This window comes from Sceloporus occidentalis, unplaced genomic scaffold, assembly GCF_023333645.1.
Source record: "Sceloporus occidentalis isolate IW3139 unplaced genomic scaffold, rSceOcc1.0.p SCAF_1, whole genome shotgun sequence".
NCBI classification, from domain to species: domain Eukaryota; kingdom Metazoa; phylum Chordata; class Lepidosauria; order Squamata; family Phrynosomatidae; genus Sceloporus; species Sceloporus occidentalis.
In genome coordinates this window covers 176,698,330-176,803,589 of record NW_028316981.1, presented here as the reverse complement: position 1 = coordinate 176,803,589, position 105,260 = coordinate 176,698,330, and the positions used below count along the sequence as shown (strand labels likewise).

The window sequence follows — 105,260 nt, the reverse complement described above, 5'->3', positions numbered from 1 at the left end:
TCTGATCTTCCCAGCTTCTCTATCCACTCTCTCACACCTATTGGAGAATTGCCTCACTTTCGACTGCATATAAGCCAGTCAAAGCCAGCTTGTGTAGGGTTGGAAAGTACCTTCCCCTTTCTGCTTTTACACACACACAGAGAAAGAGAAATATTCCCCAACATTCCCCAACACCACTAACACCAAACTCCATGGGGTTGATTAATGGTCATTCCCAACAGCCAGAGAGAAGCGGGGTGTAAAATGAGGGCATTTTTCTGGATGAGGAGTTAAAGGCACAGTTGTCAGTTTGATTGTTCTAATCTGCACCGGTTTGGCACAGCAGCTCTCTTTGGCAGGAGACGACTGCAACTGACAAAGCAATGGTCTGATGCAATACAACCAGTTTTAACTTCAGAGCTTTGGGGGACAGAAAATCAAAGAGAGGGTGGGAAAATAATAACAATAAATTAATGGTCTGTAACAGTCTTGCACCAATCACCCTACTGCCCATTTGAAATATCAATTAATTAGCTCTCTTGGAACTCCCATGGGGAGATAAGCTTATTCCATTGCATCCAGGAGGAAACAGAGGTGAAACAGCCTACATTTCTGGAAATCTGCAGTCCAACCCTTTCTGAATGCCTCCTTTCCAGAACTAATGGCTTCTGTCCAGAGATTGTTGCTTATGCCTACATCCCTTTGAAATCAGTGGAATCGAACAAGCTGGTTACTACTTTAAGTCAACAGAAGGTTGCATGAAGTACAAGTAATTTCCTTCAGACTTAATCTATGAATGCAATGCAAGGTAGGGGTCTTTGGCAGGGGAGAAGTGGTTTGTGTGTGTGTGTGTTTTTTTAAAGAGTTTGGCATGCCAATCCTACCAGGCCACGCTGATCCTAATCTTCAATCAGTTTTAGCCCAAGGAGCACAGAAGGAGAAAAGGCACAGGTCAAAACAAGCAGTCTCTCTCTCTTCCACAGCAGTTGGTACCTCTACTTGATGTAAACCAGCTCCAAATGCTGTTTTTGCAATGTAAAGAACCCCCCACAAGGCAAAACATAATAGCAAACAACTGCTTTTTTTTTTTAAATGAAAGAACTGGTGCAAAATTCTCCCCTATGTTTGCCCATACTTTGCTTGGGAGGGGGTGATAAAAGTGGCCTTCCACTTTTAGTTTTCATTAACAGTAGAAAATGCAACCCACAGTGAATTTTGGAGCAGGTAGACCTCATTGCCTACCGGATGTACATTGCCCCCCCCCCCCCCCCCCAATTCTAGCTTGTGCTAATGAAGCCATGAATGAAACTGCTGTTTAGGTACATCAGTATCCACATCTGGAGTGGCTACTGCAGCTCTGTAAAACAGGAATCATCAGAATGGCCTACATGGCAGAATAGTTTCAAAGAAAAGATAAAGAATCATGGCCAACAGGACAATAACTTAAACAGCTGATGCGAACGGATCCCTGCATTTACAACTGGGAACATATGTCCCAAGGACAAGATGAGAAAAGTCCACTTCCAACCAAGTCCCTTGAGAAAGAGGTGTTGTCTTCCTACAAAAACACAGAATAGCAATAGTCACTGAAAAGATGGGAAAAGATCCTAGAATCTAGGGTTCCCAATATCCTTTATAGTAAGCCCTCCAGAGTTCCAGAGCAGCTATAATGGGCCACAGTGCAACCTTCTGGGCTCCAGAGCAGGATGCCCAACCCAGTCTGGCAGGAATTCATTATTCCAGACTGACTAAAATGAGGACACACAAATGTAACTATGTACACATATGCCATCTTTGCACAAGAGGACCATAAAGCAGAATTAAGCAGTGTAGAAAGCTCTGGTGTTGACATAATGCCCTCTTCTGGCCAGAAACAGAATAGCCAAGGAAGATTCCTGCATTATTTTTCCTGTGCAGAGAAATGCCAATGTAAAGAAGGCCAAAGCATCACAGATTTTGCAAAGCAAGATCCATAACAAGGAAGTCAGCATCCTCTCTGCTTCTGCCTATGAACTGTTTAGAGCATTTTGAAATGGATTTAGATTTGTAGTGTAAATTCACTTGAATTTCTGCTTGTAAAATTGACCATTACACAAAAAAGAAAACTCTACTTTGGTCTGTGCTTTGCAGTTTATTGCACCATGCCCAGGTAAGATCCAGGCAGGCATAGGAAAACATATACAGAGGGTTCCAAGAGGCAGTTTTGGCTTTGTAAGAAGAGTTATGATCCTGGTGTCATGCCAATGCAGCTTCCATGACTTTTCCATCAAAAGCAGTAACTCAACATGCCAAGCTGAGATGACATGTGTAACCATAGCTGGGCAAATGGCATCTAGGTCTGGGAAGGATTCCTGTGTCTGAACAGTATTTTGAGGATGTACATGATGCTGCTGTCATTCTTGGTAGGAACCTTTAGTCTAGTAAGAACTCTGAAGAATAACAAATTTACTACTGAAGAAGACATCACTGTTTCGTACTGTGAAGAAAGGGATGGGATAGGGAGGGGAGAGAGAAAAAGTGAAAAATGATAAAGAGACTTGAAGTAGCTTTAAAAATTTTTTTATTTAGCATTCTTTCAGTACTTACAGCCAGAATTTTGTCAGGGTCATACACATGCGTACGTGTCCCTTATGCAAGGAGCTACCCTTTTTTGTGTTCTGTGGCAGTTCATATGTCTTTTCCCTTCCACAGCACCTACCCCCTCCAACTTTAAAGCCTCTGGAGGTGCCCTGAATAGTCATTCCATGCTTCAGAGAGCGCGGGCAGGATTGGAAAAGAATCTGGCTATGTCTCCATAGCCAGACACACAATGATTACAGCAGCACCAAGACCCCTGGAGCACACCAACTGATTTCAATACTGATGTCATTACTTTGTGTCTGGCTATAGGGATGTAGCCAGACACTTCTCTGATCCTGATGTCTGTGCAGAGCAGCTTCAAGGGATTTATAGTAAGTCGGTGTATGTGTGTGTATGGCTCAGTGTAGCTTAGGCCTGCATGCGTATATTTACACTATACTGAGATTGTAGTGTATTGATGTAGTACTGAGGTCTATGTGTGTTAACTGGCTGATTTGGTAGCAGGAAGTTTGTGTCATCATTAAGTTTTGTGCTGGCCAGTGTAAATAATATGGTTTTCATTGTCAATGTCTGCTGCATTTCATCTTCCTCTAATCTCACTATCTACAATACTCCCTGAAACAACTACTGTATATATACCTGAAATACTATGTAATATTCCATGCATCTAATGCCCATAAAGGTGTTTGTCTTTATGATGCCACAAGATTATTTCTCGTTTCTGCTTTTCATCAGTATCTCTAGGAACTGCAGCCTACAAAAATGAATTGTCATTTTTCACTCTTGTTGAAGCAGGCTTGCAAAGGTGTAGGAAACAGAGAACCAATAGAGAAAACTGAAATGTGACATAATGAAATCTAAAATGTGGCATACACTCAGCTCTTCTCCTTCCAAAGTCCCTCTCAATCTAGGACTTGAAAAAGCTTCTAGCTTCTCTGCCTTCAATCTCTGTACTAACTATTTGGCTCAAATTCTTCAGCTGTCCTCTTTCATAAATCCTGTTTCCCTAAAAAGCTCAGTGCACACAGCTCCCCTCAGCCTCATCAGGTCCTATGTGAGAATCTACTCTGAGGGCAACTGCCTCTTTTGCTTCTAATGAAAGATATACAGATGTTCAGCATTCTGCCACTGATCCTTTCTACTTGGCAAAATCCTGAAGAACATTTCACACCATCAGCTTGGAAAGAGAGGCAGATGAACAGTTAAAATCTCATCTCACCTTAATTTCAAAACATTCAATTCGCTAGGTATACCTAGAGGTGTAAACACACATACACTCACACATACACTGAATACAGCAAATCAACTGAGGCACCAACCTTATGTGGCCAGTTTCACCTTGTCAGCACAGAGTAAAAACTGCTGGACGTGTTCTGTGCAGTTCACCACAGACGTCTGGTTTAGTTTAAGGCACTGTTCAAAAGCAGCAAATGGTTCTGCACAATCATGACGAATCTTCTGTACAATTGGGCTGCAACAAAAGCCACACAGGTATGTAAAAATGGGGAAAACTGACAGGGCCTGAGCTCTTATTTGAATCTCTATGTGTGCATCTATGCTGTAGAAATAATGCAGTTTGACACCACTTTAACTGCTATGGTTCAATCCTAGGGAATCCTGGGATTTGAAGTTTTGTGAGGAATCAACACTTTGGCAAAGAAGGCTAAAGACTTTGTAGAACTTAAAATGGCAGGATGCCATAGGATGGACATACAACATTTAACTATATTATTTCTACCATGTAGATACACCCTCAGTGTTGTCTGTAAAATGGATATGGTAATATTTAGCTGCCTTAAAGGAAAAATTACTGAGACAAATTTATTAGAGGAATGTTACAGTAAATATTTAGCTGCCTTAAAGGAAAACATTACTGAGACAAATTTATTAGAGGAATGTTACAGTAATATTACAATTCAAGCAAAATCAGATTCACAAAACTCCCTTGCCCATGTTAATCTTTCCTATTTTGCCACCCATTTCTGTTCATAGACCCTTCTCTCAAAGATCGTTCCCAGTTTCTATGAAGGTTTTATTTAAACTCATATGCCTCACACAGGGTTGCCTCCACTTACTAATGGCTTATGGAAGAATCAGTTGGAAACCTAAAATGAGGGAGGGAGGGATCCACACATACAAACTCAGTCCATGAGTCACCCATGAACAGTCATACACACACTAAGGGTCTTGTTTATCACTCCAACACTTCCTCCTTCTTATTCCTGAAAACTATTCTGCTGACTAAAAGCAACACTTTCCATTTAGAAAGGTCTGGAAACAAAAAAGACCCACACTTTCCCTTCCATTATCCTCATCATCACACCACCACTTTTTGTAACAATTGTCCACATGAGAGCATTAGAAATATTATCCAGACAGCAGCCCAAACTGCATGAGATACAGACAGGGAAAGCCCTTACCTGTCTGTACTGCACGCACAGAGCCACACTGCCCCCTACTACATGTGCCATCCCATTCACATTCAGCAGACTAGCAGTATACTCCCCACTCTCAGCCGCCAATTGTTGGTGTCTAAATTTACATTTAAGCATAACTAGACAAATGTGAAAGAGAAAACATACAGGTGTGAGAAGGTTTTTCCAGCAACCTGCATCCTGTATCCATCCAGCCACACTTTCTGTGATGTGAAATGATGGTGTTGTTACTGTGTGCCTTCAAGTCGTTTCCAAGGTATGGTGACCCTAAGGTGAACTTATAATGGGGCTTTCTTAGCAGGATTTGTTCAGAGGGGGTTGCCTTTGCCCTCCTCTGAGGCTGGAAGAGTGTGACAGTGGGCTTTCCTGGCTGAGTGGAGTTTTGAAGTCTGGTTTCCAGAGTCCTAGTCATAGTTGAACAATCAAACTACTACAGCACATCCTCACGCCAATAAAATAAAATTAAAAATTAAATAAAAATTAAAAAAGGAGAAAGAAAAAGAGAAAGAGAAAGGAGGGGAAGAGAGGCAAAATGGGATCTGAAATTTTGAAGAGCCATCTGGCAGCTCTCCCACTCTGCAGAAACAAAGTAGATTGACACCACTTTAACTGCCATGATCCATCCTGTGGAATCCTGGGCTGTGTAGTTTGATGAGTCTGATCTGTCAGATAGGTCTAGTGCCTCACCAAACTACAAATCCCAGGATGCTGTAGGACAGATTTATGGCAGTAAAAGTGATATCAAACTGTTTTCTTTCTACAGTATGGATACACCCCAGATTTATTCTACACAAAGGTATTTGCTAAATGGTTCTCTTAGAAAACTTACTGGGAAGAGGTACACTTGGCCATTTCAACCTTGAGCTGGTGGCAGTCCTGCTGCCAGGAGGAAGGGTTGGCCGCGACACATTGGCCATATGCTTCAGTTTCTTTGCGGCAATGACGTGCTGTTACCTCCAAGGCTGCTTGCCTGTTGGGATGGAGACATTATGCCCTTAATAAAGAAAAGAACAAGCACAACTGTGTGGCATGATGGACAGAATATTGTAGAAATTCTATGGAAGAATGCCATGTGGGTACAGTAAATACTTAGCAGAATTTCTCACACATATCACCTCAAACCAAACCAGTCCTACTCCCAAATATGATTACATCCTAAACTCAGATGGGTGCAGACGCATAACACCAGAGGCATTCTATAAGTTTTCAGAGGAATTTGTTTAATCGTTGACTTGATGAATCTCTGGCAAAATTATGCACCAAAGCATATAGAAAGCAGACAGAGAGATGTTTGTCTCCTCACTCTTAGTACATAATCAAGAGTTACCAGCTGAAGATGGGACAAGTAGGCTAGACAAAGGGAAACCCTTCTGCACACGGGGGACAATTCACACTATGGAATTCACAACCAAAGACGTATGTAGATGGCAACAGTGGACCACTACCATTGGGCTCGACCTACCTCGCAGGGCTGTTTTGAGGATCAAGTGGGGGTGAAGACAGCCAAGAAAGACAGGCTGCTAGGGTAACTAATGAACTGACAAACAGAAAGCAACATGGAGGCAGTACAGACCACCCTGAAACAGCAGCTGGAGTTGCCCGTTATAACTGCAGAAGGACGCAGCAGCCAAACCACACAGCGTTCCTCCGCAGTAAAAAGAACCCAGTTCTTCTGGGTTCTTTTTGTGGTGCGCTGCGTATGTCATGAGTGCGCCATTGGTGCACTCGTGACATATGCAACACACAGCGATGTGCAGATGCTGAGCGGCGGCAGCGTCATCATGGTGGCGCCCACGTGGACAGGACGCCACCATGAGGACGCTGCCCGTATGGACTAGGGTTCTGGAGCATGCGGTTGCTGCGTGCTCTGGAATCCTAGTTTTGGCACCAGCACACCGCTTTTGGCCGGTGTGTCTTGGGCCTTGGACAACTTCAGAAATACAGTTAAATGTCTCCACCAACTTTGAAGGACAAGAAGTCACTTAACCAGACTAGATTAGTAACAGCATCTGAGGGTGCATCCACACTGTATTATTATTATTTCTTACCTGCCTCTCCCCATGGATCAAGGTGAGGAACAACAAAAAACCAATAAATACGCATCAGTTAAGAACACAATATCAGTGAAAACATACATAATTACAATAACAAAGAAGACACATATGTATTAAAATAATCTATGTTTAAAATGCATCATTTCAAAATTATAGTTTTAAAAATCATCTGGATAAGCTTGTTGGAAGAGATTAGTTTTTAATGTTGTTTTAATTAATGTTGTTTTAAATTCAGACAGTGTATTTAGCTGTTGAATCTCTTCTGGCAGGTCATTCCACAATCTAGAAATATATAAAGTAGAAGGCTTTCATGGCCAGCATCCATAGTTTCTTGTGGCTTTTTCGGGCTATGTGGCCATGTATTGAATAGGACTTGAGCATCCACAGATTTTGGTATTTTTTTTGGGGGGGGGGATCAAACCTCACTATGTTTTAAAAAGACCAATCAGTATGCAAAGGGATCAGTATGGAAAATCTGTATTCAAAGAGATCTTGCAGCACCTTTGAGACTAACTGAAAGAAAGAAGTCGGCAGCATGAGCTTTGGTAGGCTTTGTCGACATTTGGACCTGCATCTGAGGAAGTAGGCTCAAGTCTAGGAAAGCTCACGCTGCCAACTTCTTTCTTTCAGTTAGTCTCAAAGCTGCTACAAGATCCCCCTGAATGCAGAGACAATGCCATCCGGCACCACTTTAATTGCCATGGCTCCATCCTATGGAATCCTGGGATATCTAAGGAGAGTATGTACTGTATGAGAGAGCGCGTGTGCTGTAATGGTTTGAGTGTTGGATGTGGGGTGCATATACACTGTAGAGATAACGCTGTTCGACACCATTTTAACTGGCCTGGCTCCATCCTAGAGAATCCTGGGATCTGTAGTTTTGTGAGGCACCAGCCCTCTTTGGCAGAGAAGGCTAAAGACCTTGTGAAACTACAAATCCCAGGATTCTATATAGGACGAACCAACAGCACTTAAAAGTGGTGTCAAACTGTATTGTTCCTACTTCAGTGGTCCCCCAAAGTGTGCTCTGTAAAGGGAATTTTGGACTTCATCTCCCAGAATCCCAGACTTATTGGCCAAAATCTTGAAAGTCCAAAATCTCTTTCAAAGGGCACAGTTTGGGGGGACCACTGATATAGATGCACACTAGGACTCTGGAGGAGACCAGGGTTCAAATCCTCTGCTTAGTCATAGAAACCCACTCTTTTGGGCAAGTCACACTCTCTCAGCCTCAGAGGATGCCACAATGGCACAAAAAAACCAACACCTCTGAACAAAACCTTGCCTTAAAGTGGGCTCAAACTGCACCATTTCTACAGTGTATGTAGAAGCACCCTTTGCCAGCCTGAGCTGCTGCCCTCAGTCCCTGTCGCTTTAGGAGGTTCAGGGAGGCAGGCTGCTGGGCTATGCAGTACTTTGGCTTGGCCCAGCAGGGCTTCCGTAGAGCCAGAGAAACTGGAACGAAAAACCCAGAGAGAAGCTTCACTCACATCTTGATGCTTCTCCTTCAAGGGCAAACTGAGCCTCTTCTTCCTCCTCTGGCTGGCCGCGCATGCTCTGTCGCTACTACTAGGGCCACTCTTCTGCGCATGCTCAGGACATTCGAGGCAGTAGCCATGACACCGGAGGTGCGCGCATACTCTTTCGCTACTACTAGCACGGCCACTCTTCTGCGCATGTTCAGAAAGTCCGAGGCAGCGGCCGTGACGCCAGAGGTGCACGCATGCGCGTTGAAAGGACGACGACGCTTCGCCGAAAGCCACGTGTAGAGCGCCGGTGGTGAGGAAAGAAAGTCGAGCTTCCAGGAGCGGGCCGGGCATGCGCAGTTTGGACACGCGGCGAGTGAGCATGCGCGGCGGGAACCTCCTGACCCGGAAGTAGAAGCGGCGGCGGGGATGGTGGTTCCCGGAGCCAAGATGGCGGCGGCAGTAGCAACATCATCCTCATCATCGCCCGGTCCCGGTCCCGGGGACGACCTGGTCCAAGCGGTGGTTCCGTACCGGCGCCGTTCGCGGCTGTTGTGGGGGACGGTGCTGCCCTTCTGCGCGCTGTACCCGCTGTGGCTGTGGCTGTGGGGCTCCTGCGCCTGCGCCTGGCTCTGGGGGGGCAGCAGCAGCAGCGCCGCCGGCCCCGAGGCCCCCGAGGCAGCCCTCCTGGCCCTGGCCGCCATCGGCGCCGCCCACCTCCTCACCGCCCTCGCCGGCCTCTGGAGCGTCTCCGTCCACTGCCTCCTCTACTGCTCCTCGGTCAGTCGCCTTCCTCGGCCGCACCGCAGGCACAGGGCCAGACACGCTGCGGAAATAGCCCAGTCGGAGGCCGCCTTAAGTGCCCTGGCTCTGTGCTAGGGAATCCTGGGAACTGGAGTTCCATTGCGGCACCAGAGCTGAAGGCTCAGTGTCTCACAAACACTACACTAGCAATGAGCCAGGGCAGTTAAAGCGGTCTCAAACTGGATTAATTCTGCAGGGTGTTTTGGACCATGATGCGGGTTGGCACCCCTTGAACGGTGCTGTGGAATTCTGGGAATTTGTTGCAGTACCTGGCGGAATCTCTTTCTCCTGGAGCTTCAGTCCGTTGCTTCGTGCCCTTGACTACATCCAGACAGCATGAATAAATGAACCACTTTGGAAACCGCCTTAACTGCCACGGCTAGAGTCTGTGGAGTTCTGGGAAATCATGGTAGTTTTGTGAGGTGTTTAGCCTTCTCTGGGCTGCAGCCACACTGGAGAAATAACCCAGTTTGGTGCCGCTTTAACTCTTTTCTGGCTCAAGGCTATGCAATTCTGGGAGCTGGACCCCACAAGAAACTCCAACTCCCAGAATCCTCCCAGTGTGGATGCAGCCACAGTCAGAAAGAGCTCCGGAGCCACAATAAAAACGACAATTCCCAGTATTCCCTAGCACTGAGCCAGGGCAGTTAAAGTGGTCTCAAACTGGATTGTTTCTGCAGTGTGTTTTGGACCTGAGAGAAGGAAGCTGGTAGCAAGAGCCTGCTTCCTCAGATGCATGAGAGCTGGAGTAGAAAATCCAGAGACAGACCTATATATAAACCAGTTTTGCATGAGAATGTCAGTTAAAATTAGCCACTTTGAAAGGGTTGCCTGAGTGGGCAGAGGGTGGTTGCTTTCCCTGTAGCTGAAGGAATGACAGACACACACACATCATTGCTTCTCCTTTTAGAGAAGGGGACTGAGTCCGCATTACAGAATTAATGAACTTTGACACCACTTTAATTGCCATGGCTCAATGGTATTGAATTCTAGGATTTGTAGTTCTGTGAAATATTTTCACCTTCCCTGCCAAAGAACTCTGGTGCCATAACAAACTACAGACCCCACAATTCCATAGCATGGACCCATGACAGTTAAGATGGTGTCAACATTAATTAATTCTGCAGTGTGGCTTCAGCCGTTGTGTTAAAACATGACACCCTTCACATTCTGCTACTGTCCCAAGGTGCCATTCTCCAGTACTTTGCCTGGGGACTTGCTGGAAGCATCAACAGGTGAAGTAGATAGACTCTGGCCTTCCTGGAGAGAGCCACTGTTTTATTCTTAATGAGCTGCCGAGTGACAATCCTGGCATGGAAACCAAATGTTGAGTGGCTGAGCCCATCCTTGTGCCCTGTGGAACATTTGAGGGCAACTGTCAGACTTCATAAGGATATAAGATCATTAGGGATTTGGAAGTCACCAGCTGAGGGCTGTTAGTGTGTCCATTTGCTAGTATTCATTGCTTTGTTGCCACTCATATTTTGCTTTGCCAGAACAGAATTCATCTGTTACTTGCACATAATAGACTATTATGTGCACACAATAGACATATATTTGTTAGAGGTAGTAGATATCCAATTTTAAGAAATGTTTCTTATGTGTGTGTGTATTGTTGTCTGTCTTCAAGTTGTTTCCAACTTATAGCATCCCTAAGGCAAACCTATCACAGGTTTTTCTGGGGCTGAGAGTGTGTGACTCACCCAAGGTCACCCAGAGGGTTTTCATGGCTGAGCGGGGAATAGAATTCTGGTCTCCAGAGTCATAGTCCTATGTTCAAACCTCAAACTACACCACACTAACTGATATGTGTGTGTGGGTGTGTCCCTTAGGTTTTAAAGAGATGTAGTACAATGTGAAAGGTGTTGGGTATTCTAGGTTGCAATAGGATTGGCTTGAATGTAATAATTTTTATAACATTATCAGTGATGTATAGAAAAGCTGCAAATGAACCCTTTGAGTTATGTAGGTGCAGATCTGTGATTCTATGATTCTGTGTGTGTTTAAAATTGGTAGTAATTCATCCTCATTACAGAATAAAGCATGCTATAAATCTAACAAATGAATGAATGGATGCTTGTGACCCTCTACTGTGATGACAACAACACAATGCATAATGAAAAAGACCTTTCAGCCATATGATAACTAAAAAAAAAAGGGCTGTACACTGAATTAGATCAACATAGGATTTCGTCAATTATATTGCAGTTGCATAGAAGACAGAGTGTCCACCTTGTTTCTCCATACTTGTAGTTAGGTAGGCAGGCTTTCAACTGCATTGTGTGTGTGAGGAATGACACATCTTGGCTATTTCTTGGACTTTGTCAACACTAATGACCTCAAAGGAACCAATCTGACAGAGGTTGTTGTAAGGTCAAATCTTTCCATGTATCTGCTTTCTTCTCTCCGAACACAATCATTTCTGTGGGGATTGGTAGCAAAAGAAAATAGTATAAAGGCGCCAGATCTCCTCTGATCTTGGAAGGTAAGCAGGGTCAACTCTGGGTAGTACTTGGATGGAAGATCGCCACTGAATGCTAGATGCTGTAGGCTATATTTCAGAGGAAGGAACTAACAAAACCACCTCGGAATATTCCTTCTCTAAGAAAACCCTCTGAAATTTATGGGGTGCTATAAGTTGACATGGCACACACACACACACTGCACTGGCTCTAGCATGAAGACATATTCTTTGTCATCTTGAAGTGCCTCCTACTTTTCCTTTCAGTTTCTCCTAGATTAGAGCTTATTTTAGCATGCTTGGAAATTCTATGCTCACTAGGACTTCCCTGTACTTAAAACATCCCAGGCACAGTGTTGTATCTTCATGATTAAAACTGGAGGTCCATTTTGTTACTACAGTCCAAAATGAATATATTTCTCCTTGATTAGCTAAATTCTGAATTTTAGAATCTAGGAGTGAGCAAAGTAATGACCTGCAGTTGCATGCAATTCTTCATGCTGGGTTTTTTTGGCTCTCGTCATTCTGAGTGATTCACCAGACCTATCTTTTTCCAAGGCGGGAAAATATAGTTCATATTTTAAACTGGTTGCAGAAACCCCCAAAACCTCCACTCACTTCTGGTTTTATTTGTTTCATTAGTGCCCAGACACATCACAGTTGCCAAATTCCAATCTAGACTAATAGCCAGGCATCCTCCTTGAAGCTGCATAGAAGCCCTGCCTGGGTTTATCCCATTCATCCCTAAGCATTATAATTAGATAATTGGATTATGCTTTCTGAGAGGCAATCATAATACTTTGTTATTCTTGTGTGCCTTTGTTTCTGACCTATGGTGACTCTAAAGTGAACCTATCATGGGGTTTTCTTGAAAAGATTTGATCCAAAGAGATTTGCCATTGCCTTTCCCTGAGGCTGAGACCATATGACTTGCCCAAGCTCACCCAGTGGGTTTCATGGCCTAATGGGGAATCAAACTCTGGTCTCCAGAGTCGTAGTCCAACACACCAACCACTACACTACATTGGCTCTCAGTCATAATACGCAGTCTTGTAAAATAAGCCCACACAAGTTATCCTGCACAGAGCCTAGTTGCTCACAGAGGAGGGAAAGCCATCTCTGGAGACAGCATGGTCCTGCATAATTAGTTGTGTGTGTGTGTGTGTGTGTTTTTAAATATCTTCCACCCTCTCCATAGGTGATGGAGCATCCATCTTCATTCTCCTGATGTCTTGTTTCTCTTGAAAAAGACAGGTGTTGTGGGTTTCTCTCCCTTGTGCAAGAGCCAGGATACCATGTCCTTTCTCTGTCAACCCATTCACTTGCCTTCATGGACATCCTCATCACCAGATGAGTTCTTAAATACAAGTGTGATGGATATTTCTTTTTCTGAGTTACCATTTCTTCTGGGAACATAACTAATAATATTGCCTCATCACTTGTGGTTCTGTTGGTCCATGAGTCAAAGTTCCCTTCAAGAGCAGTAATTGGATGGACTTTTTCAGCACACACTTAGGAAATGGCTTTGTGTGGAACAGGATGCTGGTTGTGCCCTTTCCAAAGGTCAGATGTGGCAGGAGCTCTTTGTTCTTTTTACTGCATTAAACTTCTACCAAACTTCCTTTCTTCAGACCCACTTTGCTTTTTAATAATTTCTAGTGTTTACTGCCAACAAATACCAGGTGTATAGGCTAAGGAACTAGCAAAACCAACTCTGAGCCTTGACTAAGAAAACGCTGTGCAATTAATGGGGTCACTATGAGTCACAGGTGACTTGAAGGCATACACACACAAGACTTTTGTCTTGAAAGTTATGGATCATTTGATGCTTTCACTGAGTGATCTTGGTTTAATTGTAGCCTTTCAAACTAGTAGTGGAAAGAACTGCATCTCTGGGATGATCAGCCTGCTAGAGGTCCTCACTCAATGCCTAAGGTCTAAACTGCACTGCAGAAAAAATGCAGTTTAATATCGCATTAACTGCCATGGCTCCATCCTGTGGAATCCTGGGATTTGTAGTTTGTTGTGGCACCAGAGCTCTCTAATAAAGATGGCTAAATATCTCACAAAATTACAGATCCCAGAATTCCATAGCATTCACCCATGACAATTAAAGGTGTGCCAAACTGCATCATTTCTGTAGTACAAATTAGACCTAAGAATAAAGTCACGGTAGCAAAGCAGGTCAAGACCTCTGGCTGAAGTCTTGGAAAGCTGCTCCTAGAGTAGGAGTGTGGCATTTCTCTTGCTGCTTTACCACAGGAAGGCATGCAAACAAGTTTATATAAAGAAAAGGCGGTTGACTTACATGGAGATGACAGTCTTTGGGGTGGGAGTGAAAAATTGAAGCATCCTCTCTCTGTAACTGTTGTGTTGCTGCCTGAAACTCCAGCTGTCTGGAGGTGCGAGAGGGAATGGGCAACCAGGGACCCTGTAATAGCAACACACTGCATTTGCTATCAATTCTTGCATTTTCTTCCATTGTGAACAGCCAACACAGTGTACAGCTCTTATTTATGACCCAAGCCTTGTAGCTGGAAGTTTTCATGTGTAGCTATGGGCAGATATTAAAGCCTGGCAATAGAATTGAGTGCGGGAAACAGGCATCATAGAGGCTTACCGAGTTAATGTTCACATCTGCTTTTTTGTTATTTGTGAAACATAAAGCCCTTCTTTTGGCTCAAAGCAGGATATATTTTAAATAAGAATTACACTAATATTTTAATGTAATATTTTAATTTTTAATAATTTTTTAATTTTTAATTTAATTAAAATTTTAAATATGAATTTAAATAAGAGGAACAATTCAAATAATGTTGTTGTTTTGTTCTTGTGTGCCTTCAAGTTGTTTCTGACTTATGTGATCCTAAGGTGAACCCATCATGGGGTTTTCTTGGCATGTTTCTTCAGAGGCGGTCTGCCATTGCCCTCTTCCGAGGCTGAGAGTGTGTGACCGAGGGTCATCTAGTGAGTTTCCATAGCTGAGATTCAAACCCTGGTCTCCAGAGTCATAGTTCAATGCTCAAACTACTACTCCACGCTAGCTTTCTTAATTCAACTGATCTTTTAAATAATCGCCTTAATGATTTCAGGCTCTGAACAGAATGATTTAAATTGATGCCAGAAACAAACCAGGAGCCCTTTTCCAAGAAGTAGATTGATAGCCACAAATGCTCATGTTAATAAAGATCAGTTAGTCTTAAAGATACTGCTACATTTCTTCCTCCTTTTGGCTTTTTAAATCAGGAACCCCTGCTGATTAGATAATAAAGATGTAACATGCTTCCAAGTAACGTTGTTTTGTTGCATTCTTCCAACAGTGGTTTAGGCCTAATTAATTCCACTGCAGTGGATTTAGATAATGCAGTGGGCTGTTTTCCTCCTAGCTCAGCAATTAATCTGGTTCTAATTGTAAAGCAGGGTGGACCAGAGCCATTTCAGAACTTGAACCTAATTAAATAAATAAATCACCCCTCTCTCCATCACAGGAACCATAGAAATCTACATATTCCCGCTGTCATCAAAGTCTGCTGTTGAAGTCATTTACTTCTACTTATCTCCATTTCCATAATTTAAACTTTCCAGAAATCAGTTTCGTGATGACAAGTAGTTTAATTATAGAGATTTTAGTGCAAAGGCACAGGCACAAGATTGCTTTCGGTTCTCAAAATCCCTACTAATGAAACCCAATTAAATGATGGTTTGTAATTACTTATTTAAATTAGGCTTTCAATCAGCCTTGAAATTAGCCACCTGAGGCAATTGCTGTACTCTGTCTCATTGTGGATCCTAAGTCTGTGTAAAAATTCAGGTGAGCAGGTGGGCAATCAGGCTATGTGCTTTTACTCAGATATAGGTGCCCTTCAGTACATTGGGAATCATTCCCTAGTAAATATAGGCAGAGCAGCTTGAAGCTCTCAGTCTGATTTTAGAAGCCTTCTGCAAAAGATCAGTTTGGACATCTGGCAAGAGTGCTTCGTCCTTCAACTAATAAACTGCTCCAGTATAAGCATAGGATATCTTATCCAGTGATAGTGCTGGAATATTTGCTCCAATTGCACCATTGATAATCTAGCCTTTCTCTGACCTCAGCCATAGATGGGATGGGAAACTAGAAAACAGCTTCCCTGCCTACAGTCTTATTCGCATATACTGACATTTTACCACCTATCGACCTAGCTGAGAAAGATGCGAACATTCAGTCAATACCTACAAAGCAGTCTTAAAGCAAAAAAGCAAGACACAGCAGTGAAGGGGAAAAAACCATCCTCAACATTCACCACTATCTTACCCAACTTACTTAAAATGCAGTTGGTTAAGTAGGTATGGGAACATTTAACAAGAGGTTAAATATCAGGCAATCTAAAAGTGCTAGTGTTGTAGATAGAATTTATTTTGAGCTGTATTGACAAATACAGAAGGTGTCTATGTGTCCCTTTCTTCCTCACGTACATGGACACACACCTCTTGTACAACACATCTGCTTTCCTTGGCTCTGGCTCTAATAACTGGCTTCCTGTTGTGTGTCTTTCAGGTGCGCAGTCCAAGAAAAGCCACATTGGCAAAAGTTGTGCCAACTCCAAATAACGGCTCTGCAGAATTGGTGCCGCTTCACCGAGACCAGGTAAAAAAATTATTTTGGACAGTGTATAGCTTGTCTGCTTTGAATATCCCATTTTGCCTTTGTCAGCCAAGACATTGATTTGACAGTGTAGCACCTCAATACAGGCAGAAGATTATCATACTACACTCTTATAGTGCTGCTATTCCTCTTTGACTCCTCTGGCTGCCTCCTATTGCATTCTGGGGTTTGTAGTTCAGTGAGGCCTAAGATCTCTCTGGCTGAGAATACGAAATGCCCCTCCCTAAATTGCAAATCCCAGAATGTAACAGGAGGCTGCTAAAACAGTAACAGTGAAATAGCAGCACTATAAGAGTGTAGTGTGGTAATCTCCACAGTCAGAAGACGTGAAATGCAAACTTTGTAGTCAAACTTAAGTAAGAGACTTGCAGACAGCAGGTTGGAGCCTGATTTCTCCTGTATGACTAGAAGCACTTATTCTATCCCCATTTCAGTGGAGACCTCTGCTGAAGGAAAAAGCTGAGAAGGGGAGGGGGAATTTAGAAGGGGTGGGGAAATGTTTTTCTTTTGCTGTAACCCCTACATTATTCCAGAGCTTTCCCCAATTCTCTTAAACAGTTTATAGAAGTGTGAGGCCTGCAGGGGGAACTTGTAAACAAATGCCTCTTCCTCACACTAGCAAGAACATCTATGAGCAGAATATTCATTAGGATCCAAGCATAAGTTTTTATCAATGCTAAAATAAATCAGTTCATCCTTCCAGGCTGCTTTGGGCATTTTTTCCTCTTTGGGAAGCAGGGGCTAGGATTTTCTGTCAGCTTCATTCATCTCTTGGGTTGTCCTTCTTCCTGTAATTCAAGGGTGAGAATTGTGCAGTTGTTCAGATGCTGTTGGATTTCAGTTCCCATCATCCTTAACCTGCGTAGGTTAAGGGGAAAGGTTCAGGAAGTTACACTCCTGAAGCATTTGGTGCACTGCAGACCGTAGTTCTCATTCTAGCTGCAGCTTTTTGTTGATGTTGGGATTTCTTTGTGGTCTCCGTGAATCATACATATGGGTTCCTGAAGCCCATGTAGTGCAAAGAGCAGAACTTTCTAGAGCTCAGTGATGTTTTCAGCAATAGCCTTGCCCCCCTGGCTGACACACAGGTTCTTACATTGTTCCCACACAGATCTGCAGTTCCTTTTTGTCCACTTTTATGGCAGAATTGTTAAGAAGTTGCTTTTTGATTGCTTAGCAATTCCTTGTATTAAAAGTGTTTTTTTACTCCATACTGTGTACTCTTTTTGATTGTTGTTGTGTCCCTTTAAGTCATTTCTGACTTACGGAGACCCTATCACAGGGTTTTCTTGGCAGGAATTGTCTTTGCCTTTGCCTTCCTCTGAGGCTGAGAATGTGTGACTTGCCCAACGTCATCCAGTAAGTTTCTGTGTCTGAGCAGGAATTTATTCTCTTATAATCCAACATTCAAACCGCTATATCACAATGTCCATCTGTCTGCTTGTCTCTCTCTCTCTCTCTCTCTTATTACTGAACTAAACTCAGAAATGGTTTCTTCCACATGGAAATAGTTGATTTTGTGTTGTTTTTCTTCTAGGGGGAAGATGGACAAGAAGTCCTTTCCTTTGAATTTCAGAAAATCAAATATTTCTATGAACTCAGTGAGAAGAAAAAATTCTTTCCTGTAGCATTCCCTGTGGAACATCCACTGCAGTATTATCAAAATGCACGAGGCTACCAGGAAGACAAAGAAATCAAAGCAGCAGAGAAGAAATATGGCACCAACAAGTAAGTGGAATACAGGTGCGCCTGGTTACTGCATTGATGGTGAGCATGTCTAGGAATCGGAGCAATTGAGCTCTTAGCTGCTGAATGTCTATATTGCTGTCTAGTCAACTTAAAAATATTAGTCGTCTGGATTGTAAATTGAATAAGCTAGTAAAGAAGTACCACTTTAAGGGTGCATATATGTAGCAGTAGTAGTAAAAATAGCCATAGATTAACCATAGTTGCTATTATGTCATGCTTGCAGTGAGCCAGGCCCGTTGCAGAGGGGTTGCATAGTCTGCTTTTGGTTTAATTTCAAAAAAATTGAACTATTTAGACATCTTTCTTGAGAAAGAACTCAAGACATCTTACAATAATTAATCTTTTAAAAAATAAAAACAGAACAGCAGAAACAATATGTAATGTATTGTATGTAAAAGAATACAATAATTATTGTATGTAACACAAAATATATAATATACACTGAACATAATATTAAAAATGCCTCATTCAGATGCTGATTAATAACTATAGGAAGAATTGCATGGAAATATTTTTGCACTTGTGTGGGACTCTTGCTACAGCTGTTTATTCACCCATTGGTTCTACTCCTGAACAGATTACCCCTTCTGTTATAACTGGTCTTTAGAGCTGTAGGTATGAGTGGAATTTAGCTCCAAACAGACAAATGTAACCTCCCCTCACCATCTGTCTGAAAAGATCTCACAAGAAGTAAAGGTTCTCTTTTCAGAGTTATGCATCTTTTCTATATACTGTAATACTTGTTTTAAAAAGGGGGAGGGAAGGAATGTAGCAGCACCTTTTAAGATGGATGAATCCACTTCAGATGCATTAATGGAGTGATATTAAAGCCATGTAAATTTAAGTACAGTTATATAGCTGAGGGTGAGATAGGGTGTAATGGAATAAAAAATAGCTATAAATTGTGCCTCTGGCCATAAAAATTTAAACAGTGCATGAGATTATATAAGTCTAGCAAGCAGCTATTCTGTTGATCCTGAGGTGTAAGAGCAATAAAATCCGATTACTCACAATTATTCCCTTGAAATATGAGGTTTTCTGAGGACATTTCTTTGTTACACGTGTTATTGATGGGGAAAAAACTGGTATAAATCCATATATTAATATATGTAATGTGCCTGGAAACCATTTTCACTGTTCATACCTCTTTTAATGAATTGAATATGTTACTATATTCCAGTTCAGGGGTTTTTCCAATCTTCCTTTGATTATTTTTTCTTTGGTTGGTTGGTTGGTGTGTTTTTGTTCTGGAAGAGCTACTTATAGGTCTGTAACTGAATGTTCAGGGACATCAAAAGTGTTCCACAACTTTTTAAATGTTTATTTTGATATTGTCAGTGCTAATGTTGCATTTGTGTCCACTTAATGCACTTGAGTAAAAGCTACCCTGTTTTTCTAATGTATAGGGTAGGGGACCATTGCTGCCAGATGATGATATAATTCATATTGGAGGATGGGCAATTAAAACCACCAGTGATATTGGGAGATGTAATGTTGCTGCCAGAGTAACATTCCAAAGCCCACCCCAAAACCATGATTTGAACAAACAAACAAAAAACTGGTTTGGTTCCCCACCCAACCCTGAGATATATATATATATATATATATATATGTGTGTGTGTGTGTGTGTGTGTGTGTGTGTGTGTGTATTCAGAAGCACATATCCACTTGGAGAGGTTAGCAAGAATGTCTGATCCAATTTATGCATTTTCATTAATAATAAAATCAGAAAAATAAAATGAATTGGAAGAGGTTCTTAATACAAGTAATCTTAATTGTCTTAATCACAGAAATTTAAGATTTTAATATCATTTCTGTTTCAGGACAGTAAAAGTTCCATCATTTCTCCTTTCCTACAGATCTACCAGTTCCACCCTGCCTTGTTCTTCACGTTAGTCCCCATCTCTCTCTTCCATCCATTCTTAGGGCCTGCAGATATATAGAAATAGAGTAGGAGAACCATTCCCTGCCCTCTTCTTCCAGCCATGCAGCAGCATGATTATTCTTAAAGCCCTGCTGTGTGGAAGCAAGTTTTGGTGGCCTACAAAGTGATGTATCTGTCAGATTAGGCCAGGGAGTCTACCCTTTCTGAGCTAACTGAAGTAGCAGTGTCCCTGTCTCTCACCCACCTAAAGATGACAACATTGTTCCCTTAAAGGCCTGTCAGAATTTGGGAACCTGGTAGGTAATAGCAGGAGAGTCAGCATGGCACAGTTGTTTGAGCGTTGGACTATGACTCTGGCGACCAGGGTTCGATTCCGTGCTCGAGCATAAAAATTTACATGGTGACCTTGGGTAAGTCACACTCTCTCAACCTCAGAGGATGGCAATAGGAAGAAACTTGCCAAGAAAACCCCATTATAGGATTGCCTTAGGGTCGCCATAAATCAAAAATGACTTGAAGGCAAACAACAAAAACAGATAATAGCAGAGCTTTTCAAGAAAGGCAGTCTCAGTTAAAGCCTGGTTCAGTAGTTACAGCTTTTACAAAAGCTGTGAAGGAACAAATCAGCAATATCACAATCATGTCAACCAATAGGAGAAAGTTTAAAAATTGGCTGATAACTTGAGATTGAAAAGTCTTCCCCATTGGATGACTTGATTATCACATCAGTTCTTTGTTTCTTCATAAACTGCTGGAGGTTTCCATGACAGCTGTAGTGGCTACAGTGGCCAGTTCCTGTTTGTTCAGCTATTGATGCACTTGGGGCTGAAGGGGCTGAAATCGAAGGGAAGAGTCCTCAAGCCTCCATGTGTGCATGCCTGTGTGTACACACATGCACACTCATAGCTTTCTCCTAGTGTCCTTGAGATTCAGGTCCATTACTCTAAATTGTGCTCAAAGAAAGGAGGAAGCTAGGGAGATGTTCTCCACAGAGGAAAATAAAGGCTCCAGGGTTTTGGTGGCTGCCACCAAATCGGGATGGCTCTGCAGTATGTGAGTACCAAAATTAACAAGGCTTTTGCTTTTCCACACAGGGCAGAGATGGTTGTGCCAGAATTTCTTGAGCTCTTCAAAGAGAGAGCAACAGCCCCTTTCTTTGTCTTTCAGGTAAACAAAAACTGTATGTAGAGACCCAGCATGGTGCAGTGCTTTGAATATTGTCTAGGACTCTAGGAGACCAGGATTTGAATATCTGCTTAGCCATGGAAATCCAATAGATGATCTTGGACAAGTCACACTCTCTCAGTCTTAGTCAAAGGCAAGTCTCTCTGAATAAATCTTGCCAAGTAATCACTAGTAGTATAGAGGTGGCATAGGTCAGAGTTGAGCTGAAGGCACAAAGTGCACACACATATGCAGATGTGTATGGGCAACTCTTTTGTGTGAGAGAGTTTCTTTGTTTCTTAAACTATGGGCCCAAACAGACAGGCTAAAATAAAGCTGCTTCAGACCACTTTGAAATGTGCTGTTTAAATGACACATACGTCCTAAGAGGTGAGAAGCTGCACCAAAGCCACACTCCAGTCCTAAGCTTTGGCACAGCTTTGGCACAGCTTCTAGCCTCTTAAGATGCATATGTCATTTAAACAGCACACTTCCAAAGTGGCCTGAAGCAGCTTTATTTTGGCCTGTCTGTTTGGGCCCTAAGAAACCCATATGGAGTTCCATTCTTGTCAAAATCTGTTGCCTGCTAGGATGTTGTGAACCACATATGCTAGCCTTCTGTAGTTGGCAGCCTGGTATGGACTTGAAATTTGGTCTCCGTAGAAAAGCCGGAAAATCAAGTATTCTTTAGTGCCCAGATTACTTCTAGGCTGAGACAGTTCTCATTTGCCTAATGGTAAAACAAAGTGAATTGGTCACTGTCCAGTTATCTCAATCCATATTTCTTTCCTGGCCATTAAGTTTCCAACGAGGAGAAAAATTAAGGATTCTTCTTGATCTAGGTCATGCCATCCAGTCTTTAGTCATTATAAATCAAAGATAAACTTTAACCCCCAGATTCTTGTTTATAATGTGCCAGAGTTTGAAAGTAAAACAACAAGTACTGGTATTAGATGTGATGTGTTTCTTTTGGAGTAACACTGGTCTCAGTATTGTTACTTTTAAAAGAAATGTAAGGAAGGACTAGTTAGGTCAGGGGTCGGCAACCTCCGGCCCGTGGGCTGGATGCGGCTCGCGGAGGCCTGGCGACCGGCCCCTGGCTGCTGTTGCTGCCGCCGCCCGTCACGGCTTTTCGCTGCTCTGGGAGCGGCCATTTTGGGCGGCAAAATGGCGGCGCCCATAGCGGCCTCTGGGGCTATGGGCGCCGCCATTTTGCCGCCCAAAATGGCGGCGCCCAGAGCGGCGAAAAGCCGTGATGGGTGGCAGCGGGCCTCTAGGAGGCCCGCTGCCGTCTCTGGGGCCCTCCAGGAGGGCTCCGAGGGCGGCAAGGGGCCTCTGGGGGGCCCGCTGCCGTCTCTGGGGCCCTCCAGGAGGGCTCCAAGGGTGGCAGGGGGCCTCTGGGGGGCCCGCTGCCGTCTCTGGGGCCCTCCAGGAGGGCTCCGAGGGCGGCAGGGGGCCTCTGGGGGGCCCGCTGCCGTCGCTGGGGCCCTCCAGGGGGCCCTCCAGCACTGGCGGCCCCCCCCAGCTTTTTTGCCGGTCTCTGACAGGGCCTGGGGCCCTGTCAGGGGCCAGCAAAGATGGGAAGGCCTGGCCCCCGGAGGGTGGAAGCCCCGCCCCCAGCATGCGGCCCTGCCCCTGGAGAGTGGAAGCTCCACCCCCGGCACACGGCCCCGCCCCGGAGGGTGGAAGCTCCACCCCCGGCACGCAGCCCCGCCCCAGAGGGTGGAAGCTCCACCCCCCGCACGTGGCCCCGCCCCGGAGGGTTGACGCTCCACCCCCGGCTTCGGCCCCCCAGTCGCCTGAGGGTCAGCAACCCGGCCCCCGGCTCAGAAAGGTTGCCTACCCCTGAGTTAGGTCATATTTTAATGCAATGTTGCTTTTGGGAGGTCAATTGGAGAGACATCTGGCCACTTTTGTATTTCTAAATGTATTTTTCAAAAAAATCTACTACTAGTCACAAGTAGCTAGCAATAAATACTGTAACACCAGTTAGTTCCTTTGAGAAAGTAATGTATGACTTTAAAAAAATGTACCAGGCTCTATCTCTTTACTTTTATCAATGGCATCAAGCTAATGTTTTTTTTTTCTTATAAGTTTTACAGTGTGTAAAAAACATGAGATGTTTATGTGAATAACAAAGTTTGTACAAACCCAACCCCTGTTTCATCCTCATGGCATGTTCAGATGTGCTGGAAGGGCTGATGAGAAACAAACTGCTTTAATTTAGCCAACGGGAGAATTCTTGCCTCCCCTTCTCCCCTTTGGCTGTCTGGCACATAATAAATAATATAATAAAACTTTTATTTATATCCCACTTTTTGTCGAGACAATAAAAGAGGCATAACTTCATTCTCTGTCTCAGTCTGCTTCTGAAACTTCATTTTTTGGAAAAGTAGTTTCTGATGCTTAAGAAAAGTCAAATAGAAGGTCCATTTAGATATATAAAACTAGTTAATTGATACTGGCCAGTATTTCAGTAATCCTTTCAACAGTCTTTTAAAGTGGGTCAAAATTATATACAAGTTCAGTTCTCCCTTATCAAAAATGCTTGAAAAAGAAGTGTTTTGAATTTTATTTTATTTTTATTTTTTGGGATTTTGGAATGCTTGTATTTGCATATATGTACATTGTGATATATCTTGATGAGATCCAAGTCTAAACAAAAATCATTTATGTTTCATACACACTTATGGAGTGATCTGCAACTGCTCTGGCCTCAATCATTCCAGGACTGTGGTGACCAGACACCGTCGTCCTGAAGCCTTCCGCTGCCGCGGTCCTGAATGGGCCGCTAGCAGGAGCAAGTTTTTGCGTTTTGGGGCCAGCTTTGGGCTGCATTAGCTGACCCCTCAGCAACTTCGAGCCGATTTGGTGTGTGTGTACCATGTTAATGCCACATCCCCAAAGTGCCCAGAAGGCTCTTTATTTGGCCCATCTGCTTTGGGCTCTATGCAATATTTTTAATAATTTTGTGCATGAAACAAAATTTGTGTGAACTGAACCATCAGAAAGCAAAGGTGTCACTATTTCAGCCACCCATAAAGGTTTGGGTTTTTGGAGTATTTGGATTTTGGAATTTTGGATGAGGGACACTCAAGCTGGATCTCCTTATGTGAGAGGTATAACTGAGGCTGAAAGAGAATGCCTTGCCCAAGGCTAGCTAGTAAGTTAATGACTAAAAATAATAATTTATATTGGACTTCTTAGCTTACATTTTACAATACAGTACTACCAAAGTCTTTGTTTCAGGCTGTGACATTTCCATGCCTCTTTATTTCCCCAGAAAATTACTGCATTGTGTCAGAACTGAATTGTTTCTACTTCCCACAGGTATTCTGTGTGGGACTATGGTGCTTGGATGAATACTGGTATTACAGTGTCTTCACCCTTTCCATGCTGGTGGCTTTTGAAGCATCTCTCGTCCAGCAGCAAATGAGGAACATGTCAGAGATCCGAAAAATGGGCAACAAGCCCTACATGATCCAGGTAAGAGAAAATAAGTGAAGTAAGAAGTAAAGCTTTCAGCATGTGGTGTCATCCTTGAGAGTTGCGTGGCTTCCAAAATGATGAAAGCTCAGGGTGACATACCATCAGTGGAGAGGTGATCATTGTTGGGAAGTGGAGAGTGTAAGGATAGTTGGTGAAAAGAAGAGCCACCAAGAGAAATGGGTGAAACTGGGGGTGCAAACACAAAGGATTGCTTCAGTCCCTGAATGAAGGTAATGTAGAGATTACTTTGTCTCACATCTTCTTACCTGCTTACCTAGTGCTTGCTAAAAATGATTGCTGCTCAACTTCTAGGGATTGCTCCTAGCATCTGATATGTGGTCCTTCCCAGATACCTTCGTTTTCAAGAGAGCTTAGTCTTGTGAGAATGGGCTTCTTGCTTGCTGACCCAGGGAATGTTGTAGCTATCACTCACAAGTAGAGATAGTTCATATTTACAGATGTTAAATTTTCATACCCTTCCATAGCTGATCAGTGATATAGGAAAAGAGAGAAAGAGAGATAAGATCATCTTCTGAAAAGCCTTTTACCTACAAGGCCAGAGTTGTCATAGAATAATTTGATTTTGCATAAATCCATAATGGACCATCGGTCCGATACTTTTCATGAGGGTGTTGGGGGGAAGAATTGTCACAAGTAATATAGGTTGTAGGAAGTTAGACTCTGGACCATTTCTCTGATGCTTTCATCCTGCCATATTCTAAGTGCCACCTTTCTGTCCCTCTTCATTTCACAGGTTTACAGAAACAGGAAATGGCGGCCAATTTCCAGTGATGAGATCATTCCAGGGGACATTGTATCAGTCGGTAACAGAGTTTCCTTATTTATTATAGATAGGAATGTATAAAGTTTATCTAGCTGGCCTTGCTTATTCCAAAGAACAACTGTACTCATTTCCTGTCTATCCATCCCCAAATATCACCAAAGTTTCTAAACACTTGCTAAGAGTCAGGGCAGGAAAAAGTCTGCCAGTGACCTAAATCCAGGTTTGGACCCTTTCTCCCTCTCCCTTGCAGCCATCTATTTTTTCCCAAAAAACTGTTTTGCAGGGTTTCTCAGCCATCTGATACAGCTGGTGGAGGGCAGCAGGGGGAAGGTGAGTTCCTAATCTTGCTAACAGTAGCAGTTCTATTAGGAGCCAAATCCATTGGACCTGGACTGCAATTGCAGAAGTATGCTTGGGCTTATAGGGCCTGCAAATGTTTACTGTGTGAAATACTTCAAAGAGAAAGTGGAAAGAGGCAAAAACACAATATTATGTAGATCGCATTTCCAGTAGATTCATGTCTAGTCATTCCTTAAGTAATCTCCTTCATTTCTGGCTCACAAAAAGAGTGTGGACCTTGCAGTGTGCTTCTGGGCCATTATGGCAGTGTACCTTGGAAAACAGTGCCTGCAAAGTGTAGGATTGCCATACCAGCATCTTAACTATGAATCAATAAAGGTGGAGATACTGGCCCTATAAATTTTCTAATGCTGCATTTACTAGAGAGGGCCAATATGTTTACTACTTGTTTGTCTTGACTGAACTGAAAACAGCTGGGATGGGAAGATAAAGAACAGCCTATTTATACAGTATCTTTAAATATTTATGGGATTTCAGGGTGGCACACAAATAAAACAATAAGCAATTTGAAACAATGAAATTATTTAAACAAGATGAAAACAAGACAGTCTTTTTAAAAGCTTTTCAAAGGCTTAAAGAATTTAAAACCATATCCTTGTCCATTTGAAAGTAGCTGCATATAAAGTCCTAATCCAGAGTCAGCTTGTCCATGACAGCACCTTTATTTAGCACCACCTTTCTCATGGACATGTCACACAGCCTCTTCAAAATCTGGCAGTTTATCTTATTTTGTTCTCCATCTCTGTCACGCATGGTCAAATATCAGACTGGAACTGTTGGCAAATAGCTTCCAGGTCACTGCAGATGTAGCACTACAGCCCACAAGGGAGAGGGCACAGTGGAGGAGCAAAAATTGGCCACAATTGCCCAACCCTGCCTTAGAGCCTCACAAAGGCCATATCTTCCCCTCAACTCTTTCTGAACATTCAGTTCTCAATTCCAGGCCGCTCACCCCATGAAAACCTTGTGCCATGCGATGTGCTGCTGCTGCGAGGAAGATGCATTGTAGATGAAGCTATGCTGACTGGAGAGTCTGTGCCTCAGATGAAGGTTTGTCTGGAGATTGTTACTCTTTGATTGCCACCTCTGTAACACCAGCAGGATGCTTGGTGTTACCCATGCTGCAAAGATGATGCTGACTGAGGAAGATAGACAGGATGAAGGAAACAATGGGTGGGGGTTTATGGGTGTAGAGGGGAGGATGTTGCAAGCTTTTGTGTAGTGCATGGCAAGGAACAGACAGGAGACCAACAGCTGACCACTTCCATGTGGTACACTGCATAATGATCAATAGTGAAGGATGAGGGAGTAGCTGCCATCAGGTGCAGGAACAAGAAAGCATTCTCTTATCCAGGGATGGGCCAATGTTGGAAGATAGAGAGGCCTTGATCTGATCCAGCCATTTTAAAGCAATATTTATACTGTGTACTCACAGGGAGGCTTTCCTTCGGGTGGATGAGTGAATCTGAAATTCCTTGTATTGTGTTTAAGTTGATTCGTGATTCTAAAAAGATGAGGCAGCAATTTGTCTTCAACATAGAGGCTTGTATGTAGGAAGAGTACGAGTGTGTGTGGGTGCGTGTAAAAGAGAGAGCAGCCAAGACACTCTTGCCTTTAATTAGAATGGTATCATTTATGTTGTGGTTTGGAAACTCAGTGAGAGTGACTTTGATCTTAGTCATTGGTCAGCAAAAATAATACTCAACAATGGTCTATGAAGTAACTTTGTTCAGCAGTGTTATCTCCAATATTTTAATATCAAATGCCCTTCTCAAGACACACTTATATCAGGGCAGGCTGGCTTCCTCCCATCCCATTGTTCCACTTGTTTGGCCAACACTTCTAAATTCCTCCTTCTTCCCCTCTGCTGGTTCTCACATCTCCGGGACAAAGGCTGTTTTTGTTCTGCTGGTTCTAACTGAAATGGGTGGGCAAAGTGTGGCTCCTGCTCCCCACTTTTGTGGACCCTGCAGTGGCCCATCAGTCCCCTAATTTTTTAAAAAATGCATATGTTGGAGTGTCATATTTTTGGTTTTTAGAGTAAGCTTGATGTGTAAAGTGAGCTTGAGCTTGGCAAACACATCCAGGATATCAGACAGAAAGATCTCAGTATTGACCAGTTTGTTTTGAGGGAAAATTGCGCCCTAAAATCACTCAAAAACATTCCCCGAATGCATGAAAACATACAAAAACACCCCCACCCCCAATAAGCACCTCATCTTAATGTCCTGAATATCTCTGTTTTCTTCTGCAGCCACTCTCAAAATGACGACAGGCAGAGATTCATCTTCACTTTCAGTTGCCATTTTGAGACGGTGCAGAGGAAATGCCACCAGGAGAAAATGGAGGTTTTTCAGCTTGGTTGTAGGGGAGGAAATTTGTCCCTGGCCCCTGTGCAGATACTAACCCCAAACTGGGATGTAAAATAGCCCGATTAATATTCACAAAATCTAGGTTGCGCACATTTCATGGTTAACCCAGGGAGGATTCCTGAATTGTATATCTGATGTGTCCACTGTATCTGTAAGAGAGGAGTGTGGATAATGTTGGTCCTCTTGATGTTTTAGCCTATACCTCACAGCAGCCCCAACCAGCACAGAGAGTAGTAAAAGACTGTAGGAGTTGTAATCCAGAATGTCTGGAGACCCTAAGGTTCCTCATCCCTGCTACAGGACAAGTCCCCTATTTCAAAAGATAAGAAAGAGGAGGTCTTTGGTCCCAGGATTTTAGATCCCTTTCTGCTAAAGTACCATCATACATACATATATAACTTTATCTTGAGAGATACAGAGTCATTCATTCATTCATTCAGGTCTGGGTGCTTGTGAACTGTTGGCAGAATAATCTAGGCCTTCCTTACCCATATGTTACCCATGCTCATGTGCACCTTTCTTTTGCAGGAACCAGTGGAAGAGCTGGACCCAGATCATGTCCTGGACATGCAGGCAGATTCCAGGTTGCATGTCATTTTTGGGGGAACAAAAGTTGTGCAGCACATCCCACCACAGAAGGCCAGCACCGGCCTGAAACGTATGTACCTATTTGGTGACTATAGCATGGGGAAGCTCAAAAAGGGGCACGAATCCGTTCTGAGGACACTCTAAATTGGCAATTTGTCATTTAATTGAATTCATTAGATAAATGGCCAGCACTGCTACCCTGGATGTTCGGTGTATACCAGGTATTCATAGGCTATATTTCAGGGGAAGGAATTTGCAAACCCATCTCTGACTATTTCTTCTTTAAGAAAACCCTATGAAATTCATGAGGTTGCACTGTAAGTTGGCTGGCAACTTAAAAACACACACACATAGGTATAGATGTATAAATGAAAACCAGTCTGCAGTGCGGTTGGAGGAAGTTTAACTGATTTGATACTGTTACTTTTTTTGTATTGATATTTTTGTTGACTGTATCCTAATTTTTGTCTTAATTGTATATCTTACTTACCTTCCTTTGAAGTTATTGTTTAGTGGCTTTGGTTGCCATTATTGTTAATAAAGAAAAGCACACACAACCTTTCAGTAGGAAATGCGTTTAACAACAGTGGTTTACACCAGTACAGCAAATCTTCCTTAGCACAGAACCGAAGATGCTCCCTTTTTGAAATGGCCATAAGCTATGTACCTGATCAGTCAAGGGGACACATATAGCATTATAAAACAGCTTATATTGTAAAAGCTGAAGTTCCAGTACCTCCAGTAGGTACTGTTTGGATGATTAAAATGACAGAATAATGTATTCCGCAAAGAGTTTTTGTGCTTAGAAGATACAGGAGCAAATGAACTGAACTTGGATCAATTTAAGAAAATTTGGTGTAGCTTCATTGTCATTAAGTTAATACTTTTTAAGGGATGTGCGTTTAGGAAAATGAAATCTCAGAATGGTGTGGTACAGGTTGGAGGGTATTGATAAAGGAAAATGAATCAAATACAGTTTTCTTACTTTAAAAAAAATACAAGAATGGCAGTTTTTTCCCTGAGAATATTTTAGATAACCAACAAAACATGTCATGAGATAAACAGTACCTAATCCATAGAAACTGAGGTGAGTCCACAGATCCACTGTGTGAGTGGGTGGGCATTCTGCCATGTCCAGGCTTAATCTGGTTACTGCATCTTCCAGCTTCCTGCCTTACCCCTTCCCAGTCTGTGTGTAATCTGTAACTGTCAATATAGTAGAGCTCATTTTGTTTAACTATTATCCCAAGCTGAACATCTTTGCCATTTTTTGAGCTGATTCTACCTCCACAACAGGCTGACGTGCCACACACCTTTTCTTTCCTTCCCTTTACAGCTGTTGATAATGGATGTGTAGCATATGTTTTGAGGACAGGCTTCAATACATCTCAGGTATGTAGCCAGTGCATTTTAGCAGGATGGTTGAATCTAATTCTTACACATCAAGATGAAGGAAGCAAGGTTCTGTCTGTTTGATTCCCTTACCAATATGAGGCACTTAGACCCATTTACAGCAAGACTTGTTCATCTTAACATAACTAATTTTGTAAATGTTTCCCAGGAGGCAAAGTTCCTCACCTTGGAAAAGTGTTAGATAGAACACTCTGTGTGTGTGTGTGTGTGTGTGTGTGTTTTAAAAAATACCTTAACAAAAATACAGTTTTAAAATGGCAATCTAAGGAGTATGTTAGTTGACTGATAGGTGGCTTGTAGTCCCAACTCTTGCATTCCTTACCATTGAAATGAAGAGGTTTGTGAAAAGCAAATCTTAATAGCATATTTGCTTAAACATTGTTTCTATTATCTTGTTGTTTCTTCTAAGGCTCAAAGCCAGAAATATTTACTTAATCCCTCCATTCTCTCAAAATCTCCTCTGATGTAGGTTATTGTAGTTTCCCACTGACACCCTTTTTCCCCTGCCTCTCAGGGGAAGCTTCTGCGAACAATTCTGTTTGGTGTGAAACGAGTGACAGCCAACAACTTGGAAACTTTCATCTTCATTCTCTTTTTGCTTGTCTTTGCCATTGCTGCTGCAGCATATGTGTGGATTGAAGGTAATTATTCATGTTTCTGAATCTGATTGATGGTCTTCTAGAACTATCAGTAATATACCGATATATACTGTATGTATGGTTTGGGTATTTAGCAAAAGAGACATGGAGTCTGGGTGATTGTCCTAACATTAAAGATAATGGAGTTTTTCATGGGCTGTCCTAGGGTGCATCTACACTGTAGACGTTTGACACCACTTAAACTGCCATGCCTTCACCTTACAGAATCCTGGTAAGAATCTTACAGAATCCACCATTCTTTGGCAGAGAAGGTTGAAGACCTTGCAAAAGCACAACTCCCAAGATTCCATAGGATGGTGCTACAGCACTTAAATTGATGCCAAATTGCATTACAGTCCACAAATCCTTCATCCATGGATTTAACCATCCATGGCTTGGAAATATTTTAAAAATATATACATTTCAAAGAGCAAACCTTGATTTAGCCATTTTATATAAGGAACACCATTTCACTATTCCATTGTATTTAATGGGACTTCAGCATCCACAGATTTTGGTATCCACAGGGGATCCTGGAACCAAACCTCAGAAGATACCAAGGGCTCATTTTATTGATACAGTTGGATGCACCCCCTGATTAGAGATGTGAAGGCTGTAAAAAGAACCCAGAAAACATCGGGGGGGGGGTGTTCAGTTTTTTTCTGTTTTTTTTCCTGAAGCCTTTAGTTTTTTTTTCTGAAAAATTGAAAAAAAATGAAAAAAGGAAGAAAATCAATTATTGAATGTTTTATTTTAGCATGACAAATAAAATCTTTAAGACAAAGAGTTCATATATTCTCCAAATCATTTCTAAAAACTATGTACAGTATCAGATTATTCTGTGCACTGAATGAGGAAGACACGCCAGTCCTAGGTTACAAACTGAACTCTCCAATGGAAGAGAAAAAAGATACATTTCTTCCATTAGGCGGCACTGAAGGAATCTGGTCTATGAGAATCTGTGAACATCTAGAAGGCAATGCCATAATCACAAAAAGTCAACATGGGTTTCAGAGAAACAAGTCATGCCAGACAAATCTAATCTCTTTCTTTGATAAAATTACCAGCTTGGTAGATGAAGGGAATGCTGTGGATATAGTATATCTTGATTTCAGTAAGGCCTTTGACAAAGTTCCCCATGACATTCTTGCAAACAAGCTTGTAAAATGTGGGCTAGACAAGGCAACTGTTACGGGGATTTGTAATTGGTTGACCGGACGAACCCAAAGGGTGCTCAACAATGGCACCTTTTCATCCAGGAGAGAAGTATCCAGTGGTGTGTTCCACAGGGCTCTGTCCTGGGCCCAGTACTGTTCAACATCTTTATCAATGACTTGGAGGAAAAAAATGCAGGAATACTTATCAAATTTGCAGATGACACCAAATTAGGAGGAATAGCTAATACTCCAGAGGACAGGATCAAAATTCAAAATGACCTGAATAGACTAGAAAGCTGGGCCACAGCTAACAAAATGTACTTCAACAGGGAGAAATGTAAGGTACTGCACTTAGGGCGAAAAAATGAAATGCACAGATATAGGATGGGGGACACCTGGCTTAAGGAGACAACATGTGAAAGGGATCTAGGATTCCAAGTAGACCACAAGTTGAACATGAGTCAACAGTGCAATGCGGCAGCTAACAAGGCCAATGCGATTTTAGGCTGCATCAATAGAAGTATAGTGTCTAGATCAAGGGAAGTCATAGTGCCACTATATTCTGCTCTGGTCAGGCCCCACCTGGAATATTGTGTCCAGTTCTGGGTGCCACAATTCAAAAAGGACATTGAGAAACTGGAGCGTGTCCAAAAGAGGGCGACTAAAATGGTGAAGGGTCTGGAAACCATGCCCTATGAGGAACGACTCAGGGAGCTGGGGATGTTTAGCCTGGAGAAGAGAAGGTTAAGAGGTGATATGATAGCCCTGTTTAAATATTTGAAGGGATGTCATATTGAGGAGGGAGCAAGCTTGTTTTCTGCTGCTCCAGAGACTAGGACCCAGAGCAATGGATGCAAGCTGCAGGAAAAGAGATTCCACCTCAACATTAGGAGGAATTTCCTGACAGTAAGGACTGTTCGACAGTGGAACACACTTCCTAGGAGTGTAGTGGAGTCTCCCTCCTTGGAGGTCTTCAAACGGAGGCTGGATGGCCATCTGTCGGGGATGCTTTGATCTGGATTTCCTGCATGGCAGGGGGTTGGACTGGATGGCCCTTGCGGTCTCTTCCAACTCTATGATTCTATGTTGGGAAACACATTAAATCAAGAAATAAACTGACGTGCAAGGCTAGAGAAGCTTGTTTCAGTCTGGGTAAACCTTCAGTTTTTAGAAATCCATGATAATTGTGATATTGACAAACATAATGAAGATACTGAAACTGAAACTGATAACCAGGGCTGCATCCACAGTACAGAAATAATGCAATTTGGCACCACTTTTACTGTCACTGTATTTTAATATGCCAATTGTGATAATCTTATGCCAGATCAAATTGTACATAGTTATATTTTATAATCCTAAAGTAACAGAGTGACTTTCAATCTGTAAAAACCACTAATGTTGCATTTTTTTCAATTTTTCCCAAGAAATCCTTTTTTTTTCTGTAAAAAAAGGGAAAAATCTGGTTTTTTTCCATGGCTTCAAAATTTCTGGAAATTTTACATCTCTACCCCTGACTAGATCACAGATTGCTCTGATATATTTCTGTTGCCCATTTACAAGGAAAGAAAATTAACTGCTTGAAAGTCCAAACAAAGAAGAAAAAAAGAATACATCTAAAGGCCCCCAAAGAGCTGCCCCAGTATATTCTTGATATATTTTCAGATGTTGCTTTATCAAAGACACCTTACTTATAATGCTTTACACCCAGTACAGGGAGAGATGAGAAAGGGAGCAGAAATACTTGTTTTCACTGGATTGGGAGGAAGCAAATCTAGAATAGAAAATTATGCAGAAATTCAGTCAAGATTGTTTGATGACCAAAAATATGCCTTATATCTCAGGGTTCTTCAGTGGCACATTAGTGTTCTCCAGCATACTGTGTGAGGCTATGGCTCTGACTACTCCTTTTTTTAACTGACCTAAAATGTGTGTCTGCTCCTACTTTTCAAGGTACCAAGGACCCCAGCAGGAACCGTTACAAACTCTTTCTGGAATGCACTTTAATCCTCACCTCGGTTGTCCCACCTGAACTCCCCATTGAATTGTCTTTGGCTGTGAACACCTCACTTATAGCTCTTGCCAAATTGTGTAAGTGGGAGGCCTGGTTGCATGCTTTGGAATTGTGAAGAACTGGTGATGTTTTTACTTTCTGAGAAGTGCCCTTCATGTGCTTTACAACCTCCATCTCCCAAGCATTTCTGTAGCTTTCTTCCATTTGCTGCATAATACTATGGCTTCCAACATAATCCACAACTCACAGCTGGGACTAGGTATAACACTTGCCTTCATCCTTTCCAGCAGGCAGTTGCACAATCTTGTGCTGATCTCTTTACAATTTCTCATGGACCTCAAACCACTTAGGAAAGCAATTTTTTGCTTTAAAGTAGAATGAACAACATCCACAGGATTGGATGACATTTGTTCAGTTAGAGCAGTGGTCCCCAAACTGTGCCCTTTAAAAGATTTTGGACTTCAGGTCCCAGAAGCCTCAGTCATGTTGGCCAATAGTCTGGGATTCTGGGAGCTGAAGTCCAAAATCGCTTAAAGAGCACAGTTTGGGGTCTACTGAGTTAAACAGTTGCACACCAAAGGGAATGAGCCTAAAGGAAGATAGATACAAATAATATTGACAAAAATAGATATAAAATGTGTAAAAGTAGGCAGTGTGTAAAACAGGCAAATATTTTAGGAAAATATAAAATTATAGAATAATATTGTAATAATTTAGCATTAAGAAATAAAATTCCCCCATACCCTCTAAGACTTCGTTGTTCTTTGAGAATACTGGCTTATTTTTACCCATTAATGCATTAAATATTATTATATTACAGCTCATTTTTGGTTAAAATGAATTCATTATAAATTAAATTAAATTTAACTTAACTTGCTCTGGAAGAATATCAGAGACAGGAGTCGTGGCAGCAAAAGCAGAAGCCAGCTACTGGCCTTTGAAATGCTTGCAAAAGCAAGGTTTCTGGTGTAACTAAAATGCGTTTGATTTGAATTGACTGTGTAAATCCCTTATACTATTAGTGCTTTTAGTGGCTGACTGCCAAATTTCAGCAATAATCTGTTTTCCTGTTAAGGGGAGGGATTGCAAAAGAGTTGGGAGCTGCATAGTTCCTCATGGGCCACATTTTGCCCATTCTTGCTTTAAAAAGTTCCGCTGCTGCTGAACTATATGGGAGCTTTTGGCCTGAGAATTGCATCCTAGTTGTTATGGTGATTGACCCATGGTCATTGGCCCTGCTGGCTTTGTTACCTTGTTCTTTCTGCTGCTTGGTTGCTGGGCAACCCAAGTTGCCCCTGGCTGTGATCTTCAAGGTGGCCCTATACCACGGTATGGACCTATATCCCACCAGACACTCACAGGCTATACAGACTCTGCCCCCATGCCAGCTGCCAGACCAGATGGTGGTCGGTGTGATGCGGCATCGTCGGCTCAGCGCTTACATGCGCTGTGCTGAAGAAGCGGTGAAAAGCTGCCATGGTGGCGGCTAGGGTGCCCTTTCCACAGCTCAAAAAGGAGCCTCTTTTTGCAGCTTCTTTCTGCGCCGTGGAAAGGCCAGATTGGGGCCACGGCATGTAGTTTTACAATTTTTGAAAAATAAGGCTGGAGAAATGATCTTTCATAATAACTTTATTTATTTATTTAGGAATACCTTTTATGTTCATTTCTCCACACACTTGTGCGTGTACACATTTGAATTTGTTTGCTTCTCTTAAAAAGCAGGAGTGGATTAAATTTCTGGATTTAATCCACTCCTGCTTTTTAAGAGAAGCAAATGAATTCAAATGTGTACATCCAGAAACTTTCCTTTTGAACATGATAAAAGAGAAAGAGGAAAAGAAATATGGCAAAATAAAGAAGGAATTTCAAATTGAAGAATGGATGGTTAAATTGTTAGACATGATGGAAATAGATATAATATCTAAAAGACTAAAAGGGAAGATAAAGCTATAGAATATGACAGGGAAAATTGGGAGAATTTATAGAAATATATTAAGGAGAAATGGCCAAATATCCAAAATATAATATAAAGAGAAATATAAGAAGGAAGGGAATTATAATAGATTAAATAATTATATAAATGAATGATGAGTGATGAGTAAATATGTTGGGAAACGGGGAAAGAATTAAGAGGAAAATGAACTAGTAGAAGTTGGACTGAAGGAAGTCAAATTTGTCAAGAGGATCAACATAGAAGGAGTTAGAATGAAGAACAGACAGTTGTGGTATTATGTGTCATTAATATGTTGTTAATGTAAGTATTGTTTATATGAGTATATGGTATTGTTGTATGTCTTAATAATAAAATAAAAAAGCAGGAGTGGCAGCTAACAAGGCCAATGCAATTTTAGGCTGCATCAATAAAAGTATAGTGTCTAGATCAAGAGAAGTAATAGTGCCACTGTATTCTGCTTTGGTCAGGCCCCACCTAGAATATTGTGTCCAGTTCTGGGCACCACAATTCAAAAAGGACATTGAGAAACTGGAGCATGTCCAAAGGAGGGCAACTAAAATGGTGAAGGGCCTGGAAACCATGCCCTATGAGGAATGACTTTGGGAGCTGGGGATGTTTAGCCTGGAGAAGAGAAGGTTAAGAGGTGATATTGTAGCCCTGTTTAAATACTTGAAGGGGTGTCATATTGAGGAGGGAGCTTGCTTTCTGCTGCTCCAAAGACTAGGACCTGTAACAATGGATGCAAGCTGCAGGAAAAGAGATTCCACCTCAACATTAGGAGGAACTTCCTGACTGTAAGGGCTGTTCGACAGTGGAACACACCCCTTCCTCGGAGTGTGGTGGAGACTCCTTCCTTGAAGGTCTTTAAACAGAGGCTGTATGGCCATCTGTCAATGGGGATGCTTTGATTGACAGTTCCTGCATGGCAGAATGGGGTTGGACTGGATGGCCCTTGAGGTCTCTTCCAACTACGATTCTGTGAAACTGTCACCCACAGGTGTTTTCAGACTGCAGTCTCCAACATCCCTCAAGACTGGCTGTGCTGGCTAGGGCTCATGGCAGTTATAGTCTAAAAGACTACTACATGATTTGATTTAGAGAAAGTTTAGATGTAAAGACAAGATCTGCACATAGATCTTTTAAAATTCTTAGCCAGAGTGCAGAGCAAAGATATTTTAAAATTCTTAGCCACAGCGCATGAACATATATAAACTAAGGTTAATAAAATGAACAAGTGAAATGTGAATTACTAGTACAGAATTGTTATTCATACTTCTTTTTTTATTGCAGATGTTTATTGCACAGAACCATTTCGCATCCCATTTGCAGGCAAGGTCCAGATTTGCTGCTTTGACAAAACCGGCACACTCACTAGTGACAACCTAGTGGTGAGGGGTGTGGCTGGGCTCAGGTAGGTTTGGGATGAAAGAATGAAGGATATGGGGAAGGGAAACTTGAGAACCATCTTGAGTCTCTGACTTATACACATGCACTTTCTGTTCCTTATGTTCCAAGGTAGTAATACAGATAATCCACACAGGAGATAGTAGTCTGCCCTTCTGCTTTTTTCTAATATAAAATTAAGATTTTGCATGCACCAGGATAACCCAAATTATGTAGCTCAACAGCAAATTCTTCAGTCTGTGTAGATTTTGCTGGTATGTAAAATTTCTCTTTCTTTGCACAGTGTTTAGTTGTGCTAATCAAAAAAGAGCAATGCAGCCTACACCCCCAAACACTCAAAATTGTAATCCCTCTGGCTTTAGAACTTTCTTTAGCCATTGTTTATATGGCTGGAAGTCTATTTAAAATTTTTAAAAACCCAGACATCCATAGGAAGCTAATGTCACATTGTGTCAGAATGGCAGATACAGAGAGAGGCATATTATCTTCTGTGTTTCCAGCAACTGCTCTTTGGGTTTTCTAAATTCCAGTGCGAATGTTGGGATCCTGTGTCAAAATGCAAGCAATTCAGTAAGCCACAATTTCTGTACAATTTTTTTGCAGAAATCCAAGGAAAGTTGGGTGCCATTCAGAAAATGCCACTTTAGACACATTTTCCTTGCACAGTGATGTTATTCAGTTTTGGTTGTTTATCTGAATGTTTCATTCCCAGCCCAGTGTTGCTTTTATAACATTAATGAAGTTTTTTAAAGTAGAATTTTGGGCACTTGAACAAATACTTAAGCAACTGCTTTATCATATTTTACTTTTTTAAAGAATTATGGACTGAAAAACTGGATGGGTTTAGAAATAAACCCCAACTGACCCTGTGATCCACCAATCTATTGGCTACCTCTTGCTGTTGAGTTTCCAGGATAGAAAAAAAACCCATTGTACTTAGTGGGGCCAATATGGTGAAAATCTCTGGCAAACTGGGTGAAATAATTGCTAGTCCCCTACTTCAGGTAACCTGAGAAGCACTGGTTACAGGATTGGAAATAAATGTGGCCTTTTTGTTCTCACTTTAGGGATGGGAAAGATGTGACCCCTGTGTCAGACATTCCTATTGAAACACACAGGGTCATTGCCACGTGCCACTCCCTGATGCAGCTGGATGATGGGACTCTGGCGGGTGATCCCCTGGAGAAGGCCATGCTAACTGCTGTGGAATGGACTGTGACCAAAGGTAGGCTTGCTTAGCATCCAGGTGCAAAGTGGGTTCTTTCTGCCTTTTCTCTTGCAAGCCCATTGGCTTCTTGGAAGCAGAGGCATGAAAGTAACCTTTTCTGGGGAGCAGTTAGCTAAAAAATACTGTAATTTCTCATGCCCGTTCTGGGGGATAGAGTCAAATGTTCATGTCAGCGATGTCATGAGTACAGTTGGTGGATCATTTAAAACTCTTTTGGTGTCTCACTCTGAGGTCTGTTGATCTCTTGTGAGTCATACCTGTCAGTGGAAAGAACAGTGATGAGCTATCATGTCAATGGGATTTTAACAGGTCATTTTAAAATCGGCCTCAAATGCATACATTTTCAAGATCTTAATAGGAGAATTGAGACTGAAAATGCAATTAGGTAGAAGATTTGCACAATTCTGTGGGGTATCTGAAGCAAAACTTTGATCACTGGGTAGCAACAGTTTTAGTTTGTATGTATATGGTTCTTAAACCAAGGTCCAAAACTCAGGGCAGAAATAATCCATTTTGAGACCACTTTAATTGCCCTGGCTCAGTGCTAGGGAATTCTGGTAACTGTAGTTTTGTGAGATATTTGGTGTGTGTCAGAGAGCTCTGATGTCACAATGAACTGCAATTCCCAGGATTCTCTAGCACTGAGCCAGAAAAGTTAAAGTGGCCTCGATCTGGATTATTTCTGCAGTTGTTTTGGACCCAGGTCTTTGTGCCTTGTGGCTTGGGAGGTAAGCATGAAAACATGGAGTCACACTCTACACATATTTGACTGTCTTGAAAGGATGGTGTTTTATGGTGCCCTGTATAGTTAGCTAATCTCTGCATCTTGTCTTGAGTCATAGTAGTCCCTCATCTCTCCCTCAGCCTGGTAGATGTGCAAATAGAGTATCAACCATACATTCTTTCTGTAACCACTAGTTTCAGTGAGTCTTTTCAAATGTCCCTTCTCACTTGTTTACCAAGTTATGTTTGGTAAAATATTGGGGGAGTGATATTTTTCCTGCAAATCCATATTGGTGCCTTTTGATGTAAATGAGCAGAGGTGCTTGATTCTGTGAAAGCCTTCTAAAGTTGCCTACTATTTTCTTCTACACTACTAGGAACTAATTATAGATATATGTATGAACAAATCATGCCAAGAAAAATCCAGGATAGGGTTGCCTTAGGGTCTCCATGATTCAGAAACAACTTGAAGGCACACAAAACACACACACACACACACACACACACACACACAGCCAGGACATTTATCATTTTAAAACACTTTGGCATGCAAAAAGAGATTACTTCCCATCCCCCTTCATGTCCCTTGGTTGAGGAACCAGAAAACAATTGTCCCCACCCCTGTTCTGCTAAATAGCTCCCAGCCCCAGGGCACCCGGGCCCCTGTGCCACCTCCAAGGGAGCCTGGAGGGAGTATTTCTGTTTGTGGTGCTGTTGAACCCTTTCAGGATTTCCCGATCTCTTTGTTTCCAGATGAGAAAGTTTTCCCCCGAAGTATTAAAACTCAGGGACTGAAAATTCACCAGCGCTTTCATTTTGCCAGTGCCCTGAAAAGAATGTCGGTCTTGGCTTCCTACGAGAAGGTCGGCTCCACTGATCTGTGTTACATTGCAACGGTGAAGGGGGCCCCGGAGATGCTGCACAGAATGGTGAGCAAAGCTGGTCAGTTGGGTTTCTCTCCCCTGGCTGAATGCGTCTGTCCCAAAGAGGCCATGGAATTAGCCTGTGCCTAAGTAGTTAGGGGAATGAGTCACCTCAGTAGAGTTGGGCATGGCAAAGGCTGTACCCCAGTGGTTAGGATTCTTGAGGTCCTTCCCACACTGTCACTTGCATTGGTTACAGGTTGGCTTAGTCATAATTTGGCCCCTCATCCCCCAGTTTGGGAGAATATAATAAACATGCTGAAGGTAGGAAGAAGGAACTGCATATTCCATATCCCTCATACAAATTTCACACATAGATGAGTAGTTCATATTAACTATCATCAGAAGACATAGAGGCCACTTTGATTAATTCTGTTTTGAAATTCTTGTTAAGATCCACTTTGTTTTCAAAACAGCATTAGGCCTTTTTACAACGCTACTGTGAAAGAGAATTAAACAAGGTTTTTTATAGACAGCTATAAAGTTTTTTATAGACACTGCCCACAGTTGGCAGCAAAATGCCCCTGGGAAATAGAACAAAAAAAAGGTAGCTTACTACTGTTGGTTTCCCCCAGAATCTGGTAATAGGAATTAAGTTGCTTCTCAGTATTGAGGTTAGATTTAACGGTCAAGGTTAGTAGCCACTGGGAGACTTGTCTTTAGTGATTTATCTTCTTTTAAGTCATCTGAGCTAACAACCCTCACACCATCGTGCTGGTTATTTTTAATGAAAATTTGTCAAAGTACTCTGTGTATGTAGCCATATTGTAATAGGCTGACACATAGTGACTCATGTGTCCACTTCTTTGTTACAATTAAAGTTTCAAAGTCATTGTGAACTGATCTTCTTTCAGATGACGAGTAGAAACTGTAAATCTGTATTTGAACAACTCCACAATTTTAACTGTCACTGTATGGGAAATGGCCTAGTCACAGGAATACCTCATTCCCTGATGAAACCACCAACTCTGGTATGATGGTGCAGAGTATTCAAAGATACACGGAGTACTTTTATACCTAAGATTGCTTGCAGCCCATCTTCTATTATTTAAAAAATATATAACCCACTGCCCTTTGGGCTTGATGAAGATGGGGAACCATACCCCCCCCAAAGAATAATTTCTTGTGGGGCTTGTACCAGCAGCGGGGAGGGCCAAAGCCAAACATTAACTAGAACTCTATTTCTCTGCTTTGATGGAAAGCATTAAAGGGCACTAGTCCTAGATCCCGGGTGGCTAAAGAATTTGTAAGCATTGTGGAAGGAAGAAAAAATAAGCTGAACTGGAGTCTTAGACAATGGGGAGATTAGCTAAAATTTTACTTATGAAAGATATTTGATGTACTGCAGCCATTTAAAAAAAAATTGGTGTTTTTGTTCCAGTCTTCTAATATGTCAGTAGTACAACCATCATAACAGTCTAGTCCTTGTTATATTTTTATATATTTTGTCTTGTGCTGATGGTAACATAATGAAGGTGTCCACAGGATTCTTTGCATTTTGTATTACGAGATATGCATGAACCTTGTGTGAGTACAGGTGATGCAGTGGGTAAGTGTCTATACTGCAGCCACTCATTCACAATCCACACGGTTGTGAGTTCAGTACCAGCCAAGGGCTCCAGGTCAATTCAGCCTGGCATCTTTCTGTAGGTTGCTAAAATGAGTACCCAGCTTGTTGGGGGCAATTAGTTTATACTTTGTAAACCACTTAGTACATTGGTAAGCGGTATAGAAATGTACTTGCTATTGCTATTACTACAAATATCCACACCTATACTATGGTTGAAGTGGAGGAACCTGTGAGCCCTAAACTGGAGAAATATACACTGAAGAGATTGAACAAACTCAGTCTATACAGTTCTCACATATATCCAGTTAATTCATACTTTTTCTGTTTGATAAGCTGCTTAGAGAAGAGAGTTTAGATATCTGTCACTTACGGCAGGCTTTCCTAATTTGTTGTTTTCCACATTGGTTGAAATACACCCAGGGTGGGCTTTTTAAAAAGTGACTTAAAAAAAACAACCTCCTATTTTTTTAAAAAAATGATTATTCATACTTTTAAAACTAGCTATTATTACTATTTTCCAACCCTCTTACTGGAAAACTGATTGTTTGAGGTTAAACATTTTAACTTTAACAGTTTATTGGCAGTTGTTCAGTTGTTAGACCAGAATCCAGGGTCAATTGCTTTTTTAAAATTACTTTCTTTCTATAAATATATATGTATATAATCTTATTTACTCTCTATGTGAAAGTGATTATTGTAATTGTGTGTATGTAAAGAGTTGTACTGAATTGTTTTAATAATAGTTTTTCTCCAATTTTTTTTTTTAAAAATTACTTCAATTTAGTGCAAGAAATGTCATTCAGAAACAAGTCCTTCAGTTAACATAAATTCAACCAAAATGATCCTGAGTGTATGTGACGTCAAAGGCTTTCATGGCCGGCATCCATAGTTTTTTGTGGGTTTTTCAGGCTATGTGACCATGTTCTAGAAGAGTTTCTTCCTGACGTTTCACCAGCATCTGTGGCTGGCATCTTCAGAGAATCTGCCAGCCACAGATGCTGGCAAAACATCAGGAAGAAACTCTGCTAGAACATGGCCACATAGCCCAAAAAACCCACAAAAACTGATCCTGAGTGTACTTCGTATGTTTTATTATTTATAGTCTACTATATTCAGATTTAATAAGAATAGTAAGCAGTTAAAAATTGGTGCTTTATTGTAACATGTAATTCATCAAAGCCTAATAACTTTGGCTTATTAACTTTAGAAATCATTAATAAATGGTTGATTAAGCTTTCTAGTACATAAAATAATGTGTCACCATATTAAGAAAATAAGCAAATGCAAAAATTTGTTTTAAACAAAAAAGTTTTTTGTTTCTTTTTAAAAAAATGCTTTTTCCAGACCCTGAATATACATCCCATTGGCCTGCATTCTCAGTTGCTTTTTTAAAATTGTAGGTCAGTCTCCACTACTTAAGGGTGCAGTATACCTTCATACTACTTGGACTAAATTATACAGGCAGTAGTTCACTATTTTGGTCCCTTGTTCCTCACAATGAGGTTTGCTTCATTTTGCCTTTTATCTTCCAAGTTTATTTTCCAGGTTCTGTGTTGATTGTCCCTCTCTGTTCTCCTGCAGTTCTCTCAGTGCCCAAGTAGCTACAATGGTATCCACACAGAGATCTCCCGTGAAGGAGCTAGGGTCCTGGCGCTTGGCTACAAGGAGCTGGGACACCTCACTCATCAGCAGGTAGGGTTTGGTTTCCCACTTTTGGACTGGTGTCTAGTAGAGGACAGTTGGTTCTGAGGGTTCCAGTGAGAGTGAGTCAGGGACGGTTAAGCGTAGAGTCTTAGAGGAAAAGGCTCCCTACCATTATATGCGTCCAGGACTCTAGGAAAGAGAGTGGCTGGAGTATAATATGCTGAGGGATATCTTTAGTTGGGGGTTGTAAAACCCAAGTTAAAGTGGAATAGACTGATGTTGGGACTGTGGGAGTCCTAAGTAAATATAGGCCCGTTCTGCACGGGCCAAAAGTACGCGCCGAGCGTGTACTAGGGTTAGAAAGGGGCATCCTTTCAAGACGCCCCTAACCCTAGTACGCGCTCGGCGCATACAAAATGGCGGCGCCCATTTTACACAGGCGCCGCCATCTTGACGTCGCTGATGCCTAGCATCCGCACGTTGCAGGCAGAAGTGACACCATGAGTGTGCAACTAGCGACTCGCGGCGCCACTTCCAGGGCACAAAAAGAAGCCGCTTTTTGCGGCTTCTTTTTGCTGCGTCCGGGAATCGCACGGTTTGTCCGCTGTGGTTCCCGGACGCAGCAACCAGCGGCGCCAGCAGAGTGCCCATTTTGGGCGCTCTGTAACACGCCATAGATAGTGTTCTGTATTAAAAAGATTCCAAAGTACCTAGTATCTGTAACAAGTTAAAGCCAAATAACAAAGTAACAAGTGCATGAACCATCTGAACCAGTAACACATTTTCAAACCATTGTTTTAAATAAAGTTTTTGTTTGTTTTAAAAAACAAAAAAGGACAAGCCTGGTCTCGAGTTATTATCATTATTATGCTTTATTATATAGTGTTGTAGATTTGCACAGCGCTGTACATACAATTAATAAAATAGGTAACAGTAAAGCTGCCCATGGCGTACAATCTAAGAAATAATAGCATTATACATATAAATTATACATAACAATACAGGAAAGGGTTCAGTAAAACAGGCAACAAATTAAAAATGTCAAATAGCAAATAATAGTCACGCAATGCCTGGGAACGCTTCTCTGAACAGGATGGTCTTCAACTCAGTTTTGAAACTAGTTAAAGAGTTAGTACCATGCTACACACTTCACATTAAAATTGGTGGCAGCGGTGGGATAAAAACGCCCAGGTGCCTGCCATCATAGGAAATTAAAATATGTCTCATTCCAGTCAAATACTGGAGTATCCGAGGAAATCTATAGAAATGTGCATTATCATACGTGTGGATTCAGATGGCTATGCATTTTTGGCAGCAGGAAGGTGAATAGATGCACATTTGTGCAGAGAAGTTAAGACAATTGACTGTTGATGCAAATGTGTGAAAATCTGCTGTAATTCGCATAATATGCTTACATGTTGTGATGACAGGTCCTCCAGTCACCTGAGGACTTCTCCTGAACTACAAAGGGTTAATCTGGGAGGAGGTACATGCTAATGAGAGATGACACCACATGCTAATGAGCTGTGACATCGTAGCTGATGTAAGGTCTAACTGACCAATCAGAGAGTAGGACCGCGAGATTCAAGAACTTTCTTTGGGAAATCTTTAAAAGGCCCTTTGAGGCTATGCGGTTCTTTGTCTCTCCCTTTGGTCTCTCCCTTTTGCTCTCTCCTGGGGGGAACCAGATGGTGTCTCTTGGAGTCTGGGAGACACAGACTCAGGGGAATGCAGGTCGAGAGGCAAGGGGCCCTCCCTGCATCCAGGAACTCAAAAGGACTGCAAATCCCATCACTGCGTGAGTAGTTAGGAACGTGTTAGTTTAATGGGTTTAGGCCTTTTGTTATTTTCAACAATGGCTTGTGTGGAATGAACTCTATAACTATGTTCTTTGACCTGCAAGGCAAGGGGGCTTTGCAAGAGTGATATAAATTCTTTCTATCCTATTCTATCCCTTTTTAAAATAAACTTCTTTCTTAAAAAGCATCTGCTGTCTCTCTGCTCCTGTACACGCGCCTTAACTCGGCTACTGATTGCTCTGGGTTAGCAAGAAAGGAAACTAGATCTCTCTCTCTCTATCCCTCACAAGTCCCAGTGTGTGTGTGTGGGGGGGGGGTAGCTGTGGAGCTACATATAAAAATAGTCATAGTTCATTCACTGGGTGGTGGCAGCGAAAAGTTCTTTTTTTAAAGGGATCCCCTGAGAGTAATAGTTACACACAGGACTTTGCCCTCAGGGATCATCACACATGTAGACTAGCCTTAAGACTTGAAAGGCTTGTTTTCTTTTGCAGGCAAGTGAGGAGCCTACAGAGTTTACAATAGGTAGATCAAATCATTAGGGACAACAGGACTTCACCTGAAGGTCCTGTGGAGTTTGGTGTCTGTTGGGGGGGGGGGATGTGTAACAGATCCCCTGTGGATACCAAGGTCCCACTGTATATGTATACAAGTGGTCACAACTCCTACTGTCACTGGGTTCATGGACTTGTGACCACTTGTATAATGAGGGTGCAGCCACATGCACATATAGCCACTGAGGCCAATGGATGCTGTCCCTAATGGCGGTACAGCCATGTGCAACAGGAATGTACAGTGCATGGATGCTTAAATCTGCAGATGGCAAGTCTGTGGATATTGAGGTCCACTGTATGTACATACATGCATATATCACCTAGCCAACCCAACGCTGATGTGCAGGAAGTCCTCCTCACAAAATTGTTCTCTGTGTCTATAGCAAATTTTCTGCAGCCTATGCATTTCCCAAAATAGATATATATGAGATCTAGATTCACTCTTCAAACATTTCTGATTTCCTGCTGCAGACTGGGCAAGTGTGTAAAGTGATCTTAGAGTTCTCAGTTGACTTGGTTTGTTCTGTGGTCATGATACCATAGAGAGTTCTTTAGAAGAGGCAACAAAATGTTAATTGATGTGTTCTCTGGTTCTCCCCCTCCCAACCTTTGTCATCCAAAGGCACGAGAGATAAAGCGGGAGGCCCTTGAATGCGATCTGCGGTTTGTGGGCTTCATTGTGGTCTCTTGCCCCCTCAAAGTGGACTCCAAGCCAGTTATCCGTGAGATCTTGAATGCCTCTCATCATGTGAGTGAAACCAAAATATATTGTTGAAGCCACAGACATAGCAGTTCTGGGCAAGTTGAAGTGTGAGGAGTTTTTCAAATTCTCTATGCCTTCCTTCCACTTTCCAGGAGTCTTCACTTTCCTTTTTCCTGCAGTTTTGAGTATAAAGAATGCCTTGCTTCCAAGTGGCTAGTCTTTCTTTGTAAAGTCTTTTATGGCATATGTGACTGTGGCACGGAGTTTCCTCTTCACTGTGATCTGATTGCAGGCAAGGTAATCTCATTGGCAAGATTTCCCTGCCCCCAGAGGAAGAGCATATCTATGTTTGCTGCCTGAAAGCTCATGGCACTAATATTAAAAGGAAATTACCTTGAGCTGTAGAAAAGAAAGATGAATCTAAAGAGTCCTACTGGGAGAGGTCAGTGGTTTAACCAGTCCAAATGCTTCCAAGAAACCCACAGGCATGGCCCTGGTGGTACAGTGGTTAAATGCCTGTACTCCAGCCACTCACTCGTACTCCAGCCACTCACTCACAAACCACAAGATCGTGAGTTCAAAACCAGCCAGGGGCTCAGATTCAACTCAGCATGGCATCCTTCTGAGGTCGCTAAAATGAGTACCCAGCTTGTAGGGGGCAATTGACTTACACATTGTAAAGTGTTTAGTGAGTGCATTAAGTGCACTGATAAGCAGTATAGAAATGTACTTGCTATTGCTATGTCTAACCACTTAAGCTGTTTTAATTATGTGAGATCTCCAGAGGATCCCAGGAGCCAAAATTGGCCTAAATCCACTGAGGTTGCTCAGCTTTGGCCTATAGTAACAGGGCTCCCCCATCTTGCAAAGAATACCTTTGTTTAAGGAGCAAAGTACAGTGCACCTGCATCATACGCGGGCACGCTTTATGTAGCTTTCAGCTGAAAGCTGCTCGCCATAAAAGGAAATGGTGCACGTGCTGCATGCACAAACCCTATTGGTTTAAATGGGGCTTGAACATCCACAGAATTTCCCTTATGCGGGGGCGTGGTCTGTACAGGAAGAGCACCTTGTAAGGAAACATCAGGCTTTCCTTCCTTCCTTCCTTCCTGCTGTTGAAGATATTTTCTAACCCAGTCCATTGTACTTGATGCTATTTGGGGAATGGGTCAAAACTTATCTTTTTGCAGGGAGGAGGACAGATTTGACAGACAGATGTTCAGAAAGTGCCTTATGCCATAGTTGTTGAACCTACAGCGTCACTGGTATTGATGGAGAGTCACTCCATCAGGAAAAGAGGTTCTCCAAACCATCACCAAAAAAGGAAGCAAACATTTCAGCATTTTTAAAGTACAATGTGTCTTTATACTTAGTTAAAATGCTGTTGGGAAGATATACTTCTAAATCAGATTTCTAGTACCCTCAAACTCTGTGCAAACATTCTGTGTGTTGTACTTAGGATCCTGCATTAAATGGACATCCCATGAGCCTGCTTTCCCTCCCCCTTAGGTAGTGATGATAACAGGAGACAACCCTCTGACTGCGTGCCATGTGGCCCAGGAGCTGCATTTCACCCAAAAGGAGCAGACACTCATTCTGCAGCCGCCCAGTGACAAAGGTATGAATGCTCCAAGAGGGAAGACAGGCAACGGCAAGTGCAGCTCTGAGCAGAGCACTTTTGCCATGTGGACTCTAGACTTTGGTGCAAGATTTGTTGGCTGGGGTATGATAGGAATTGCCATTCAAAAAACAACTTTTCACACTTTGGAAAAGGGGCACAGGTTTTTTGGGCCCACTGGGAAGGAGGAGACTCTTTCCCTTCTTCATGTTCTCCTGCTCACCTCTAATTTAAGTCTCTTTGTTCCAGGGTCAAGCTGGCAGTGGCAGTCAATCAGTGGCACTGTCACACTCCCAATCATCCCACCCTCTCTGCAGGAACTGACCAGGCACCACAACCTGTGTATCACAGGGGAGGGCCTCTCTCAGCTGCAAGCCATGGACCCCCAACTCTTGCTGCATCTCATTCCACATGTGCAAGTCTTTGCTCGCGTTGCACCCAAGCAGAAGGTAAGAAATGCTTCTCCCATTATACCATCCTTCCAATCATTGCCATCTCTATATTCCAGCTGTCTCACAGACAGGGAAGATAGAGGTTGTGGTGCTTTAATTAAAAGGAGCATGTCACACCTAGAAAATAAATGCTGAAAAAGCAATAGGTCGTGGATTCTCCCTGTCAGAGGTAGGGAAACCTTTAGTTCTCCTCATATTTTTGGACATCGTCTTATATCAGCCTCAGCTTATAATGCCTAAGGGTTAAGGATGATAGGAATTGCCATCTAATAACATATGGAGGGTCACGGGTTCTTTTTGTCCCCTTTCTGCTCTTTGGTGTAGTGCAGGAGTGGAAAACTGGCACTCTAGAAGTTTTTGGACTGTAAATTCCATAATTCCTCACCACTGGCTGTACTGACTAGGACTGTTCAGAGTCATAGGATGAAAACATCCGTAGTGCTGAATTAGTCCAGCTCTGGCTTAGTGGAACAAATTTGACAGCTTTCAGTCTGGAATAGCATGGGACCTATGGAAAAAATAACGAAGAATGCTGGAGCAGGATGGGCCTAATTTTCATCTCTAGTCAGTCATAAAGCTCATGGAACAACTCTGAACTAGTCATTGTGCCTCAGTCAAACCTCATTTGGAGGTAATCCCCACATACAATGTCCTAGAGCTCTTATAAAAATGCTGATGTAGCAGGGTTAGCCCTGGTTAGTACTTGGATGGGAGACAGCCAACAGATAGATACCAGGTGCTGTAGGCTGTCTTTCAGAGGAAGGAACTGGCAGACAACTTGAAGGCACATACATACAGAGTAATTGCAAGCAAAAGAGAAGTAAAAATTATACTATCACAGCTTCTGTTAATGTAACATGGGGAAATCTTTCATTTGCATCTTTGAAGAGATTTATATAGCTCAAATTTCTGTGTCCTTTTATGCAGCCTGATCCACTATGAAATGTATTTACTCATTTTTATATCCATTGTGACTTGCTGTGGTAGAGTCACAGATTTATAAGTGAAGCTGAGATGCAACCTTAGGGCAGGCAGGGGAGCTGTTCCACCCTTGCTTGTTTTCTCATTCACCCTCCAGGGGTTGGATGAGGTCCTGCCCAAAACCCTGGCTGATTACAACCTAAGGTCCCTTTCTCTGTAAAGAGAGGCACAGAGTGATCACTCTTCTCTATTTTTGAAGAAAGTGACAGGCCCTCTTAAATGCTTCAGAGAAGCTGCCTTGCACTGGAACCCCCCCTCCCCCCCCCCACACACACATTTGCAACCTGCCATTGGGGGGTAAGGACAAGAATTCTCTGGGAACTAGAGACAGGTCACCTTTTTCCATATTGTGAGAGATGTGGGAGGGAACCTCTATGTTCCACAGGGGTAATCTGCACAGGCCAGATGCACTGCGACTTCATCCCAGAGAGGATTTCAGAATGTCAAAAATTGCAGCCAAGGGCACATGCAGGGGAAGGTTATTCAAGAGGACAAACATGCATTCGACAACTTTCCCTTTCCTTCCATTATATCTCCTGGAAATGCAAGCCACGCAGCCCTTTTTCTGATAGCAATTCCTTGTTCATTGAGAGATTGTTGCCATGTGCCCTTGAAGCTGCAATACTAAACTGACAGAATGCAAAAGTGCCCTCCATAGATATTCAGAGTTTGATAAAATTGTTGGAAGGGCTCTTGACCTTCTACTAAATCTATGCTGCATCCTTTCTTGTATTTCTGATTACTGAACTTGCAAAATTCAACCTCATGTTTTCCTGCCTCATATAATCCTCAAATTTACTGAAATTGTGAGGCTAACAAACTAGTTGTCGCTGCTCATTTGTCTCTGACTGCTGATATGGAATGAGGATATGGCAGATGCCGTGTAGTTATAACACAGGAGATTTTACATGATTGGGTGTAAAGACGAACAGCACTACAAGGGCGTGGATTTCTACAGAGCATTGCAGGCTCCCTTCCACAACACCGGATTTTCCCATTGCAGGAGTTTGTGATCACAACACTAAAGGGGCTTGGCTATGTGACATTGATGTGTGGCGATGGGACCAATGATGTGGGGGCTCTGAAGCATGCGGATGTGGGTGAGTTTTTTCTTAGTTAAAAATATGACCTGATTAATTAGAACATAGATATCAATAAATTAATACATAGCTGTTTAGAAAACATGCTTGCCAAAACATAAAAAAACAAAAACTTGGGATGGCAAACACCAAAACTTACAGGCATTTCCCCATCTCTCACAGGCAGGAATATCTAAAAGAGTGGTACCTGCTTTAACATTGTAAAAAACACGAAAATGTTTTTATTTAGGATTGATATCAAATGTAAAGAGCTCACATTACACATTATTAATTTTAGAGCTTTTAAAAATGATTTTGAATTACATAAATTGATCTTTTTAAAAACACATTCTCAATTTTTCAGTGATGCATGCATTATTTGCAGACTTAAAGGCATTCTGCCTTTCACACAGGAAGGAATGACTTATTTAAGATATTATTTCTTCTCTGCAAATTTTGGAATCTGTATCTCCTGCCTAATAAAGCTACCTGTAAGTTGTCACAGTGTTTTGAAACACTGGCCTTCTCTCTCCTTCACACCTATTTATTATACATGATTTAAATGAATAGGTTAATGAAAGTCAAATTGATATCTTAATAAAATGGTGCCACGTCTTTCCACAGTTTTCTACAATATACCTACCTTCCCTTAAATCTTTCAGATCCCTTAAGCAATATAACTAACTTACTGATCCGTACCCTTTGTAGATTCCATTACAGGATTATACCCATTTTAATACATAGCTGGTTTTCTGTGTATATTACTACCTTGCTGTTCCCGGGCAAATGTGTCATCCAAAGGATACTTGCCTCTGGTAACAGGTTATATGACAGTTCTCAGTGTCTTTTGTGTATTCAGTGACCTGATCCATTCTTGTAGGAGTGGCCCTACTAGCCAATGCACCTGAACGAATCCCTGAACGCAGGAAGAAGCCGCGTGATGGCCCTGCTGATGGGAAGCCTGCTTTGCCCCCATCCATCATTGGTAGCAACATGAGGCCCACCTCCCGAGCTGCCAAGCACAGGCTTATGTCTCACAGAGAGGAGCAGCTCGCCATGCAGCGGGTGAGTTGATAGATGGGCCTCCCTTTTCCCTTCATTGGCATCACCCATGGCCATTCCACTGTTGTGCTCACGTGTGCTTCAGGGCGTCCTTTGTGAAATTTAAAGGAGTTGGGACCAAGGATTGGGGACAGAAGAATCAAGGATGTGATGGAGGAGGTGTTGTGGTGGATTGAATAGAAGCAGTAGATACTCTGTTCCAAGCCACTAGGAAAGTGACTTGAATTTCTACTGTCCTTCAACTGAGGGGTAGTTCAGCCCTCTAGATGGCGAAGACTTCCATTCCCATAATGCTTCATCATCCAGGTTAGGGCTGATGGGTTCCCCAGCCCCTAGTTAAGGAATACTCTGTCATCTTGCTGTCTCTTCTTTTCAGGCTAGCTGACTGTGTTATTTGGCCTTTTGTTGAGGATGTATTTCTGTGGAGCATATGGAGCCTTACTGGGTCTTAAACTAGATGTATTCTCTTCCCTCCCCTCTCTTTTTCCTAACAGGAGAGGATCAGTCAGGTACTGAAGGATTTGGAAGAGGAACAAGTGCCCATTGTGAAGCTGGGTGATGCCAGCATTGCGGCTCCTTTCACCTCCAAGCTCTCCTCTATACAGTGCAGTAAGTAGGAAGGGGGAGGGAGCCTGTTCCTGGAGTCTCATGCTGCATTGGCATTGTATCCATTTGAACCAGCTGAGAGTTTTGGGTCACCATTGGTCATTTGTCCACATGACAGCAAAAGCACCCATTGAGTCTTTCCCAGTGGCACCACTGGTGTGATGTGTTTGTTTGGGGCCTTTGTGTCAAATGCACCTGCTACACTCACCAATGTGGGCTTAACGCTCATAATCTAACAGCTAAAGAGAAATGGCAGTGTGACCTTGTAGAGAAACGGAAAGGAAAGAATGACCCATAGTGACAGTTTGTTTCCAGTTGCTAACTCTTTCTCTGTAAGATGGACACTTGCACAGTAATGGGATTTCCAGGCTGTGTCAGTCCGTTAGAAAGAGTTTCAGTCATTAGGTGGAGAGAGCAGCGCTGGAACACACTTCATGCGAGTCCTTCTGGGTCCCTCTTGTATATGAACCCCACCTGCATAAAGGTAAAGATGGAAGTACACTGAAGTACAGCACACAGTGCAGATCCAAGCAGCGGCACCCTCTCTTTCTCTCTGCAGTCTGTCACGTGATCAAGCAGGGCCGTTGCACCCTAGTTACAACACTCCAGATGTTCAAGATCTTGGCCTTGAATGCACTCATCCTGGCCTACAGTCAGAGTGTCCTTTACTTGGAAGGGGTAAAGTTCAGTGATTTCCAGGCTACGCTACAGGGGCTGCTGCTAGCTGGCTGCTTTCTTTTCATCTCCCGGTCCAAGGTAAGGAGGAGCACTGCCAAAGGACTTTGGCTCCAGGGGGTCTTATCAGCTGGAATATGAGCAGTGCTAACATATGAAGGCTGGCATTCTGTTAGAGGCTTACAATGGTGTAGGTTCAATTCATGCCATGACAAGTCTTGTCTTTTTTTCTTTTCCCTTTCCCTCTAGTCATTCCAGAGGTTGGAATTATCTTGCTCCCAATTATCAGTGCCCCCCCTCAGACTTAGCATACAGCCTGTAAAGCCCCTCTACATAGCCATTCTGTGCCATATGTAGAGCAGACATGATCAGAGTACTCTGTGCTATAAAAATACTGGCTGGCATCCTCTTTGGCAGTTATGAGAATATAAGATTATAAAATGGATTCATAATCTCATAATTATTGGTGATTTATGTTTGTTGTTGTGTGTTTTCAAGTAATTTCCAACTTACAGCAACCCTAAGGCGAACCAATCATGGGTTCTCTGGGGCTGACTTGTTCAAGGCCATGCAGCAGGTTTCAATGGCAGAGCAGGAAATCCAACCCCAAACCCCAGAGTTCAAGTTTTGCACTCAAACCAGTATACCACACTGACTCTCAATTCATGCTTATGTTCATTAATTATCAAATGTGACCCCCCCCCCAACATACCTTTTGCAGCCTGGCAGTGCCCTGACCAAAGCATTTTTGGGGTGCTGGAGATCAGGGCACTGTTGAATGACATCTGCAGTATTCTTCCAGTTTCAGTGCACTGTGGAACAAGCAATTGTGGTGGGCCCCTAAGAGGTGTCTCCTAAGAGGTGTCTCCAGCTGCCTGTTCTCAATGCACCCTGCAGGCATTATTTCACAGCATGCCGATCTCTAATGCTTTGATTGGGGTGCTGCCAGTCTACAAAAGTAGATTTCAGGATGTGGCATCATCAGATATAATGGCCATTATCTTAGCTATGTTGGCAATGCAGGATCTCTGCCACCTTGTTTTCGAAGAACTTTCCAATTGAGTTGATAGCAACCTAAGATGGCCACTACCTTTTCTCAGTTCTTGTTGTAACAAATCAATGCCCTATGTTTCCATCATTTGGGATCACTGTCAGAAACATTGGCCTGTAGTCATGTCAAGCTAACCTCGTATCCCCAGTGCTATCAAGTGAATACAGCCAGTACAGGGCAGTGTGTGTAATTCTCATCTTGATGCTATTCTTTTCTTTTTCCCCTTCAGCCTCTGAAAACCCTCTCCCGGGAGCGTCCACTCCCTAATATCTTCAATCTCTACACAGTTCTAACTGTGCTGTTGCAGTTCATGGTGCATTTTGTCAGCCTGGTTTATCTCTATCGAGGTGCACAGGCCCGCAGTGACCCCAAGTGAGTGCTGCTTGGATTTAAGCATGAAATAATACAATTAGGAAGGAATATTCTCCTTGTAGAATGATTAGAAGTAAACTGAAATGTGAGCAAAAATTATGTCAATCAAACCAGAAGAAAACATAGAAATTAAAAACTTAAAATTAATTGAATATCTTGTATTTTAATGAGGAATGACGAAGGGCCTTTCTCTTATTTGCTTTAAGGAAAGATGACTTCGTGGACCTCTACAAGGAGTTTGAACCCAGCCTAGTGAATAGCACTGTTTACATCATGTCCATGGCAATGCAGATGGCCACCTTTGCCATCAATTATAAGGTGGGAGTGCTTAACCTCAACAACTATTACGGTCTACCTTTATTTATTTCTTGCTGCAAGAGGCATAAGCCAGAGATATAGGGTCTTTGCAGGGGTGGCAGACGTACAGCATATAAAACAATAAGTGCCAGGAAGGAAGGGAGGTAGTAAGTTAGGAAGTTGATCAATATGCTGAGGGCCAGGATGCTCAAATGCATCCTCCTGTTAAAAATTTGCAAGGGTGATGATTCGGAAGGTAAATCAAGCCCAGGTTCACCTTGCCTACACCAACAGCATTTGGCCATCACCTGGAGTTTGTGGGAGGAGTTGTTGCTCAGCGAGATATTGCATACTTCTCCAGCAACTAACTAGGAAAAGATATGTTTGCATAACAGGAGGTTACCTCAACAGGTCACCAGCACTAACCTAGGCCTTGCTGTTATGTACCTTCATATCAGTTCTGACTTATTGCAACCCTGTCATGAGTTTTTCTTGGCAAGATTTGTTCAGAGTGGGTTTGCCATAGCTGAGGTGGAATTTGATCCCACCTCCAACAGTCCTAGTCCAACACTCCAAACCACTATGTCATGCTGGCTCCCTCTCCTTTTCCTTATCTGCACCTTATTAAGGAAATAAGCAATCTACCAATATTAAACCTTTCTTATTTCTCATTGCTCATTGAATCCAACAGAAATTAGTTTGCATTCAAACCCAACTAAATTTTCTACTCAGGTTGTTAGTAAAGACAATAATAATAATAATAATAATAATAATAATAATAATAATAATAATTTATATCCCGCCTCTTCCGCTTTGAGGATCGAGGCGGGTAACAGCAGAGTTAATACAATATACAACAATGAAAACAACAAGCCCCACAAGACCCCGGCCCAACCCTCCCTCCCAACTATAAAATTAAACAGCACTTGGATACCATGAGTTCTAAAAAACCTGAAAAACTCCCCTGGTTTCATAAACAAGACTAGCCAATGAAATGTCTGTATCCACACAATGATGATTATGCAGTTTGGGAGACTGGTCTTAACGTGCATAGAGGTGGGAGTGTCAGAACAGCTTAAATTTGAGCTTTGTGAAATCTGAAATTGGAACTTTTACTCCTGCTGTACCTGAAACTGCCTTTAGTTTTGCTGCCCTTCTGATCAGTCTGTTTATCTTCCAGGGCCATCCATTCATGGAAAGTTTGCGGGAAAACAAACCTCTACTGTGGAGCATCATTTTGTCAGGGTTGGCAATTGTAGCCCTTCTAACTGGCTCATCTCCAGAGTTCAATGAACAGTTTGGATTAGTAGATATCCCAACAGAGGTGAGTAGGCATTCACTCGGCTGGGTCTTTCTCCATCCCCCTCAAAATCAAGAGAAAACTTATAATGTAGAACTGTCTCATCTTGGGAGCTTTAAACATGTTGTGTTCAGTGGGCATTTTACCCCCAGGAAATAAGGATCCTAGGGCAAAATGCAGCCCCAAACTGAATTAACTTGTATGCTTACAGTCTGGGATGTCCTGCTGGCAGCCTGAATACACCAGAGAACAGGGAAACCTGGTCTTGTTGCCAGGTTTGTGACAAATAGTTAAATAGTGGCATCCATTTATATGCAAGTGGAGCATCAAAACATATTCTGCTAAGTGCTAAAGTAAGCAGAAAAGGTTTAAGAAACCTAGGTCCGAAACATACTGCAGAAATAATCCAGTTTGACACCACTTTTACTGCCCTGGCTCAGTGCTAGGGAATCTTGGGAATTGTAGTTTATTGTGGCACCAGAGCTCTCTGACAAAGAAGGCTAAATGTCTCACAAAACTACAGTTTCCAGAATTTCCCTAGCACTGAGCCAGAGCAGTTACAGTGGTCTCAAACTGGATTATTTCTGCAGTGTATTTTGGACCCTAGATAGTTTGCTCTTAATAATGGAACTACTTTTCGGTGAAAAAAATGGTGGATAGTTCCTTCCCACATGGGAAGCCAAGTTAGTGAACCATCTACTCAGGTCTGTTCATGGAGCAGTATGGATTGTATTACAGGAAAACAGACAAGATAGAAGATTTGAATCAGAATTTCCTTGCGTAAATTTTTATTTTTTTAAATCAAGATTGTAGCTATTCGTAGGCTATAAATACTAAGATTAATTGCTTCACAACACAATTGGCTTTTATACATCAGCCCATCATACAGTGCTCATGTAGCTACTGTCATTTCAGAACTATATTTTAGGGATAAGGAATAGTTGTGAAATTACACTGGTACCTCGGGTTACGAAATTAATTCGTTCCGCTATTCCTTTCGTAAGCCGAAAATTTCGTAACCCGAAACACATTTTCCATTGAAAATAACTAATGCGTTCTATGACCTCAGACTGAACCTGCAAGTCAAAACAAAGGCACAATAGAGGCCTATTAAGCTAAGTACCCTACAATACAAGTTGCCTGAGGCACTAAAGAGCTTAACAATGACTGGCAGGTCCATTCTAAACTTTCTAAGGATCTTAACAATGACTGGCAGGTCCATTCTAAACTTTCTAATGATCTTAACAATGACTGGCAGGTCCATTCTAAACTTTCTAAGGATCTTAACAATGACTGGCAGGTCCATTCTAAACTTTCTAAAGGATAAAGAAAAAAAGTTTTTTTCTTATCTTTGATGGTTCTGGCATCTCAGAGTGAGGCAGGAGGAGGAGGAGGAGCTCTCAAATCATCACACCCATGACCAAAGCAACCCCATGGTCACACTCTCTGGCCCACATCAAATCAAGGCCAAACATGCAAACCTCACATCTCACACTCTCAAATCATCACAGCCATGACCAAACCACCCCAGAACCCAAACTCAAAGGCCAGAAACCCCAAATCTGAAAATGCCACCCCATGGTCACACTCTCTGGCCCACATCAAATCAAGGCCAAACTTGCAAAAATCGATGCCCACACTCTCAAATCATCACAGCCATGACCAAACCACCCCAGAACCCAAACTCAAAGGCCAGAAACCCCAAATCTGAACATGCAACCCCATGGTCAGGCCCATTCTAAAGGATAAAGAAAAAAAGTGTTTTTCTTATCTTTGCTGGTCTTGGCATCAGAGTGAGGCAGGAGAAGGAGGAGCTCTCAAATCATCATAGCCATGACCAAAGCAACCCCAAATCTAAAAAAGCAACCCCATGGTCACACTCTCTGGCCCACATCAAATCAAGGCCAAACATGCAAACCTCACATCTCACACTCTCAAATCATCACACCCATGACCAAACCACCCCAGAACCCAAACCCAAAGGCCAGAAACCCCAAATCTGAACATGCAACCCCATGGTCACACTCTCTGGCCCACATCAAATCAAGGCCAAACATGCAAACCTCACATCTCACACTCTCAAATCATCACAGCCATGACCAAACCACCCCAGAACCCAAACTCAAAGGCCAGAAACCCCAAATCTGAAAATGCCACCCCATGGTCACACTCTCTGGCCCACATCAAATCAAGGCCAAACTTGCAAAAATCGATGCCCACACTCTCAAATCATCACAGCCATGACCAAACCACCCCAGAACCCAAACTCAAAGGCCAGAAACCCCAAATCTGAACATGCAACCCCATGGTCAGGCCCATTCTAAAGGATAAAGAAAAAAAGTGTTTTTCTTATCTTTGCTGGTCTTGGCATCAGAGTGAGGCAGGAGAAGGAGGAGCTCTCAAATCATCATAGCCATGACCAAAGCAACCCCAAATCTGAACATGCCACCCCATGGTCACACTCTCTGGCCCACATCAAATCAAGGCCAAACATGCAAACCTCACATCCCACACTCTCAAATCATCACAGCCATGACCAAACCACCCCAGAACCCAAACCCAAAGGCCAGAAACCCCAAATCTGAAAATGCCACCCCATGGTCACACTCTCTGGCCCACATCAAATCAAGGCCAAACATGCAAACCTCACATCCCACACTCTCAAATCATCACAGCCATGACCAAACCACCCCAGAACCCAAACCCAAAGGCCAGAAACCCCAAATCTGAACATGCCACCCCATGGTCACACTCTCTGGCCCACATCAAATCAAGGCCAAACATGCAAACCTCACATCCCACACTCTCAAATCATCACAGCCATGACCAAACCACCCCAGAACCCAAACCCAAAGGCCAGAAACCCCAAATCTGAACATGCCACCCCATGGTCACACTCTCTGGCCCACATCAAATCAAGGCCAAACATGCAAACCTCACATCCCACACTCTCAAATCATCACACCCATGACCAAACCACCCCAGAACCCAAACTCAAAGGCCAGAAACCCCAAATCTGAACATGCCACCCCATGGTCACACTCTCTGGCCCACATCAAATCAAGGCCAAACATGCAAAACTCACATCCCACACTCTCAAATCATCACACCCATGACCAAACCACCCCAGAACCCAAACTCAAAGGCCAGAAACCCCAAATCTGAAAATGCCACCCCAAAGTCACACTCTCTGGCCCACATCAAATCAAGGCCAAACATGCAAAACTCACATCCCACACTCTCAAATCATCACACCCATGACCATACAAAAGTGTTTTTCTTATCTTTGCTGGTCTTGGCATCTGGTCCTGGCATCTCGGAGTGAGGCAGGAGGAGGAGGAGGAGGAGAGGGGCAGCCCAAAAAGCCAAATTTAAACCAATTCAAGCAATTTAACCACTTCAGCCAATTCAAGCAATTTAACCACTTCAGCCAATTTATCCAATTCAAGCAATTTAACCAATTCAGCCAATTTAGCCAATTCAAGCAATTTAACCAATTCAGCCAATTTAGCCAATTCAAGCAATTTAACCAATTCAGCCAATTTAGCCAATGCCACCAATTTAACAAAGTTAACCTTTTTTTTTAAAAGAATTTGGTGTTTTTTTTAAGGGTCACCTTTTTTTTAAGGGTCACCTTTTGCCTTCTTGGATGACGGTTCTCCCTCTCTAGTGAAGAACTGGTCCAAGGATGTCTGCTTTTGCCGGCCCTTAAGCAGGTTCTTAAAATGGCTAAGGCAGACATTATCAAAATGGGCAATGGCATGGCTGGTGAGCACCTTCTCAGGGTGGTGCTTCTCCACATATGAAGACACATTGTGGAATTGCCGCAAAATGTCTTTAATTTCTGCCGTTGGCAAAGATGCCCCCGCAGCCTCCTCCTCCTGGCCCCTGTCGAAATGGAGCACGTCTTCATCCACGGCCGAGTGTTGCATCGCCGCCAAGGCCTTCAGGTCCTCTGTTGTCAGGTCCTCGTTGTGCTCCTCGATGAGTTCCTCCACGTCCTCGTTGTCCACGTCGAGTCCCAGGGACCTTGCGATGGAGACGATCTCGTGCACCTCTTCCTCTTCACCTGGCTCAGCACCCTCGGACTGTGACCCTTCCAAGGAAGAAGCATCAGGCCACAGCTTCCTCCACGCAGCAATCAGGTTGCGCCTGGTGATCTCCTGCCAGGCCAAGTCCACCATCTTCAAGCACACCACGATATCAAAATGCTGCTTCCAGAACTCTCGAAGGGTCAGCTGTGTGCTCTCCGTCACATCGAAGCAACGCTTGAACATGTGCTTGGTGTAGATCTTTTTGAAGTTGGCGATCACCTGCTGGTCCATGGGTTGCAAGAGGGAGGTCGTGTTGGGTGGCAGAAACTGGACCTTGATGAAGGAGAACTCATCAAGGATGTCCTTCTCCAGGCCATGCGGGTGCGCAGGAGCATTGTCCAAGAGGAGGAGGCACTTCAAGGGCAAATCTTCTTCCTCCAGGTACCGCTTCACTGTCGGGGCGAAGACACTGTTGATCCACTCGACGAAAAGGAGGCGTGTGACCCATGCGCGGCCATTGGAGCGCCACATCACTGGCAACCTGTCCTTCTGGATGTTGTGTGCCTTGAAAGCCCTTGGATTTTCGGAGTGGTACACCAACAGGGGCTTGACCTTACAGTCCCCGCTGGCATTGGCACACAACGCAAGTGTGAAGCGGTCCTTCATAGGCTTGTGGCCTGGCTGTCTCCTCTCCTCCTGGGTGATGTAGGTGCGGCGAGGCATCTTCTTCCAGAAGAGGCCCGTCTCGTCGCAATTGAAGACTTGCTGCGGGACGTAGCCTTCCTCCTCCACCATGGCCTTGAACTCGACGACGAATGCTTCGGCGGCCTGGTGGTCTGCGCTGGACGCCTCGCCGTGACGGACGACAGAGTGGATCCCGGTCCTCCTCTTGAACTTCTCGAACCAGCCACGTGATGCTTTGAAGTCCGGGGTGGCTGGCTCCTCCTGCGAAGAAGTTCCTTCGCCTGCCTCCCTGCTGGCCAGGTCTTCGAAAATGGTGATGGCCTTCTCGCAGATGACCGAGGTGGTCACAGTGTCCCCGACTCGCTCCTTTTCCTTGATCCAGAGGAGAAGCAGGCGCTCCATCTCCTCGTGCTTCGGTGTCCTCTGCTTGGCGATCGTCGTCACGCCTTTCGCTGGAGCCACAACAGCTCTGATGGCCTCCTTCTGCTTGAGGACAGTGCCAATTGTCGAAGGGTTTCGTCCATACTCCTTGGCAATGTCCACCAAGCGCACGCCCCTCTCGTGCTTGGCGATGATGTCCTTCTTGTCCTCCAAGGACAAGGGAGCCCTCTTCTTTTTCTCACCGCTTGGCTTGGGAGCCATAGCTCAAGCCTAAAAAGGACAAAAGGCACAGGCACTGAGCAAAAGCCACAATTGGAAACCACCCCCACCCCCATGGTCACACTCTCTGGCCCAAACTTGCAAAAGTCCCACCCCACACTCTCAAATCATCACAGCCATGGCCAAAGCACACAAGAACACAAGCCCATAGGCCAGAAACCCAAAATCTGAAAATGCCACCCCTATGGTGGGACTCTCTGGCCCACATGGGACCATGGCCAAAGTTTCAAAACCCACACTCCACACTTTGAAAACAGAAAAAAAACCCCAGCACGTCAAGCCCATAATCCACACATCTGAACATGCCACCCTAAAAGGAAAAGAAGCCAAAAAAGGCAAGCCAGCATGTGAAGCCCATAATCCACACATCTGAACATGCCACCCTAAAAGGAAAAAAAGCCAAAAAAGGCAAGCCAGCATGTGAAGCCCATAATCCACACATCTGAACATGCCACCCTAAAAGGAAAAAAAGCCAAAAAAAGCAAGCTAGCATGTCAAGCCCATAATCCACACATCTGAACATGCCACCCTAAAAGGAAAAGAAGCCAAAAAAGGCAAGCCAGCATGTGAAGCCCATAATCCACACATCTGAACATGCCACCCTAAAAGGAAAAAAAGCCAAAAAAAGCAAGCTAGCATGTCAAGCCCATAATCCACACATCTGAACATGCCACCCTAAAAGGAAAAAAAGCCAAAAAAAGCAAGCTAGCATGTCAAGCCCATAATCCACACATCTGAACATGCCACCCTAAAAGGAAAAAAAGCTAAAAAAGGCAAGCCAGCATGTGAAGCCCATAATCCACACATCTGAACATGCCAGTAGCAAAACCCACAATCCACACTTTGAAAACACAAAAAAAAAAAAAAAAAAAAAAAAAAAAACCAGCACCCCACAGCAAAAGCATGGTCACACTGTCTCACCCCAGCCCACCCCACAAGAAGAAGGTAAAAATCCATCAACCTACCTGTAGAGAAATTCCTGATGGCCGGTCTTGATCCGAAGATACACCTGGCAAAGGCAGCAAAAGTCCAAAGCCAGGCAAAGTCCGAACCGCAAGTGAACCCAAGAGTCAGAGCTCAAAATATCAACTCTTCCTCACACAGTCCACAGGGCCAGACAAAGGAGCAGATCAATGGAAGCCGGCTTTTGTACCTCAAGCCAGGCCACCCCCCCCAATTTCGTTAGCCAATACAGTTGATCAGCTTGATTTCTCAAGCCAATCACTGCTGCTAACGAAATTCAAAATTCGCGCCAAAGCTAACCCCTAACCCAGCCCCCTTAGGTTTCCGTTAGCCCTGGAAATCCCTGGAAAATCTGTACGTTGCACTTTGCATCATTTGAATTTCGCGCCAAAACGAATTTCGTAACCCGAAAAATAATTCGTAACCCGAAACAGTTTTTTCCAATCCACGTTTTTCGTATCCCGAAAATTTCGTAACCTGGGTATTTCGTATCCCGAGGTACCAGTGTAGAGGATTTCTGCTTAGTGCACAACATATGAATGGAAGGACGCTAACTGACATGCTGGCATAAGTTGTCCTACATAGACAGAGTGACTTGGGGACAATACACAACTGTCATAATCAGCTATCAGTGACATGGAGGAATGTGGGGTTGTTACACAAAGTACACAGACTAACGTGAATATGCCTTGCCGTTGCATATTTCACATATCATTGAGCTATTAGCTATGTTCATTGGCCACTGAACCAAATACATTGCACTCTGCTGGTGTTTAGTATAGAGGTTGCAGTGTAATTCCACTGGTGGATATTTATGATGTGCTCAAGCACTGAAAGATCTCAGCAAAAGTAAGGTTACTTAAGGAAGACTTGACTATTTCGGAAGTTTTCAGATAAAGTTGTTGGTTTGTAGAAGTTAAAATGGTGTGAAAAAAATTGGTAATGCTGAAGAGCTTATGTTACGAAATAAGCTCTCTACAGCAGTGGTCCCCAAACTTTTTCAGGCTGTCTCCCCTTGCAAACACCTATTTCTGGATATCAGGTCTACTGTTTGTGCCAACTAGCCAGCCACCAGCCTGTAGCTCAGCCACACCTAGCTTGCCGCTACTTCCTCAACATCTCATATGTGAATACAGCAGCAGTATATGTGCTCCTCCCTCTCACCAGCACCTGCCATACAGCAAAGGGGAGACTGCCTGCTCAGTTGCTGCTCCCACCCAAGATGGCCAGGTGCAAAGGGAGCAGCAACCAAGAAGCCTCTTGCCCATGCCAGCCTTGTAGCAAAAGCCAGCAAGGAAGGACTCTCAGTCATTCTTTACTTTGAGGGAAGAGGGAGGAAGAGGGATTCAAGTGGCTTACCATTTTTCTTCCCAAAGCACCCAAGAGGTGAGGGAAGGGAAGGATTCAGTGTTCCTTCCCTAGGGCCATACAGTGAAAGAAAGTCCAGCTCCAACCTGCCAGCTAAGTTCTGGCAAAGCTCAAAAACCTTAAGCAAGGCCCTAAATGTGAAAGGTCCTCTTTGTTACTACTTCTTCCCTGTCAGCACATGTTCCAGCTCCTCATCCCCACCATGAAGGCTGTTGGTTCCCCTTTTTTTGTTATGTGCCAGTACTTTGACTAAAGCCCCACCACCAACCTCTTTTTCTCACTGCCCCCTGCCAGCTCCTTTCCCCTCATCACCCAAGGGACATATTTACCACCCACTTTGGGAATAACTGCTCTATAGCCATTTCTCTCCTTCTGAAAAACAGCAACAAAAATAGCTATTGGTCCAAATTGGCATAGTATGTGAAATATGGTATATGTATATTTCAGCAGACTTTAGTAATGCTTATTTGCAAACTCAATATTTGATGATTATTATACTGGCAGTTGAACCAGGAAAGTGTGAGGAAAATTCTCTTTAGCAGATTTTCAGACCAATTCAACTTACAAAGTGAGTATATTGACCATATTCTTGGTACCAGGTAACTACTGAAGACTCCCATCTCATTAAATTTGCATAGGATGCTGTGGGCCTCAGAAGAACTGTGTCAAAAAATACGGCAGCATTTGTTACTTACTGGAGCAGTCTCTCACTGGAGTTCTCACGTGTTTTGTTCTCTTTCAGTTTAAACTCGTAATTACTCAAGTTCTGCTGGCCAATTTCTTCACTGCCCTGCTCATCGACAGAGTCTTGCAGTTCCTTCTGGGCAGCACAAAGCTCAAAGTGCCTTCTTGAGATGGCCCATTCCTCCTCCCCTGGCTGAAGTGAAGGACAACACAAGGGAACAGCCACCATGCAGCATTGGAAAAGGAGTATTTATTCTTGGACTCCAGTTTGGTACTGGCAGGCAATTTCCCACTGTGTTACTTTGGAACCCGCAGCAAAGGTTGTGAAGGGGGCTACACTAACTTTCACATGTTTACTGAAGATGACAACAATTGTTGACTTTTGTACTGTCCCTATGCTCCTGGAAAGTGGTCATGGGATTTGGTAATTAAATGGCAATCACTGCATTTTAAAATATGGCTGGAATGTTCTTTGAACCAGAATTTCTGTTCATCTCCGATGATGTGATAATTCTTTTAGGTATCTATTTCTAGAAGAAACGTAACTAGTCCTTTTTATTTTCTGATAAAATCTTTTCCCATATTTCTTTAAAAATCACTTTTCCAGCTACATGTTACAGTGCCTATTCAAAACACATAAGATGTTTGAAAATGCCACCAAGAAACACAAAAGAAGTTCTGCCCACAAGTTTATTTTTTTTTAAAGTAGTATTTTGCTTAGAAAATAGATATTGTGAGAAATGATACTAAAAAAAGTTTGGCTTGTGTCAATAATGAAATATAGTGCAGAGAGCCCTGTTAGCTTTCAGCAGGTAAGAATATAATTTACAAGCTTGATTCAGTAAAGCCCAGGCCCCAAGAGCTCATTCCTTTTAAAAGAGCACTTCCGTGCCCTTAGTTGTCTGTCTGTTCAGGTAAGTGTCTCCAATGCAGAAATCTACATTTTTCAGCAAGAAACAGCTAATGCTATGAGATGCTGGGTGGAAGTCTGGCAGCTGCAGTTCTTTCGACCACAAACCCATAGTCATACTGGAAAAAAGCAGAACAAAAAAGAAGAAGGCACAGTTCAGTGGTGTAGAACATATACTTTGCACACAAAAGGCCCCATCTCCACTGAAAGAATGAAAAAAACCCAACCATGGCCAGTCAGATTGGCCCTTGTTGGCTAAGTGGGCCAGTTGTCTGGCTCATTGTGAGGCTGTTTAATGTGCACTTTATTTAGTCTTACATTCAACTCACCTCTTTCTCAATGTCAGCAAGAGACTTGATGTGGAAGTTTTTAAAGACAGAAAAGGCCTAAAGAGGGAAAAAAATCCAAAGAACTTGCAAGAATTGTTCACAACACCAACATTAACACAGCTCAACAAGCCTCTCAAATGTCCCCACCCCATGTGAAACATGATTTTTTTTTTTTTTTTACCAGCAGTACCACCTATCTGGTTTAGGTGCAAAAAGCAAAACAGGCCATTGAGATTTATATCAAGAGAGACCTGATAATGGTAATTCAATTTTAAAGTATTTGTTTAAAGCATTATGCAAAACATTATCTTCCCATGAAGGCAACAGTTCTCATGAAAGGAGATAGATCAGTATTTATATAATACTTACATTAGTGCTCCCAGTGACACTGCTCTCAAACTTGGGGTGCAGGGTGAAGGGAACGCCATCCATGGCTAAGAAGGAGAGAGCACACAGGTTGTTCTGATAACCATGCTTAAGTGGGGTTTTTTTTGGAGGGGGAAGTTAAAACTCAAAAGTTACAATCTTATCTCCCCCTGCGCTTGACAAATTCCTTACATTAATTGTCACTGTTTTAAGCAAAACGTGAAACCACTCAAGAATGACAGTTTGTGCCCAATGAGACATCTCTCCCTCTATCCAATGATAGAAAGCAAGGACATCCGGAGAGCTTACAAAACAGTTAAAAAGAATATGGAAGCACTCAGGGCTCCGTATTATGAAAAGGGTAGTATTTTTGTATCTGCAAAGTTTTATTTCCCTCAGGCCCTAGAATTTAAGATGACCTACCTGAGATGCCATAGACGTTAGAACTTTCGTATATAGACTCATGCCGCTTGAGCGTAGCTTGCCTTTTGGGGATTGTGGGCTTTTCTGATGGAAGGTCTGCACTGAACAATAAAGTGACAAGTTGTGCAAGTAATCTTATATGGTCTCTCGGTAAAGTATGAGTTCTACTCAATGAGTGTCACACAGAGAAAGCTATCTGGCATTTTAGATTCAGCAGAATCTCTACTAGCTTTCTTCTTTATGACAGTTTTCTGATTTGCCTGTTTAAAGACAAAAAGGACTTAAACTTTTTAGTCCAGGGCCGAACCTATGGCACGTGTGCCACACATGGCATGCGTAGCCATTTTTCGTGGCATGCTGAAGGTGGGGAAGAGTGCAGGCCTTTTTCTCTTCCTTCCCAGCCATCCCGGGCCTTCATCTGCCTTCGGAGAGCCCAGGAGGGTGGAGGGAAGGAGGAGGAAAAGGCCTGCACCTCTTCCTCCTCCTTCCTGGCTGTCCTGGGCATTCAACTGCCTCCAGAAAGGCAGCTAAAGGCCCAGGAAGGTGGGGAGAAGAAGTCCTGGCCCGGATGTCCCGGCCCTGGAGGGTGGAAGTACCACCCACCAACCTCCCAGAAGTCCTATCCCCAAGCATCAGGTAACACCCCGTGCCAGAAGGCCTTTTAGTTTAGGCACTCGGTCCCTAAAAGGTTTGCCATCACTGACTGGTCCAGGGACAAATCTCACACCCTTTCCACAAGGTTGGAGAAGGGCTGGGAATCTGCCAGTTCTCACACTGAGCAACTCACTGGCTCACCACAACATAATGTGTTGCCTCCCTAGCAAAGCGATCAAGGCTTGTTCTCACAGTTATGCTGATAACTGGACATAACCCAAACCTCCACAGCAGGATGCTGTCATATAGACTCTGAAGGGGCAGAACCAAATCTGCCTTGCTCACAAGACCAAAAGAGGATTCCAACGATTAAGACAGAACTTATTTTAAAAGGTAGGGTGCGAAGATAGCCAGCATGGCATAGTGGTTTGAGTGTTGGACTACAACTCTGGAGACCAGGGTTTGATCGCCAGCTTGGCTGCAAAACCTACCGGGTGACCTTGGGCAAGTCATATGCTCTCAGTCACTTCAGGGGAAGGCAATGGTGACCTGAACAAACTTTGCCAAGAAAACCCTTTAGTCACCATAAGTCAGGAACTATTTGAAGGCTCACAACAACAATCAGCTACCTCTTGCCTGTCTAAAGTTCACTGTTACTGCAGTCTAATACAGGTTCAGTATCCCTTATCCAAAACCCAAAATCAGCCACATGGGTGACTGAAATTGCACAAATGAATTTCATGTTTAGACTTGAGTCCCATCTCAAGCTCTCTCATGTGTATGCAAACATTCCAAAATGCAAAAAAAAAAAAAAATCCAAAATCCAAAACATTTCTGCTCACAAGCCTTTCAGATAAAGGAAGCTCAGCCTGTACTGGCAAATAACTGCAAAATGGAATTACTGGTTTTCATAGTATAGAACTTGGCTTCTGATGATACAGATGGACCATCGGCAGCTATTAGTCAACATACTAAAGTTGCTAAAAAAACAAATGACAGGGTGCTGTCTGCCTCTGCCGCTACTCTGCAACAAGAGTCTCAATCTGAACTATTTGAAAGGGTATGATTTGTCTGGCCAATAAGTCAAATGAACAATGCACTCCTGTCACAGAGGATTCTCCAGTATCAACCCGAGAACCATGATGGTAAGTTATGTAAACAAGTGTCAATGCACAGTTTTAACACAATGATTGCATAAAACTTTCTCCCTTCAAGAACAAGCTTACTGGTTTCCACATGAAAGGCTTGAAAGAACTCCCAACTATTCTGCAACTATGAGGTTAGGAACAGGCAGGTAGTAAGGGAATGGGCACAGCTGACTAGGGCTGCTGCCACACGGCAGAATTAATGAAGTTTAACACTGCTTTAACTGCCATGGCTCTTGTAATTACTTGGCTCCAGTCATTGGAAGACTTCTGCCAGGTAATAAAAGCTGGAAGGGAGGCACATGCAAATAAGTAATGACATCACAGCTGACAGAAGGCTCACTTGACCAATCAGTGAGCAGGAACGAGTTTCTTCCAGAAGCTTCTAAGAGAAAAAGCGTCTGAGACCAGGTGACAGTTGGAGAGAGGCAGTTAGAGAGGCAGAGAGAGAGTCTTCAGCAGTTAGTGGTTTCCACAGTGAGAATTCAAGGTGGGAATGTCGCCCTCGAGTGAGTCTCACAGGTTAGGAAAACTGTAGTGTTGTGCCTATAGCAAGAAGGCATAATTCAGGCAGATAGTCAATGCTAAGCTTAAGACCTGTAACTGTATTTCAAAGCCATCAAAGCTGGCATATTACTTCAATATATCAGTTAGGTGAGAATGTGTCAGATTAGAACGTTTAGGCCTTATTTATTATTTTTCGGGTTGCTTGCATGAAACAAATACTTTTAGAATTACATATATTGTACCTGCAAGGCCCTTAGGATCTTGCATGATTTATATCTTTTTGTTCTGTTTGGCTTAATTATAATAAATAGTTCTTTAAAAGTATCTGCTACTTCAACACTCCTTTACACATGTCCCAGCTTGGTTGATGTTTGAGAAGATTAGCAAGAAGTACAACTAGAAGTCCTTAAGTCCCAGTATATGTTAAGGGAAATCTAATACGAATTCACTGGGTAGTGGCAGCGTGATTCTAGGATCTCCAGGGGTCATCTTCAACTCAGAAAGGAGAACGAACATAGACCAAGAGACTCAGGAAGAAGCTAAGGATCTGCTGGGACTAAGAGCCAACACAGGCCTGCTGTTTGGCTGCTTGGACCACAGGGGGATCATCACAGCTCCATCCTATAGAATCCTGGGATTTGCAGTTTTTTGTGGCACCAGAGCTCTCTTGACAGAGAAGGCTCAATATCTCATAAAACTACAGTTCCCAGAATTCCACAGCACTGAATCATGGCTGTTAAAATGGTGTCAAACTGCATTATTTCTGCAGTGAAGATGAAGCCGCAAAGTACAGAGGATGTTATTTCAGATGGGTGCTTGTACCTGCTAAGAAATGAACAGCACTCCAAGTGAAACCAGGATAAACTATGGGAAGTGATGCAGAAGAGTGTATTCGGTTTGGCCTGATATCTACATTTTATACCACTTGCTGCTAGAGATGAGAACCAGTGGTGGGTCAGAGGCCACTGGGCTGAATCACTTGTAGACTCTACAATAAAAAATTTAAAATGTCCCAGACTTACTTTTCTGATTCTAGTGAAAGCTGTTTCATTTCTAAATTGATGTTCCGTGGCTTAGGAAGGGGTTTGGGCTTGACAACAGGCTCTTTTCTACACCAAAGTGCAAATCCACTCATTTCCCTAGATGGGGAGAGGAATACATTTTTAAACAATCAAACCACCCACCTTTTAGAGTAACAACAATCTAACAAGAAACATGGCAGACAACACCTCACCCTATGCGTAAATAGTTTGGCACAACTTTGCTTTTGCTGCTGAGCATGATGTCAAAGATAGCTGTTTCTGCTGTGCCCAAAGGAATTAGCTTGACACACAGCCTCTTCTTCTTGGAAATGGATGTCTCTGCAGGATGAAGCAGAAAGAGGAGACTGTAAGAAAGGACTGAGAACACACCAAGGGTATAGATCTTTGAAGGACTCTCACGTGGGGGGCGGGGGGGATTAGCCCTTGGAACACATAAAAATTCACCAGTGCAAGGAAGCAGCACATCTTCAAAAAGCAAAACAACAAAAATATACAAGGAAGCACAAATTTCTACCATGTTATGTGGTGGAGTGGGGAAAAAGACTTCATGACCACAGGACAGTCAAAACTCGGATCAGATCCAAGGGAAGCATGTGCCTTCACTTATACCTCCATATGGATGCCCATTACACATTTTGGGACACACAGCATTCTATCATTATAGCAAAAGCAATGGGTACAGAAACAACCCTGGTACCATTTTCCAGATCTATAATTATCTGCAGAGAAATCCTGTAATTTCTACACTGCATTCATGTTTGTTTGATCCAAGTTGTGGCTTTTTTACCCTTAAACACAGGTTACAACTATACAACACAGGATCAAACTACACACTACTCTAAAAATGTAGTGTAGACTTGGATGTGACTCTTTCATAAGTAGCATAAATGTGCATGATCCATATCCTGAATTGGACAAACTCAAAAATCAGTGGGTGGTGGAAGCTTCAACTTCCCCATCTATTTTTTAATTTAATGTTTGGCAGGTCAGGGGTTTAAAAACTACCAGTGCCTTCAAGGATGTTTTTAAGAATGCTACACTGGGAGAATTTAAATACAGAAGAGAAAGGAAAGTTTAAGTGTGTTATCAATCCACATCAGGGCCAGATGAGCTTACTTTAGGGCAATGCTACTCAAAATGGTGGACCGTGGACCATCACCAGTCCAAGAAACATCAGTTGCTAGTCCTTTGCAAGTTTCCAGTTGTAGCTACTTGGTGTTAAATAAGGTGCTGGTCCTCGGCACACTGGGGGGGGGGGGGGATTGCCACTCCTCAGTGCCTAATATGCACTGCTGTAACATATAGGAAAAGTCACATGTAGCTACATGATGCATGTTTAATGTATCATGCAGTTTCATTGAAAAGGCTCTGTAATACAAATTAATTTTTAATTAATTAATTTGGTGAGTTCGCCAGGCAAGTCCAGCTCCATCAGGACTAAGCCTGAAGGAAGGAGACTCCGCCCTCCACAACTGCCATCATCTGCCGGCCTGAGAGGGAGTTGGCCAGGCAAGTCCAGCTCCATCAGGACTAAGCCTGAAGGAAGGAGACTCCGCCCTCCACAACTGCCATCATCTGCCGGCCTGAGAGGGAGTTGGCCAGGCAAGTCCAGCTCCATCAGGACTAAGCCTGAAGGAAGGAGACTCCGCCCTCCACAACTGCCATCATCTGCCGGCCTGAGAGGGAGTTGGCCAGGCAAGTCCAGCTCCATCAGGACTAAGCCTGAAGGAAGGAGACTCCGCCCTCCACAACTGCCATCATCTGCCGGCCTGAGAGGGAGTTGGCCAGGCAAGTCCAGCTCCATCAGGACTAAGCCTGAAGGAAGGAGACTCCGCCCTCCACAACTGCCATCATCTGCCGGCCTGAGAGGGAGTTGGCCAGGCAAGTCCAGCTCCATCAGGACTAAGCCTGAAGGAAGGAGACTCCGCCCTCCACAACTGCCATCATCTGCCGGCCTGAGAGGGAGTTGGCCAGGCAAGTCCAGCTCCATCAGGACTAAGCCTGAAGGAAGGAGACTCCGCCCTCCACAACTGCCATCATCTGCCGGCCTGAGAGGGAGTTGGCCAGGCAAGTCCAGCTCCATCAGGACTAAGCCTGAAGGAAGGAGACTCCGCCCTCCACAACTGCCATCATCTGCCGGCCTGAGAGGGAGTTGGCCAGGCAAGTCCAGCTCCATCAGGACTAAGCCTGAAGGAAGGAGACTCCGCCCTCCACAACTGCCATCATCTGCCGGCCTGAGAGGGAGTTGGCCAGGCAAGTCCAGCTCCATCAGGACTAAGCCTGAAGGAAGGAGACTCCGCCCTCCACAACTGCCATCATCTGCCGGCCTGAGAGGGAGTTGGCCAGGCAAGTCCAGCTCCATCAGGACTAAGCCTGAAGGAAGGAGACTCCGCCCTCCACAACTGCCATCATCTGCCGGCCTGAGAGGGAGTTGGCCAGGCAAGTCCAGCTCCATCAGGACTAAGCCTGAAGGAAGGAGACTCCGCCCTCCACAACTGCCATCATCTGCCGGCCTGAGAGGGAGTTGGCCAGGCAAGTCCAGCTCCATCAGGACTAAGCCTGAAGGAAGGAGACTCCGCCCTCCACAACTGCCATCATCTGCCGGCCTGAGAGGGAGTTGGCCAGGCAAGTCCAGCTCCATCAGGACTAAGCCTGAAGGAAGGAGACTCCGCCCTCCACAACTGCCATCATCTGCCGGCCTGAGAGGGAGTTGGCCAGGCAAGTCCAGCTCCATCAGGACTAAGCCTGAAGGAAGGAGACTCCGCCCTCCACAACTGCCATCTGCCGGCCTGAGAAGGAGTTGGCCAGGCAAGTCCAGTTCCATCAGGACTAGACTGGAAGAAGGAAGAGCCCTCCCTCCAATCCATCTGCCTTGGTCCAGGCCTTAGAGGGAGAGAAGAACCACTGGACCTCATCCCCTTTCCCTCCTTCTTTCTCTTCTCCTTTTGTTTCGTGTATTTTAGATTGTAAGCCTGAGGGCAGGGAACTGTCTGATTAAAAATAATATTGTAAGCCGCCCTGAGAGCCATTAGGGCTGAAGGACAGGATATAAATACCTAAATAAAAAAAAAAATTGTCACAATTCCATGTGGCTTTGTTCTGTAAATAAAAGACATATCATGAGATAACATGACTCATTGGAAAGGAAGATAATGCTTGGTAAACTAGAAGAGAGTAGGAGAACAGAACAGACTACAGATGGATTGCCTCAGGAAAGGAAGCCATACTCTGCATGATTAGAGGTCTCTTAGAGGTCTCTCATTCGCAGGATCACCATAAGCTGAAGTTGATTTAATGGCAAATAACAACAACAACAACAACAACAACAACAAAGTGCTGGCAAGAAGCCATTAAGCCTCTTGAAAAAAGTATAAAGAGAGGTGTGGGTTTTTTACACAGGTACTCACTTGGATCCAAAAATTCTTTAACGTAAGTGTATCCAGGAGGAAGTGGTGATTTCTCACTCAAGATTACGACATCATATAGTACCTCTCCTATGGGATTCTAAAAAGAAGCAGACTCCATGAAGTCTATGAGCCACTTTTGAGTCACATCTGTGCATAACTTGTCCCAGCAACCCTGCCGTATTTCCTACCACATTGCTTATTGCCGACGTATAACAGAGGTAGTAACCAGATTTCTGTGCAAATCCTTTTCCGAAGTTGGCAGATGTTCCTTCCACAGTGGACGTGATCTAGGAACAGTATGAAAAGAAAGGAAATTTAGGATGCAACAGGAAAAAGAACAGCTTTGTGTAGTTTACAGTGTAAGACCACTGGTCCATGTAGCTGAGTACTGCGTTTACCGAGTAGCAGTGGCACTCCAGTCTTTCAGATGATGCTCTGAACACAGTAACTGGCCCTGTTGGCTGGTTTATTACAATGCAGCACACAGAGTGCATGTTTATTTTCCCAGGCCTGAATTCAGAACCAAGGAGTGGCATATATCAAACTCCTCTCCACAAACTTTTGTGTAATAAAGGTCAAAGGAGAAAAAAAAATTCTGAGTTTAATTACAAGACCCACAAAGCCATAAAATGTCGCTGGGCATTTTAAAGAAAATATTCTTCCTGCACCCTCCCACTGAATAGGTGCCAGTGATTTAAAATGCCTGACACAAGCAGATGGAGAAGCACAAGAATAGCAGGTGGGACAGGCAGGAGACAAAGCAGTCAAAGGTCTTTCAAAGCCAGGTGAGAACACCAAGGAGCAGTGAAGCAAGAATGAGTAAGCCAGGCCAGCACTAGCCAAACCAGTTTAAAATAAGTGGGGTGAAACCTTCATATTACAGCTATATTATAGTGACTAGAAAGGCCGGTGCCTGCTTCCTCAACAAATGATCACAAGCAACCTGTAATTATCGTCATCTTAGCTTGTGTGATAAGCTACACTCAATTTACTTCCTAGTCAAGGACTTTTGACAGTTGGCAGGTGCTGTAGACAAAAGAGACAACATTGTATATAAAAGAAATTGAGATCCAAAAGAGAGATGATTTTAACACCAAAATCTCATCATCCCCATGCAGACTAAAATATGACTCCAACCCTCAGTTTTCCTGCCTGTGAAAAGAAGACTTCCAAGCCCCTTCCTGATAAGCATAAAACCAGGACAAATCAAACAAGTATTTTATTGTTTTAAAAGTAGTAACAAACGACTACTATATGGATACAGATGCATGTGGATTCTGGAACTAGATTGGTGCACCTAGCCCAGTACTGCCAAAATAAACTGGCAACAACTCTCCTACCTGGAGATGCCAGCAACTGAACCCAATTATGCATAAACAGAATGGACTTCTATCACACACACAAAACCATTATCTCCTCTCTACTCATGATCATGGTATGGACAACTGGGATGGTTGTAAAAAGAAATCAGACAAATACATGGAGGAGAAATCAATACAAATCAGCTCTTAGAGGAGACCCTACACAATAATTGCTAGGGGCACACAAGTAACAGAGGTAGTAATTCAGGCCCTGGCTGTATGGTCCCAGAGGCAACCATGGACCATTATAACTGACCAGAGAGGCCTTTGGTTTAACCCAGCAGGGCTCTCATTTGATTTAACCATTTGTTATGTTATATTTACATAGAATCAGAGAGTTGGAAGAGACCTCAAGGGCCATCCAGTCCAACCCCCTGTAGTTTTGTGGGACATTTAGCCTTCTCTGTCAGAGAGCTCTGGGGTGCCACAATAAACTACAATTCCCAGGAATCCCTAGCACTGAGCCAGGACAGTTAAAGCAGTCTCAAACTGGATTATTTATGTAGTGTATTTTGGACCAGAGAGAGAGAAAGAAAGAAAGAAAGAAAGAAAGAAAGAAAGAGGTTAGTAGCAAAAGCCTTCATAGACTTAAGTGCACTTTCTCACACATCTCAGGAAGAAGACTTAAGTCTAGAAAAGCCTATGCTACCAACTTCTTTTTTTTCTTTCTCTCAGTCTCAAAGGTGCTATACTCACAGAGTCCAAAACACTATACAGTACTTGCTGTTTCTTCTCAGAAAGATATTGAACCAATTTTGGCATAACAGTAGCATAAAGGCACTACATCAAACTGAGCCAGCATGGTGTTGTAGTAGTATGAGTTGGACTAGGACACTGGAAAACCAGGATAATAGAATCATAGAATCAAAGAATTGGAAGAGACTGCAAGGGCCATCCAGTCCAACCCCTTTCTGCCATGCAGGAAATAGCAATCAAAGCATCCCCATTGAGAGATGGCCATCCAGCCTCTGTCTAAAGATCTCCATGGAAGGAGACTCCACTACACTCTGAGGAAGGAGTGTGTTCCACTGTCTAACAGTCCTTACTGTCAGGAAGTTCTTCCTAATGTTGAGTTGGAATCTCTTTTCCTGGATCTTGCATCCATTGCTCTGGGACTAGTCTCTGGAGCAGTAGAAAACAAGCTTGCTTCCTCCTCAATATGACATCCCTTCATATATTTAAACAGGGATATCATATCACCCCTTAACCTTCTCTTCTCCAAGCTAAACATCCTGGAGCATTGGGCAAGTTACTCTCTTTCAGCCTCAGAGGAAGGCGAGGGGCATACCCCTTCTGGACAAATTCTGCCAAGAAAACCTGGTAATAAGTTCACCTTAGGGTCGTCACTAATCAGAAATCAAGGCACACAACAAGCAACTACATCAAACATTTTCCAAAAAGTTTACTAACTCAAAAGGTGCAGGGTGGTTTAAAAGCTAATCAATCCACATCCGTTAATTCTGGACATCCTCTGGAAGTAATGTAAAACCTCTTTATTTAAACTGGCTCTCCATCACCAAGAACAGGGTAAGAGGATCGTTTAATCAATGCTAATTGAGACTGATTAGAACAGCCCACCATCCTAAGCCCTTTGGTGGGGGAAAGGTTTAAATAAAATCAATGTGTTGCCATGATCGTGAACCTAACATCTTTGTACTTTGAAAACCAAAGCACACATTGTTGGGGAAAAAATGGAAGAATGGGAATATCCAAAGCCAACAAAATAATTTATGATTCAAAGGACAGTGCTGGGGCTCAAAGACACCCAACTGCCACACTCCATGCCTCAAAAAGACTATTTGTTCTTTTTCTTCCAGCCCTAGGGAAATTTACTATTTATATGCTCAGAGGCGCTTCTCACAGTCAAATGGTACTTAAAAATGTATTCCTAGTTTTGGTCTACACTTCATGCACTCAATGAAGTGGCTCCAAACAATTAACATTTCATATCATATAAATCTGTTAGGTCTTTCAAGTGCCAATTTTTTCCCCAATCCCAACTTCAAGCTCCGAAGGAAAAGGCAGAAGCTGAAACCACAGTAACATGGTCAATGATAATACGGAAACACAAACAGATTTCATTTTAAAATAACTATGGAAACAAATCATTTTATGTCTGAGGGGAAGATGTACAGCAAGCATTCTCTTCCTGCCTCCCTTTAAGTTCCAAAGGGAAAGAAGACATGCAGAAAACCTTCCCTCCACCTGAAATTTCAAGGGCTGGAAGTAAAAATACAACTGGGGTGAGGAGTAGAGCTGCTAAGTGTCCGTTACATAAGGGATGTCCTTTATTTAAGAGCTGGAAAGCTTTCCCTTTTATACAGATGGAAAAAAGAGGCCCCCAAATCCTATTATTTTGAGTATATGGGCCCTCCATAAAGACAAATCTGCACACCATGTAACGGAAAAATAGTCAAAGATTTCTCATACAAACATTGATCATAATGGAGATGGCAGTCAAGAATTCAGAAGAAGATTAGGAATAGGAAGGGCAGTTATGAAAGAACAAGAAAAGATCCCAAAGAGCAAAGACATACAAGTGAGCACCAAAGTCAGAATCATCCAAGCCTTCATATTCCCCATCACCATGTAGAGAGATGGGACAGCGAAGACAGCAGATAGGAAGAAAATAAACTCATTGGAGATGTAGTGCTGGAGAAGAGTGTGGAGGATGCTGTGGACGGCCAAAAAGACAAATAAATGGGTCTTTCAAGGACGAAGCCTGAACTCTCCCTGGAAGCCAGGATGACCCAATGGAGGCTGTCACATTTTAGCCACATCATGAGAAGGCACGAATAAAAGTATAGTGTCTAGATCAAGGGAAGTAATAGTGCCACTCTATTCTGCTCTGGTCTGGCCTCACCTGGAATACTGTGTCCAGTTCTGGGCACCACAATTCAAAAAGGACATTGAGAAACTGGAGTGTGTCCAAAGGAGGGCAACTAAAATGATGAAGGGCCTGGAAACCATGCCCTATGAGGAAAGACTCAGGGAACTGGGGATGTTTAGCCTGGAGAAGAGAAGGTTAAGAGGTGATATGATGGCCCTATTTAAATATTCGAAGGGATGTCATATTGAGGAGGGAGCAAGCTTGTTTTCTGCTGCTCCAGAGACTAGGACCCTGAGCAATGGATGCAAGACACAGGAAAAGAGATTCCACTTCAACATTAGGTGGAACTTCCTGACAGTAAGGGCTGTTCGACAGTGGAACACACTGCTCCCTCGGAGTCTAGTGCAGTCTCCTTCCTTAGAGGTCTTTAAGCAGAGGCTGGATGGCCATATGTTGGGGGTGCTTTGATTCTGTGTTCCTGCATGACAGAATGGGGCTGGACTGGATGGCCCTTGGGGGCTCTTCCAACTCTAGGATTCTATGATTCATGCGAAAAGATGATAATGCTAGGGAAGGTAACAGAAAGAGGGGAAGACCACACGCCAGATGGACAGACTCAATCAGGAAAGCCATGGCCCTGCATTTAAAGGACTTGAGCAGAGCAGTGGAGGACAGAGCAGCCTTGGAAGTGTCTTACCCATAGAGGCACAATGGTTTGGGGTTGACTTAACACTTAGCACTTGACACGGACAAGCTGGAAACAACTTGGGGACACCATGGCAATAGCAATAAACAAACTGAGAGCAACACTTCCATTTGGCATTTAGATTGCTATATACTAGGGTTCACCAACCCTGTAGAAATAATGCAGTCTGACACAGTTTTAACTGCCATGGCTCCATCCTGTGGAATCTTGGAATTGTAGTTTGTTGTGGCGCTAGAGCTCTCTGACAGAGAAGGCTAAATATCCCACAAGACTACAAATTGCGGGATCCCATAGTACTCAGCTGTGGCAGTTACAAGGATGTCAAAGCGCATGGTGTCTGCAGTGCAGATGCAGCCACAATGTCTTTAACATTGCCCTGGGTTGCCAACCTTTGTGGGCCATGGATTTGGACAGTCCCTTCCTTACTACTGCCATTAGGCCAGAAGGAAAGTCCTTTGGGGCTGGGGATGAGGGCCCACCTTCCTGACCCATGTCCCCAAATTGGGCATCTTCAAAGGAAGGAAAGAGGGAAGGAAGGAAGGAAAGAAAGAAAGAAAGAAAGAGGGGAAAGCAGGGGAGAAAGGAAGGATGGAAGGAAGAAGGGAGGAAAGGAAAGGATGGAAGGAAAGGAAGATTAAAAGGAGGAAGGGAAGTAAAGAAGGGCGAAAGGAAGGAAGGAAGGAAGGATAGAAAGAAAAGAAAAAAAGGGAGGGAGGGAGGGAGGGAGGGAAGCAAGGATGGAAGGAAAGGAAGGAAGGAAGGAAAAAAGGGAAGTAAAGAAGAGAAGAAAAAGAAAGAGAAATAACAAGAGGAAGGAAAAGAGCGAAAGAAGACAGGAAAAAAGGAAGGAAGCGGGAGGGAAGGAAGGAAAAGAAAGATAATGAAGTAGGGAAGGAAGGAAAAGAGAAAAATGAAGAGAAGGGAAGAAAGAAAAGAAAAAGGGAAAAAGAATGGGAGGGAGTAAAAGAAGGAAAGAAAGATGGGAGTGAAAGAAGAAAGAAAAAAGGAAGGAGGGAGGGAAGGAAGGAATGGAGCAAGGAAAAGAAGGAAAGGAAAAGAGAAAAAAGGAGGGATGGAAGAAAAGAAAGAAAGGAGAGAGAAAAGAGTGAAAGAAAGGAGTGAAAGAAGGAAGGAAGGAAAAGGAGGAAAAAAGAAGGCAAGGGGCGAAAGCAAGCAAGCCAGCCCTCCTTCCCTTCCCTTCCCTCCCTGCCTCCCTGACCGTTGTCCATCCAGCGGCGCTGGCGTTGGCGGAGGCCCAGGCGAGGCCAGTCAGCGGGGCGCTCATGGCGGCGGCGGCGGCGGCGTCCTTCCCTCTGTCCCTCGCCCGCCGCAGCTCCTTCCCCAGAAGCTGAACTCACTCACTCAGACTCAGGCAGAGCAGGGCCACCTGTCCCTGACTCCCCCTCAGCCCCGCCTACCGGAGAAGACGATTGGCTCCCCCCGTCTGTTCGCTCACAATGGGCCTCTCCCGATTGGCTGTCCTTGGAGGCCCAGGCAACCAATCAGGAGTTTGGACTCTCCTTCCCCTCTTCCTCCTCCAGCACCCTTCCCAGGAAAGCCGGAAAAGTTGGTGCCCAACTGCCCAAGCGTACGCGCATGCGCACTGGAGCGGGTCTGTTCTGTGGCGGTGTCCTAGCCAGCGTGGCACAGTGGTTTGAGCGCAGGACTTGGCTCTGGAGGCTAGGGTTTGTGAGTTCGAGGCCTAGCTCCGCCATAAAAACCACAGGGTGACCTTGGGTAAGTCACAGTCTCTCAGCCTCAGAATAAATCTTGACAAGAAAAAAAATTAACTGTAAGTCAAAAAATGACTTTAGATACCATTTCTCTAAAAAAATATCCTAAAGGTGTCAGATCCTGGAAGCTAAGCAGGGTCAGCCCTGGACAGCACCTGGATGGGATGCCACCAAGAATACTAGGCACCACAGAACAAGGAACAGGCAAAAACTCCTGCAATAAACTTATCATGGGTTTTTCTCGCCAAGATTTGTTCAGAGGTTTGCCATGGACAGCCTTCCCCTGAGGAGGCTGAGAGTGTGACTGGCTCATGGTTACAAAGTAGGTTTCATATACACACACATACAAGTAGCTGCACTTTGTGGTTCTTGTGTCATAGTGAATTTTTGTATGCTGTGTTTTATGATAAGAAGCCTCCTGTGCTTTAGTTTCTTGGAGCCCTGACTTGTACTTTCTTGACATTCTGCCTGAGTTTCCTCTAATGCACTTAGTAAGACTACTACTGATAAGCAGTCACACACTGAGCAAGTGCTTTGAGTTTAATCAGCAGAGCACCAGCAAGGAAGCGGGGACAGTGAGGCAGTCGCCTCACCACTTTCTCCTCCACCTATGCAGCACTTCTAAGCTGTTAAGACGGCAGCAACTCTCAGCAGTCCTTGCAAGCACAGCCAGTGATGGAGAATGCTGGAAGCCACAGTTCAACAACATTTGGAAGGCTACACAATTTCCAACGCAATGAATCTACGCAAAAAGCTTAAGAATACATTAACTGAAGGAGATGATTTAAAATAATAAAGACTTAAATGGATTGGAGTATTGTGAAAGATGTATTGCCATACCCCTCCAGCATTCCACAGATGGAAATTGGGACATAAGTGGCTAAACATCAGAGTGTGGTCAAGGAGGCAAAAAAGTTATTATTCAGGGAGAACACATGAGCCAAGAGAGGCTGCGGCAGATTGCTTTTACCTGGGCCTCTGGGAAGGGCAAAATTCTGCTCCCTCTTCTCTCACCCCAAGTAAGTGGAGGATAAACTACTTTGCTCTTTGAATGAGGTTTGCAGGAACTGAAGTAAGCTGGGGACAAATGGTGTGGGGGGGGAGGAGAGAAACCAGGACATTATAAAAGCAGCTGAAAAACTGCAGTGAAAGAGGATTAATCAGGACTGTCCCTGCCATGAGGGATACACATTGCCAGTGGACACACTGCAGAAGACCATTCACAGCTACATTTTGGTGCATGTCCCACTCACATAGGGCCCATACAGACAGGCCAAAATAAAGCTGCTTCAGATCACTTTGGAGGTATGCTGTTTAAATGATGCATGCATCCTAAGAGGCTGGAAGCCACGCCAAAGCCATGCTCTAGTCCTAAGGACTGGAGCGTAACTTTGGTACAGCTTCTGGCTTCTTAAGATGCGTGTGTCATTTAAACAGCATACCACCAAAGTGACCTGAAGCAGCTTTATTTTGGCCTGTCTGTATGGGCCCATGGTCTCTAAAAGTGAATACCTATGATCTAGCACCTTGAAACCATCAAAAAGAAAATGGGGCAAACAAATCAGGAAATTGATCTGACACACTCAGCATGCCTAAGTCTAGGTAGTGTTACCAAGACCTCCTCCCCCATAGGACAACTCTTTACAAAGTTGGCGCACTGCTCAAATGCAAACTTCTGTCCTTATCTATCTGTCTTGCTTGGTGCCAGCCTAAAGACCCTTCATCCTGGTCAAGCTCAGAGCATAAAACATGTAACATAAAAGGCAATCTGAAGAAACATAGAGCTCCCTGATAGAACTTGTGACTAATGGAAATTGAGAGGGTGGGAGTCAAAGATAACCAAAGCTGAAATAAAAATGATGCAGCCCAACAGAGAAAGACTTTCAGAACATCTACAAATGAAAGGTTTATTTTTAAATAGAAATCAAACACCAAAAAAAGTACTTGAGACAAACGAATGACACACAGAAAATATCAGCATACAAATATAGGGCTTTTATCATTTCAGAAAAAAGAGTGCAAAAGCATTCATACAATGTAGGAGCCACCGCAGTGAAGGAGAGCTCAGTAGACAAAAAGGCAAGATCCTCTTCTGGTGTTTTCTTTTCTCTGCATCTTGCCATCTTCATCACTCTAATGACCAGGTCCAAATGTTAAGTTGCTATTAGCTACTGATTTCTGTTTGTAGCATAGCTGAATGAAGAGAGAAAGTATACAATGGTTGTATCCAATTTTTGGATGACCCCATATACCAAGTATTCAATCTGGGCTTTTATTGCCTATCCTTTTGAAACTGTGGAAGAATCCACCCACAAAAGTCAAATAATATGTTGTCCTGTGAAAGCAGAACTTTGAGTAAAAGTGTTATCGCTGCTATATTCTACACAGTCCAAGTGCACTGCGTTTGTACTGTGAAGCTACGTATGCCGAGATCAAAAAGAAGCATTTCCTTCTTACTTAGCTGCAAACGTGGAAGTATTGTCAGCCAAAGATCAGACCAATAGCATTTAGAAGATTTAAAAAATATTCCATTGTCCAGCTATGGGCCAAGAATACCATTGTCCTTAGAGATACAGCTCACGTCAAGTGGAAGGAAAAAAGACCATAGCAGCAAAAGAACGCTGAGAACCATGCGGCAACAATTTCATACCCAAAGCCTGGGACAAGAAAACAACTGCCTCTACCCATCTGGAGGTGGAAATGCAGCTGGCTTCGTCTGGAGAAGCCTGAGCAGTTTCCGGGCTGGTGATTTTTCTAATCTGTTGAAAGTCCTTGATGCTGAAATTGAAACAAACAAAAAATTACTTAGATACTTGTCTGATTAAGTGAACATTGTTTCTTACTGTAGCACATCCATGCTAAATGTCCTGACCACCACATTTGCACAACAGCTGCCATTTTGACTAACCTAAATGAAGAAATCATCTTCAAGGCTTTAGCCAAAATCCTTTCCACCTGAACCCCTCAGTCATCTATCTTCTAGAACCCTGGCACAAAATGCTATCATGCTTTCTCCCAATCTCCCTTCTATACTCATCAGTCCAGTAGATTTCCTTCTAATCCTTTGCACCTTCAACCCCAAACTGAATATGTTAATGCAAATGTATCTGTCCAGTGGAGAACACAGAAAGGTAATTAATCTCAACATATATTTGGCACTTAAGTTAATACAACCTAGAATAGCAGCATGTATGCCACATGGTGGACTAAGTGCTGTCCATAGTAACAACTAGAGTATACACACTGAACCAAGTGTTCGATGGTGAGTCAACAGTTAGTTAAATTCAACTGAAGCAATGCGTCTACTCCAGTTGAAACTTTACCACTAGGATTTAATGTTATTCACTGTAACAGACTTGAGAATGACCATAACTTGCATCTAGACTTGCCCTGCTCCAAATAGAAGATCTCCATATGGCCATAGAAAGCACTAATTTGCATGAGATGAGGAGGCAGGTTTTTTTTATTCCCTCTGTTTCACCTCTTATGCTGGTCTGGGCGATCCCCCATTCCTTCTGAACAGCTTTTCAGAGAATTCTCTTCAGCAGAGGCCTGGAGCCAGCCCCATACCTATTCATTTGTGGTAAGGTTTGTTTCCAGACAACCAGGAGAGAAAACATTTACAAACTGAAGGAGAGCTTGTTGAGAGGTATGCATATGATTGTGTGGCCAGGGTTTATGTGTATGTGTGTGTCTAATAAATATTTTGGACTTATGTGCAAGACTGTATCATAACCTCTAAATCATTTTGAGGAACTGAAATACATTTTACAGATGCTATTGGATGCATCATAAAATTTAAATACGTTTAATTTGCAAAAAAACAAAAACAAAAAAATTTAATTATGAAGTTCACAGATGGATAGTACAGCTGAAACCTAACAAGGAGAAGTTTCAAGGAGGGGGAAATCAATGCATTAAGAAATCCAATAGCAATCAGCTTTCAACCCCCCCCCCCCAAAATGACACTGACAAACTTTTCAAATTGCTACAGGGGAAGAAAAATCCATCTGGAATTTTGTACAATCATCTTAGTTTAATAGGAGAGCTTGAATTTACAAATCTAGATTTTTAACACTAAGGAAGCATTAACTAGATTAGACCATTGGTCAAGGATTCTAAAATAATTAGACCAATTATCAGTCAACAGCTGAAAAATAAAAATGAATTATTCACTTTCAATGTTCATTCTGCTTATCCAAGAATTGGGGAGGGGGAAATTACATGTGATACATTTGGGAGTATACTGGACTCCAAATAGATATATGCAGCAAGACAATGAAAGGAATAAGACTGTACTGTGGTGTTTAATATTCTGTTCAGATCTCCCTAGTGAAAAAGAAGAGACTTACCAAGTTGTGCTGATAGCTGGTGAAGATACTGTGTAACTTCTTCCATATAAACTTGGCAAACCTTGATCATTTGATGGATTTCATCCAGCTGAGGATACACACAATTTAAAGTGAGAAATCAAGAGAGAGAGAGAGTCTATCCTGATGCCTGGACATGATCAATAACTTCTCCTCCAGTTCCTGTAACTATTGCCATCTAACATAGCTACTCTTCTAGTAATAGGTTTAACCTCAGAAGTCCCAGCTGCTAGACATTATGCAATCTGAGCCTTCAAAGCACTGTCTAACACCCAGTGGCTGTGTATGATTCAAGAATCCAGAGATCCTGATTGAACTTGGCACCTATACATTATCTGCAGTTACTTTGACCAGTTCTCTCAAATTCTCTGGCACAGTCAAAATCATATGAGGAGACAAGAGCCATGAGATTCTCTTTGGCCACTCTGCACAGAGACATGGAAGTAGCTTACTCCTTCCATTCCTTCTGAAAGCCCAGTATGAGTAGGGATGTGATTGTTTGTCCAAGCACCTTTTCATGTTTTCTGGGATGTACAAATAACTCAGGAAGTTCTTATGCCATACCAGGATCATCCAAAATTTGTTCTCATGCCATTTTGGGATAATCCCAATATTTCCCATTTCTTAAAAAAAAACAAAAAACTTTATTTTGCCTAACAGGTCTGGGAATAAATTGGGGTAAGGAGGCAGGGGTAAAAAACACCATAGTCCAGGGAAGGATTCTGGATTGTCATCTATGGCCATCATCCCTTCCTTATTACATTTTTTAAACTCCCAATAATCAAATTCTCTGGGCCACATGCAGCTAAACAAGAACTAGAAAAGAATATAACAATGGCAATAAAATGGCACAATATAAAAATGGCAGAAGGAATAAACCAGTGCAAAGATCACTTAAGGTTGGAAAAAGATCTTAGACAACACTTTTTTTCCCTTTAGTATGATCTGCCCTCTTCTACAAAAAGATATGCTATTTGCAAAGCAGTCTAAAGTTTTCATAGTTCCACATAATTTGCCACATGCCCCTAAATCAATTGCTTCTTTGGTGCATGTTTTAGAAATAATAGCTATCAATTTTTTCATCCTGTTCTCATTCAGAATTCTAGATATGGCCTCACTTACTACAGCTTGTAGGCCTTTGCATTTCATATGCAAACATTAAGAATCTTCCAAGTGTGCAGCTCCTCTTCACTCATCATGTTGTGGCTTTTCAGGACTCAGCAGAAATTCTTTTACATATTCCACCTTACTTATTTAAAGCATATCATAGCCATTTATTACTTATTGCTCTCAGAGTTCTAGGAGTCATTTCCTTCATTAGAAGATGCTCTTTGGTAACTGGAGCAGCAAGCTAGTTATAAACAAGCCCTCTGCCTCTCTCTGACAATCAAAATCCAAGATTCACCACTCACCACTCTCTCAAGATCATAAAAGACCTCTCCTTGATGATCCAATATTTTCTGGTAATCTGGTTTGGCTTGAAGCACTTGAGCCTGGGATGCCCCAAGGTAGCAGCAAGGCTCCTCTGGTCCTTGCTTGAGTTCAGATTGCTGCAGCTGCCTTGAAGAGAAAAAAGGTTCATAGTTTATCCATAGTAATCTGTTACAAAGACAGCATGAAAACTAATCAGGAAGGGGGCACCAGATCTAACTCTATGGGAAACATAATTTTCTGGGGATTACTCTTCTTAAAATACTAAACAGAGTGGAATTTCTATTTTTAAAAATGCACCAAAATGGCTTATATTATCCCACATCTATAAAAACTCATCTCAGTGTTTTAATACTTTACTGCTATTACTCTGTCTCTGTGTTGTGTACCATCCGGTCATACGTAGTTTTAATCTTATACTGTTTAATCTTGTTTTAAGGGGAGGCATTATGTATATATGGATGCATTTTAACTTGTTGTACATTGCTTTGATTGCCTGGCAAAAAGCAGGATAGAAATAAAAATTTTATTTATTTAGTTAGTTAGTTATTTCCAACTTATGGCGACCCTAAGGCCATAATCACAGGGTTTTCTTGGCAAGATTTGTTCAGAGGAGGTTTGCCATTGCCTTCCTCTGACGCTGAGACTATGTGACTTGCCCAAGGTCACCCAGTGAGTTTTTATGGTTGAGCAGGGAATTGAACCCTGGTCTCCAGAGTCGTAGTCCAACACTCAAACAACTGTGCCACACTGGGTCTTATTATTATTACTACTAGTACAAAAAAAGGAATAACAGATTCTGTACATGTTATTAGACAAGCATCTCAATATTTTCCTACACTGAAGGTTGCACTGATTTGGCACGCCATCCAGTTCACAAATATATGCCTCTTATCAAACTAGAGGACCCTGGCCTTGGTTCGGAAGCCTCCCACTTTTCCAGGTCCACAGTTCAGGGGAAGGTCTAGAACTGTCTGGCCACAGTATTGCCAAGGTACATCAACTGCCCCCTTGGGCATCTTTTCCTGCTCCAGATTTGGTAATGGGAACATAAGCAGAAAAGCATTCCTGACCTCACTTGAGAAATCCCAAGATCTGAGACTAGTGCTGGTCAAAAACTATTGACTCCTGTCTATATTCATTTATTTCTGTGCCTTCCCTCTTGAGCATCTGAAGTTGGCTATCATTATAGCAATTTACACCTTCTCCTTTAGTCAAAGTCTAGTTTCTATAACATACTTAGTTGGCATCTCTAAGAATAGGGAGAAATAGCTAATGTTCTAACCTGGTTATTTCCTCAGCATTTTTTTGGTAAGTCTGAAGCAGTTTATCCCAAGCTTGACCTTCTTCAGAGAACCTGTGAAAAAGAGAGTGAAGAGTAAATTTGGTTTCATATTAAGAGTGCTTTAGTGACAAGGCACTGCTTTTTTATAATCACCTGGAGGACAAATGGAAAGTGAGCTTCCACACAAGCTCTTAATAGAGAACTCCATGATCCAGCAATGCCCTCCCTAAATATAGTCTGAAACTTGCTTGTTTCTAGTACTGCTACTCTGTATGAGATATGTAGGGAAGCTTTGTGTTACGGTTAGAATGCATAATTACTGAAGTTTGCTATAATGCATGTATCGTGTTACTGAAACCTTAAAATTAGAAGCAGACAATGGCACTCATACTTCGTTGCTGATGCAAGTCAGTGAAGTGAGTCAATCTCTCACAACACAGCCTTTAGCCTTTATTTATGTTCCAATATTACCACATACCATGGTTAATGCTAACTGGAATAAACCATAGTTTTATTGTTGTTGTGTGCCTTCAAGTCATTTCTGACTCATGCCAACCCTAAGGTTAAACTATCATGGGATTTTCTTGGCCTGTTTATCCAGAGGGGGTTTGCCATTGCCATCCTTTGAGGCTGAGAGAATGTGATTTGCCCAAGGTCACACAGAAGGCTTCCATAGCCGAACAAAGGTTCAAACCCTGCTCTCTAGGGTCACAGTCCAATGCTCAAATGACTACACCTCAAGCCGAGAAGAAGAAAAAAGAAATAATTTGTGCCAGACGGAGAAAGAGGGAATAAGCAAACCTGTAGTATGCTCTCTGCTGGGACTGGCAGAACTACATCGCCACAGGCCTGTGTGTTACTACAACACCATTTGCACCAGCATTCCCTTCAGCATAGGCAACATTATAGCAGTGCTTCATGAACAAACAAAGAAAAAGACATTGACTGAACACAAACACCTACAGTAAAACATTAATACTACCATGGGACAAGAATCCATAGTATTTATTCTCCACTGGAAGCCATGAATAAAACTTCCATAATATTATTAAAGAAGCTAGGCTGTGACTTTAATTATATCTTACCTGACTATATTCTCTTTTAAGGCAGATATTGATGCATTCAATGCAGGATCTGACAAACCCCTAAAAAAAACCAGAAGGCTTAAATTATTATGAATCTAGGGTGAAGAACTTAATCATAATGTTTCTAATTTGGCATATTCCACTCTTCCTTTAGCAAAACAGTTGTACAAGTCATATACTCAGAAACTGAGCAGGACCACACTTGTTCCCTTTAACAATACTACAACACCAGATGCTCCTGGAAGACAGTTGACTAAAGCCAAGTTGAAAGTTCACTAGCTCAAGTGACAACTTCCTCTTCTGAAGAGAAATTGAGGAAGGCAATAAACCCTGATTCAACACTAGCTATGCCCAACTGTAATTAAAAAAAATGTTTTGGTCACTCACCACTCTAAGAATAAGGTAATAAGGGGAAATAGTAATTACCCTCTGGGATCCTCAAAGCATTTTTGCAAAGTTCCATCTAGTATCAGTTTCTTTGTGTGGAGCCTCAATTCTTCTGAAAGCATGTTGACTGAAGAAAGATATACGGAGAAATAGGATGAATAGCGTGAAACACCATATGACAGACTAGCTTATATTGCTTAATGCATTTCTACTTGTGTTCCAGGAAGCAATGAAGTTTGGATGCTCACTGAAAAACTGCAATAACATGGTCAGTAGGAGAATATAAGCTTCTCTAAATGGTCATTATTACACAATCTTCTCTTTCAAGAAGGGTAGATAAAAAGTCTATTTCAGCAGAAACCTAAGCAGACCTGTAACAACTTAAAAGGCTAACCAATGAATTGTGGCTTAAGCTTTGACAGACACTGTCCACTTCCTCAGGTATTGCTCTTTGAGATGCCACAGGACTCTTGTTTGAACTTTGCTTCCAATACACGGCCACAGTACCTCAGTAATAGAATCACCTAGGCTCCAAAGTCCCAATGAGGTCTTGCAGACCCATGGCCAATTAGACGAGACATCACAAGGTAAATAGATCAATTGAAAATATAAGGTAGAAAATAAAAAGAAGCTTAATATAATTGACCAGTGCCCTGGCTGAAATGTGTATGCCCTTTTGAATACCTCCTACAATTTTCTGTAATATGCAAGGGCTCTTGAGACAGGATCTCCCTAACAGACAAGCCAACATGAGAAGCATTCAGTAAAAACTTGACAACTATTGGTTTCAAACTTTGACGTGAGAGCATTGCATAGAAGCTCCCTTATGGAAATTCTTTCGATCCTTCTTATTTTGGATAGCACTTGTGTAAATTATCTATAACAGAACCATGGCAGTATCTTGTTGTTGTTGTTGTGTGCCTTGTTTGTTTCCAATTTACCGCGACCATAAGGCAACCTTATCAATGGGTTTTCTTGACAAAATTTGTCCAGAGGGTGTTTGCCTTTGCTTTCCTTTGAGGCAAAGAGAGCATGATTTACCCAAGGTCATCCAGAGGGTTTCCATGGCCAAGCGGAAATTCAAACCATGGTCTCCCCAGAGTCGTAGTCCAATGCTTAAACCATTAAATCACACTGGCTCTTGCCATTGTTTTAATTTCTCCAATTATTTTGCCAGGAGCAAAGCTCTTTAGTTTATTATCTTTCTTTTAAAAAAATGTGACTACAATTGGCCCTCCACATTTGCGGATTTGATTATTCATGGATTTGATTAATATGTTCTCTCTAGTAATCTCAAGGTCCTCCAGCACAACTTCTGATGGAAGTTGTGCTGGAGGACCTAGAGATTACTAGAGAGGTGTTCTCTCAAGTTAAAAAAGAAGTGGGTTTTTATTTGTAGTTTTTCCACTTTCACAGGAGTCCTGCGCCATAACATCAGGGCCCACTGTATATCAAAAGAAAAGAAAAACAACATTCATGACAAGATCAACAACATCATTGGTCTGACTCAATCTGGCAACTCTACTGGGAAGTTCTTATCAAATCTGATGTTGCCAGGAATTTTAAGGTTGTTGCCTCCCAGTTTCCCAGCACAAATAGATTCTACATCATGTGGAACCTGACCAAATTGATCTCCCAAACACCTTTCAGCTATGCCAAATTCTGTGCTGTTGAAGTGAACTGATAAGACTCACCATTTTGTTCAAAAGTTTTAGTATTAAAGCCTTCGGTCTGCCTTAAGGAGCACTCAAGTTTCTGGGCAGAGTACTATGAAAGAAAGGGGAAAAGATTCCCATTTGTGAGCACCATTAAAAAATTATCTATGGGACCAGAAAATAGATAACATTCCACATGAACTACGGGAAAGAAATGGAAAGACATAAAATGAAGACATAAAGACAAGTAAAGAAAAGCTAGAGGGAGGGGCAAAATGGCACTTTCAGCACAGTGGCAGGTGCTAAGGTTCCAGAGAAAACAACTAAGTTGATCCAACAGGCCTGAAGTCTGCTCATTCCTGACTTACACTACAGAGCCTAGGACTCAACCACAGATTTCTTTATAATGACCAAAGAACTCTTTAGAGATATGCAAGGCTGGCTACAAAGTTGTTCCATGGTTTTATTGTGAAGGTTGCTTATAAGTGAAGAATGGTATTCTCCAAACTATTCACCATCCTTTGTTTGAATGGAGGGGATGAACCCTGTGTTCATCATATTGCTGATCTTTTCTCAACCTGCAGGTCTACTATTCCAAAAAGTGACCAAACTTTAAGCCAGAGCATTGGCTCTCCAGCCACTTGCTGGCAGCCACCTGTTTGAAATTGCTTCCCCCCCCCCCCCCACGTTCATGTCTGTGGGGACATGGGGATTCCTATGATATTCCTTGGGGAACAGTCCCACCTACTATCAAGATGGACTTCCTTGTGAGCTTTCAGTTTCAAGGGAGCAAGACAAGAAGTGAGTGAGGAGCAACTTAACAGTAACAGCCACTGCCTTAAGCCTGATCCTCTGCATCTTTGCTACTGATCCTTCTGATCTGCTGGATAAAATTTTGATTCACAAGGTACCTCCAGAGACTGGGTCACTCACTTCAGACCTGATCAAAACTGCCCTAAAATTAAGCGCACTGCTGGAGGCATCCCATATTATGTCAGAACCAGACATGGCAGCAGGAGTCATGGAGCCCTCCAAGTGGTTCCCCTCTGAGCAGACATTCAATAATGCCAGCCAGGATGTAACAACCTGTTAGGCACAGGTATATCCTTGCCTTCTGGGGCCTCAGATAAAGATTATTTCACTGAAACAAGCTTAAAATTAAGTTACAAAGGCCCCATACAGACAGGCCAAAATAAAGCTGCTTCAGGTTACTTTGGAGGTATACTGTTTAAATAATGCATATGTCCTAAGAGTCCGGAAGCTGTGCCAAAGCTATTCTCCAGTCCTAAGGATGAGAGTGTGGCTTTGGCGTGACTTCTGGACTCTTAGGACACATGCATCATTTAAACAGCATACCGCCAAAGTGACCCGAAGCAGCTTTATTTTGCCCTGTCTATACGGGCCCAAAGCTAACTAGCACACAGCCTGCCATCTTACACTGAGGAACAAGCCATTTTAAAATTACAATGGAAGCAGAGCCTTGTATTATTCATACAACACTAGAAACACACATGGCATTTACAGCATCTTGAAAAAATGAAGAAAGAAAGAAAAATAAGACAAGTAGCTGTTTGCTGAAACTGTACATGAAGAAAGAAAACCAGAGCTGAAGAGAGAAGGGGAATGAAGAATGGATATGATTTTTTTTAACTTGCTGCTTTTCATATCACTCTATCAAGCATTTGGGGGAGGGAGCAGAATACAAGACTCATGCAAAGCAGTTTTAAGAGAATAGAAGAAAATATTATGAACAGCAGTTATATTTTAGTTTGGTTTAAGCTGGGGAAACGGCATAACACATGTTGCACAACAGTTAATGAGGAGCAGAGAAGGACTAAGAGAGCCTCTTTCCAGGATGTCATTCTTACCTGGAAACTGGAAAGGAGCAGCACTGCCATTCTTTCAGTCTCTGGCATGTCCAAGCTAATTGCTTTACTCAGTTCTAAAAGTTAAGCACAATGTTGCTTGAAGTCCAATGACACCAACTGGGTAGTTTCCCTGTCTTATTTAATTTTATTTTTAGTATTTTACACCAAATCTCTACGTGTAATATTTTTGTAAGGCCAACTCAACAGTTTCATATGCAAGTTTCATGAACGCTTGATCGGACAAGAAGTTACAGAAAGCAGACCAGTGGTGTTTGGAGGAGAAAAGTTTGCCTACACGAAATGACATCAGCATTGTTAGGATGAACTGGAGGAGAAGGATTCACAGGCATTAAAAGTGACTCTGCATCAATGTCACAGCACATCTGGCTGCTGAGCTCAGAAGTTAAAATAGTAAGTTACCTATAAAATGTTACCTTTTTAAATGAAACCATCATATAATAAAGTTACACTTTAAAAATAATGTATCGAGTGAGAATGACTTTTTGAGGGAAGGGGTGTAGCAAATAATGTGTTCTAGTTATTGTAAAGATCATATTCAGAAGCATTGGCAGATAGATTTTTGGGGGGGAGTTATGCCATACTCATCAGTCCTAAGAGTTTGTTATGCTTATTTTTCTCTTCTCTTATCTGATGTTATTTCTTACACTTCAGTTAGTTTCTTTTTCTTTTCTTTCCTATTAGTCTTCAACCATTTGAGTATTTTGCCTCTAAGGCCACATTCAATGTACCATTTTGGCATGGGGACAGGGCGGGGGGCTCACATGTTAAAAACTTTCTGAAGCTGTGTCTAGGGAAGAGCATCTAGTTGACTCTTTGCTCCTGTCTGTCAGATGGAAGTGAGGAGAAGGAAACCTGCAGCATTATAATCTGGAATTTTTTAAAGAACTATAATATCCACCTAGGAGATAAAGAATGATCAGCAAGGGGAGGCATGTCTCTGAGTCACCTGCAATGGGGCATGCCATGAAGAGAAAAAAAAAGCCATTTGCTGCCATCCAGCTTTCAGCTACAAGCATTCCAGCCCAGCACCAAGGACCACTACCAACACACACACACACACGGCAGACAAATTTTGTTATGATCTTCTACCTTTCAGGGTCTGGAAGAACATATCTCAAAGTTAAGGAATTGTTCAGGAGGACCTTGGAGTGCACACCAGGACCTTTTCAGTTATAGTATTATGATCTCACTTTAAACAACCACAGCACCATATGAAATCCTGGGATTTGTAGTTTAGGGACGAGCCTTTAGAATTCTCAGCTGGAGAATCTACTAGTGCCTCTGACCCAGCCACAAACCTCAGGATTTTATATATTGGGCAGCCATGGCAGTTAAAGTGGAATCACAGCACTGTAATTCTGTAGCATGTAAGGGTCCCTAGTAAACAGGATTCGGATTTGGCAATGTGAGATCCTAACCTTGGAAAGGCATTAAATGATTTAATGGCTGGAATCCTGTTGGTTGATCTGAATAAATCCATGGAATCCACAGTTGAAGGGTACGTCAACCTATAGGTAAATACAACTAATACAATGGGTCCATTCTAATCAAGACTAACAAGAAGACTCTTGAATGAGTGCCACTACAAGCCAAGGATCTCTATATCATTCATATCAAATTAGAAGTTTGAAGTGGTTATGTGAGGGTACCATTTGTGATATGGTTTACAATATGTACGTGTAACATGAAATCTTATGGAACTTTAGGAGGTGAGGAACCCCTCTTAAGGTTCCTTATGATTGAATGTTACATGTACCTGTTGCAAACTGTAGTAAAAATGGTAGAAATGTTGGCTCCCAGTTCATAAATCATTGCTAAGAGAGATCCAGTATTATATCTGCACTGGGCCTTTAAGAAACCAAGATGTAGCTGAGCAACAATTTTAATTTTGTCAACAGAAAGCAGTCCACTTCCATGGAGGTCCCAAGCCCAATTGTAGGGCTACAACTGTTTATGGGCAGTTTTCCCAGCTTCTGCAACTAATTTTATTTATTATTTATTTTGTTTATAGTATTTATACCCTGCTCTTCAGCCAAAAGGCTATCAGACTGGCTTACATTGTTTTAAATTAGACATTAGAATTAATGAGTTCTTTCTGCCTAGTTCCTAGGCAGCCCCAGTTTGATCATGAAGCCATGCTGGAGATACATACCAGAGATATCTAAATGAAGAGGAGGCAAGGACTTCCGTCGATTCATGCCCAGCTTCAGGCTGCAGCGATTCAAGGAAGGTCGTGCAAAACGTGGACTAGGCAGCTGTCCAAAGGATACATCAAATGAATTTGAACCATGTCCTTTGTCAGGGCCAAGACTCTGTGGAGATGCTTTCTTTGTGCCAGGGCAACATGTACCCTCATTCTTTAAATCAGGGATTAGATGACTTTCTTCCTTGCCAGTCTCTGCTAACAGCCCAGATTCGTTGGCTTTTGTGTCAACCTGGAGACAACAGCTGGAGCTAACAGTGTTATCAGGTTTGGCAAAACATTCAGCCGCCATTTTCTCCTGATTGTGCACATTTCCTGGAATGAAAAGAAGGAAGGAAATACAACTCATCAAAACTGACATATTAAAAAGAGCAAATCAATGGATATACAATAACAAGACAGATGAGTGCTGGATTTAACATGTGTGCATACGTATACCTAATTCTTAGCCAGCATCAGCTTGGAGCATGAAGCTGTGCTGGGGGCATATATTTCAAGATACACTGAAGTATTTGTTTCTGCCCCAGCTTCAATAATGAAGGGGTGGAAATTGGTTAAAGAATGCACAGTGGCCCCATCAATTCAATTCATCTAAGAATATAGGAGAGAGAACAGCCTTTCCTAACATGGTGCATACCAGATGTGTTGGATTACAATTGTCAACATCCCAAATTAGATAAATTATATCAATTTCAGCACTTCAGCTGTAGTAATAAACACTGTACTATGTGGAGGGGGAGGGATTGTCCCTCCATGTTACTGAATCGCAGCAACATCAGCCCTAGCCAATGGTGAGGGGTGCTATGAATTACAGTCCAACACTAGAGGATCACTGCCCAGGTCCAGAATAATCTACACCTGAAGCTCAGAGGAAAGCGGGGGGGGGGGGGGGGCTATAGGCAGCTCACAAAGTAAACACAATCTGGTACCCTACAAATGTATTACACTACAAATCCCATCACCATCAGCAGGTGACTGGTCATGCTGGGTGGGAATGATAGGGTTTATAGTCTGCAATACAGAGACAAACCAACTAGAACCACATACAGTTGGCCCGCCATATTCATAGATTCTTTATCCATGGATTCAACTATCCACAGCTTGAAAATGTATTTAAAAATATATAAATTCCAAAAAGCAAACCTTGATTTTGCCATTTTATATAAGAGATGCCATTTTATTACACCATTTTATTTGATGCGGCTTGAAGGTCCATGAATTTTGGTATCCACTGTAGTGGGGGTAATCCTGGAACCACACCCCAGCAGGTACAAAGGGTATAGTGTGCAAAATAATGCCACTGTTTTTAAAGAGAGTTACAAAACCAGGAGTAGCACACAATAATTAACCCAGAACTCTTGGAATGTGACAGAACAACAACATTTTTAAAGTATCCCTGAGGAGGTGCGGGTTAAAAATATCACTGAGTGGGGTCTCCACTAGGGCTGCCATTTTGACTGTTGGTTCATTGCCTTTAACACCCAGATGCTTTGATTGTGATTTCCTGCATGGTAGGGGGTTGGACTGGATGGCCCTTGTGGTCTCTTCCAACTCTACGATTCTATGATTCTATATGGAAGCCAAAAATCTCTACAATGAAAATTCCTCAACTAAGAAATGACAGAATGTAATGATTGTGAGCCACAGCTGTACAAATCCAAGGCTAGCAATGAACTACAAGTAAGAGTACACAGGATTTGTTTTTCTCTAATCAGAAATTTAAGTGCAATTCAAGGACAGAGAGATCATAAGTAGCTTTGCAGTACATACAGATGATTCAGTTGGGGACCATTAACTAGCTGGATAGCGCCTTGCTTCTTCTTTGATTAGCAAAAGAAGAATTATGCAGAGCACACTTACATGTAAATTGGTTAAATTTGCATATTTTAGAGAGGGTTCAGAACATTAGCTTTTCTTCTGACAGAATCCTGCTTAAAAAATAACTGGAAATGTCAACACTTAGTCCCTCCTACTGGGGGCAGCAGAGCATCAATGAATGCATCACCCATAAAAAACAGTCTTGGTGTCTTCCTAATCTCTTTACCCAGTGCTTTAACAAGAGTTTTTCCATCTTCAAAGCCAGGATGGTTTCCTGAAGAGGCGTTCTAAAACAGAAAATGAGTATTTCTTGTTAAACAGTATAGATATCATCCAATCTTTTTCCTTCTCATAAGGGCAATAAATCTGACAATAAAAAGGAATGATCTCAGTGCTTCTGCCTTCAAAGAGCCACAAGGTGACTTTCTTTTCCTACCAAAGAACATTCTTCCCACTCACAGAACTCAGCAAGTTTGGCAATGAAATACTCTCACACATTTATTTCTTCTTCTTCCTACCTACCATCCTACTCAACCTTGAAGGTCCCATGAAACTACTTGCCAGATCAGTTACAGCCTTAAAATGATAGAGAATGATTTTAAAAATAAATTGAATGCTCAACCACCAATGCCTGAGGAGCAGGCCAGCCATTATGACCACCAATGTTTCTATCTCAAGACATTAAATTTAAACATTCTATAGTTTTCCATGAAACTACACTCCTAATGTGGTTTAAAATAACACACATGAAACAAAAAGTATTTTAAAAGTAGTCCCAAGCAGGAGCTTCCACTATTTTTTACTACTACCCATGGCGAAAAGGAAAGAAATGCCATCCTGCGCAGTGCCCAGTAAATGGTACAATGAGCAATAAACTCACAAGCTCCAACATTATTTAGGATGACTAATTCCATTCCACAAAATGCACTGTACACATAACAGGCCTGGTCAATCTTCTGGCCTCGTTTTTTAGGGTTTACATCACCTAACTTGTCATTTGTGTTAAACTAGCAGTTATCTTTCATCCTCAGCAGGAAAGGGGCAACTACAATGGGTCCAGGGATCAGTTGCCCAAAAAGCACCCCCAAGGAAGTGGCCAAAAGACTATTTCTGACTTAGAAAAATGTTCAACAGTGTGAGTGGAGTCAGGCCATTTAACAGGTTAAAAGGACACTTCTAGGACAAGCAATTGCCTCTGTTTATAGCCAAAAAAGAAGTGTTCTGGAAAGTGTGGAGGAGCCAAGGGCTTTGAGTCACATTTTGTCACCCTTTTTCTATTACCATGAGGTGGGCAGGGCATTTTCATATCTATGCTTGCAGACTCATTTTCTTACCAATAACTCATAAACCCTCATGCAATACAAATAAAGACTGCTATGATTTTTATACACTTGGGAACATTTCTATTACCTGCTGGTGCGTGTTGTTTAGAAGGATGTCTTCTGCACTGAAAAGTGTAATAGAAATGGTTTAGTTAAGCTTTGGTATTCTACTTCTTTTAAGCCAACATCACAAGTACTGACTTTTCATTCCTTCTTCCCTGTCTCTCATTGCATTCTCTTCCCCCTACAAGATCTGCCTCACTTTTCATGTCTGAGCTATCACTCCTACATATTTGCACTAAAGAAACCAAATTTCTGGAAATGTTGAAGCCATGGGGGGGGGGGGGGGTCCATTTTGCGAATCTCATCATGCTTTGCTATTCTGCCTATAACAGCTGCAAAATAGCCAGAAATCAACAGATAATTTTTTCTTACTTCGAAGAATGTTCAACATTCTCAATATTAGACTGCAATACAGCTGCTAGAATAGGATGGCTACTATATGAGCTGAGAATGGCTCACTGGGGAGAGAAAAGGAAAAATGGGGGAAATTTACCTAAAGCCCCCACCATACAATGTCCCACTTCCTCCATGGTGTACCATTGGCTCCCATCTTAATCCTGCTTTACTGCTCACCAAAGTTCCCCCTTTCTTGGGTCTTTATAGGGGCAACACCAAACTCAAGCACAGATGTTGCATCCTATTTGCCTCAGGCACCATAAACCCTCTAGGAAACCCAACCCTGTATGAGTTCACTCATTAAACTGGAGTAAAATCACTTTCACTATCAGACACTGTCAGAGACCAGCAAACACCAGAGAATTCGCAAGTACTGGAATTGGAATAAGCTATTGGAAAGATTCTTGGCCAAAACCATGAAGAACTACCACTTCTAGTCAGAGTTGACAATAATAGGCTAGATGGACCAATGGTCTCACTCAGAATAAGCTACATACCAAAGAAACTGCACACCTTCAGCCATATCTAGCTATGAAAGTATCACACGCTGGAACAATATGGCATCTGAAGATTTCACCATGTCACTAAAATGGTGAAGGGTCTGGAAACCATGTCTTATGAGGAACGACTTAGGGAGCTGGGGATGTTCAGCCTGGAGAAGAGTAGGTTAAGAGGTGATATGATAGCTCTGCTTAAATATTTGAAGGAATGTCATACTGAGGAGGGAGCAAGCTTGTTTTCTGCTGCTCCAGAGACTAGGACCTGGAGCAATGGATGCTTTGATTTCCTGCATGGCTGGATGGCCCTTCCAACTCTATGATTCTATCCTCATCCCACTTGGGCAGTCAGGCAATATTTGCTATAGGATCAGATATATCACCACTGAATGATGTCTATAGGGCATGGCTTTACCCCATCTTTCCCATCCCTGCTTGATAAGCACAACACCTTGAAGACAGAACAATTTTTCCTTTATTTGGGAAAGAGACAATGGTGGGCAAGTGGGAGGACTGCTGATAAAGCTGGCAGATACAAAACAGTACAGCTCTGCTAACACTCAAAGGACAGATTCACATGGCCTGGGCTCATTAAAAAGGATAGCATAATAGCACATCATGTGAACAAGTATTCCTGCTTCTCCAAACCCAGCTACGAGTGAAGAACAGCAAAAGAGGCAAACATGCCAGCTCACGTCCATCTGAAGAGTGTCAGGCCTTGTTATGACAAACAGATCTAGGTTCAGGATCCTTTTAAGGTAGGCTTTCTGTCTGTGCCAGCAATAGGCTGAGTGGTGATTTGGGCAAGCTCAACTCTCCCACCAATTGACACCAATTGTGAGGGATCTTAATGCCCACCAAAGCACTGCAGTACAAGAAGAAGCAGATAAAGAAGAGGAGGAGGAGGAGGACAGGGAGAGGAGGAGCAAGTGGAGGAAAAGGAGGGGGAAGAGGAGGAGGAGGAAGAGAAGGAGGAGAAGGGAGGTGAAGAGCAAGAAGAGGAAAAGGAGGAGGAAGAGGAGGAGGAAGAGGAAGAAGAGGGACAGGAAGGGGGAGGGGAGGAGGAAGAAAAAGAGGAGGAGGAAGGAGGAAGAGGGGGAGGGCAGCAGGGAGGGGAGGAGGAAGAAGAGGAAGAAAAAGAAGAGGAGGAGGAGGAGGAGGAAAATAATAATAATTTTAGGCCATGTATGTTTTTATTGTGTCCCTTCCAGTCGTTTCTGTTTCTGTTGCGTGCCTTGAAGTCATATGGAGACCCTAAGGGGGATCTTTACTGTATGCTAGCATATAATATGTGGTATGAACTATAAACAGTAAACCTACAAACCCAACACAGAAAACAGAGATGTATAGAAATACAGAGAATATAACATTTGTAGAAGAGAGCAGAGTATAACACTCAGCTACTTTTTGCCTGCTTATCCAATCCCCTTTAGCATAAGGGATTCTGATCACTTTTCCAGCCGGAAAGACGGCATTGTGGTGCTTTTTCTGACCTGAAGAACACAACTGTCAAAACGACCGATTCCCATTCAAAGGCAAGATCTCACATTTAAAAGCCTTTCAGGTATCATTTATACCTAATAAATGTAAGATCTTGTCTTTGAATGAGAACCAGACGTTTGACAGTCGTGTCCTTTAACTATGAGTTACATAGGAATACATGAACCTTGCCTTGTCACAGAATGCCTGATAAACAGCCTTCTTTAGGTTATCATGTCTACCTAAAAACCAGGCATTTGGTCACAAGGCAAGTCTCTTGTCTTCATTATGTAACTCTTTTACTAGCTCTTGTATTCTGGAGGTTAAACCTCTCATTCTGTTACTTCCCAGCAAGTCTTCTCCTATTTTGTTTAATTAGCAAACGGGGCTGATATAAATAATGTAAATCTTGACGCCCAAAATCTGTCACTTGCTCTAAGGTTGCCATAAGGCTTCTCTGAATGTAAATAGAGGGGAGAAGGTTAAACATACCTTATTTTCCTATATATATATATACACACACACACACACACACACACACGTGTGTGTGTATATCATTCATATATATATATATATATATATATATAAATATGTGTATAATATATAATACATATATATATATTCTACCTTACCTCACATGCCTGGCTGGACATTATTAGACTGGTCACTAAGTAGACTGACTGGTCATTAAACTGAGCCGAGAATTTATTAAGATGCTTTTCAATATATATATATATATATATATATACACACACACACACATGTGATAATTTATTAAGCTGCTTTTCAAAATAATATGTATTCCTTTATTGCTTTGTTTACGTATGTATTCTTTCTGGGGAGGGGAGAGAAACAGCATCGGAGCGACTAGCAAGAGAGCCGCCATTACCGGTGGCCTTGGGCGAGTCACACTCTCTCAGCCTCAGAGGGAGGCAGCCGCAACCCAAACAGCCGTAGCTCCTGAAGGAGTAAGGAAACAAGAAGGCCGCCCCATAACAATCATAACAACACCTTACGGTACGAAAGGGCACCCGCTCAGCTCACCTCCCATACTCCGCCTCCATTTCGCCGCCGCCGCCGCCGCCGCCTGAAACTCAAACCAGCCCGCCAACGCGCATGCGCATTAACAGCCCGCTCAGGCCCACCCGCCCTCGGCCTCCTAGCCTTCTGGGAACCGCTGTTCCAAGTCTTTGTTTACCGCTCTCGCGCATGCGCAGTCTTCCCATCTCCACCGTCAGGCCAGAGGCAGAGTCGCTTGTTTCTATCTTCTTCTCAACGCTCCGTTTCCAGGTTCGACGCCCAAAGGGGGAAAGTCATGTTAGGCGCAGCCCTCACTTCCGGACACAAGGCGGGGAAGGAAAAACATGTGTGTGTGTGTGTGTGTGTATATATATATATATATATATGAAGAGGATATAATATACATATTATATATATAATGTATATACAGAAAAAGGAGTGTGTATATATATATAGATATTATGTATATACATACATATATACATATAGAAAAACTATACACACACAGACACGCACACATATATATTGATATACAGGAAGGAAAACACATATTTCATATATATATATATATATATATATATAAAAACACATTTTCTTTCCTATCTAAAATTTCTTATTATATAAATGTGTATACACACAAATACACAGAGACACGTTTTTCCATATATATATATATCTATCTCCCTTCCTATCTGTGTCTGTGTGTAGGAAATTGAGGGGTTCTGTGCCTGCTCTCCACCCCCAACATTTCCCAGTTCCTTTTATTAATAAAGGGGAGCACCGCCATCTGAAGAAGAAGTGTCTGTCGTGTGTTTCCATCCCCACTGCAAGAAAATACATTTTGGGAACCAAAATATGGGCTCTCCAATATATGCTAAATTCAATAACATCCAGCATCAACAAAACTGAGACACTTTTATCTGGTGAACCAAAATGCACAAGACACTTGTATTTTGTGCCTTTTGGTTGTCAGGATAAAGGTTATTGCTGTTTACAGGGTTATCACTGTCTGCAATATATGCTAAGCACAATAACATCCAGAGTCCACAAAACTGGAATAACTTTATCTGACCAGCAATAATGCACAGAATATACCTTTACTTGATCAACCAAAATGCGTAAAATTCATGTACATGTATTTTGCGCATTTTGGATGGCCAAATAAAGGTTATCACTGCTTTGTGGATTCTGGATGTTACTGTACTTCGCAATATGGCCAATATGGCTGTATGTTTAAAATAGATACTATTTCCTAAGTTATCACAAAACATACATACAAACACATATACATTTCTCTTGTGTTTGCTGTTCCTGTGGCTTCGCTGAGGCTGATCCTGAGTCCAGGCAGCTCCAGACAAAGGGTTAGAAAAAGACATTGCATTAGAAGAACAGATTTACAGACTGGCCTGCTTTGGTTCCTTAGAAGTTAAAGCTCTTCTGCAGCAGAGAGAATTGATGCCCACAGAGAACAAAGGGCAACGCCAGATTTCAGTATAATGGAATCATACTTTTTCACCCAAACAAAAGGCACTGAGGCTGCATCCACACTGCAGAAACAATCCAGTTTACCACCACTCTATTGGCCATGGCTCAATGCTATGGAATTCTGGGAATTGTAGTTTGTTGTGGAAGCAAAGCTCTGGTGCTACAACAAACTACAATTCCCAGAATTCCATAGTATTGAACCATAGCAGTTAAAGTGGTGTCAAACCAGATTATTTCTGCAGTGCAGATGCAGCCTAGATCATCTGTCCTGCCCCCTTTCATTTTCTGAAGTCTTGTTTCCTTAGAAAATGTATTTCTTTTGCATTATAAACAAAAACAGATCCATGCCAAGACAGTCTCTTACCCATCTTGTATGTTTACAGGAGTGCTGGCAAGAGGGGAAAAGTATGCAACATCCCTGTGGTGGAGCCCAGTGCCAATGTGGCAGGATAGAATGGGTAGCACTTCTTTGTAACTGTAGCTAAGCAGCCTCATACAAAACACTGCTAGATAGATCCATGTATTACCTTTCCCACCCCAACGCACACACCTTCTTCTGTACAAATCCAGCACTCAACAGCATGAAAAAATCTTATGCTTCCTAAATAACTGGAGTGCATGCTAGACAATTTAAATTAAGGATAATTTAAATTATCCTTAACACCCACTAAAAGCACCCAGATTTTCCACACATAGGATCTAAGAGCCTGGGCTGGTTTTTAAAAACCTTTTCTCTCCCCGCTGCTCCCCAGGTACCTTTTATTTTGCAAGCAATGGCACTCCTGCCCATTCGTAGCAACATAAAAATTCCTGAATTTCTCCTCATTTCTAAGGGCAGTCTTACTTTCACCCAAAGGAACAACAGATGTTCAGCAACAGCACACTGGTCCCTCCATATTTAGTCTAATCCCTAAGTATTTAATGGACATAAAGCTATCAAAATCATCTTTTATCTCTACAACGAAACCTATATTTGCTGCGTTAATATTATTATTAACCTTTATTTATAAAGCATAATAATAATAATAATAATAATAATAATAATAATAATGCAGCAAATATAGGTTTCATTGTAGAGATAAAAGATGATTTAGAAGTTACTAGTCCACCCACCCCTTTAAAATTGAAAATGTCCAAGCACTACGCTCACTTCATTGGACTTTACACAGTTTTTGTCCAGTTCCTCTTATACTTTTATCAATCTTCCACGGTAATTGTCATTCTAAGTCCTACTTCTCCTTAAAAACACAGGCTAATAAACATCAGGCCTCAAGACTCCTGAGGCATAGCATTCCCTAGGGCTTGGAAATAAACAGAATCCAATTGTTCCAAGTTTTATTACCCTCTCCCAGAAGAGTGGCTGCCTCTGAGCAGAGGCAAGTCACAAAGACTGACAAACACAAAGGTAGTTTTTCAAGAAGCAGAGACCTTTGGTCCCAGATTCCTCTTTAAATTAGCAATTTAAGTACCACACTATGAAGCATCTATAATTATTCATGCTGCTTAGGAATCTTTACTGAGGCTGAGAGAGGGTTTTCAACCTATGTCTAATCCCAGAACAGCAAGGGAAGAAAAAGAAAGTGACCGTAAAAAAATTAACTCATAATTACATTTGGATCAAGTTTAGAAAACAAGTGAAAGGAAGAGCCCCCCATTCTGAGAAACCATCTCTGCAGCAAGTCATAATATGTCTATTTGGTGTATCATCATGCTTCAGGAGCTAAGGCTAAAGGGATTAGTGGAAGTCCTGTGTAGCTGAATCTATTGTACAAAATAAGGAACCTCTACTGCAAACATATGCGTCTCCTTAAATCTAAGGATATACTGTACTGTACCTATGGTCAGCCATAACAAAAGCACCACGAAGCAGAAATGATCAAGCTGCAAAACAGAGGTGATGGGTAGGGAAAACACTTTTTTTAAAAAAAAAAACCCTAATACCTGTTTTGTTATTCCTGGTTTTCAAGATAAATCAGATCAGAGAAGACTTCTGAGCATACAATCAAAACAGAAAAATGCCCGTTTCTAGATGCAGATGTATGCATACAGGCAACTTGTATCTCCTCTAGTGTTGTCCCTGTTAGAGAAACGGCATTTTAAACTTTTCTTACACATTAAAATGGTTGGGAATCATACAGCCCTCCAGACGTTGGAATGCAAATCATCATACTCCTGGTAGCACTGTGAATGGTAAGGAATGTTCCTCCTCAACATTAGGAAGAATTTCCTGATGGTAAGAGTTGTTCAACAGTTCAGTTTTCGCTGCCTTGGAGAGTGGTGGAGTCTCCTTTGGAGGTTTTTAAAAAGATGCTGAACAGCCATCTGTCAGAAGTCCTTTGACTGTGTCTTCCTGCATGGCAGGGGTTTGACTGGATGGCCCTTGTGGTCTCTTCCAACTCTATGACTCCCATATTTGCAATAAAAATTGATATACCTAATACACAAATACATACAGAGAAATTGCTCCAGACTTTTTAAAAGATGTAAAGCAGTGGCGATATATGCAAAATGACTAATGCAATCTTACCGGCTATTTTTAAGGCTAGCTGAATACTCCCAACTTTAAAAGTAGATGTCATGTATAAAAATGAATTTCATGTAGTGATTCTCAAATTGTATTGAGTCACATTTCCTCCCAGCTTCCAAATATAAATAACAATTATGTAATACAGTGGGCCCTCTCCTTAAGGGAAAAATCTGTCTATGCTTGAGTCCCACAGAAATGTGGCAGCATGGTGCATGTGCGCCATGGGGACATGCACCATTGTTTTTCTCCCCGCACGGCTCCCGCATAAGCTGGAAGCCGCGTAAAATGTGTCTGCACATGGCGCGGACACACTATAGTTGTCTCTCTGCTCCATGTCAGGTAGAATATTTATTGAAATCATTGCCTAGAGGTGTTTATCAATGTATCCATTTGTTCATCAACTTATTAATTAAAAACATCCCTCAAGGATTTCTTCAAATACAACTTTTGGCTGGAAATGCATGGGAGGCTTCAAGGTAATGTCATTGGTGCTAGCTAATCAAAACAGGTTTCTGAGCAAACCTGAAGAACCATTTTTTCTAGCGTTCAACTCCAAAAAAGAAAGGTGTAAT

The 105,260-nt window shown here is 42.6% G+C and overlaps 4 protein-coding genes across 8 annotated transcripts; 1 reads left to right on the top strand and 3 right to left on the bottom strand.

Moving 5' to 3' along the window:
* Positions 1 to 2,090: 2,090 nt before the first annotated feature.
* Positions 2,091 to 8,869, bottom strand: LOC149322799 (coiled-coil-helix-coiled-coil-helix domain-containing protein 5-like). Its single transcript, XM_089483213.1, has 4 exons — positions 8,539 to 8,869; positions 5,824 to 5,964; positions 3,879 to 4,030; positions 2,091 to 2,455 (listed from the first exon to the last, which is right to left on the bottom strand). Coding segments are annotated over exons 1-3 (294 nt in total). The 5' UTR covers positions 8,541 to 8,869; the 3' UTR covers positions 2,091 to 2,455; position 3,879.
* LOC149322798 (endoplasmic reticulum transmembrane helix translocase-like) lies at positions 8,746 to 64,877 on the top strand. 3 transcript variants are annotated; one of them, XM_089483178.1, is made up of 26 exons: positions 8,759 to 9,294; positions 16,314 to 16,403; positions 17,959 to 18,149; positions 21,150 to 21,222; positions 24,550 to 24,705; positions 25,463 to 25,532; positions 26,796 to 26,902; positions 28,753 to 28,882; positions 30,149 to 30,204; positions 30,740 to 30,866; positions 33,974 to 34,111; positions 37,279 to 37,399; positions 38,460 to 38,617; positions 40,097 to 40,272; positions 43,418 to 43,528; positions 46,456 to 46,581; positions 48,046 to 48,154; positions 48,404 to 48,603; positions 50,591 to 50,687; positions 51,547 to 51,731; positions 52,223 to 52,337; positions 52,894 to 53,090; positions 54,290 to 54,432; positions 54,639 to 54,750; positions 55,910 to 56,053; positions 64,481 to 64,877. In XM_089483178.1, exons 1-26 carry the CDS (start codon positions 8,944 to 8,946, stop codon positions 64,589 to 64,591), a joined length of 3,594 nt encoding a protein of 1,197 aa, XP_089339304.1. In that variant the 5' UTR covers positions 8,759 to 8,943; the 3' UTR covers positions 64,592 to 64,877. The 3 variants fall into 3 exon arrangements, 2 of the variants coding, with proteins under 2 accessions (XP_089339315.1, XP_089339304.1); XR_016272121.1 differs by lacking the exon at positions 54,639 to 54,750 and having other exon boundaries at positions 8,750 to 9,294; positions 64,481 to 64,567; XM_089483189.1 differs by lacking the exons at positions 52,894 to 53,090; positions 54,639 to 54,750; positions 55,910 to 56,053; positions 64,481 to 64,877 and having other exon boundaries at positions 8,746 to 9,294; positions 54,290 to 54,425.
* A 209-nt stretch (positions 64,878 to 65,086) lies between these two features.
* MVB12A (multivesicular body subunit 12A) lies at positions 65,087 to 79,395 on the bottom strand. The gene is made up of 9 exons (XM_089483200.1): positions 79,263 to 79,395; positions 73,335 to 73,433; positions 73,147 to 73,243; positions 69,931 to 70,057; positions 69,719 to 69,835; positions 66,451 to 66,551; positions 66,031 to 66,095; positions 65,662 to 65,718; positions 65,087 to 65,451 (listed from the first exon to the last, which is right to left on the bottom strand). The coding sequence occupies exons 1-9, from the start codon at positions 79,326 to 79,328 to the stop codon at positions 65,389 to 65,391; spliced, it is 792 nt and encodes a 263-aa protein (XP_089339326.1). The 5' UTR covers positions 79,329 to 79,395; the 3' UTR covers positions 65,087 to 65,388.
* A 2,287-nt stretch (positions 79,396 to 81,682) lies between these two features.
* On the bottom strand, positions 81,683 to 100,797 carry DSN1 (DSN1 component of MIS12 kinetochore complex). 3 transcript variants are annotated; one of them, XM_089509357.1, is made up of 12 exons: positions 100,701 to 100,797; positions 97,310 to 97,346; positions 96,126 to 96,186; positions 94,031 to 94,396; positions 91,858 to 91,931; positions 90,029 to 90,101; positions 88,374 to 88,461; positions 87,948 to 88,007; positions 86,863 to 86,934; positions 85,559 to 85,706; positions 84,129 to 84,216; positions 81,683 to 82,554 (listed from the first exon to the last, which is right to left on the bottom strand). In XM_089509357.1, exons 1-12 carry the CDS (start codon positions 100,718 to 100,720, stop codon positions 82,457 to 82,459), a joined length of 1,185 nt encoding a protein of 394 aa, XP_089365483.1. In that variant the 5' UTR covers positions 100,721 to 100,797; the 3' UTR covers positions 81,683 to 82,456. The 3 variants fall into 3 exon arrangements, 2 of the variants coding, with proteins under 2 accessions (XP_089365483.1, XP_089365493.1); XR_016280014.1 differs by having other exon boundaries at positions 82,466 to 82,554; positions 85,559 to 85,702; XM_089509367.1 differs by lacking the exons at positions 90,029 to 90,101; positions 91,858 to 91,931.
* Between the last annotated feature and the right edge of the window lie 4,463 nt (positions 100,798 to 105,260).

What these genes read in the sequence shown, in the direction of transcription:
- LOC149322799 (XM_089483213.1), bottom strand. An exon ending in GCCAAGTGTACCTCTTCCCA is followed by an intron (nt 4,031 to 5,823) that starts GTAAGTTTTCTA and finishes CTTTTGTTGCAG; the next exon opens with CCCAATTGTACAGAAGATTC.
- LOC149322798 (XM_089483178.1), top strand. Translation starts at nt 8,944, where the DNA reads ATGGTGGTTCCCGGAGCCAAGATGGCGGCGGCAGTAGCAACATCATCC. An exon ending in TCTTGAATGCCTCTCATCAT is followed by an intron (nt 46,582 to 48,045) that starts GTGAGTGAAACC and finishes CCTCCCCCTTAG; the next exon opens with GTAGTGATGATAACAGGAGA. An exon ending in GCTCTCCTCTATACAGTGCA is followed by an intron (nt 52,338 to 52,893) that starts GTAAGTAGGAAG and finishes TTCTCTCTGCAG; the next exon opens with TCTGTCACGTGATCAAGCAG.
- MVB12A (XM_089483200.1), bottom strand. Translation starts at nt 79,328, where the DNA reads ATGAGCGCCCCGCTGACTGGCCTCGCCTGGGCCTCCGCCAACGCCAGC. An exon ending in CGTCGGCAATAAGCAATGTG is followed by an intron (nt 73,244 to 73,334) that starts GTAGGAAATACG and finishes GCTTCTTTTTAG; the next exon opens with AATCCCATAGGAGAGGTACT. An exon ending in CCAAACTATTTACGCATAGG is followed by an intron (nt 69,836 to 69,930) that starts GTGAGGTGTTGT and finishes CTCCCCATCTAG; the next exon opens with GGAAATGAGTGGATTTGCAC.
- DSN1 (XM_089509357.1), bottom strand. Translation starts at nt 100,720, where the DNA reads ATGGAGGCGGAGTATGGGAG. An exon ending in TAAACAACACGCACCAGCAG is followed by an intron (nt 96,187 to 97,309) that starts GTAATAGAAATG and finishes TTTCTGTTTTAG; the next exon opens with AACGCCTCTTCAGGAAACCA. An exon ending in AACTCTTGTTAAAGCACTGG is followed by an intron (nt 94,397 to 96,125) that starts GTAAAGAGATTA and finishes TTTTCATTCCAG; the next exon opens with GAAATGTGCACAATCAGGAG.